This window comes from Eretmochelys imbricata, chromosome 1, assembly GCF_965152235.1.
Source record: "Eretmochelys imbricata isolate rEreImb1 chromosome 1, rEreImb1.hap1, whole genome shotgun sequence".
In the NCBI taxonomy this organism is placed as follows: Eukaryota; Metazoa; Chordata; order Testudines; family Cheloniidae; genus Eretmochelys; species Eretmochelys imbricata.
This window is the reverse complement of record NC_135572.1, coordinates 12,090,827-12,235,005: the sequence shown is the minus strand read 5'-3', so window position 1 is coordinate 12,235,005 and position 144,179 is coordinate 12,090,827. Positions and strand designations below refer to the sequence as shown.

General features: G+C 43.9%; 1 protein-coding gene across 1 annotated transcript; it reads left to right on the top strand.

Moving 5' to 3' along the window:
• The first annotated feature begins 45,535 nt into the window (after positions 1-45,535).
• On the top strand, positions 45,536-125,308 carry PGM2L1 (phosphoglucomutase 2 like 1). The gene is made up of 14 exons (XM_077833449.1): positions 45,536-45,938; positions 76,608-76,775; positions 92,820-92,926; positions 97,752-97,836; positions 99,787-99,870; positions 103,135-103,328; positions 103,946-104,135; positions 104,315-104,412; positions 105,128-105,308; positions 109,221-109,314; positions 112,659-112,788; positions 115,357-115,546; positions 116,814-116,947; positions 119,368-125,308. Exons 1-14 carry the CDS (start codon positions 45,840-45,842, stop codon positions 119,468-119,470), a joined length of 1,857 nt encoding a protein of 618 aa, XP_077689575.1. The 5' UTR covers positions 45,536-45,839; the 3' UTR covers positions 119,471-125,308.
• The last annotated feature ends 18,871 nt before the right edge of the window (positions 125,309-144,179 follow it).

Sequence of the window (144,179 nt, the reverse complement as noted above, 5' to 3'; positions counted from 1 at the left end):
CCCTTTCCTAACATTCTGGTAGCCTTTTTGACTGCCGTTGCACACTGAGTGGATGTTTTCAGAGAATTGTCCATAACGTCTCCACCCTTGAGTGGTAACAGCTGATTTGGACCCCATCAGTTTGTATGTATAGTTGGGATTATGTTCTCCAATATACAGGAATCAACTAGATGATCTGATGGTTCCTTCTGATCTTAAACTCTCTGAATGTATGACTGTTCCCAGCACTGGGAATTCTAGTTTCCATCCATCTCAGCAGCGGTGCCTCATACCTTCTCCACCTCAGTCCCACCGCTGTTCACCATGGCAGACAGCAATCCCTCTGCAGCTGGCTGGCAGTTATTGTTGCAGTGATCCGTCAGGCCATCCATAACAGTCAGAATGAAATCTGTCCTCTCTCTTGGGTTGAAATAGACTCCAAAGAGCTGAAGCATACAGGAAAAAGTGTAATTTACAAAAGGGCTCTTCCTGATTGTACTGGAGCCCAGAGAAAGCCCTGTCTGGAGGTTGCAGGTCCTCTCCAGCTTCTCAGGGGCTCTGTTTTACTCCTTTCTATTACAGGGCCTCAGCTGCTGATGTGGCTTCTGCTGCAAAACCATGTCACTCACAGTGAGGCAAGAGGACTTGTCAAACCATTACAGTGACCCACCTAGGAGTGTTGCCATGCACTTCAGGATGCGCATTTAGCGGTGTCAGACACCTACTTCTCAGGCATCCAAGGTGCAAGGGTCACCGCTAAAAGATCGGCAATTGCGGGATCCATGTAGCAATATCAGTCATGATATTACTACGCAGTCTTTGACTGTGACTGTATGCGATTCCCTCCTACAACACATCCAGCATAAATTCAGCACCCGAGTCCTGACTACACCACCATAACCACACTTCCTGGCTTGCAGCCTGATCCAAAGAACATTGAAATCAATGGAAACACATTCACTGGCTTCCTTGGGTTTTGGATCAAGCCTATATAGTATAGACCTCATTGTCACAGCTTCTAACAGCCCAAAGTGCTAGAACAGTAGGCTCTCAACCTTCCCCATATGGACACTCCCAGAGTCCCCTTCCAAACTAGCCAGACCCCTGTCCCATTTGGCAATAAAGAAAGGGCATGGTAGCTGTGCCCCCCAGGTTGGGAACCCATCTGCTAGAGCAGTGGTTCTCAATCGGGCATACACATACCCCTGGGGCTATGCACAGGGGCAGCAGGTTTGTTTAACTTTTGGTGGTGCCCAGAATGAGTCCAAGTCCTGTCTCCCCACACACCTGCCTAAGGCTCTGGGAGGGAGTCTGGGTGCAGGAGGGGGTTTGGGGTGCAGGCTCTGGGAGGAAGTTTGGGTGCGGGAGGGGTGCAGGCTCTGAGATGGAGTTTGGGTGCTGGGCCCAGGTTCTGCACTGGGGCAGGGGGCTGGGGTGCAGGAGGGGTTGCGGGCTCTGGGAGCGAGTTTTGGTGCAGGAGGGGGTTGGGGTGCAGGCTCTGAGAGAGAGAGTTTGGGTGCGGGCTCTGGGAGGGAGTTTGGGTGCTGGGTGCAGGCTCTGAGCTGGGGCAGAGGATTTGGGTGCGGGAGGGGGTGTGGGGCTGGACCAGGGACGAGGAGTTTGGGGTGCGGCAGGCAGGCTGCCCTGGGGCAGGGGTGGGGGGCCAGAGAAGAGGACTCCACCCCAGCCCTCTCCCTGGTGGCGGCAGTGAGCTCTGGGGGAGAGGCGGGAGGACTAGCCCCCCCCCTCCCCCCCCAGGCATGACACTCACCCAAGTCCCCCCAGGCTGCTGCTTAGGAGATCTAGCCAGGATAAGCCAACTCTTCCTCCGAGTCGACTCGGAGTCACCTGCCGGGGGGGCTGCCGTGCACCTCCTCCCCTCTTCCCTCCGTAGGTGCAGCAGCCACCTCAACCTGCCCCCGGCACCGCTCCCTTGTAGCCGGCAGGGGCAGCAGCTGGCGAGGGAGGGAGTGCAGCGCGGAACTGCAGGGGGCAGCCGGCCACTGCCCAGGGCAGGCAGAGATGGTCAGGGAGGTGCGTGGGGGCGGCAGGCGGGGCCGGGGGAGAGACCCAGCCCTGAACATTGGTAGAGCCGGGCCCCCCAGGCCCTGAATTTGCTCGAGCCCGGGCACCATGGGCCCATATAACTCGCTGCCCCTGGGGATACTCCGAGGTCTTCCTGGGGGTACATCAACTCATCTAGATGTTTGTCTAGTTTTACCACAGGCTACATACAAAGCACTAGCCAAGTCAGTACAAACTAAAATTTCATAGACAATGAGTTGTTTATACTGCTCTATGGACTATATCAGTGTTTCTCAATCTGTGGGGGGTGATCTCCAGAGGGGTCATGGGATGGGTTTAGGGGGGTCACAAGTGCAGGGCCACCATTAGGGGGTGGGAAGCAGGGGCCCCGCAAAGCTAAGATTCATGCAGAAGCTGAAGCCCAAGCCAAGCCCTGCTGCCTAGGGTTGCCAACTTCGTAATGTTTAAAAAACCCGGACACTCATGCAGGAATGCTGGACCTCTTCTGCCCTGCCTCTTCTCTCCTCCCCCACCCCCCAGGTCCACCCCCCATTTGGTCCTCTTCTCCCCCTCCTCTTTGCTCGCTGCTCTTCCCCTCTTCCCTGCCCCGGTCCAGGTCAGGAGCAACTTGCCTGCGGAGCCGGGGCTGGAGCTGCAGCTGCATGATGTGGGTAGGAGGTGGCCCCGGCTGAGTAGGGGCTGGCACAGGTGATGACCCAGAACTTCCTCACCTCCCTCACCCACAGTAACTGGACTTTGGGTGTCCAGTCAGTCGATCTGAGCAGACGCTGGACAACTTACCACCGCCCAGGACTCAAGCTGAAGCCTGAACCCCACCACGTGGGGCTGAAATCAGTGTCTCCTGAAAGGGATACAATAGTCTGGAAAGGCTGAGAACCACTTGCTAGGCAGTAGATCACTCTTTATGAGCATTTGTTGTCTTCACTGTTGTAGCTGTGTTGGTCCCAGCATATTAGAGACACAAGGTGGGTGAGGTAATATCTTTTACTGGATCAACTTCTGGTGGGGAGAGAGACCAGCTCTTGAGCTACACAGAGCTCTTCTGTCTCTGTCTGAAGAAGAGCTCTGTGTGGCTCAAAAGTTTCTCTTTCACCTGCAGAAGTTGGTCCAATTGGAAAAAAAATTACCTCCCCCATCTTGTTTCTTTATGAACATGTCATTTCTAGCTGTGAGTAAGGGCAGGAGCTATAATTCTTGGGTAAGCCCTTCACAATAAAGATGGGCGATCAAGGGACAGGAAGTAGTTTGGAGCTGTGTAATACCATATTGTACTGACACCGATGTAGAATGGTCATTAGTGCCGGGATGTGATTACCTCTGCGATCCTGGAGGGGCTGTTGTGAACCACAGTGGGGCTCCAAGCAGCCAGAAATTCCTTGTTCCTCTGTTCAGTGCATTCCACATTCTTTCTGTCCAGCTGTGCAACTGAAATACATGTTAATAACACTCTTAACTTTCCATTCTGCTTCCTGGCTTCTGCTCTCGTCCCTCTTTACTGGACAAAGCCCTGTGTTTGGCCCTGATCCAGCAAAGCATTTAAGCATGTACATTATTCTAAGGAGATGAATAATCCCAGGGACTTCCATGGGACTACTCGCCTGATGGAAGTTACAGATGTGCATAAATGCTGGGCTGGATCACAGCCTTGACCCACACCCCTGGAGAAAATTCAGTCACTCTCCTGCCGCTATACACAGAGTAAAGTGGACCTATCCAGTGGTGACAGGAATCTAGCCGAAACACTTCAGGGGCATAGAAGTGGATTAACCCAGTCATGAATCAAGCCCCAAATTTGGATCCAGATTTCCAACAGCCACCAAAGTTTTGGGGTGTTCAAGGTACTGGCATCTCTAACTGATCTGATTGGTTTGATAGCATTTAATCCCCTATGATCGTGTCCCACTGACCCTTCCCATTCCCACTGATACAATGAACTTTACCAGCCTCAGTTTGCAATAACGTGTGTTGCCTTTCTCTGTATTTCCTCCCCTCCCCCTTTCCTGTCTTTGAAAGTCAGGGCTAGATTTACTAGATAACTGTCAGACGCTTGTTTCTAGATCCACAGAAAAAACAGCGCTCTGTTCAAAGGAATGTAAGGAATAAATATTGAGCCAGATGCTCTACTCCTTACTCAGGCACTATCCTGAACGGGAGCTTTGCCTGAGGAAAGCCTCTAGGATTTAGCTCCCGGAAAGGGGGGTTCAGATGCTCATTGTCTCTAGTGCTTCTCTTACTCTTTTGGCGCCACGCAATAGAGACGAGGTGATGAACACCCTCTGCTGCCTTTGAGCTGACTGCCTTGATGGGATCGCCACAGCGGATACCCAGCACTGCAACCAGGTGTCCGAGCCTGGTGAACGAAGACGCTTCCTAATTTGTACAAAAGAGGAGAGGAGGAATCCATTAATACCGCAGATAAAGCGGGCTGTGTCTCCTAGGCAAGGAATGGGGCGTGATCCTCAGCTCTCCCTCTTCAGAAGAGGCTTGGGAGCCAGAAGAAGAATATAGGGCTCGATCCCGCACCACAGACATCCACTGGAGTTTTGCCACAGACTTCAGTGGGAGCAAGATCAGGATCATAATGATCTGTAATGGCTGAGGTGGACTGGAATGGAGAGGCCTCTTCCCCCAGCTCCACAAGAGGAAAGCATCATATGGGACTAGGATGAGGAATGGAGGCAAACAGGTAACCAGCTGGGGATGAAAAGTCTTCCCCAAAATACTGCAATATAAATGAGCAGGAAGGAAGAAACATGGTGTCCTTGAACTCTCTGATCAAGACCAAATCAGGCAGCTGTCTTCAAGCAGGGAAGTGTTACTGAAACAGTTCATTCAGTCTCTAGGATTTTGAAATCTCTTTTATCTGAAATTCATTTGATCCAACAAAAGAAAAACCTGTTTTTCCTGTGCTCCTGGTTAGCTGCCTTTCCTGCACTGGAAAGAGGTGGCCTATTCCCCCAGAGCACTGGATTTATTTTCCAAGTGTATCAGACACCAACCCATCTCAGTCAGGATGATGGAGGAGCAACGAGATTGGTTTTTCCTCTGCCTGTTAGGGAGTATTGCATTGTGGGGCCCATCAACATGCTTCTAAGCAGGAAGTTTCTCCAGCGTGGGAGAGTGCCCTGTAGGTCTAGTTTGCAATCAGGTCACTAGAAGTCAAGAGTTACTCACATCCAGTTTGACACTCGTGTCCACGAAGTTTAGGAGCAGTAGGCTGCTCCATACAGCCCTCTCCCGCAGGCAGTCTTCCCTGGACTGCATCCAGGAGTCCATGAGCTGCAGGAAAAACAAGAGTTTAAAAATAACAGGAAAAAATGGTGTATTCAAGTGATCCCACAAAGGATAATCTTTATTCTGGCTGAATCATCTCACTCGTACAGATACAGGCTGCCTCTGCTTTGTGCAGACTCAAAACACACATGGAATTCTTCTCTTCACATGAAAGCAAAGTGCATCTGTCTCTAAGGGCCCAGTCACACACCTGCTGAAGTCAATGAAAGTTTTGACATTGATCTAGGGACGGATCCAATGCCCACTGAAGTCAACGGAAAGACCCCCATTTGATTTCAATGAGCATTGGATCGAGCCCTTAATGGGTGCAGGATTGGGCCCTATGTAAGGAAGGGAAGGGCCAAGTCTTCTCTGGACAAGCCAAACAATCCAGCATTTCATTCAGCAAAATAAGAGCAGCTGGAGGAAAATGTCTATTCTTTCATGATTGCAGACTTTGGGCCAGCCCTCATGCTCTGTAGTTAGCGGCAGTCTTGGTTCCCATTGTAGTCTCTCACCCTGGGACAGCTGGAGCTGGGAGTTCTGTGGAGACTGGGTGCCAGCCCTCAGGGGGGACTAGAGTCCTGGCAGTGACCCATCCAATTGCATCAGGAGTGGGCAATGGTGGGCAGTAAAGGGAATAATGTCCTCATTTGGAAAGGACACTGTGATGTAAGGGCCACCAGGAGACAGGAGAGAAACTGAGGGTAACAATGGAGGAGATTGTCAGACCTCACAGATGGAAATAGAAGACTCCCCCCATGCTACATGAACCTTGTCACACATGCCCTAAATAGCAGAACAGAGGGTTCCACACAGGAGAACCCTGTGGAGATGGGACACTCCGTTCTTTCCTTAATTCTCCTTTCCCTCACAAGCTCTTAACAAGATTTTCCTGTACCTCTTCCCTACCTTCCCATCCTCCAACCTGCATCTGCAGATCCTGTTTACCTGCAAGATCCTCTCTAGCTCGGACGGAACTGGATTTTCTAAAATCAGACTCTGGAGCATCTCGTTGAGGGTCTGCAATGTTCCAATGAAGACAGCCTGAAAGGAGAGGGAACCGTCCTACTCAGTGCCACAGAGTTGGGGACTATACAAATAATTTCTCTTACGGGCTCAAGGCAAGAATCACAGGGTGAAATTCTTTGGCCTGTATTATACAAGAAATCAGGCTAGATGATTTAATGGTTCTTTCTGGCTTCCAAGTCATAGACAAATAGAATGTATAGTTCAGACCTTGTCTTAGGACAATGTCTATAAAAATAAGGGCAGATCCTCAGTGACTGCGTATTGACATAGCTCCATTAGCTGGCATGAAGCTACGCTGATTCATACCAGCTAAGGGTCTGGACCATACTTCTTGTACACAATGGTTGCTTAAATAATTAGCTACTTCACTTATTTAATAATGTGGGTGCCATGAGAACAAGAGAAACCATATGTAGATTTGTTCTGGGCAGTAAATCCTTTAGGAATCTGGAGAAAACTAGCCTCATGTTTCAACTGATATTGGCCTGACGTGATTCAAATCTGTGCTCTTGACAATCACCCAGAAAGCCAGATGCATCATTATATCCCTGCAGTAGCCTCATTTCTGTTATAAACCAAAGGAAACTGATAACAGAAAGACATTTGCAGTATAAATGACCCTTTTCTTATAATTAATCTTCCAAATCGCCCTCAAAACCTGATGTAATTCATTCATCAATGCCTCCCTTGGGAAGATAACATGCAGCAAAGCCATTATCAGAAAGTAAGGAAAATCTTCTAGCAAAAGTCCTACATTGAAGTGAGATTTTTAACATTGGAAATAAATATCACTTTAATAAATATACCCCCTTGTCTTTGCCCTTTACTCCTCTAGGTTTTAGATACTATTCACTCCAGTGATTTGGTTTCAGAGAGCGTATATGAGGGTGCAGGATGTGAGGCAAATTAAGTGTTCTAAATTCTGTTGACTTTGGTAGTGAATGTTTGGTCCAGCGTCTGTAATTTCTTGCCCCTCAACTTTAGGGCCATATGTAGCTTTTCAGAATTAAAAAGTGGAGGCGCTCAAAGCTTTAGCAGCTCGGACAGTATGGGTCAGATGTTTAAAGGTTTGCCACCATGTTTACACCCACAATTTGTAGGCACAGCTTTGCTTCTACTGCTCTTTTCACCAGTCAAGTTGATCACTTAGATGCCAAAGTACTGGATTTACTTGTGAAATCCAGTATTTCAGGTGCCCACGTGAGCTACGGTGTAACTGCAAATAATTGCAGGTCAAAAGTAGGAACCAAAGTTACGTTCAGGCTGAAAATGTGGCTGTATCGTGTGCAGCATGACTCCAACTTTATTCAGCCCCTTCGTGCAAGAGGACCTAGCTGTGGGAGGGGATTCTTGTGCCACGCACCAGAAATACCTGGTCAATGATCAGACAAGAGCAAAACCCCATTTCCGGGGCAAGCACTAAGTACGTTTTCCTCATTCAACATGCCTCCTGTTAGCTTCACCACCCAGATTGGGATCCTGAGTAGTTCCCTAGTTAATTGAAAATGGACGGATCATTTTCATAATTGGGAATGTGGCAGCTACTTGCTGTATGCATGAGATGAATGACCAGGGCCATGTCACCAGGGCTCAAGTCCCCAACTGATACTCCACAATGTCATTCCATGAGAAATTTCGCTGACAGTGTAGTCACATATCACCAATATGGGCTCAAAGTAGGTAACAGGAAGCCATTCTTGAGTTACCTTTGTGTACTGGGTGCTTGTAGCCCTGATTACTCCTTGGGCCTGAACTGTCGTTAGAAGTGGCAGGGAAAACACGCTCTTGAGGAATGTTCTCAGCAGGACCCTTCTCTGGTGGGAGCCCATGGCTTTCACCACATGCTTTTTGCTGGTAAAAGGAGGAAGCCTGGATTGGACTTTGAGGTGCTGAAGCATAACGGAGGCATCAGATGGTGAGGACGTGAACTGAGGATTATGCTGAAGGAGCATGATGCTAAGAGGCACCTGGACTATACAGGAGAACAAGACCATGCGAACAGTAACAATGTAGAAGAGTAAGACCCTGGCAAAGAGTAACGGGATACAGGAAAAGCACAGGAGGGCAGGAACAAGTGACCTGAATAGTAAATCCAACTCAGAAACGCTACACAAAAGAGTGAAGGAAATGACTCAGCTGACACCTCCAGAAACAAAATAATCTCAAAATGTCTACAGGGGCTCTTGGCTTTGATACACATGTGCAGTAAAGAGGATTACAATGTTACTGGGCAGAAAATCATCAGTCAGCCATGCAATAGCCCCCCAGCTCTTCCCCCCCCCCCCCCCAAAGAGTCCTCAGGACCTAAAGAGAAAAAGGAACTAGGTGAGAGACTGCTATTGGCAACTCTGGTCCCACCAAGCATGGAGTGAGAAGCCAGGTATAAAGGCTGGGCTGTTATATGAGAAATCACGTTACCTCAGGTCGATAATGGTGGCCATGGCCTGGAGACGTATGGTGCTGGAGAGAGAGTCCCGGGGTTCGTTTTTAATCATCTCCTGTAAGTCACAAAGGGGGCAAACATAGTAAATGAGACTTAAGTGCTCCCAAGGTCAGTCCTACTCCCTCACACGTTCATTGAGGAGGTTATACAAAGCCCTGGCATCACCGCTAACTCTGGAGGCCTCAAAAAAGGCTCAATTAGCCACAGGCTTCTCCGGAGTCTCCAATAAATCCCCAGCTACAGGAACATCAGACCTTTCAAAAGTAAGAAGGAGCCCAGCCAAAATCCAGGGTCTTCCTTCCTGATGGAGGAGCTCCCAGATCATGAAGCTGCTCAGCCAGTGTTGGTGTCCAAAGGGATCTCATCTGTTTCTACCCAACCACAAATTCACTCACTCATTTCCTCATCCATCTCTGTCCGCTCATCTCCTACTTCCCACCAACTAGCATCCGCTCTCTCTGTCCATTCACACTAATAATTCCAGTCAATCAGCACTAACCTCAATTTTACCCACTGAAATCATTGCTTCAGTGTGTACAACAAACTTCTTTACAACACTCCAGATTCCATGCATCCTAGCCTGGGTTTAGCAGCTAAGTATTCTCCATAGTTCATTAATCTTTTCCAACCAACAACATGGACCCTGTGTGTATTATTTACTCACCACTATGGCTCCCGCAGTATCTGATGCAAAGTTGTGAATAAAAAAGGCAGGCATGTTATGCCAGTCGATACTCTTGCTGAGAACAGACAAGAGTCTTAAGAAACTTTTTTTCATAATGACATCCTAAACCAAAATGAGAGAAAATATATCAGGGTGAAAAGGATTTAGATTGAGAACATCATTGGATAGAATATTATACATTCATTCAAAACCCCTCCACACAGAACATCTGGTAGATGAAGTAACAATGTTGTAGAGCAATTAATAGTCTCTTTCCCTTAAAATCACAGTTTCCTGCATAGGCAGGATCAGAAATTGAGGTGAGTTGAGGCTGATGATGTATCTGGGCGCCACCGACAATATACTAGGCTCTGTCTGCAAACAAAGGAAGACACAGGCCCAGCTCCCGAGAGTTGACAGTCTAAGAAGAGTTCTGATGGCTTCCAGCAGAATGATGGATTGTGTAGGATCTGACTGTGTGAGCTACTTGTTCAGAGAAGGGTTGGATCAAGGAGAACAAGCAGAACAGCAATGGGACTTCATGTGGAGGACTCCACACAGGGCCTGTTTTCTGTAGGACAAGTAGCCAGATGTAGCGTGACCATGTGCATAAGTGACAAAGCTGGACTCATTTCTTTTGTCAATGAAGGTCTAAGAGAGGAGCAGTCACAAGGGGAGACCTTGGGTGCAAATGTTTTGTTCTTGAGTCCAACAGATAGCATGAGGCAGAGGAGTAGCCAGCAAATAAGGATACCACAGAATAATGGGGCACGAGATCCACACAGCGTTTGTGGGATGTATCTGGAGAAGGCACCTAATATGTATAATAGGAGAAAAGCATCCAGAAGCTGGATTGTCTGGAGTAAGTGAAAGAAGAAAGGATGAGTGCTGTAGGCAAAGGGTTTGACGAGAAGTCAGACCCTATGCGACAAACCTTCTGGGATGTCCCAGGCTGGGTCAGGTGGGATGGGCAGTGTGAGGTGACATGAGTTTACAGATTAGATGGAGAAGGTTTATACCTCTTTGTTACTATTGAAGTAGTCAATGGTGTTTCTCCATGATTCCAGCAAGAGCATGGCTCCCTCCATAGCACAGCCATGCTGCTCATGTCCACTTTCATCCGCCTCCCAAATAGTCTCCATGCGCGAGATATCTGGGACTAATAAGAAAGAAGGAACCACAGAAAGAAATTACTGTCATTGCTGGTTAAAGGAGTCACTCAGGGACAGTTCATTTAAACCAAAGAAAGGACATGGTCAGTCTGTCTGTCTTGGGGTTGTATAGTGCTGCCCATCATCATAGTATCTGAGACTCCTTCCAGATAAAAACGATGAGCAATAGCGAAGTTCCTAGGGGAAAGCCTGGTGTCACTGCCATGTCTCCCTTTTTGGGGTAAGATATCTCTGCTCTGGGTAGGGTTATCTTTTGTTTGTTGGCTTGATTGGTTTGATTCCCACTGTTTGTTTGGAGTAGGGCTAGACATATATATCCTGCTTGATCAGGAGCGAGTTGAAGGAAACTGTGATGTTGGTAAAATAAGCCACTGACTCTCCAAACGAGAGATTGGTGTGATCAAAATCAGAATCAAATTGGGGATTCCTTTAAAAAAAAAAAAAAACAAAAAAAACAAAAAAAAACCCACGACGAGAGACCCACAATGAGACTCCTTTGCACTTCTGTGGAGTTTTTCAGCAGAGGATCTCCAAATGATCTTTAAAGGTGGGCAAGTGTTATTACCGCCATTTTTATGGCTGGAGAAACCATGGCACAGGGAGGTGAAGTGACTGGCTCAAACAGCAGGTCACTGGCAAAGCTGGGAATAGAAGATGGTACTCTTGACTCCAGTCACCTCCTCTACCCCCTTTATTTCTTGGATAAATATTATTGATTTTCATTACACAATAAATATCTTGCGCTCTCTGATTGGACATGAATGAGCACAGACCCAGAGAAATACCAGGACTCACTGTACTGTATAGGGTCAACCAAATAATAGTCCAAATGTCCAATAGCATGAACATCAGCCAGCCAGCTATGGCTGAATAGGACTGGCTGAGGCTCTATCAATTAGGATTCAGTTCACATATCCTGCTTTGCTGCCATCAGCAGCATGGGAAAGCAGCTAGGATCTCATGCGGGGTGGAACCGCCAGGATAACATCCTCCCAAGGGAAGTGTTGGAAGCCCCATTGCTTAAGTCTGTGGTTTTCACCATTTTCAGGTTGGCCACTTCTTATTCGAAGTCAAAGATTTTCACCTTTTGCACTCACTGTAAGAGATAGAAATGTGTCATTGCTAACAACGCTAGCCCTACAGAATTCATCTGCATGTGTGTTTTGAGAGGTTAGCCAAGAATCTTTGACCTTGAAGGGTAAGGGTGTGCAGGGAGTGGGGGAGCAAGCTTATTTTTATTTTAGGTTAGGATACAATAGGACTCCCATTCCATCCCAGGTATTGGGCTAGTCAGTCATCTCTAGTGTTGTATTGTTCTGCCTGCTCCAAGCAACGCCTTCACAACAAGAATAAGAAAGAAGGGGGAGCAGTATGGAGTGGAGAGAAATAGAAGCTGCCCTTCCTCTTCCAGCAGCCAGAGATTCCCACAGGAATACGGGCTCTAGGGCAGTCATCACCTCTACCTGTGCTGGAGAGCCTTAGATAGACGGGCGTCTGACTGTCATCAGGTTCTAGTGTTTATAGCAGGGCTTGTAAGTATTGTGTTCATACTGGGGACGGCGGGACCTCATGGAGATCCAGCATTTACCAAACTGGTCTAGATTCAAGAACCCTGTCTCCTGTCATTCCAGTCTCTGGGAGATTCTGGAATGATTAGTACTGGGATTGATTACTGCTAGCTCATTATTTATTTGCCAAGCCCCAGCAGTGATCTCTGCCCCGTGCAGAACAGAGGGCTGCCCTTGAGCTGCGTGCAGTCTCAGCCATGGAAGAGCGCTGTCCACCTACTAACAAGCTGTGTGGGCACAAGCATATAGCCGCTATACAGGGCGGACACCACATCGATTTGTTCTCCCCTCCTCCACGTTTTCCTTGGTTTTTTTTCCCCCATTCTCTGGGCCTTGTCCTCAGTTTCCCCTAAGTGGAACACAAACCCAAGAGCCTTTGGGATCACCACAAATCTTTGAGCACACGGGGGTTGAGACTGAGTTTGCCTCCCTTCATTCCCACCCCTTAGTGCTTCCTCTGAATGGGGCCCTTCCTTTTACCTGTAGTGACAGTTCGGAGATATCTTGCCTTGCCTCTCTTCGCTTTTTGGCAGATGCGCTTTAGACACCTCAGGATAGGCCCACTCTGGTTAGGAACGACCATGGCTGAGCCATCCTGAGTGTCCGGCTCCCACTGGCTCCCACTGGAATGTTCCTCTCCTCCCATGGTGGACGTGCCCTCAGCAGCCACGTTGTCCTCCTCCTCCTCCCCTGGCAAGCTGTGCCCGTCCATTCTGCAGGGAAGGAAGGGTGGCCAGTTGTGTTTCAGTTGATCTTATTGTCCGCAGAACAACTTCCAGTCTGAAGCTAGTGAGAATGTGTGCGTCATCCTCCAGCTACAGACAGCAGAGCTTGAGAACTCGGGCCCAGATCCCCAAAGGTCTGGAGTTTCCTAACTTCCATGGAAATCAATGGCAGTTAGGAGCCTAAATACCTCTGAGGATCTGGGCCTGGGACCCTGCACCCACTGCCAATCCCCCAACCACGTGCGAGTCCCAGCTCGCATAGACATACTTGCACTGGCTTGCTAAAATGGCATTGTAGCAAGGATAGCATGGGCAGGGGTGAGAAGGGCTAGCCACTCCAAGTACAACCCCACCTGGACCCTATGGGTACATACTCCGACTGCTAGCCCAAGCACCTTTGCAGCCACGCTGCTATTTAACGCGCTAGCTAGCGCAGGGATGTCTCCTCGGGCTGGGAATCACACCCTACTTGGTCCTGCCTCAGCGCAGGGGGCTGGGCTAGGTGACTTCTTGAGGAGCCATCCAGCCCAACAGTTCTGTGATTCTACAACAAGATACGAAGCAGCTGGGGCCAGATTAAAGGTTAGTGCCAGAACCTCAGTTGAGAATTGCCTTACTTTTTAGCATGTAAATGCTCAACTGTAATGAATCTAGTTCTTTTAAATACAGAAATAAATCCTTGACTCAAATTGTATATTAGCAAAGGTTTGGGGGTTTCTTTTGGAACTTTGTTGTTTTAATAAAGTCAATAAATATACTCAAAACTATGCAAAGGATAAGCAGTGTGGTCTAATGGTTTGAGTATGGGACTGGAAACCAGAAACAGATTTCTCATCCTGGCTTTGCTACTCACTAACTGTGTGATGTTAGGCAACTCACTTCCCTGCCCTGTGCCTCTGTTTCCCTATGCACAAAAAAGGGATGATACTGACCCTCCTGTACCTCCCAGGGATGAGGAAGGTTACTTAGTTAATCTTTGTAAAGAGAAAAAAGGTGACAAAACTAATCTGACACAATGACAGCACCAAGAGTGGAATTATAAAGCACCTAAATGTCCAAAAAACATATATATGTATCACAATATTTGCCAACGCAAAATTCAGGTATGGTGCTTCTTAAAAAAACCCCCCATTGAGCACTGTCCATCACATATGCGTTTCATTTGAATAATACATTAGTTGAGTCAGATCCGCAGCTGCTGTAAATCAGAATACTTCATTGAAGTCAATGGAGCTGTCGATTTATAGCAGCTGAAGATCTGGCCCATAAAATCTAACACATTTTAAGCCTCAAGTTTACTTGCTTTAGAAGTTGGGACTCTTAACTAATTTAAAAACCATTGGTTTCCTCCAACACTTGAGCTACGAACAAAGATGGAGAAAGAAGTTCACAAAGCTAAGATTCCAGGCTTGATGGTCATCAATCAATAGCATAATATAGTTCTTAGTGTAGTGGGCAACACAAAGTTTAGCTCTATTCAAAATATCACATTGTGCTCCAATGTTACTTAAATCCTCTGTCAAAGATTTAAATCTTAATCTACGTGCTGGTGCTCCACGGGAGACAGCAGGAAAAATTACAGCTCTTCACATTCATTGCAAAATTTCATTGCCCTCTTCAAGGCTCTGGGTTTAAGTGGGATGTAAGAGGTAGATGACTCTTTGCTGACCCTCAGCACAGGGTCAAATTGCACCCCCAAAAGAATTAGAGAGCACGCATATGTATCTCCCCATTCCTTCCTAATGCTGGAAAATTTTAAACATTGGAATGGGCAGTGCAAAACCAAAATGGTCTGCCATAGTGGGGAAAGGAAATGTTATTCTTCATCCTAGATGGGGAATTATGGAGAATCAACTTGAAGGCAGATTTTAAGGGTCATGTCTCTAGCCCAATTGCTACCTCTCATGCCAGCTGTGAGGGTGAGGCCACTGAATAGGGATCAGCTTCCCTAAATCTCCAGGAACTGAAGTAGAAATCCCCCACTGTCCATTCTGCACCTGTAGGAAATAATGCCACAGCAAAGAGCCTCTCCTTTCCGCACTCTGCTGCAGGAGCCATCTTTCTCTTGTGCCTGCATTTGGGCCTGATCCAAGCCCGTGGAAGTTAGTGGGAGACTACCCTGACTGTGTCCTCTGGGGTCTATGCGTATGGCGCTCGTCCACACTCTCAGATGAATGGTGGCCTGGATCAGATCCCACTTCCTTTCATTCCCCACATCAGGGACAAGGGCACTGGGCGAGATCCTAGAACAGGGTCCCAGAGAGGGATCAGCGGAAGAGACTCCCAGAGGGGACAAGTCTTTCTAGGTATCTCAGTGATCTCTGGAAATCCCTGCTGGGTTAACAAAACGTAACCTTAACATGCAGCCTTATCAGCTCTGCAGTTATACCCTGTCTGCCACAATTTTCACAGCTGAACTAAAGAACTGAGTGAGAGAGAGAGAGGTAGGGCACAAGTAGCCCCTGATCAGACAGCTGGATTCCCTCCTGAATTCCATTAGGACGGGATTTTTTCATGCCAGAGCGCGAGAGACATAAAATGGAACAAAGGCCTAGATTCTCAAAGGTATTTAACTCCTAACTCCCATGGATTTCACTGGGAGATAAATGCCTAAATACCTTTGAGGTTCTAGGCCAAAAAAACCAAGTTTAATTTGGTGACCCTTGCCAAACAGAATTTAAGCAAAGTGGGTCTCTGTTGGTCAGAGGCAGGACAGCCAGGGGGAGAAGCAGCTCAGTAAGAAAGCCCACTTACCTTTGCCCCCTCAGTAATAGATTAGATCTTCGATTTGAAATCGACTTTAGCCAGCACACGACCCAGCCTCTCCTTCTGTCCAAGTAAAGGCAACTGACACTGAGGGCCAACTGAGCCAGTGTTCAAATCACAGCATAGTGAGGTCACACTGCAGCACTTACGTCATTGTTGCCATGAACACGGGCAGGTAATAAAGGAAGGACCAAGGGTTGTTAACCATATAAGGGACATAAAGTATCACGGAGGTGCCTGGTTGTGACTCCAGTTAAGGTTTTGTCTAAAATGGGGCATACATTCCTACTTTTCCCTATGAGCAGGTGGTTAACCAGTGTGGATTGACCTTTACTCTGACTGCTATGGATGCCAGCCTTCCATCACTTCCTGAACCACCCTCCTGCACATAACCCTTTACCAAACTGCCCTCTCCCAACACAACCAACAGCTATTACAAATATCCACAGCTACTAGGGGAAAATCATTTAGTCAAGGGCTGTGTCCAGGGAGTGAGAGTTCAGGTCACGGAGCGCGCTCTGTGGAGTACGGTGGTTGTGGTAACAGTAAGGTTGTGGGTGGAGGAGCAGAGGGTGTATACTGTGGGTGGCGTTTTCCCTTCCCTGTGGGTTTGACTAAGGTATGTCATATGTGAAAAGTGAGAGGAGTCCTAGTGACCCTCAACACAACCCACTCAGCCGTGTGGATCAGCACTGAGATGCTGCCGCTTCCTAAGGTGCTGAGATCACTTGAAAAGGTGGCCACCTCTTCTGGTGCCCTAATGGGAGCTCAGTTCTTATAACCTGGCCCCGTGTCTCTCACTGTGGGTATGTCTACACAGCACTTAGACACCCCTAGCTGGCCCATGCCAGCTGACTCAGGCTCACGGGGCTCAGGCTAAGGTGCTGTTTAATTGCGGTATAGACGTTTGAACTCAGGCTGGAGCTCGGACTCTAAGACCCTGCTAAGTGGGAGCTTCGCAGAGCTGGAGCTGCAGCCTGAGCATCTACACCTCAATTGAACAGCCCCTTAGCCTGAGCCTGTGTCATCTGGCACATGCCAGCCGCAGATGTCTGTTTGCAGTGTAGACATACCCTGTGTGTATGGACAGTGTTGGCACCATAGGGCGCCAATCTCAGCTGGTGCTACTATAATACTAACATTCTTCAGCCTGCTATAGGGGCACCCTTATAACCTCAGCCTCCTCCACCAGCAAGCCATGGGACAACCCTCCTTACCATTGTTTTCTGTGGAGCAGGAGAAAGTGACCTGCACGTCTCCTCCTCCTCACCCCCGACACACACTTCCTGCTACCCGGTGGAAATGGCCACTCCCTGGGGGCTTCTGGTTGGCTGCTGGCTCATCTTTCTTGTTGAGCACATTGCTAAGCAGATCCTCCCCCACCCATCATGCTCTTTAGGGATCCCTTGTCCAAGCTTTGAGGCCTTTTCCAAAGTATCTCTCAGTTGGGAATGGGGGAAGGCGGAGGAAACACCTATGAGCTCCCCCATGGCTGGGTCCATTCTGGCAGCTGTAGAACCAGGAGCCTCAGATAGGGTGAATTAAACAGAACGGAGACTTTACTAGAGACCCACAGTGCAATAGTCTCTCACACACAAACCCTGACCCAGCACAGACTCTGAGGCCTAGATCCTTGTCTTGATTTCAATGGGAGTGAGGCGCATAAATACCTGTGAAACTCTGGGCCCAACTGCCACTCAGAACTTCCCCTGAGGATGGTGGGCTGATTGGTTCTAACTATCAACATTCCTCACCACTTCAATTTCTCTTTGGCTTTGAGTTAAACAACAGGAAAAGAAAAGAAGTGTATGAACACGACTGTTTAAAGACCATGGAAGTTCAGATCGTCTAATACATACGAAAGGTCATACTGAGTCAGACCAAAGGTCCATCTATCCCAGTATCCTGTCTTCCAACAGTGGCCAATGCCAGGTGCCCCAGAGGGAATGAACAGAACAGGTCATCATCAAGTGATCCATCCCCTGTTGCCCATTCCCAGCTTCTGGCAAACAGAGGCTAGGGTCCCAGTCCATGAGCATTCTGGCTAATAGCCATTGATGGACCTCTCCTCCATGAAATTATCTAGTTCTTTTTTTAACGCTGTTATAGTCTTGGCCTTCACAACATCCTCTGGCAAAGAGTTCAACAGACTTACTGAGCGTTATGTGAAAAAAACCGTCCTTTTGTTTGTTTTAAACCTGCTGCCTATGAATTTCATTTGGTGACCCCTAATTCTTGTGTTATGAGAAGGAGTAAATAACACTTCCTTATTTACTTTCTCCACACCAGTCATGATTTTATAGACTTCAATCATATTCTCCCCTTAGTCATCCCTTTTCCAAACTGAAAAGTCTCAGTCTTATTAATCTCTCCTCATATGGAAGCCGTTCCATACCCCTAATAATTTTTGTTGCCCTTTTCTGAACCTTTTCCAATTCCAATATATCTTTTTTGAGATGGGGCAACCATATCTGCACGCAATATTCAAGATGTGAGCGTACCATGGATTTATATAGAGGCAATATGTTATTTTGTGTCTTATTATCTATCCCTTTCTTAATGATTCCCAACATTCTATTTGCTTTTTTGACTGCGGCTGTACATTGAGTGAATGTTTTCAGAGAACTATCCACAATGACTCCAATATCTCTTTCCTGAGTGGTAACAGCTAATTTAGACCCCATCATTTTATATGTATAGTTGGGATTATGTTTTCCAATGTGCATTACTTTGCATTTATCAACATTGAATTTCATCTGCCATTTTTGTTGCCCAGTCACCCAGTTTTGGGAGATCCTTTTGTATCTCTTCGCAGTCTGCCTGGGCTTAATTGTCTTGAGTAGTTTTGTATCATCTGCAAATTTTGCCACCTCACTGTTTACCCCTTTCCCCAGATCATTTATGAATATGTTGAATAGCACTGGTCCCAGTACAGACCTGCGGGGGACACCACTATTTACCTCTCTCCATTCTGAAAACTGACCATTTATTCCTACCCTTTGTTTCCTGTCTTTTAACCAGTTACTGATCCATGAGAGGATCTTCCCTTTTATCCTATGACAGCTTACTTTGCTTAAGAGCCTCTGGTGAGGGACCTTGTCAAAGGTTTTCTGAAAATCTAAGTACACTATGTCCACTGGATCCCCCTTGTCCACATGCTTGTTGACCCCCTCAAAGAATTCTAGTAGATTGGTGAGGCATGATTTCCCTTTACTAAAACTGTGTTAACTCTTCCCCAACAAATTATGTTCATCTATATGTCTGACAATATTGTTCTTTATTATAGTTTCAACCAGTTTGCCCAGTTTTGAAGTCAGGCTTACCGGCTTGTAATTGCCGGGATCACCTCTGGAGCCCTTTAAAAAAATAAAGGCTTCACAAGTGATACTAAACTGGGAGGAGTGGTAGATACGCTGGAGGGCAGGGATAGGCTACAGAGGGACCTAGACAAATTGGAGGATTGGACCAAAAGAAATCTGATGAGGTTCAATAAGGATAAGTGCAGGGTCCTGCACTTAGGATGGAAGAACCCAATGCACAGCTACAGACTAGGGACCGAATGGCTAGGTAGCAGTTCTGCGGAAAAGGACCTAGGGGTGACAGTGGACGAGAAGCTGGATATGAGTCAGCAGTGTGCCCTTGTTGCCAAGAAGGCCAATGGCATTTTGGGATGTATAAGTAGGGGCATAGCGAGCAGATCGAGGGATGTGATCGTCCCCCTCTATTCGACATTGGTGAGGCCTCATCTGGAGTACTGTGTCCAGTTTTGGGTGCAAAAAAATTGGAAAGCGTCCAGTGGAGGGGAACAAAAATGATTTGGGAACTGGAACACATGACTTATGAGGAGAGGCTGAGGGAACTGGGATTGTTTAGTCTGCGGAAGAGAAGAATGAGGGGGGATTTGATAGCTGCTTTCAACTACCTGAGAGGTGGTTCCAGAGAGGATGGTTCTAGACTATTCTCAGTGGTAGAAGAGGACAGGACAAGGAGTAATGGTCTCAAGTTGCAGTGGGGGAGGTTTAGGTTGGATATTAGGAAAAACTTTTTCACTAGGAGGGTGGTGAAATACTGGAATGCGTTACCTAGGGAGGTGGTAGAATCTCCTTCCTTAGAAGTTTTTAAGGTCAGGCTTGACAAAGCCCTGGCTGGGATGATTTAATTGGGGATTGGTCCTGCTTTGAGCAGGGGGTGGGACTAGATGACCTCCTGAGGTCCCTTCCAACCCTGATATTCTATGATTCTATGATTCTGTGATTAGGTACAGAGGCTGATTTAAATGATAGGTTGCAGATGACAGTTAGTAGTTCTGCAATGTCACATTTGCGTTCCTTCAGAACTCTTGGGTGAATCCCACCTGGTCCTGGAGATTTATTCCTGTTTAGTTCATCAGTTTGTTCCAAAACCTCCTCTAATGACACCTCAATCTGGGACAGTTCCTCAAATCTGTCACCTAAAAAGAATGGTTCAGGTTTGGGAATTTCCCTCACATCCTCAGCCGTGAAGACTGATGCAAAGAATTCATTCCGTTTCTCCGCAATCGCCTTATCATCCTTCAGTGCTCCTTTAGCACCTCAATCGTACGGTGGCCCCACTGGCTGTTAGCAGGCTTCCTGCTTCTGATGTACTTAAAAATTTCTTTACTATTACTTTTGGAGTCTTTGGCTGTTCTTCAAATTCTTTTTTGGCCTTCCTAATTATGATTTTTACACTTCACTTGACAGAGTTTATGCTCCTTTCTATTTTCTTCACTAGGATTTAACTTCCACTTTTTAAAGGATACCTTGTTGCCTCTCACTGCTTCTTTTACTTTGTTGTTTAGCCGCGGTGGCACTTTTTTGGTTCTCTTAGTATGTTTTTTAATTAGGGTTATACATTTAAGTTGAGCCTCTATTATGATGTCTTTACAAAGTTTCCATGCAGCTTGCTGGGATTTCACTTTTGGCCCTGAACCCTTTAATTTCTGTTAAGCTAGCCTCCTCATTTTTGTGTAGTTCACCTTTCTGAAATTAAACATAATTTGTATGATGTTCTGTCCAGTGTCTTGGCTTTGTCAAGTGCCTGAGGCATGGTATAAATCTTTGTTAAGAAAAATCCAGCCCCCGGAAGGACTTAACATCCCTGTTACCTTGTGGGCATGCTCAAAAGACGTGGACAGTTGTACAGCAATACTAATGCCATGTTTTGGGCCCTTCAGTGACCTCTGTGGGGACGTCATGTTATACCAACTCTGTTGTATGGCTATGGCTGCTGAGGAAGGCTGAAGAACAGCAGATTGACGTTTTCAATTCTTGTTGCCTTCAGTAGCCGCTCCATATTAAGTGGCAGGACAAGATCAGAAATGAGGATATTCATAGCTGAACCCATCAACCACCTCCATCATCACTGATTCGCTATCGGGCAGCTTTCTTGGTAGGGACATGCTATTAAGATAGAACATCAACGAATGACAAAGTGCCAAGGAATGCTGTGATACGGCCGGTGATCACACGATCGCCAAAAGCCTTGGGTGGTGCAATAAGAGTGCCAGTGATGGATGTAAACTGAACATCTAGGCAAACCATCCTACGGACTTAGCTATACATCAAGCTGGGTGGTGCTCGATTTATAAGGAGGCTACGTTCCTTTGGGATTGCCATGATGATACTATGTGGGATGGGAATTTTGAATGCTTTGAGCTTACCAGGATCTGGAGTAATCATGCTACTTGATAAAATCTGTCCGCAAAATTTCTTAGCATGTTCTGCAAATGGACACTTATGACCCAGGCACAACCCAGCCTCATGGCTTCTCTACAGTGCTGCTCATAGACACTGGAGATGCTGCATCCAGATGGTGTACACAAAGATACCATCAAAGTAGAAGAAACATCTACTTAACTCATTAATCTCTGAGAGGCAGCAGGCCCCTTGGTTATCCTAAAAAGCATAACTGAATTATAATGATGCAGCCCAATAGTGAAGGTTCTCTTTACGCAGAACTCCTTCTGTAAGAGAACCTGGCAATATCCACTGGGCAAATCCAGAGTAATGAATTGCTGAGCACCCCAAATTGGTCCAGAACATCATCATTCTGTAGGATTGGCTGTGTATGTTTTTGGTAACAGTATTTAGATGTCTAACAACCCCACAAAAGTGGTGTACTTTATCTTCCCTTGTGACTAGAATAACTGGTGATGTCCATGAGATGGCCAAATCACTCTCTTTTTAACTTGTAACAGATTTTCTACTGTTACAGCTGTGCCAGAGGGTCTCTGTTTGCTGGGGTGCAAATCTCGATGTACTGATATAGTGCTGTCAAATGAGCCTATCCCAGCTTGAGTGAGTGAGTCCTATAATTAAGGGTACGTCTACACTACCCGCCGGATTGGTGGGCAGTGATCAATCCAGCGGGGATCAATTTTTCGCGTCTAGTCTAGATGGGATAAATTGACCCCCCTAGTGCTCTCCCATCTACTCCTGTACTCCATCGCCGTGAGAGGCACAGACGGAGTCGACGGGGGAGTGGCAGCAGTCGACTCACAATGGTGAAGACACCACGGTAAGTCAATCTAAGTACGTCGACTTCAGCTACGTTATTCACTTAGCTGAAGTTGCATAACTTAAATCAATCCCCCCACCCCGTAGTGTAGACCCGGGCTAAGATGTCTTTGTAACTGAACAAACGGATATTCACATCCTCCAAGGGCATTGTTGTATCAGTCACAAAACATGAAGCTGATACATTGGTGGCAATGGTATTGGTGGTATAATTTGGCAAAATCTTCTTCTCACCCTGATGTTTGATTACCCACATGGAATTGCTATCTGATTCCAGTTTACAGAAATCTACTCCCAAAGTGAACCATATCAGCGCCCACAAAGGGGTGTCCCCTGCCTAGGCACCAATATGTACAGTGAGATCTGCCTTGCCTTTAGCGGACAATTCTTGGCCCTCAGTTCTGTTGACAGGAAGCCAATGAGGAGAGGTCCCGGGGGTATTTGTTCAAAGTTCTCAGTCACTGAAGAAACAGGAGCTCCCATAGCCACTAAACCAGGCAGCAGCTGTCTGATTCACAGTGACCCATACAACACTAGCAACGGAGGTAATGCAACTTCAATAAATTACCTCTGGCCTTTGCTCTGCTTCAGTTAGTCCCTATTCTATTCTGATTCTTACACCGTATCCAACACCACGATAAAAGAGGGTCTGGCCAATAAGCCCAGCCCTCACCCCTAATTTCCTGATGGCTTCCAGGTATTATTCTTAGCCCTGCAGTCATACTGTAATAAATGGTCCATCTGTGACCGTATATAGCAAGAGACTTTTTTTCTCACCCTCTTTGTGGTTGCTGGGGAATTGAAGCAGCATCTGCTGGTGCAGCTAGTTGACCCCCACACTCTGCTAGTTGTTGTAAGTACTGAGTTGATCCTCCTCCTTCTTCAGGAAGGATAGATTGTACCTCAGCTACCCAGGCTCCCGGCATGAACATAACATAAGAACATAAGAATGGCCCTATTGGGTCAGACCAAAGGTCCATCTAGCCCAGTATCCTGTCTTCCAAAAGTGGCCAGTGCCAGGTGCACCAGAGGGAATGAACAGAACCAGGTAATCATCAAGTGATCCATCCCCTGTTGCTCATTCCCAGCTTCTGGCAAACAGAGGCTAGGGACACCATTCCTGCCCATCCTGGCTAATAGCTATTGTTGGACCTATCCTCCATGAATTTATCTAGTTCTTTTTTTAACCCTGTTATGGTCTTGGCCTTCACAACATCCACTGGCAAGAAGTTCCACAGGTTGATTGTGCATTCTGTGAAGAAATACTTCCTTTTATTTGTTTTAAACCTGCTGCCTATTCATTTCATTTGGTGACCCCTAGTTCTTGTGTTATGACAAGGAGTAAATAACATTTCCTTATCTACTTTCTCTTCACTGGTCATGATTTTATAAACCTCAATCATATCTCCCCTTAGCCGTCTATTTTCCAAGCTGAAAAGTCCCAGTCTTATTAATCTCTCCTCATACGGCAGCCATTCCATACCCCTAATAATTTTTGTTGCCTTTTTCTGAATCTTTTCCAATTCCAATATATCTTTTTTGAGATGGGGTGACCACATCTGCACACAATATTCAAGATGTGGGTGTACCATGGATTTATATAGAGGCAACATGATATTTTGTGTCTTATTATCTATCCTTTTCTTAATGATTCCCAACATTCTGTTTGCTTTTTTGACTGCCACTGCATGCTGAGTGGATGTTTTCAGAGAACTATCCACAATGACTCCAAGATCTCTTTCTTGAGTGGTAACAGCTAATTTAGACCCCATCATTTTATATGTATAGTTGGGATTATGTTTTCCAATGTGCATTACTTTGCATTTATCAACATTAAATTTCGTCTGCCTTTTTGTTGCCCAGTCACCCAGTTTTGGGAGATCCTTTTGTAGCTCTTTGCAGTCTGCCCGGGTCTTAACTACCTTTAGTAATTTTGTATCATCTGCAAATTTTGCCACCTCACTGTTTACCCCTTTTCCCAGATCATTTATGAATATGTTGAATAGCACTGGTCCCAGGACCTGCGGGGGACACCACTATTTACCTCTCTTCATTCTGAAAACTGACCATTTATTCCTACCCTTTGTTTCCTGTCTTTTAACCAGTTACTAATCCATGAGAGGATCTTCCCTTTTATCCTATAACAGCTTACTTTGCTTAAGAGCCTCTGATGAGGGACCTTGTCAAAGGTTTTCTGAAAATCTAAGTACACTATATCCACTGGATTCCTTTTGTCCACATGATTGTTGACCCCCTCAAAGAATTCTAGTAGATTGGTGAGGCATGATTTCCCTTTACTAAAACCGTGTTGACTCTTCCTCAACAAATTATGTTCATCTATATGTCTGACAATATTGTTCTTTAGTATAGTTTCAACCATCTTTTCGGGTACTGAACTCAGGCTTACTGGCCACTAATTGCCGGGATCACCACTTTTTAAAAAGTGTGGTCCATTAGCTATCCTCCAGTCATCTGGTACAGAAGCTGATTTAAATGATAGGTTACAGACTGCAGTTAGTAGTTCTGCAATTTCACATTTGAATTCCTTCAGAATGCTTGGGTAAATCCCATTTGGTCCTGGTGACTTATTACTGTTTAGTTTATCAATTTGTTCCAAAACCTCCTCTAAATGACACCTCAGTCTGGGACAATTCCTCAGATCTGTCACCTAAAAAGAATGGCTCAGGTTTGGGAATTTCCCTCACATCCTCAGTCGTGAAGACTGATGCAAAGAATTCATTTAGTTTCTCCGCAATCGCCTTATCGTCCTTGAGTGCTCCTTTAGCACCTCAATCTTATAGTGGCCCCACTGGCTGTTTAGCAGGCTTCCTGCTTCTGATGTACTTAAAAATTTCTTTGCTATTACTTTTTGAGTCTTTGGCTAACTGTTCCTCAAATTCTTTTTTGGCCTTCCTAATTTTATTTTTACACTTCATTTGCCAGTTTTTATGCTCCTTTCTATTTTCCTCACTAGGATTTAACTTCCACTTTTTAAAGGATGCGTTTTGGCCTCTTACTGCTTCTTTTACTTTGTTTTATAGCCATGGTGGCTCTTTTTTGGTTCTCTTAATATGATTTTTAATTAGGGGTATACATTTAAGTTGAGCCTCTATTATGGTGTCTTTACAAAGTTTCCATGCAGCTTGCAGAGATTTCACTTTTGGCCCTGTACCCTTTAATTTCTGTTTAACTAACCTCCTCATTTTTGTGTAGTTCCCCTTTCTGATATTAAATGCTACAGTGTTGGGCTGCTGTGGTGTTTTTCCTGCCACAGGGATATTAAATTTAATTATATTACGGTCACTATTACCAAGCAGTCCAGCTATATTCACCTCTTGGACCAGATCCTGTGCTTCACCTAGGACTAGATCAAGTGTTGCCAGAATAAGCCAGTCACTGTCAGAAGTATTTAATGAGGCTGCTAAAAATGCTGGAGATACGACACAGTTTATACGAACAAACATGGCTGTCGTATCATACTTTCTATTTAAGCAAAAGATACCACATACTACAAACTGGAGGCCAATGTTAAGTGCATTGTCACTTGTTAACCCTGAAGTTGGACACAGGTTCTGACCAAGACCAGCAAATGCTCACTGTCTTTCTGCAAGAAACTCAATGGATTGGTTAGACTCATGCATTGCAACATTGAAAGACTCAGCAGTTGGAAAAGTGAAGAACTCTCTCATCACATTCAAAAAATGTGCATACATGGCTGATGAATGCACCGATGCAAATGGGCATCGAGTATTAAATCATTGCGTGTATTATCTTGATGTCAGGGGTAGGCCAGTAGATGCATTTCTAGATGTTCAGGTTATAGAAGACCCATCGGCTGCATGTGTGACAACCCACGTCTTAGAAGAGTTAAATGCTCGTAAATTGGACCCCAAGATGTCTGCTTGTGCATTTGATGGAGCTGCAGACTTCTCTGGAAGACATAGTGGAGTACAAGGTTTGCTCAGAAAAAAGTGTAACCCTAATCTCTCCTGTACACACTGAAGAGGCCATCTTAAGTTCAGTACCCAGAAAGATAAATGGAGCAAATAATTAAGCACGTTGTATTGGAGGAAGCGGGGGAAGCAAAGCCAAGATTCCACCCATTTCCTACCCCTCTCTACCTCCTCCCATCCACCTGCATGGGCTGGGAGTGGAGGTGGAATGCCAGGTGTGCAACTCTTCTCCTTCTCCCATGCCTGCAACTGCAATGTGGAGAGGCAGCAGAGGGGAGTGGGAATGTGGCCAGGGTCTTGCTTCCCAGTACATCCCTGCATAGCCATGTAAGGGTGGGCTACAGTTTGGTCAGTAGTGATCAAATGAAATATTAAAGCAGCCCAAAGGCAGCATTTCCCAATGGATGCAAAATTCTGTTTGCAGAGAATCTCAGGGTTCAGCTTTTGTCTTTCAGAAGCTCAGCTCCGTAGAGTACCTCTAGCTGGCACTACAAGCTAGAACGTGACACCAGGCATTTCACCTTACAGTAATATCACTCTGTGCCCACAGTCTATATCGGCTGGGTTTCTCCAGGATGGCCAATGAGCTGAGCTCAACTTTTGACCAAAGACCACTAAAAAACCTCCCTGGGATAGGGGTGGTTTTATGGCAAAGCACATGCAGGAGTTAGGAGATGCAGCGTCTATTCCTGAGTCTGCCTCACATTTGCTAGGAGATCGTAGGTAAGCCACAAAGTGCCTCTGTGCCTTAGATGCCCCATCTGTGACTTAGGGATAATACTTTGCTATGTGACCTGGCTGGAGTGCTAAGTCACCAAGAGCAGGTGACTGCATTCCATGTTGTTTGTAAACCTGCTGGTGGAAGTTGCTATAGAAGTTCAAAAGAGTATTTATGTTATTCATGTATTATTTATTACCTTCCCCAGGAGCGAGGGGAGAGAGAACCCATCTCCAGGAGCAGCTCAGTCAGTATTTCTCAGAAATAACCAGATCGGCCAGTCACTTTCAATGCTTCTGTGACGAGGTGCTCGACTCACCACTAGAATGGTGCCTCCTCTGGCCTTTCTGGGGATTAGCTTCACGAGGTCAATGCCCCTTCCCGTGGTCGCATGTGGTCTCTCCACCTCTCTCTGTGGGTCTCTGGCCCCTCTCTAGCTCCATGAGCTGCAGCCCGCTCTTGGTGACTTAGCACTCCAGCCAGGTCACTCAGCAGTTTTCCCCTGCAGGGTACCAAAGTTCTTCCACACGAACGGTCTCAGGCAGTCTTCTCTGGCACTCCCCTGAGGGTGCTATTTCCCCCGTGGCTAGCAGGGGAACCCTGGCCTGCCCACAACTCCAGATTCCAGTCCAGGAACCCTGCACTGGGCAACTGCGGTCTGCTTTCCCTCAGACCCTGTTAATCCTCCCCTGGACTTCTTTCAACAGTTTCTGGTTCCTCCCACTGTGGGTGTAACAGCTCAAACTCCCTCCTCCCAGGGAGTAACTACAGACTACTGAACCCTCTGACCTCAGACAGACCTCCCTACTCCCAGGGACTCCTTCCCTGTAGCCACTTTCTGCTGCCAACTTCCTGGCTTTATAAACCTGGTCCAGCTCCTCCTCCAGCTGGACTTTATCAGCAAATTAGGCCTCAGCACTCCCTGACTCTCCTCCAGATGTGGCCTATAGGTTAATTGGCCTAATTTACCCCTTCAGGCCTTGTAGGGGGTGGACACCCTGTGATGCTCTATACCTTGGGGGAACACTCTGCACCCCCATGTTCATCCTTATAATATGTTTGTGTGGTATACAGTGCAAAGTTTGTCATGTCGGGTGTCTTCGGAAGGCTCATGATGCATGGTGCATTGTTGTTATAATAATGTTATGAGTTGTAATTTCATGTATATAGTTATGAGGCTGAAAATGTGTCTTCATCTGTTAAAAAAAGCCCAGGCAAAACTCTCCAGGAGCAGAGGCCCAGACAAAAACTCTCCAAAAGCAGAGGGGCAGTTCACACTTCATCAGGGCATGTATGGGACAAACCCAGCCCAGCCTCACAGGAACAAAGGACACTGGCCTAGGCAGCAACAAAGGATCTGTTGGACTCTCGAGTGAGACACCCCACCTTCCCTTGGTCAGTTTGGGACTACGGTGAGGTAATGCTCACCTGACTCTGAATGGGGGAGGAGGGAGGCAAAGCCAAGAGGGAAGAAAGAACATGATAAAAGAGAGAGATGTTTGCCATGCTCTTGCTCTCTCTTCCACCTCCATCTACAGACATCACCACCAACCAACTGAAGCACTGATCAAAGCGGAGAGCCTGGCTCAAGGGCAACCAGCCAGCCTGTGGTGAGAAGCATCTAAGTTTGTAAGGGCATTGAAAGTGTTAAGATCAGCTTAGAATGCGTTTTGCTTTTATTTCATTTGACCAAATCTGACTTATTGTGCTTTGACTTATAATCACTCAAAATCTATCTTTTGTAGTTAATAAATTTGTTTGTTCTACATGAAGCAGTGCATTTGGTTTGAAGTGTGTCAGAGACAAGCCTGGTACATATAAATTTCTTTGTTAAATTGACGAACTCATATAAGCTTGCAGTGTCCAGCGGGCATAACTGGACACTGCGAGACGGAAGTTCCTAGGGTTGTGTCTGGGACCAGAGATATTGGCTAGTGTCATTTGGTTGCACAATCCAAGCAGCGGCTGGCCAAAAGTGCTCATTCATGTAGCTGGGAACAGCTTACATGCCAGAGGCTGTGCGTGAACAGTCCCGGAGTGGGGGTTCTCACAGCAGAGCAGGGTAAGGCTGGCTCCCAGAGTCGAGGATTGGAGTGACCTAGCAGATCACTGGTCCAGATAACACCAGGGGAATGTCACACACCCCATCACAGCTTTTATAAAAAACAGACATCACGTAGAACTGAATGAGATCATTATTACAAAAGAAAGAGAGAAGACAAAACAGGACGTCAAGCAAAGTTATTGCAATACTAGATTGTATCTTCATGTAATATTTATTATATAACAGATGCATGTGTGCTGTATGAGTGCCGCATACAAACATAAATAGCTCTATTCGTCTTTGATATAACTGATAAGTTAATGGACTCCCAGTGTTAAGCATCTTTATATAGCTGGGTTTTCCTTGAAACTATAGAAGACCCTCCAAACACCTCTGGAGATATATGGCAATACAGGCCGTATATCAGAGGGGTGATTCAGGAGGAAGCTTAGTAGTGAAAATCCTAGCTGGTCTTCAGACAAATTGTTTGGTTTTAAATCTGATCTTTCATTTTCCACCAGAAGTTTCCAGCATCCGCTATAAGGAAAGTTTGGCCTTAACTATGGTCTAACTGTAAAACCCTCACTCATGCTGATTAGCTAACGATTGCTTTTACACTGCTGCCCATCACCATAGTATCTGAGTGGCTTCCATGAAAAATCAATAGCAACTGCAGAGTCCCTAGAAGACATGGAGTCTCTGGATTAGTTCCTCACTACCCAGAGTCCCACTTGTTTCAGCAAGACAACTTGTTTAGTACAAAAACAATGAGGAGTCCAGTGGCACCTTTAAGACTAACAGATTTCTTTGAGCATGAGCTTTTGTGGGTAAAAAACCGACTTCTTCAGATGCATATGCATGGATGCATCTGAAGAAGTGGGTTTTTTACCCACAAAAGCTTATGCCCAAATAAATCTGTTAGTCTTGAAGGTGCCACCGGACTCCTCATTGCTTTTGTGGATACAGACTACCACGGCTACCCCTCTGATACTTGTTTAGTACGACACTATCACTGTGAGTAAGGGCGGCACAACTGGTCTCCTTATAGCAGTTTTATTTGTCATTGGCTGAGAGTTCAGATTGTAGCTAAGTGCAATTGTTTCATATTTTTAACTCCTTGCTCAGACCCATCCTCACAGACCTCAGGTGGAGTCATGTTAATGGTCAAGATTAATATTTCTCATCAGTCATGGCCCTTGGTTCTCATCCTTCTCCCTGCCACGCACTCTTACTGTTTTTCTGAAGTCTGCCAGGCCGATGTCCATTATCCATTCCGTGCCTGCCCTCATGTTTCTTGATGTTGGCTGATACTTTGTCTTGGATGAACTGGTTATGATGCCAGCTTATCTAGCTGGCCCTTTAGATCAGCACTCCACCTCTAGAAAGAGCCAGGCACACAGATGGTGTAACAATATTAATAATATCCATTTTTCCTTTGTTGCGATGAATTAATCCCAACGTCCTGTCCTTTTATTTATTTATATAGGTTCATAAAAGGCACTCAGACTTCTGAGAGTACAAAATTGAAACACATTAGCTAAAATAGCAAATAACAAGTCAATCCAATGTTAGTTAAAGGACTTATCTAAAAACCTAGTAAATGTCTTAATAAAATCTAAATCCACAATAAAGATCCTTTCCTCTGATCACCATCACTTCCCGCAAATAGGTCTGCAATTAGAAAACAGATGGGGCTTGCAGTGTGCTTAGAAGGTCAACAAACTTGGGGTCTGTCGAACCTGCTGTGGGAGCATCAGCCTGTTCACCCAGTAGAGGGTGGTTCTTAGTGAGGCAGCCTATTTCTGTACACCAAGCAGAGGACTAGGAGCCTCTGTGGTCCATTTGGATGACCCAAGTGTTCTCCTAAACATGGAGAACCCTCCTGTGGCTGGTTAAACCAGGTTTACAGCTGCCGTGTGTGGCTGGAATGGCACAACACTCAGGGTATATGGGTATGTCTGACATTACGTGCCTAGTAGCCCCCTCAATGTACCAGGCACTGAACAAACAGCTGCAAAAAAGGCATGCTCCTGCCTAAGAGATTATGACTCAGACCTTCAGATCAGTGCTGTTCCATTGAAGCTGAAGATGTGGCCCATTGTTATTATTTTATTTCTGTTTCATATGTATTTTCCCATGTATCCTTTTCTGCTCATATCAGGGCTTTTATCATCTCCTGTCCTCACAAAGAGCCCAATTATGCCACGCTGTACTACAGCTAATTTATTACATTAAGTAGTAAATTACTCTGCAAGAAGCCCTGGAGGGCCTGATTCAAAGCTCATTGAAGTAACTGGAAAGACTCCAAAATCATGTTGACTCTTCCCCAACAAATTATATTCATCTATGTGTCTGACAATTCTGTTCTTTACTATCGTTTCAACCAGTTTTCCCGGTATTGAACTCAGGCTTACCGGCCTCTAATTGCTGGGATTCCCTCTGGAGCCCTTTTAAAAATTGACTTCTCATTAGCTATCCTCCAGTCATCTGGTACAGAAGCAGATTTAAATGATAGGTTACAGACTACAGTTAGTAGTTCTGCAATTTCACATTTGAGTTCCTTCAGAACTCTTGGGTGAATCCCATCTGGTCCTGGTGAGTTATTGCTGTTTAATTTATCAATTTGTTCCAAAACCTCCTCTAATGACACGTCAATCTGGGACAATTCCTCAGATTTGTCACCTAAAAAGAATGGCTCAGGTTTGGGAATCTCCCTCACATCCTCAGCTGTGAAGACCGATGCAAAGAATTCATTTAGTTTCTCCGCAATCGTCCTTATCGTCCTTGAGTGCTCCTTTAGCATCTCAATTGTCCAGAGGCACCACCGGTTGTTTAGCAAGCTTCCTGCTTCTGATGTACTTAACAAATTTTTTTTGCTATTACTTTTTGAGTCTTTGGCTAACTGTTCTTCAATTCTTTTTTGTCCTTCCTAATTATATTTTTACATTTCACTTGCCAGAGTTTATGCTGCTTTCTATTTTCCTCACTAGGATTTAACTTCCACTTTTTAAAGGATGCCTTGTTGCCTCTCACTGCTTCTTTTACTTTGTTGTTTAGCCACTGAGGAACTTTTTTGGTTCTCTTACTATGTTTTTTAATTTGGGGTATACATTTAAGTTGAGCCTCTATACTGGTGTCTTTAAAATGCTTCCATTCAGCTTGCAGTGATTTCACTTTTGGCACTGTACCTTTTAATTTCTGTTTAATTAACTTCTTCATTTTTGTGTAGTGCCCTTTTCTGAAATGAAATGCTACCATGTCGGGATGCTGTGTGTTTTTCCCGCCAAAGGGATGTTATATTTAATTATATTATGGTCACTATCACCAAGAGGTCCAGCTATATTCATCTCTTGGACCTGATCCTATGCTACACTTAGGACTAAATCAAGAATTGCCTCTCCTCTTCTGGGTTCCAGGACTAGCTGCTCCAAGAAGCAGTCATTTAAAGTGTCAAGAAACTTTAACTCTGCATCCAGTCCTGAGGTAACATGTACCCAGTCAGTATGGGATAGTTGAAATTCCCCATCATTATTGAGTTTTTTATTTTAATAGCCTCTCTAATCTCCCTGAGCATTTCAGTCACTATCACCATCCTGGTCAGGTGGGTGGTAATATATCCCTACTGCTAGATTCTTATTATTAGAGCATGGAATTTCTACCCAAAAGAGATTCTATGATACAGTTTGGTTCATTTTTTTTTACTTCATTTGACTACACTTCCTTTCACATATAGTTCCACACCCCAACCAGAACGACCTGTTCTGTCCTTCCAGTATATTTTGTACCCTGGTACTACTCTGTCCTATTGATTAGCCTCATGCCACCAAGTTTCTGTGACGCCTATTACATCGCTATCCTCATACAAGAGGCACTCTAGTTCGCCCATCTTATTATTTAGACTTCTAGCATTTGTATATAAGCACTTTAAAAAAATTGTCATTTTTTAGCTGTCTGCCATTACATGATGTCATTGAATGGGACTCTTTTTCATTTGACTTTTTCTCATCAGATCCTACCTGTATTTTATCATGTTCCATCCTCTCCTCCTTCCTAGGACATAGAGAATCTCCATGAATAGATCCTACCCTAAGCAATGTCTCTGTCCGAACCACATGCTCCTCCGCACCTGTCGGCTTTTCCCCAGCCCTTAAAATTAAAAAGGGCATAGAGCAGTTTTTAAACTAAGTGCCAGCAATCTGGTTCCATTTTGGTTTAGGTGGAGCCCATCCTTCCGGTATAGGCTCCCCCTTTCCCAAAAGTTTCCCCAGTTCCTAATAAATCTAAATCCCTCCTCACTACACCATCGTCTCATCCACGCATTGAGACCCTGCAGTTCTGCCTGTCTAACTGGCCCTGCACATGGAACTGGAAGCATTGCAGAGAATGCTCCCATGGAGGTCCTGGACTTTAATCTCTTACCTAGCAGCCTAAATTTGGCCTCCAAGACCTCTCTCCTATCCTTCCCTATATCATTGGTACCTACATGTACGATGACCACCGACTCCTCCCCAGCACTACACATAAGTCTATCTAGATGTCTCGAGAGATCTTCAACCTTCGCACCAGGCAGGCAAGTCGCCATACAGTTCTCACGGTCATCGCAAACCCAGATATCTATGTTTCTAATGATCAAATCCTGCGTTACTATTACCTGTCTCTTCCTAATAACTGGAGTACCATTCCCCGGAGAGGTATCCTCAGTGCGAGAGGATACGATGACATCATCTGGAAGGAGGTTCCCAACTATGGGATTGTTTCCCTCTGCTCCAGTTGAATGTTCTCCTTCCCTGAGACTTTCATCTTCCGCAACAGCACAGAGGCTGTCAGACGGGGGGTGCGGTGCGGGGGTGACTGTTCTATTGTGTCCTAGAAAGTCTCATCTATGTACTTCTCCGTCTTCCTTAGTTCCTCCAGTTCAGCCACTCTGGTCTCCAAAGCCGGTACATGGTCTCTAATGGCCAGGAGCTCCTTGTGTGTGTTTACCCTATACTATACAGATTTCATAGGGGAGACCTGCATTTCTCAAACTGGGGGTCCTGCCAAAAAGGGAGTTGCGGGGTGTGTGTGTGTGTCACAAAGTTATTTTAGAGGGGTCGTGGTATTGCCACCCTTACTTCTGCACTGCCTTTAGAGCTGGGTGGCCAGAGAGCGGCGGCTGTTGGCCAGGTGCCCAGCTCTGAAGGCAGCGCCGCGGCCAGCAGCAGCGCAGAAATAAGAGTAGCAGTACGACAGCCCCACTACAATAACCTTGCAAACCCAACCCCCCTTCCCCAACAAATCCTTTCTGGGTCAGGACCCCTACAATTATAACCCCTTGAAATTTCAGATTTAAATAGCTGAAATCATGAAATTTACGATTTTTGAAATCCTATAACCATGAAATCGACCATAATGGCCTGTGAATTTGGTAGGGCCCTACCCAAATTAGGCCTTGTCTTAGTCTCTAATAGTTAGAGATTGCTTTAGATCCTGAATTGTGAGGTTTGCTATCTCCTCCAAAAATTATAATTAATCAAGATAACTCTGGCTATTCTTGTTATCCATATAAATATCCAGTCCTTTTTTGAATCCTGTTAAATTCTTGGCCTCAATGACTTCCTGTGGCAAGGAGTTCCACAGTCTAATTACACAGTGTGTGCAAAACTGTTTCCTTTTATCAGCTTTAGATTTCCCATCTTTTAATGTAATTGAATATCCTCTTGTCCTTGTGTTATGGAGATAGGGGAAAGAAGTTCCTGATCTACCTTCACTAGGCCATTCATTGTTTAATAGACTTTTATCATGCCCACCCATATTCGTCTCCTTTCTAAGGTACCAAGCCCAGCGTTTTCAATCTCTCTTCATATGAGAATTTTTCCAGGCCCTTGGTCATTCTCCTCACCCCCTCTAATCTAGGACACACTCTTGCACTAATATGGTCAAGCCACATCACAGCCAGGGCTGTCAAAGTGTTTCTAAATGCATGATGGAAAATATAATTATGAAAATCAAGCTTTCTATGCCTGTATGTAAGTGGTGTCTCCCCCGCCCCACGGTGTGTAATATTGCCAGAAGCTTGTCCACGGAATAGCCTGCACTGGGAAACCAGTGACGCTGGAAATGCCTGACAGAGCATTTCTACTGGCATCTAAAGCTGTCAAAGAAACTTAGTGAAGCAGGCTTCCCCAGGGAGTTGATGCATGGAGTGGCTAAGCTGAAGCTGAGTGTGCTTTCTCAGTAGCATTTCTTGCCCTCTTGACTTGGGCAGTGAGGTAAAGTATTTGGTTCCAAGCCATTATGCATTGCCACTATTCCAGCAGTGCGGCTTTGCCCTCTCATACACCCCTCTATGTGAATCCCTCCCCAACTGGGTGGTTTCTTTTCTCCTTTACATCATCTCCTCCAGTGACAAAAAGAGGAGCCTAGCTATGGACCCCAGAACACTTCCCATAAGTCGGGGATTGCAGAGAATCCCAGGAGGGAGTGCTGTCTGCCTCCCCACCCCGTCTGATTGCCCTGAGAGAGGGGAAGACATTGGACAACAATACAGGTGAGGGAGGGTGTGAGGGTTATTGGTGATGACAAGGAGATGGGAGGGATTATGTGGAGAGCTGGATTTTAAGGAGGAATTTGCAAAAGAAAAGAGACTTCTAGTCAGATGAATGCAAGGAGATTGCTCTGTGCACAGGGGCAGTCTGGCAAAAGGCACACTGCCAAGAGTGAGGGGAAGGGAAAAAGTATTGTGTCATCTTTCCACGTCATTGTGCCATGATCTGTAACAACCAGCTATGAATCTCCACCTTGCTCTGTCTGTGCACTTCAGTCATACAACCTATGTTACCCCCGCCCCCAGCCATTCCACTTCTCGGCCTCTTCAGCAGAGACTGGGCCTCTCGCTGAACTGTGTGGTATTTTTTTCAGAGTAACAGCCGTGTTAGTCTGTATTCGCAAAAAGAAAAGGAGTACTTGTGGCACCTTAGAGACTAACCAATTTATTTGAGCATAAGCTTTCGTGAGCTACAGCTCACTTCATTCGATGAAGTAAGCTGTAGCTCACGAAAGCTTATGCTCAAATAAATTGGTTAGTCTCTAAGGTGCCACAAGTACTCCTTTTCTTTGTGTGGTATTTGTGATGTGGACAAAACGGCCATTAAGAACTAGTTTCAGAGTAACAGCCGTGTTAGTCTGTATTCGCAAAAAGAAAAGGAGTACTTGTGGCACCTTAGAGACTAACCAATTTATTTGAGCATGAGCTTTCGTGAGCCACAGTTCACTTCATCAGATGCATACCGTGGAAACTGCAGCAGACTTTATATATACACAGAGAATATGAAACAATACCTCCTCCCACCCCACTGTCCTGCTGGTAATAGCTTATCTAAAGTAATCTTCAGGTTAGGCCATTTCCAGCACAAATCCAGGTTTTCTCACCCTCCACCCCCCCACACAAATTCACTCTCCTGCTGGTGATAGCCCATCCAAAGTGACAACTCTTTACACAATGTGCATGATAATCAAGTTAGGCCATTTCCTGCACAAATCCAGGTTCTCTCACTCCCTCACCCCCCTCCAAAAACCCACCCCCATACACACACAAACTCACTCTCCTGCTGGTAATAGCTCATCCAAACTGACCACTCTCCAAGTTTAAATCCAAGTTAAACCAGAACATCTGGGGGGGGGGGGTAGGAAAAAACAAGAGGAAATAGGCTACCTTGCATAATGACTTAGCCACTCCCAGTCTCTATTTAAGCCTAAATTAATAGTATCCAATTTGCAAATGAATTCCAATTCAGCAGTTTCTCGCTGGAGTCTGGATTTGAAGTTTTTTTGTTTTAAGATAGCGACCTTCATGTCTGTGATTGCGTGACCAGAGAGATTGAAGTGTTCTCCGACTGGTTTATGAATGTTATAATTCTTGACATCTGATTTGTGTCCATTTATTCTTTTACGTAGAGACTGTCCAGTTTGACCAATGTACATGGCAGAGGGGCATTGCTGGCACATGATGGCATAAATCACATTGGTGGATGTGCAGGTGAACGAGCCTCTGATAGTGTGGCTGATGTTATTAGGCCCTGTGATGGTGTCCCCTGAATAGATATGTGGGCACAATTGGCAACGGGCTTTGTTGCAAGGATAAGTTCCTGGGTTAGTGGTTCTGTTGTGTGGTATGTGGTTGTTGGTGAGTATTTGCTTCAGGTTGCGGGGCTGTCTGTAGGCAAGGACTGGCCTGTCTCCCAAGATTTGTGAGAGTGTTGGGTCATCCTTTAGGATAGGTTGTAGATCCTTAATAATGCGTTGGAGGGGTTTTAGTTGGGGGCTGAAGGTGACGGCTAGTGGCGTTCTGTTATTTTCTTTGTTAGGCCTGTCCTGTAGTAGGTAACTTCTGGGAACTCTTCTGGCTCTATCAATCTGTTTCTTTACTTCCGCAGGTGGGTATTGCAGTTGTAAGAAAGCTTGACAGAGATCTTGTAGGTGTTTGTCTCTGTCTAAGGGGTTAGAGCAAATGCGGTTGTATCGCAGAGCTTGGCTGTAGACGATGGATCGTGTGGTGTGGTCAGGGTGAAAGCTGGAGGCATGCAGGTAGGAATAGCGGTCAGTAGGTTTCCGGTATAGGGTGGTGTTTATGTGACCATTGTTTATTAGCACTGTAGTGTCCAGGAAGTGGATCTCTTGTGTGGACTGGACCAGGCTGAGGTTGGTGGTGGGATGGAAATTGTTGAAATCATGGTGGAATTCCTCAAGGGCTTCTTTTCCATGGGTCCAGATGATGAAGATGTCATCAATATAGCGCAAGTAGAGTAGGGGCTTTAGGGGACGAGAGCTGAGGAAGCGTTGTTCTAAATCAGCCATAAAAATGTTGGCATATTGTGGGGCCATGCGGGTACCCATAGCAGTGCCGCTGATCTGAAGGTATACATTGTCCCCAAATGTGAAATAGTTATGGGTAAGGACAAAGTCACAAAGTTCAGCCACCAGGTTAGCCGTGACATTATCACGGCTAACCTGGTGGCTGAACTTTGTGACTTTGTCCTTACCCATAACTATTTCACATTTGGGGACAATGTATACCTTCAGATCAGCGGCACTGCTATGGGTACCCGCATGGCCCCACAATATGCCAACATTTTTATGGCTGATTTAGAACAACGCTTCCTCAGCTCTCGTCCCCTAAAGCCCCTACTCTACTTGCGCTATATTGATGACATCTTCATCATCTGGACCCATGGAAAAGAAGCCCTTGAGGAATTCCACCATGATTTCAACAATTTCCATCCCACCACCAACCTCAGCCTGGTCCAGTCCACACAAGAGATCCACTTCCTGGACACTACAGTGCTAATAAACAATGGTCACATAAACACCACCCTATACCGGAAACCTACTGACCGCTATTCCTACCTGCATGCCTCCAGCTTTCACCCTGACCACACCACACGATCCATCGTCTACAGCCAAGCTCTGCGATACAACCGCATTTGCTCTAACCCCTCAGACAGAGACAAACACCTACAAGATCTCTGTCAAGCTTTCTTACAACTACAATACCCACCTGCGGAAGTAAAGAAACAGATTGATAGAGCCAGAAGAGTTCCCAGAAGTTACCTACTACAGGACAGGCCTAACAAAGAAAATAACAGAATGCCACTAGCCGTCACCTTCAGCCCCCAACTAAAACCCCTCCAACGCATTATTAAGGATCTACAACCTATCCTAAAGGATGACCCAACACTCTCACAAATCTTGGGAGACAGGCCAGTCCTTGCCTACAGACAGCCCCGCAACCTGAAGCAAATACTCACCAACAACCACATACCACACAACAGAACCACTAACCCAGGAACTTATCCTTGCAACAAAGCCCGTTGCCAATTGTGCCCACATATCTATTCAGGGGACACCATCACAGGGCCTAATAACATCAGCCACACTATCAGAGGCTCGTTCACCTGCACATCCACCAATGTGATTTATGCCATCATGTGCCAGCAATGCCCCTCTGCCATGTACATTGGTCAAACTGGACAGTCTCTACGTAAAAGAATAAATGGACACAAATCAGATGTCAAGAATTATAACATTCATAAACCAGTCGGAGAACACTTCAATCTCTCTGGTCACGCAATCACAGACATGAAGGTCGCTATCTTAAAACAAAAAAACTTCAAATCCAGACTCCAGCGAGAAACTGCTGAATTGGAATTCATTTGCAAATTGGATACTATTAATTTAGGCTTAAATAGAGACTGGGAGTGGCTAAGTCATTATGCAAGGTAGCCTATTTCCTCTTGTTTTTTCCTACCCCCCCCCCCCCAGATGTTCTGGTTTAACTTGGATTTAAACTTGGAGAGTGGTCAGTTTGGATGAGCTATTACCAGCAGGAGAGTGAGTTTGTGTGTGTATGGGGGTGGGTTTTTGGAGGGGGGTGAGGGAGTGAGAGAACCTGGATTTGTGCAGGAAATGGCCTAACTTCATTATCATCCACATTATGTAAAGAGTTGTCACTTTGGATGGGCTATCACCAGCAGGAGAGTGAATTTGTGTGGGGGGGTGGAGGGTGAGAAAACCTGGATTTGTGCTGGAAATGGCCTAACCTGAAGATTACTTTAGATAAGCTATTACCAGCAGGACAGTGGGGTGGGAGGAGGTATTGTTTCATATTCTCTGTGTATATATAAAGTCTGCTGCAGTTTCCACGGTATGCATCTGATGAAGTGAGCTGTGGCTCACGAAAGCTCATGCTCAAATAAATTGGTTAGTCTCTAAGGTGCCACAAGTACTCCTTTTCTTATTAAGAACTAGGTTGCTAGTAAGAGTGTGACTCATTTGTGACCTAAACCAAGTCTTCTTTTAGGTCTCCAGAGGTGAAAGGCTAGCACGCTACGCTACTGCACTACTGAACTCCCTGTAAATACTTCTAGTCCATGTATGCAGCCGCTGATTAAAGCCGAGATTAAATACTCAGGTTTCAGAGTAACAGCCGTGTTAGTCTGTATTCGCAAAAAGAAAAGGAGTACCGATGAAGTGAGCTGTAGCTCACGAAAGCTCATGCTCAAATAAATTGGTTAGTCTCTAAGGTGCCACAAGTACTCATTAAATACTCAGTCACACTAGCCTATAAATGCATTTACACTAATGGCTAGAGCACAGGACTAGGAGGCAGGGAGATCCTGAGTCCTAAATTCCTTTAACCTGATGAGTCAGGGTCACATTCTGTTGCTGGCAGGGTTAGAGGTCTGTACACAAGAGCAGAATGTAACTCACGGCGTCTTTTCTCTGGCAAATCACTTGACAGAAAAAACAACAAACCCCAATTCTCCTGAGTACAATTGGTATGAGCTGTCAGGAGACATCCTCTCTGGCAGGGTAATTACCAGTATCTAGAAAAAAGAAAAGGAGTACTTGTGCACCTTAGAGACTAACCAATTTATTTGAGCATAAGCTTTCGTGAGCTACAGCTCACTTCATCGGATGCATACTGTGAAAAGTGAGCTGTAGCTCACGAAAGCTTATGCTCAAATAAATTGGTTAGTCTCTAAGGTGCCACAAGTACTCCTTTTCTTTTTGCGAATACAGACTAACATGGCTGTTACTCTGAAAAGTATCTAGAAAGTGGATGCGACTGACTCAGAGGCTGGGAAATCATCCCAACCCTCCTGCAATATGGTGGCAGAATATTAACTGCTGGATCCAAACAAGACCTCAGATATTCTATTGGATCTGTGTATTTAGGGCCCACATCCTGCTTTCAGTAAAATCAGTGGGTATTTTGTCATTAGCTGCAGTATGGGGGCAGGACTAGTTCTTTACTAGACTGACATCAATAGCCCATCAGAATTAAGTTGCAGAATTCTAAAGTGGTTTCCTAATCCCTCTGCCCATTACTATAGAGTCCTTCTCATTTCCCTGCCTCCTCCTTTTGTTTGCAATGCACCCTCCAGGCCTTTGCTGTTTCATTGAGACAAAGTACAGATTATCTGACCCCAGATCAGATTGGAAGCTTCATTCAGAAACCAAGTGACATCATTCCTCCCTGAAGCATGCTATTCATTTGGCTGAGATGCTGTTACAGCCTGGGTTTAAGGTTGCACTGGATTTCTGGAAACACATTACTGTTAGAGAGACAAAGAAAGGAACTGTGTTACCACAGTATCATTACCGTGTAAACTGAGAGGCACAGAAAGAGCATGGGGCATGCAGGTTAAATAAATAATGATGAGATAAAAAGAGCACTGCAGAACAAGGGCATGGATATGTACAGTACTGCTGACTCTGCTGGCATGTAATCTCTCAAGAGACGCACTGTGTTTATTTTGCATGATCTTGATTGCTAAGAAAATCTGAAGGTGGGAAAGGAAGTAAATGGAAACATTATGGGAGACCAATACTGAATAGGATTTAAAGAATCTGGAATAAATGACATGCAGACTGATTATACTGAAAACACTGGCCATACTGAAAAAAAGTGCCTAGTAAATTCAGGACCAGATTTTCAGCTGTAAATGTAAATCAGAGCAGCTTCATTAAAGTCAACGGTGCTATCCCAATTTATACCAGATGATGTAGGGATCCAGCCCATAATAATAATTTGCGGGATTACACTAACTGATTTTGCATGTACAACTGAATTTTGACTAGTGACCATATCACTGGGTCGCTAATATGTATTACATTTATTGAAAAGTAAAATATATTTAAAAAAGTTAAAAAATGATGCATCACAATTCAGAATGTTTAGTTATATGATAGGTTTCAGAGTAACAGCTGTGTTAGTCTGTATTCGCAAAAAGAAAAGGAGTACTTGTGGCACCTTAGAGACTAACCAATTTATTTGAGCATGAGCTTTCGTGAGCTACCGCTCACTTCATCGGTATGAGCTGTAGCTCACGAAAGCTCATGCTCAAATAAATTGGTTAGTCTCTAAGGTGCCACAAGGACTCCTTTTCTTTTTGCGAATACAGACTAACACGGCTGTTACTCTGTACTCTTTTTACAGTTCCTGTGGCTTTGCTCCTTTGCAATTCCTGGTGAATGAGAGTAGGCATTCTGCTCTGGGACAGAGAGTCAATTAACCTTTACTTTCCCAACCACCAGGCAGGCTGTACATACCATTTCACACCAATTAGTCTGCTCATGTTTGTCTCTAGTGATGTTGCTTCCTTGGCCTTTCTCAGCTAATTGTCCCATTGGACAATTGACTTTACTGTTACATTTTCCCCTTCAGGCTCGATTCAGCTCTACAAGTTTACAGTATTGACAATCTCAGACATTCAGAACCATGTGTCTGACTCCAAACATTGTAAGATTAGGTTAAAAACCATCAAATTTACAAAAATAATAAAAGCTGGGTTCTTTTTACTTGCCTTTTGGTTTCTGAGCATTTAGCGTTCACTTTTTTCAGCTAAAACTGTGAGAGGTTGTAGCACTGGGTTAAAATGAGAGTCAGTTGCATCTCTCTGCACCACTGACCTCACCCACCACACTGGGGGAGGGGCAGGGGGTGTTTCTATTGCTGAAGCTCCATTGGTGGGGGCTGTGGCAGAGATATACTGAAGCAGCATAATCCTAGCCCCCTCAGCCACATGCCCTACCTGGCCAGCATCGCCCTTTTTGGGCAGCACTTGTCCCCTCTGGCTGACCCCTCCCCCTCTTATAGGAATAATTCTTTCAGGGATTCCAGGCTCCCTCTATTACACTTTTTGCAGGGTGCAGCATACGCTCTGTCCTGAATGGGGTCAGTCCCTGGCTAGCGTGGAGAAGGATCAGGGGCCATCTCTTCCCTGCTTGGGGAGGCTAATACCAATGTGATCACTAGCCTGAGGCAGCCCTTGTCCTGTCTGAGTGCAAGGACTGTGATTGTGTCTGGCCCCTATGCAGGGTAAGCCAGACAGCGGGCATGCTACATACTCTGCCTCTCTTGCACATCTACACAGGGACAGATGCAATCTGGCCTTAGGTTAGCTTCTTTGCATTACTCCTCTTAACCAGCTTCAGCAATTCCTCCCTCTTTTGGTGCTATTAACCCTGACACATATCAGGCCAGTTGTCATATCCCACATTGTCTTCTTTTCTCTAGGATGAACATATAAAATCCCCTTAATCCCTTCCAAGCGCTACAGCCTGTAATCCTTTTATTTTATTGCCCTTCTCTGGAGTCCCTCCAGATGGCTTTCATCTGTTTTCTACCAACGAGCCTCAAACTGTGCACAGTACTTCACATCCAAAGCTCTCAAAAAAGAAACCATTGCTCTATTAACAAAGCCAAGGGCCATATTCTAGTATCAGAGACACTTGCACGGGTCCTATGAGTTCCAAACATGACCCTAGATCCAGTGCTGTGGGTAAGTGCTGTGAGACCCAGATGTCCACGGAGCAAGTAAAAATAAACCGGAGTTTTCCTCTTCCATTGAGTCGTTCTATTTATAAATGACATTCTGTTTTCCAGGTGATTGTCACGTGCAGGTGTGTCACCCCAGGCTCTGTGAGCAAGAAATCAAGGGAAAGGGATAGTTTAGATTTCTGGAGTTTCCTACAGTGGTACGTTTTATTATTATTATTTATATTACTGTAGCATCTAGGAGTCCTAGTAACATACCAGGACCCCACTGTAGTACACAGAACAAAAAGACAATCCCTGCCCCAAGGAGCTTACAGTCTAACTACAAGACAAGAGACAACAGATAGATATAAACAGATGAGGAGCACAAGAAGTCAGAATGACAGGCAATGCTCTCAGCACACCAGCAGCCTAACTGTTGTCAAGTTGGTTGTAGCGTGCGTGTGATGGCTTCCCCTGGGATTTATGACTTCTGCTGACCAAAATCCTCAGGCCACAGGGTACCAACTCCCATTGCCTTGAATGAGAATTAATTGTATCCTGCAGCCAGAAAACAGGGTGTCTCAGGAAGCTGACTCAAAATCCTTGAGACTGGTCCAAACCACTGTAAAATTAGATCAACATTTTTCATGGGATGGATAGCTCCCTCCTATATCTTAAGCTTTTAAATAGCCTCTGTTGTTATCCTGGCACATATTATTTAACTGAAGCTGCCTGCCTCCCATTTGAGTTGTCTCCCACATTTCTTTGGGCCTGTTCCCTTCTTCTTCCACCCACACTGCATCCCTCCATTGTCTCTCCTCCCTGGTCCTCTCATTCTCTAGCCCCACCCCCACACATGAATTTCTTACACCCACAACTGTGATATCCCCGTTGTATTTTATCTCCCTTGATTTCAACCAGTCCCTAGACTGACATTACCAGGTCAGGCTTTTGTTTCCCTGCACAGCTCATAAACCGCAATCCCCGCCTCCTGTACTGATGGTTTGGCCAGAGACTGAAACCATCACATTTCTCTGCAGTCAGTGCCTCCTATCACTATGGAAACAGAAGCAAGGATGTGCTGCAGAGATGTGATCACTACAATGGCTTAGTGCGGAATTGGTAGGGCATGTGAACAAACTCAACCTGAGCGGGGGGGACATCAGTGAGTTATAATTTTCTTTTTGTGGTGGTTTAACTCCAGCTGAGGCAGAGCTGGAAATGCTGCTGAACAAAGGGTTTATTCCTTAGATGAAGGGCTTTTTCCTCACTTGCTGGGAGGTGGATGAGAACAGTCTATTTGGATCACAGAGATGTTCTAGGGGTTTGCAAGTAGGACAGATGACAGTGTAACTGGCAATAAATGCTCATTTTCCTTAGCTGGCTACTGAGTGTTCTGAGCCAACATAAAAGGAAGGAATGATGAAGCAACTGGAGAGGATTTTCTTTGCTCAAGATGTGGCTTTTCCGGACATAAGAATGGCCTACTGGGTCAGACCCATGGTCCTGTATCCTGTCTTCCAACAGTTGCTGGTGCTGGATGGTCCAGAAGGAATGAACAGAACAGGGCAATTTATCAAGTGACCTACCCCCTGTTATCCAGCCCCAGCTTCTGGCAGTTGAAGGTTTAGGAACACCCAGAGCGCTGACTATTTTGGCTAATATCCATTAAAGGCTCTATGCTCCAGGAATTTATCTAATTCTTTTTTGAACCTGGTTATTCTTTTGGCTTTCACAACATTCCCTGACAGCGAGTTCCACAGCTGGGCTCTTGGAATCCTGCCTGCCAAGCGCTGAGCCCACTCAGGTGCTCTGTGACCTACACTTCCTGTCCTAAACTCTTCGCTAGCGCTCAGCAGCTGCTCCCCGTCCCAGAGGTGGCCACACATCATTGGAGGTGTGTGCGCTGGGCTCCATCCGGCTGCCATCAAGGTGGGGTTTGCCACTGGCGTCAGTGGGAGCCGGAGTAGGCCACGGCTGCGCGAGGGGCCCTGGAGAGACGGTCTCTGACCGAGAGCGGAACACGTGGTGGGCACCCACTCGGGGTCAGCCCTAGCCGCGTCCACACTGGCAGCGCCCAACCCCGGGAGAGAGCGAGCGCGCAGGGACTGCCGGGAACTGGAGTCCCTTACTCTCCCTATGCTCCTCCCACATCTCGACCAAAGAAGGGAGGGAGAACTACATTTCCCGTGGGGCACCGCGAGAGGGGCAGCACAGGGGCGGGCACGCTGCCCCGCGAGCCGCAGTCGGAGGCGGGCGGGGCGCGGGGCCAGGAGCGCGCGCGCCGGGGCGGTGCCGCTGGCTCGGGGTGGGCGTGGCCCGGAACGCGGCTGGGGCGCCCGTTGCGGGCGGGGCCGGCGGTGGTGCCGGGCTCGCGGAGTGCGCAGCGGAGGGACCGTTATTCTGAGGCGGCGCAGCCTGGCGGCGGGAGGGCGCTCGAGGGTCTGTCCGCGCGCCGCCTGAGCCCTGCGCGGTCCTGCGCCATCGCCGCCTTGTCCCCGGCTGAGGCACCGAGCCGCGACCCCCCCTCCCTCCCCCCCGTCCCGGGCGATGCCCTGGGCCGTGCTGGGCGCCGGCAGGTGAGTCCCCAGCGTCCGCCGCTCGTGCGACCCGCCGCCATGGGGGACGGGGATGTCAACTCCAACCTGCTCATCGCCCGCAGCACCGGGGACGCGCAGCTGGACGAGGCGGTCGGGCAGTGGCTCAGCTGGGACAAGGTGGGTACACCGCCCCGCCGGCCTCCGGGTGGCAGCCGGGCAGCCCCCTGACGGGGGTGTGTGTGTGTGTGCGCGCGCGTGTGCCCTGCCCGGCCGCGGCCGGGGCTGAGCCGTGGTGTCCGCGCGCCGGGGGGCTGCTGGGGGGCGGGTGTGTGTGTGTGTGTGTGTGTGTGCGCGGGTGCGCGCGCCGGGGGGCTGCTGGGGGGCGGGTGTGTGTGTGTGCGCGGGTGCGCGCGCCGGGGGGCTGCTGGGGGGCGGGTGTGTGTGTGTGTGTGTGCGCGGGTGCGCGCGCCGGGGGGCTGCTGGGGGGCGGGTGTGTGTGTGCGCGGGTGCGCGCGCCGGGGGGCTGCTGGGGGGCGGGTGCGCGCGCCGGGGGGCTGCTGGGGGGCGGGTTTCGTACCAGAAGGCTTCAGAGTAGCAGCCGTGTTACTCTGTATCCGCAAAAAGAAAAGGAGTACTTGTGGCACCTTAGAGACTAACCAATTTATTAGAGCATAAGCTTTCGTAAGCTACAGCTCACTTCATCGGATGCATTCAGTGGAAAATATAATGTCTCGCTTGACCCCTGTAAATCAAAAGTCACCGACCCCACCAAGCAGACCGCACTAAACCCCACCATCCAGGCTTAGACCCAAGTATCACAGCCCGTAGGAGCAGACTTCTTGTGTGCTCTCGACGGCGTGTCTGCCTTCCGGGAGCCACTGGATTGCGCAAAAGGGCATCAGGCAGTGTTGTCAGATAGCTGGCAGTACTGGCCGATAGCTCTCCGATGGAGGGCTACATCCTCCCACCCCGTGCAGATTTTATCCCAGGAAGGTGCACTTTGCTGTTCCTTAAAAAGTGTATATTAGTCACCCCTGGACACTGCTGTCTTAAGACATTTAAAAAACAAACAAACACGACCACAGTGTGTGTGGTGGTGGGGGGGATGTGTCTTTGTTCCCTCTGAGGACACATTAATTTGGCATTAGTTGACTTTTCACTTGGTTATGTTTCTCTTCCTCATCTCTCTTGTTTTTTACCAATAAGTGTCAGATCTGGTCTCATGATATATCATTCCAGTTCTCCCTCTATCCCTTGCCTAGTAACTGATGCTCCTTCTGTGAGGTTGTCCCACTGCTCAGGTGGTGGTGAGCTGAGCTCTCATGCAACAATGGGTCAGGGTGAGAGAAGTCATTTGAAAAATATATGGGAGGAGGAATGTGGCATGTGAAGGTCCTGGAATCACAGATGGGAGTAAACACTGTGTTGTGTTGTAATCTGTTTAGCACATAATGTAGCCTATGAGAAGATATTAAGAGGAAGATGCATTGATTGACCGATAAATTTCTGAATGCATTGCGTTATGTGGAGAAGCGAACACTTCAGTGGTTTCTCTTTTCAGTTAAATCCCAGATAGAATTAATCTGGCCCTAATGTAGATGAGCAACATAAGAAACTCTTTGTGGTGATTGACCGGTTCTGAGGGGGGCATTCAGTATGAAAAAGGCAAAAATTTTAAATGGCAAACATATTTTTAATGCGATGTGTAACTAACCTAAAGGAATACACTACTGTAGAATATTGTGTTGTAAAGAAAAAAAATAAAGGCTATAATACTTCATGGCACAAGCTCACCACCAGCTGAGGTTAATGAGCCAGAGTATCCAAGGGTATCAAATAATTAGATGCCTTATAGTGTACGAATGCTTTCATCTGAAGTATTGAGTATTCGCTGTTGTCTGTGATAACAGACTAAATGGCTTATTAATTTGTTTTGATATGAGAGTTCCATTGTTAGGCTTGATCCTGCAAAGACTTGTCTCCCGCTGAAGCCAGAATTACTTACATGAGAGAAACTTTTGCAGGATTTGGCCGTTTTGGGATATTAAAACTCTTACAAATTTCACTGATTGTAAGAACTCTTTGTAAAAAGAATATGTTGGCTAGTACTGAATGCAGTCACCTGAAACCTAGCAACTACTTAATAGCACATGCACAGCTGCTTGGGACAAGAAATGAAGAATACCTGTATTCAGAGTAACAGCCTTGTTAGTCTGTATTCGCAAAAAGAAAAGGAGTATTTGTGGCACCTTAGAGACTAACCAATTTATTTGAGCATAAGCTCACGAAAGCTTATGCTCAAATAAATTGGTTAGTCTCTAAGGTGCCACAAATACTCCTTTTCTTTTTGCGAATACCTGTATTGGCATTAAAGGAGTTTAAAAACAATATAATTATCCATGTTCCTAAAGTATATTTACACTGCATTATGTGAGGCCATTGTAACTTATTATTTGTCTTGACTTTCTGAATCTAGAAAACTAATGTGTAAAGATAGACTTATATCATTTCTTCAACATTAAACATAGAGATTGGAGTTCAGCATGCAATTTTAAAAATAGAACGAGGCACCAAAAGGGCTGCACAATTATTCTAGTTTTCACAAAACACTAAAATTTAATTCTAGGATGTAGTCAGGATCCAGTATTGTGGATTATCTGGCTAATAATTTTTCATGTAAAGGTTCGATTCTAAAGCCAAAGGGGACCATTGTGATCATCTAATCTGACCTCCTGTATAACACAGGGCATAGAATTTCCACAAAGTAATTCCTAGATACGTTGTCAGGTTAAAAATTGTTTGTTTGCTTTTTAAAAAGCTTCCTGACCTGTGTTACTAAACACCTTAGATTAATAATGAATTTTTAAAACCTCTAATTTACAAAGTTTTCACTTTTAATTTTAGACCGTTGAAATAAAGTGTCAAAATTACTTTTGTTTACACTTTGTGCTAGTGCCTGATTTCCAGAATTCTTATGCAACTGCAGCCCGAAGTGCAACATCTTAAAATCCAAACATCAGGCCTTATTCAGCAAACATCTCATTGAATGAATGTATTTGAACAAAGCATGAAGGTAAAATGTGAAGGATTTTGGTTCTTCCCTCCTGAAATGATGCTAGATAGAAGAATATTAAAAACAGGTTTCTTAAATACTAAATTTTAATGGAAAAATATTTGGATAAGAGCTGCAAAAGCAAAAAACATGTAGTATGACATCTTTATCAAAATGAATATAATGAATTAAAAAAATCTAATTAATCAGAATCTTTATATGTGTGTGTGTATGTCTTTTTTGTGGTTTGTTGTGATTTTAAACTCCTTAATTATGATTTCTTTCCTTTGGCCAAAGACAAAGCAAAACATGCTTGCGCATACATGATTAATTTACTTCTGTGAAGCTGTCATCCCATAGCATTGTCATGGTAAACAGATACTTGCTGTCTCCATTTTAAAACCAGTTTCCTGGAGCCCTAAAAACCCTCAGCCTTTTGGACTCTTATCATTTTAGGCTTTTTATTGTACCTGCAACTGCCTGTGGCTAACAGAAACATCCACCTTAGCCGTGAATCTGCAGTGCCCAAGAGGAACAATAGGCAACCATTTGACTCCAGGCTAAATAGCACTAGCTTGCTAATATTGTCTTTTCCTTTTTCCTCTCAGATTAAGAGCTGTAGGATGGTTCCCAAAGATAACATAACACATAGGCATTTGTACAAAGGAAACTTTCACTAATCTAAATTCTGTTTCCATCGTGTTTTTCCATTTGTTTCCTTTTCTTCTCATGCACTTTTTCTCAGTTTCCTCTTTCTTATTTTTTTGTTGTTGATCCCTGTCTCATTTTTCTACTGCTGAGAAATTAGCTCTTTCAAGTTTACAACACACAACAGCATTCTGGGTTTTTTTGGTCTTCACTCCTCCCCATCTGTAGACCACATACTTGACCAAATGAAACACTAGCCTGTTCTGCTATGGGCATTTCCCCCCTCTCCTTGTTCCCATTTTTGATTTCTGAATTCTTTTTATTTTCCCTTTGATCTCCTAAGATTGAGTTTGGGCATGTACAGACTTCTCAAAAAGGGGTCCCAGAACAGGGTTTTTTTGAGCAGAACATCTCCCACATGGAGCTCACTATAGGGTCCCAACCTCAATTGTGAGTAGGTGGGCTGCCTGTTTTCATTAGGTGACTTTATATAGTGGTATGAAAACAAGATTCTTTCACTGAAGATCTGATATCCTTTTATAAGGCCCCTACCACCATAGTGTCTGAGAACCTGTTGTGGAGAGCAATGCAGAAGGCATTTAATATGAACCTGGAGGATCAAATACTGGCTTCACACCTGAGGAATTTTCCAGGGCGACAGTACATCTAGTTAAGGTTTGGAGCAACTAAATAAAAAAATGTGGACCTAAAGGGAGGGATTTATCTCTCTGTCTGGAAAGACATAGTAATGTGCATAATGAGTGGGTATCTGTCTGGGAGGTAAATTCTCAATCAGCATTTAAAAATAAATGCTTATACTCCTATTGGGCAGCTGCAGGTTTGTTGCTAGTTAGCTCCTGCAAAGCCTACACCCTCTAATGCGGAGGTGGGCAAACTGCGTCCTGAGGGCTGCATCCGGCCCCCTTCAGACATTTTAATCCAGCCCTCAAGCTCAAGCCGGGGAGCGGGGTCTGGGGCCTGCCCTGCTCCAGCTGGGTAGTGGGGTCGGGGGCTTGCCCCGCTCCGCGCAGGCCGGGGCTTTGTGTGGCTCCCGGAAGCAGCGGCACGTCCTTTCTACACGTAGGGGCAGCCAGGGGGCTCCACACACTGTCCTCACAGCTCCCATTGGCCAGCAACCACAGCCAGTGGGAGCTGCAGGGGCAGTGCCTGTGGACAGGGCAGTGTGCAGAGCCGCCTGGCTGCGCCTCCGCATGGGAGCTGGAGGAAGGACATGCTGCTGCGTCCGGGAGCTGCTTGAGGTAAGCGCCGCCCGGAGCCTGCACCCCTGATCCCTTCCTGCGCCCCTGCCCCAGCCCTGATCCCTCTCCCATTCTCCAAACCCCTCAGTCCCAGCCCTCCTGCACCCTCATCACCAGCCCTACCCCAGAACCCGCACCACCAGCCGCTCATTCATGGCTTGCCATACAATTTCCATACCCAGTTGTGGCCCTCGGGCCAAAAAGTTTGCCCACCCCTGCTCTAATGGATGTCTGATTACTTGAGCATGCTCAGTGGAGGAGTCCTAACTTTATCAGTGTTGGCTATATGTGATATTAAGTTCTCGGGTGGGTAAGTGGAGAGTTTTCATAATGGGAATCTGGGTGTCATTCTGTGCCTGAGAAGAGGGATTATTATACTGGCGTCAAGCAGCAGAAGACTGCAAAGCTTCTATCTGAACAGTAAATGGAGAAAACTTGTTTGACTTGTGGTACTGCAGTAATTCTGGATGTGCAGACCTATGTGAGGAATCCCACTGACTTATTGTTTTCATGGAATATCAGGGTTGGAAGGGACCTCAGGAGGTCATCTAGTCCAACACCCTGCTCAAAGCAGGACCAATCCCCAATTTTCGCCCCAGATCCCTAAATGGCCCCCTCAAGGATTGAACTCTCAATCCTGGGTTTAGCAGGCTAATGCTCAAACCACTGGCTCTGCCAGCACAGTGGTGCACTTGCACAGAGCTTACTGCAGAATTGGGTCTTGGTTGGTGGCTATGATCCTTGATGTGGACTGGTAGTGGTGACTGTGTATACACGAAAGATTATGACAGATGAGCTGTTTCACTTTGAAAAGATGCTGGAGTGCATCTGTACTCTGGTTTTCATATTGTTGTTGTAAAGTTGCATTTAAGGATAAAACTGAAATAGGTGCATTGATGAAATTTTCTAAAGGCTGACAGTGTAGTAATGTAAAATCTTTCTCCTTACAAAATCTTTAAAGCAAGCTTCTCCAAGCAACGACAAATTGAGCGCAACTGATTGTCAGAAGCCAAAGAGAAGAAATATTCTGAAATCACTCCATGTGCATTTCAGTGGCCAAAGGTAGCTTATAAAGTTGAAGGACAAAAGTGAAAATCCTAGCCATAACTCACTGCAGGTGGATTTTGGGGATAGCAAAAGAATCTCCAAGTGCAAATAAGGCCATAGAGAATTAGAAGTTCAGTTAAATAAGAGGCGGTAAGGTAAGGCAGTACTTTTGTATTTATTTATTAAAACTGAACCCAAGATGTATTGGCAACCAATCTTCAGAAAATTAAAAACCGCTACACTGTTAGTATTTATGTTAATGAAGAATCCTTGGTGCTATGTTAGAGCCAGAGTTGTGGAGAGGCTTGAAAAGTGCATTACTATGTTCTACTGCATACTGGAGTATACAGATCTCAGAATAATGGCCGTGTTAGTCTGTATCCGCAAAAAGAAAAGAAGTACTTGTGGCACCTTAGAGACTGTTAGGGGGCTTATTCCTTCACCCACTTACTTCTCTGGTCCTTCTCACATGAACAGAGAGCAACAATACCCCAAGTCCAAAGGTGCAAACAATTCGATGTTTATTGGGCTGAACTTCAAGCAAGCATGATTCCAGTTTCCTTCCGTAGTGTCCCCCTTCCCAGCTCTGACACCACAGAGCCTTACACCTGTGTCCTTGTTCCCATTCCTGCCCTTAGCCAAACATGATTCCAATTTCCCCACCCCCATTCCCTGTTCCTATTCCCCCCCACACACGCACACCCACCCACTTCCTGATTGACTGCAGACTATGTAGTAAAACTTGAGTTCTGCTTAGCTATGCCTTAACCAGTCATTTTCCTGAAATTTAACTAACCAATCCTAACCTATTGTAACATGATTATGTAACCAATTATATCCCACCACCTTAATTAGTTTACATCCAGCAAAATTAATTATACAGCAGACAAACAATCACAGAACCAGACAGAGATTATACAGACAAACAATGGCAAAGTGGGAACTATAATGACAAAACAATACAGAAGTGAGGATTTCACATCCCAGCTATTGATAAGTGAGTTCTTGCCAGACAGGATGCTATTAGACTAAGTTTAAATCACTTACTCCTACAACCTCAATTAAATTAAACTATCAACCTCAATTTCCTTTTACATCTTCTAGGCACTTCCCTTTCTCTGGAGGTGACAGGCACTATCAGGACAGGATTGTATTCCTAACAGCCCAATAGCACCTTCTTTCAATATGACTAGGTTGGAATGTGAGGATGTGACCATTCGCTTCCCAGTTTATGGCTGCCTCTGTTGCTTAGCCAGAGATCTCAGCCTAAGAACAGGGCCTCAGACTGTCACAGTAAGAGAAGGAGCTTACACCGGCATACAGTTATTTTGATTCTTTCTTCTATACCTCTATAACTAGCTAAGTGATAAGAATACACCTAAATTCTTAGAGTACAGGCCTTTACAGACAGGCCTGAATATCTATATCCTAACACTCCACCCCTTTTTTTTTCTTTTTCTTTTGGGATCCTCCTGCCCAGGTATCCCTGGAAAAGCTTAGGACATACAGCAACACATTTCCTGATAGGGCCAGGCAATCAAGGTGGAAGGTGTCGATATTCCATTTGTCCCACTGCCCCTTGTGTAGTATAGTGCCCTGCACCTTCTCTCATACGGGCATATCACACCTATTCCAATTACAGGTTTCAGAGTAACAGCCGTGTTAGTCTGTATTCGCAAAAAGAAAAGGAGTACTTGTGGCACCTTAGAGACTAACCAATTTATTTTAGCATGAGCTTTCGTGAGCTACAGCTCACTTCATCAGATACATACCGTGGAAACTGCAGCAGACTTTATATATACACAGAGAATATGAAACAATACCTCCTCCCACCCCACTGTCCTGCTGGTAATAGCTTATCTAAAGTAATCGTCAGGTTAGGCCATTTCCAGCACAAATCCAGGTTTTCTCACCCTCCACCCCCCCACACAAATTCACTCTCCTGCTGGTGATAGCCCATCCAAAGTGACAACTCTTTACACAATGTGCATGATAACGAAGTTAGGCCATTTCCTGCACAAATCCAGGTTCTCTCACTCCCTCACCCCCCTCCAAAAACCCACCCCCATACACACACAGACTCACTCTCCTGCTGGTAATAGCTCGTCCAAACTGACCACTCTCCAAGTTTAAATCCAAGTTAAACCAGAACATCTGGGGGGGGGGGGGAGGGAGGAAAAAACAAGAGGAAATAGGCTACCTTGCATAATGACTTAGCCACTCCCAGTCTCTATTTAAGCCTAAATTAATAGTATCCAATTTGCAAATGAATTCCAATTCAGCAGTTTCTCGCTGGAGTCTGGATTTGAAGTTTTTTTGTTTTTTTGTTTAATTCCAATTAGTGTTCCAGACTTCCCATTATAGTGGGCCCGAGAAGGTTGGGTCCGGGTTGTCTAGTGCACTGCAGGGTTTGGAGGGCTTATTACATTACTTATAGGTTGTCTCCATATGCAACATAACACAAGTACAGTTAACAATACAAAATCCACAGCAACACTGAGTCCTGACCACTGCAGTATGGTCCAACATCCGAGACACCCCCAAAACACTGCCTCTCCTCCTTTGACAGGGTCACGGTCTTATGTGTCCAGTTGCTGGCAGTTGCAACAAGCTGCCCCTGCAGGTTTTGCTTGCTTTTGTCCATATCATAAGTCCATTGAATGTTCCAGAGAAATGGGATATTGTCCAAACCAGCTTAACCACTTGGCATGGAATCTGGCAGTATGCCCTGGATTGATTATTCACAGCAATAATATTCACAGATCCATTTGTGCACCAAAGTCCAGATAGCAGCATATAGATGGATGTAGTTTGGTTATGGGCTGGTGTAATTGTGCCCCCGGTAATATGTACATTCCCAGCAAAACACCTTATACACAGTACACCCAATTGTCCACTCCTTGCATAGGCCATTGATCCTGCTCCTCTATGGTCATAGGAGAGGGGCACATCCAAACATCTTCTGTTGATTTACACTATTTTACACACCGCTCCATTGATTCCCAGTGAGCTCCTCCCCTTCTCATTATTTCCATAGGGCTTGTAGGGACCACCTTAGTTGCTGTTCCATTTCCAGGTATCATGGTAGCGATTACACAGGTGCTGGCCTCCTAGTTGAGCATTTTGCATACACATACATATCTCCCCCCCCCCCCCCCCGGGTCAGCCTTTTGAAGCCACCCCCCACCCGTATCATGAGATTTTCTGTTCATTAAAACACTACAATGCTAGCAACAAGACAAACACCACAGACAAACACAAAACACGGATCCATGGTATTGTGGGTTATTTTTCCGCTGGCGCCAGCTTGCTTGTAGAGTGTCTGAAAAACAAAAGAAACAATCCCCACCCCCCTGGTGGGGACAGATTATTGCTTAATAATAATAATACCACTTTCTTTTACAAATTTCCTTGCTAATTGCTGGAAAAACAGAAGAATTACCTCCAGGCTGTCCTTATTTTGTTCTATAGTCAGGCTAGTGAATTACCCCACTCACTGGTCATTTATGAAATTCATGAGATGGTGTACCTCAGTTTCCCCTCTTGTGCAACAGACCATGTTTGCAATAGTTTCTCTGCTGTACCAAGCTTTAAGTTTATTCTCAGGTAGTAGCTGAGACACAGCTTCAGATTTGAGCACTGTACAAACACACACACAAAATTCTCTTTTGCCTAACATTCCTTGCACTGTGATTACTCTTTTTTACACAACTGTACCCTGATTACACTTCCATCTTGTACAAGTAGACACAACCAGGGGCAGCCAAGTTAAGTTCCAACAGAAACCCCTTACATCCTTTGGTGATTTTGATTACATTACCCAATAGTCAAATAATTTTGATCAGATTCTCTCTCCGCCTGCTGCCTGCAGCAGTCCCTTATAGACCATTTCTGTGGGAAAAGGGCCATTTTCCTTCAGAATAGCTGTGAAGGGTTCTGGGGACAGAAGCAAAGTGGTGGTATTAGCCACTCTACCTGACCCCCTTGGATAATTTAATTACCAAGCTTCCATCCAATGTGACTGCACAGAGTTGCACGTACAGTTACATTTATATAACTGGGTTTTATCATTAAACAAAAACTTCCTTCTTGTAACACCGCAACTGTTACTCTTTTACCATTTCCACAACTCCCAAATGTTTACTTTCCTGCAAACCCTGTATCATCAATTTTTGCAAAAGCTATTTGTAACTTTTCACTCACTTCTTTAAATCACTTACTCCTACATTTAGTTCTTTAAGGTAGTGCAATTTGTTTGTAACAACTTAGCCACCAAGTACAATTATTGCCACACAGCTGCCTTAACCTGTGCTGTCTTTACTTTGAGACTGTTCAAAGAGGCAGTAAAACATTTGTCTCCATGGATGCCCATGGATCTTTTACTCCAAAAATTCCAGTGGAATACAGCAGACCTCCCTCATGCTTTGTCCAAAAAAACCCCAAAACATCTCACATAAGTATCCAAAGTACCCTCCATTAAAACTTCAGAAAAACAAAAGTGTGGAAAGGCAGGGGGGAGAGGTGGAAAGAAACCAATTAAGCCTGTCAGGTCAGTTTAAAGTATAGGCTACCAGCAGCAAATTAAGTAAACCGAGAACAGAAGGAAGAAAAGGATATAGTTAGCTCTGGGCCAAGAGTAGGCTCCTTCGCCTTCTTTCTCTCCACTCCCCTATGACCAAGTCCCAGCTCCAGTCTCTAAAGGTAGTCTGTTAACTCTGCTTTTGACTTTAAACCCTGTTGTGCCGAATCATCTTTAACCACCCCTAACTAATTTACAACCCTTCAGCAGCCCTTGCTGAAGCAGCACCAAACTTGAAAGATTACTGGCAGCTTCCCATAATGCTGCCCTTACTTCAAACCTCTCAGAAGCAGTCTGAAGTGTCTCCTTTCCCTGGAAGGCATACAGTCCCCATGGGCAGGAACCTTCTTCCACTACCCATATATCAAAGAGGGTGGGCTCCTTAGCCACCCCCCATCCCTCTGGGTCCCCGAACACTTACTCCATTTTCCTTTTTAATCTCATCCCAGGTTGACCCCTGCACCTGGTATGGGCCCTGGTTCTTCCTTATCCATTTATCCAAAAAATCCTTTACCGTGGCTTGCCAGAACCCGCAACTACCATCACGAGAGTTCGCAATACCCCCTCCAAGCAGCTGCGCGGACTGTTGAGGAAGGGGACTTACAGGCTGCCACTCACCTATCCGATGCGATGCATCCGAGTGAGTCACCGGCACCAAGATGTTAGGGAGCTTATTCCTTCACCCACTTACTTCCCTGGTCCTTCTCGCATGAACAGAGAGCAACAATACCCAAAGTCCAAAGGTGCAAACAATTCAATGTTGGGGCCTTTAAGGATGCTAGAGCGTCCTGGAGCATCTGTTTTATAAAACAAAGAAAATTTAAAAATCATTGAGGAGCAACTGCTATTTTATATCAAAACAACCCAGGTTTTTTTTAACCTTAAAGGGTTTCAGTAAAGCCGCCTGTCATAGTAATTCTGGCAGCTGTCAAGAGGAGGCATGTCAGTCTACATCTATATTTGATTTATTTTAACTATTCTTTTCTGACCCTTCTATTTTTATATGAATTGAATTTGGTTTGAATTCATGCCTGTGTCTGTTTCTACCATGCTTGTTTTCTGTAGCCTGAAGAGCATGATTTCTATGTAGCATCATCCTCTATGCTTTTGGTTAGTTGAGTAAAAGGTATTGTCTAACTTACACTAAATGAACTTAATAAAGGTTGTTACTGAAACAGGTCTGTTGTACAAAGGGTTTGGTTTTCATCCAAGCATCTCTCAGCTGTGTGTCTAGTCTGAGTTAAGATTTACTCTTGACCCCAGAAATATAATGGAATGCTGCATAGTTTTACTAATCCCCTGCATCGTTCCTGAGCCCTATATTCATTTTCAGCCTGTGCTAAAGTTACTCTGAGTGGGAAGCGTAATGGTGCAGTGATGCTGAAAGCTTTCCTGCACAATACAGTGTATTTGAAATAGGGTGTGTCAGTTTTTTCCTTTACTTCGTGCACTCCCAGTCTGCAGTGTTAAATCCATGCCATACAAATCTTAATTTTCAATGAGTATGCCGATTGCTGGTTCCTGTTTGTCTTATGGATCTAAGACAAGATCTTTATAAGTGATCCACTGCACACCTGAAAAATTGATAACAGTAGAATTTATTTAATACACATTTCTTTAAAAAAACAACAAACAAAAACCTGATGGTCTCATTCCACCTCTCAGTGAAGCTTTAATAACACAAACCGTGGTGAGGGATCAATAATGTAAGACTCTGCTCTTATGAAATGCACTTGTGTGTATATTTTTTTTGGAATATCATGTAAGTACAGTATTGAGTGTTGGGATGGTGCCAGATTGGTGTGGCCATACTGAATGAATGGTGAGAACATGGCTTGACATGACTGAACTGCTAAAGAGGATTCTGGGAGAAGAATCCTTCTCTTAGCATCAGGCAGATGCCGGAGGTGAAACTTACTGGCTCCATGCTGCATGTATGATCAATACTGATTTATGTGTCAGCAAATATGTCCACTTGAAAGTAAACAATACATCAAGAACATCTTGAGTGGAGCATCTCAACCCCGTAGAAGGACATCACGCAGGGGGCTGAAGTGAATGATTCATCAGGGAGCGAATGTGGGGTAATGTTCAGTTGGCACCATTCTGCAGTCTCCTAAAGTATTAATTAGGTAAAAATTAGTAACCACACGCCCACTGGGCACACTTTTAAGACATGTGACTCCTTTGAGGAAAAAGTATAAAAATCAAGCAAACTAAATTACTGTTGGGGATTCCTTAATTGACACTTGAAGAAGCTGCTAGACAGAGTAGCCAAAACTCTGCTCCATGGGCTCGAATAGGAATGTGAATAGAGGGGTTTCCAGGCAGCCAATGCCTTGCCCCCAGGGAATCCAAGACAGACCAGAGGGCTGAGGAGACACAAACTGGAGAGAAGAAGGAGTCCATAGAATTGGTAACCACCTTTTCTGTTTGCCAAGCAGGGACTGCGTGAAGCTAGCGCAGGGCATGTTTGTGAATGTTTGTGAAAGAGTGGCTCGCTAAGAGGAATGTATAGTTCTTAATGTCTAACATAGGAATTATGTGCTTAATGTAACCCTTTACCGCTTGCTTAATTCCTTCTCAATAAACTGCTGTGCATGCAAGATAATTACTGTGGACCTTTTTCACTGCTATGACAGTAATCTGCTCCACTGGGAGCCATTAAAGAACGGTTTCAGGGGTAGTAGCGCCCCCTGGAGCCAAGAAATTAGACATGGCTAACCAGATTTTGAAAAGATCCAATCCCAGGCCAAAATTTTATAGCAGTCAGAGATCCCTGAAAAAGATTCAGGGCTAGTCAACACTGGGAATGTACGTGGGCATAGCTACATCTCTCAGGGGTGTGAAAAATCCACACCTTTAAAAGACATGGCTACACCGACCTATCCCCCAATGTAGACAGAGTTAATTCTGTTGACCTAGCTACTGCCTCTTAGGGAGGTGGATTACCTATGCCAACTGGAGAACCTTTCCCATGGGCGTAGATAGTGTCTATGGTGACACACCACAGCGGCACAAGCCCTTAGAGTAAAAATGTTGCCAGATATGCTGGCATAATTGTAGCTGTGCAAACAGTGGTGTAATGATTTTTAGCTTCAAGGAATGTATAATGACCATAAAATAATAGTTTTAATTGCATTTGGATAAATTGATGTAGATGACTCATTAATATAACAAATCTATTTCCATCTTTAAACTACAATACACTGGTCGAGTGGATGGGAGAAAGCAGTAGATGTGCTTATCTTGGTTTTAATAGGCTTTTGATGCATTCCCACATGACCTTCTCATAAGCAAACTGGGGGAATGTGATTGAGATGAAATTACTTAAGGTGGGTGCACAAGTCTTTGAAGAATCTTATTCAGAGTAGTTATCAATAGGACATACTTAATGGGCTCCTGCGGGGGTCTGTCCTGGGTCTGGTACTGTAGTGGTCAGTATTTTCATTAATGACTTGAATAATGGAGCGGAGATTATGGTTATAATATTTGCAAATGACACTAAGCTCTGAGGAGCTGCACTTCGAAGGACAGCATCAGAATTCAAAATGATCTTGACAAATTGGAGAATTGGTCTGAAATCAGCAAGATGAAATTCAATAAAGGCAAGTGCACAGCACTATACATAGGAAGGAAAAACCAAATGCACAGCTACAAAATGGGGAGTAACTGTCAAGGCAGTAGTACTGCAGAAAAGGATCTGGGACCTATAGTGGATCAGAAACTGAACATGAGCCAATGATGATGCAGTTGCCAAAGAGGTTAATATAATTCAAGAGCGTATTAACAGGAGTGTTGCATGTAAGATATGGGAGGTAATGGTCCCCCTTGGCTAGGCATTGGTGCGGTCTCAGCTGGAGTATTGTGTGTTAGAGAGCTTATTCCTTCACTCTCCCACTTCCCTGGTCCTTCTCGCATGAACAGAGAGCAACAATACCCGAAGTCGGAAGGTGCAAACAATTCGATGTTTATTGGGGTGAACTTCCAGCAAGCTTAAATACAAGTTCCTTTTTCCTTATTTTCGAATCCCAACTTACTTCCTGTTTGCCCCTAATTTATATAGTAATATTATTAGCTATACCTTAACCAATCATTCTGCTGAAATTTAACTAACCAATCCTAACATCTTGTAACATGATTAGCTAACCAATTATATCCCACCACCTTAATTAGTTTACACTCAGCAAAATTAATTATACAGCAGACAGAAACAATCACAGAACCAGACAGAGACCATGCCAAAGTGGGAACTATAATGACAAAACAATAATAGCAAATATAATATATATATATATATATATAATAGCAAAGTGGGAACAATAATGACAAAACAATACAGAAGTGAGGATTTCACAACTACATCTATAAAGACATAAGAGTTTCCCAGCTGTGTCTATTGATAAGTGAGTTCTTACCAGACAGAAAACTATCAACCTCAATTTCCTTTTACATCTTCTAGGCACTTCCCTTTCTCTGGAGGTGATAGGCACTATCAGGACAGGATTGTATTCCTAACAGCCCAATAGCACCTTCTTTCAATGTGACTGCTTTGGACTGTGAGGATGTGACCGGTCGCTTCCCAGTTTATGGCTGCCTCTGTCGCTTAGCCAAAGGCCTTAGCCTAAGAACAGGACCTTAGACTGGCAGACAGTGATTTTGATTCTTTCTTTTATACCTCTAACTAGCCAAGTGATAAGAATACACCTAAATTCTTAAAGTACAGGCCTTTACAGACAGGCCTGAATATCTGTATCCTAACATTGTGTCCAGTTTGGAGCGCCACGCTCCAAGAAAGATGGGGAAAAAGTGGAGAGAGCCCAGAAGAGGAGGAGGAGATGATGATGATGAGAAAAAGTTTAGAAGATGTGATTTATGAGGAAAGTTTAAAAACAAACAAAAAAACACCTGGGCATGTTTAGTCTCAAGAAAAGAAGGCTGAGGGGGGACCTCGTAAGTCTTCAAATACGTTATAAAGAGGACAGTGATCAATAGAACTTGTCCTACCTCCAATGGACATGAACAAAGTCTTCATCTGCGTAAGGGAGGTTTAGATTAGGTATTAGGAAAACCTGTGTAACTGTCAGGGTAGTTAAGCACTAGAATCCGTTACGAAGGGAGGCTGTGGAATCCTCCTCGCTGGAGGTTTTAAAGAACAGTTTGGACAAACACCTGTCACGGATGGTCGAGAATGGTTTTCTTGGCCCTGCTTCAGCACAAGGGGCTGGATTAGATACTCTCTTGAGGTCACTTCCAGCCAGAGCCGTCCCTACGGTATGGCAAATTGGGGCGACTGCCTCGGGCCCCGCTGTTTGAGGGGCCCCATGCTTTGTGAGGAGGCAGTGGGCGGGGAGGTGAGGCGATAGGTGAGGAGGAGCCCGCCTACCAACCTCCTGCTGCCTGTCGGTGGTCCCGCCAATCAGCATCTTCCCCTTCCCTCCCAGCGCCTACTGCAGATCAGTTGTTTTACTGTGCCTGGAGGCACTGGGGGGAGGGAGATGGGGAGGAGCGAGGGTGCAGCGCACTGGGGGGGCCAGAACTGGGTGGGGAAGGGGTGAGGTGGGGGTTGGGGCCTTGGGTGGAGCCGTGGGAGAGCATCCACCCCCCGGCAGATAGAAACTCGGGACCTATGTCCTTGGCCCCATACCCCCCTAGGGACAGCCCTGCTTCCAGCTAAACATTTCTACGATAAACATCTGTTGAAAGCTTTGGGATTTACTAATTTTTACTCATAACTTTGGTAAATAAAAAAGATTCTAGTAATCACCTCGCTATTGAACAAGACCCTAACAAACTAGAATTCATTTAGGGAATTCTTGGTTGCTTTTCTTCCTCTGCAATACACATCGGATAATTCCTTTGTGGTACACCAGCATTATTGGTGTTAGCACTCTTTTGTGGGAATGGCACATTCATACTGGTAAAATATGCATTCTGCTAGAGTTTAGGATGCAATACTAAAACCTAATTATTTTTGCCAAATGTACTCGTGACTGTAAACGAGCACCTCAATGCCAGATGGGAAAGGGCTCCCTGGTATGTAACAGTAAATCTCAGCTGGCCTGACCAGCTCAGTGCACCTCACACTGTTGCCATGATATTCATTTAAAAGTTGTCTTGTAATATATCATTTGAAAACTAACAACACATTGGTTTCTGATATCACTGGGAAATGTATGTAAAAACATTGTGTGTGAAATTATGGATACTCTAATATTGTGTTTTGGAGACTGTAAACAGACAAAGGAGGCAAGCCAGGCTTTTTTCCAGACAAAGGAGAAGGGCAAAAACCTCTGTCTCAATTGCAAACTGAGCCAGGTGTGATCAGGGACTGGAACAATGGGCTGTTCACTTGCTTGGGAGATTGCAGGAAGATTTGCTTAAGCAAGCAAAAATGTGGTAATCTGCAATGAGTCTTTCAGTTAGTGTGAAAGGAAATTTTCTTTGAAACCCTCTTCTTCGGTACACCTGCTCTTCGGCCAGTATTGGTTCTGTCCCAGCAACCAGTTCAAATAGGAAAAATGAATCTAAACTAGGTTAAATACCTTTTTGATGCACCAGCATTATTGCTTTGAGGGAAACTAGCTGTTGCTGCAGTCAGCTGAGAGAACTTGCACACTGTGGTATTGGTCTTTTTGTGCATTTAAACTAAACGTTACATTATTCTCTACCATTCAGGGCTTATTTCCCATTGGTTGAACAGTTTTAAAGTAGGTCAGACTTTTGGACCTAAATTGCTTATATTTTTCCTTTTCTAATGAAGGGTCATTGGTTTTGATTGGAGAAAAATGATGTTAGGCTATCATTTTAATCCTCTCTACTGCGTTTCTCTTAAGTGTAGCAGAAGCCGAGCAGTGCCAGGCAGTGCTAGCTATAGGAACTGGCTGACCTTTGTGTGGTAAATGTCAGCAGTGCTCACTCAGTCTTTCAGATTCCAGTTGCCTTTTTTAACCTGTGCTTAAGACATTGCCTTAAGCTACTCTCTGAAGAACCGCTTCTCTAGTCTAAGCCATACTGTACCCAGTGTATACATACAGGTGCGCTGTCTGATTATCACAAGTTAACTGTATTATAGCTGTGTATTAATTGTATTACAGATCCATCTGCATTGTTGGTGAGTCAGCTTTGAGTCTTGGATTGGGTCTATGCTACAAGTGCTGCAGTGGTGCACTATGCTGCTGTATTACTGAATGCATCCGATGAAGTGAGCTGTAGCTCACGAAAGCTTGTGCGCTAATAAATTTGTTAGTCTCTAAGGTGCCACAAGTACTCCTTTTCTTATTGCTGTAGTGTAGACCTTTACTACAGCGATGGGAAAACCCCTGTCATTGCAATAGTAATGAATACCCTCAAGTACGTCTTGAGAAGTGGTAGCTAGGTTGATGGAAGAATTTTTCCATCAACCTAGCAGTGTCTGCACCCTGACTAAGGTTCGCTTAACTATGTCTCTCGGGTGTGAATTTTTCACACCCCCTAAGCAATATAGCTAGGTCGACTGAAGTTTTAGGTAAACCAGACCTTGGTTACAGCTTTCATAGACTGATAGATTCCAAGGCCAGAATGGACCACTGTAATCATCTAGTCTGAGCTGTATAATACAGACCATAGAACTTCCCCAAAATGATTCCTAGAGCAGATCTTTTAGAAAAACATCCAGTTGTGATTTAAACATAGTCAGTGATGGAGAATCCACCACAATCCTTAGTAAGTTGTTCCAGTGGTTAATTGCTCCAACCATTAAAAGGTATGCCTTATTTCCAGTCTGTATTTATCTTCAACTTCTAGCCATTGGATCATGTTATACCTTTCTCTGATAGATTGAGGAGCCTTTATTAAATATTTATTCCCCAGGTAGATTCTTATAGTCTGTAATCAAGTCTCTGAACCCTCTCCAGCGTATCAACATCCTTCTTGAATAGCGTGCATCAGACTGGACACCGTATTGCAGGAGTGTTGCCAGCTATAGAGATAAAATAACCTCTCTACTCCTACTTGAGATTCCCGTTCATGCATTCCAGGATTCCATTAGCCCTTTTGGCCACAGCATCACAGTGGGAGCTCATGTTCAGCATTTACATTTAGCCATATTAAAAACACTGTTTGCTTGCACCCAGTTTACCAAGCAATCCAGATGACTCTGTATCAGGGACCTGTCCTCTTCATTGTTTACCATCTGCAATTTTTCAGTGACTGTTGTTTTCTTCCAGCTTGAGAGAAATAGCTATCAAAAGTTACATCACCACCCCCAGTTCAGGGTGTTCTCTGCTCAGCTGTGTGAATGAAATGAAAAGGCTTCATTACTCCATGATCTCTTTACAAGATGCCTGGAAGGAACTTTCATTTCTATCTCTTAAACTGGTTCTCCTCTGTATTTGAGGGCTAAAAAGCTTTGCAAGGTGCCTCAAAAATAGAAGGATCCTCACAACACTATATAAACTAGTAAGTCTGAACAGTGCCATAAAAGTAAGAAGACCAGTTTTCTGCTTTAAGTATTTTGCAATCTAAGGGTCTGATGATCTGTAGTTTTTGTTTGGGTAAATGCTAGACTCCATGGGGTAGAATCTTTTCTAGGTAGTATCATACAAATTGATGGTGCTATAATAAATATAACTTTATAAGCTATTAAACAGTATATAATTAGTAATAGCAAGCTAGGAGTTCCCCAGTGTGATGTGAGGCACTGCTACTGAGTGGATGTTTAGCAGTAATAAGGGCCACTTTGGTGGCATGGCTCCTGTAGTGAGCTCTAGGAGGCAGTGCACAGGTACTGAGCCTCCTTGCTGCCAATCTGTAGATTAAAGGACTGAGCCCCCTTCCAGACTCTCAGGGAGGACAGTCCTGCCCTCTCCTTGCCATGGCATATGAGTAGATGAAAACCGGAAGTACAAACGCGGTTTCCTATAGCTTATGGAGGTTATTCTCGTGTATGGGGCAATTCTGCCCTAAGTAAATGGGCTGGTGTTCTTTTCAGAGTCTCATCTTCTTACTCCACAGATCTGCTTCCTGTGTTGTCACTATATCCACATTTACAACAGTAGTAAACACAGAATTTTGATCAGTTAATTTAAAAAATGTTTTCAACCTTCTTTCTGCCCTGACTCTCCATATCATATTAATCTAAGGACATGCTGGGTGAGAATGCTCTGTGATCATTTTGTCCTTCAACCTTCTCTTCAGCATATTTCTCTAACTGAGCCTTTACTTTTTTCAGATAGCTTTGTCCCCTGCTGATGTAAAAGAGGGAGTGCCACCTAGGGAAATGGCAGATTTTGCCTCTTGCTGCTGTTGCTGAATATGAGTTTTGTGGGACAGGACTCTTAATACATACGCATGTACATGTCATCCCGCCCTCTGCCAGCATAAGATGTGGGGGAGGAGGAGTGCTTGAGGATCATATCCTTTGCCTCTTCTTTGATCATCTGCCTCAACACTGTCCTTGTGCTGAGTTTCTGAATGGATGGGGCTCCCCCAACAGCCTTGACCGTCCCTTCTTACCTGCAGAGTTATTTGCAGAGGGCTGGAGAAGGAGCATTTAAAAAAAATTCCCCCTCCCCGCTTATTTTCTGTAATAACTGAAATAACAAACCACAAGCAAACACACTTCCATATTTCAGGCAGAAGGCTCCCCTGAAGTAGACTTCTGGTCATCTTGCCAACATATTCTATACAGTACCTCAATTTATTGAACAGAATGTGTCACTGGACTTTTCAATACAGTAGAACCTCAAAGATGTGAACACCAGAGTTACAGACTGATGGGTCAACCAGACATCAGGTGAAGTCGTAAGTAATCAATTGGGCAGCAGCAGGGACCCCACCTGCTTCAAAAAAAAAAAAGCAAGTACTGTACCTGTATTGCATCTTAAAGGTAGGCACATTTGGGCTGCCTGTCTCCACCCCGCTCCCATCCCTGCGCACGGGGCAGCCACTTACAGCAAGACACTGGGGTGCCAGCCCAAGGCAGCTGGAGCCAGCTAGCAGAGCAGGAGCAGCCTTGAGGTCTTCATTGCTTTCACCCCCACCCCCCATTGCTTTCACACACACCTCTGCAGATAGGGGGACAAGCTTGCAAACTCATGCAGGGGCTGAGTAGGGAGCAGCTCAGCTGCCGCTGAAACATGGCCTGGAGTGTCGGCTGCTGGATATGGAGCCCGAACTGTGCTTTATTCAGAGTTACAGACATTTCAGAGTTACGGACAACCTCCATTCCCAAGGTGTCGGTAACTCTGAAGTTCTACTGTTGATATTCTGAGCAAGTTGAGGGCTTTCCATAGCATCTGCCCTCCCTCCGCCCCCCCATCACATACCCTTTCTATACCCAAAAACTTGCAGAGACTCCTCCACATATCAAATTAAGATTCAGCCTTAAACAGTGTTCAACTCTCTCTCCTTTCAAGGTACTTGTCCACTGATCTCAGTGTGGGGGCCACAGTGGATAGACAGCCAGAGGGAAAGAATTCTTAACAGTGATCAGTGAAATAACTAGAGGGCTTAGATTGCCTAGTTTAATGTAATCAAGGGAGGATGGGGAGGGCCATTATATTTCATTTAAACTGGTGAATGTAATTGCAGGAAATTAAAATTTTTTTTTACATTTAAAAATGTACTATGCACTGCATGCACACCCAGATATCTCAAATTCTTGAATACATGTTGTGACATTCTGTATCTCGAGGGAACACCCTGCACCCCCATTTTCATCCTGATAATATGATTGTGTGGTATCCAATGCAAAGTTTGTCATGTTGGGTCATGATGAACTGAGCATTGTTGTTAAAGTGATGTTATAGTAATTGTTGTTATAGTAATGTTATAGGTTATAATTTCATGTATATAGTTATGAGGCTGAAAATGTGTCTTCATTGCTTAAAACAAGCCCAGGGAAAAACTCTCCAAGAGCAGAGAGGCAGTTCACACCTCATCAGGGCATGTATGGGACAAACCCAGCCCAGCCTTACAGGAACAAAGGACAAGCCAGGCAACAACAAAGGATCTGTTGGACTTTCAGTCACCCCTCCTCCTTTGGTCAGTTTGGGACTGCGATGAGGTAATGCTCATCTGACTCTGAAGGGGGGAGGGGGCAAAGCCAAGAGGGAAGAAAGAACATGATAAAAGGGAGAGACGTTTGCCATGCTCTTGGTCTCTCTTCCACCTCCATCTACAGACATCATCACCAAGCGACTGAAGCGCTGATCAAAGGGGAGAGCCTGGCTGAAGGGCGGCCAGCCAGCCTGTGGTGAGACGCATCTAAGTTTGTAAGAAGAAAAGGAGTACTTGTGGCACCTTAGAGACTAACAAATTTATTTGAGCATAAGCTTTCGTGAGCTACAGCTCACTTCATGAGCTGTAGCTCACGAAAGCTTATGCTCAAATAAATTTGTTAGTCTCTAAGGTGCCACAAGTACTCCTTTTCTTTTTGCGAATACAGACTAACACGGCAGCTACTCTGAAACCTAAGTTTGTAAGGACACTGAAAGTGTTAAGATCAGCTTAGAATGCGTTTTGCTTTTATTACATTTGACCAAATCTGACTTATGTTTTGACTTATAATCACTTAAATTTGATCTTTATAGTTAATAAATTCATTTGTTTGTTCTACCTGAAGCAGTGCATTTGGTTTGAAGCGTGTCATAGGCTCCCCTTGGGATAAGAAGCCTGGTGCATATCAATTTCTTTCAGAGTTAACTTGACGAACTCATTTAAGCTTGCAGTGTCCAGCGGGCATAACCAGACACTGCAAGATGGAGGTTTCTAGGGTTGTTTGGTACCGGAGATATTGGCTAGTGTCATTCAGTCATACAATCCAAGGAGCAGCTTACATGCCGGAGGCTGTGCGTGAACAGCCCAGGAGTGGGGGTCGCACAGCAGAGCTGTGTAATGCTGGCTCCTAGAGTCAAAGATTGGAGGGACCTAGCAGATCACCGGTCCGGATAACACCAGGGAAACGTCACACATGTGCAGACTTTGCAATAGTACAGCTTGGGTGAGCACTAACCAGAGGTCAGTTAAAACCAGTGTTTGAGTTATGCCAGGTCTTGTCTGCCAACTGATGTCTAGAGTTAAACATCAGCAATTATTAGGGCATCACACATGGTGGCTAGACTCACTGACTGTTTAGCTGACATTTTATACTGAGATTCATTGTGGTGTGTTGACCTCAGCCATACTAAGTGAGACAAAATGGAACCTCTCTCTAGCCATGGGCTCTGTATTAAACTTGTCTCCACTAGAAGCTGGTCTTTGTATACGTTACACCCTGCAGGGCTGAGCCCTGACAGTTCAGCACTCTCTGGTCTCTCATACAAGTGATTTATCTGATATCCTGAAAGATGGTGGTAAAGAGGATGAGACTAGTGCTGGCAAGTGAAATCCAATACAGGTGTAACATTATTCATGGAATTCAGGGGTAAGTCCAGAAGCTCCTTGGTGTGAATTAATCCTTGGACCAGCACTACCGATTTCAGTGTACTTACAACTGGGATGAATTTAACCCTGTTGTCCAAAAATCAGAAATAGATGCACGTATTGCGTCTCCTCCTACTCTCTGTAGAACCTTCAGTATAGGTGGGCGCTGAAGCACATCAGTTATTTTTATCCAGCCACTTCTCCCAAAATAACCTACTGTACTTGGATCACTTCCAGTCTGACTTCCACCCTTTCACAACCCTGGAACTGCCCGTCTAGTAGTGTTCATTCAGCTCTTCTGTTTTGACCATGGCTCCCGGCTATTTTTTCCCTTTTAACCCATTTTGTTCACCTGTTTCCTTCACTTTGTGTGTGTTATACTTTATCTGCGGTCTGTCCAAGATAGCATGATGGGGATGAATGTGACTATCTTCTCTTAGTTTGTCTGATATAGATAACAAAGCTGAAACTGTCCAATCCTCACCCCCTTTCATACATGTATTTTGACTATACCAAATGTAAGCAAATGTAACCAAATGTACTGTAAGCACACTGATCCTAATTAAGAATTCCAGAGGATGTGTACTTAAGCACTGTTCATACTGCTATATCATAGTGACCTAGAGGAAATCAGCCAGGACGAGTTCCTGATGATCTTGTAGAGCATATGACCTTGTGGGGAGAGGTTTAAACTCTTCTCTTGGGGAGAGAGGCAACCCCAAAGAATTTTCCCTATTCACCAATCATGGTATTTCTTCAGTATCTTTGCTGCCAAACCTCAGGAGATGGGGAGAAGTCTTTAAGAAAGTCTTAGGGAATGTCAAGGAAATAGAGCAGTTAGTTTTTCGGCTGAAGTCTATTCAGAATGCCTTATTGACATTCTTGAAAAGTCTGTTAAAGGGGCCCAAATTTTACATCAACGTTCACCAAGGCAGTAGCTTCTTGGCGTAAGTTTAAAGGTGTTCCAAGAACCTCCCATTGAAGTCAGTTGTAGCAGCTCTGAAAGTGGGGCCATCCACATTTATCTTGTGCACAGAATAACTTTCAGGAACAAATGGTGTATGTGTGTGGCAGGGGAGAAATGAAGGCCAAGAAGGGCCGGTGTAAGGCTGAGATGAAAACTGCGGGGGTGGGGGAAGCATTGGAACAAATAGCAAGTTAGCATGGAGTGGAGAAGGTCCAGTCAAAACTAGAAAATTCTGATGATATCAGCATCTGTGGGTCCCTTCTTTAGTTGCTTTTACTAGCTAGAGTCTCTGGCTGGCTCCTCCCTGTAGTTTGTTTAAAGTATAATGTACCCAGGTCACTGCATCCACTTTAATTTGTGTTTAATGTTTCTGACCTTTAACATCTTTCTGAATTGTTTTCAATTTATAATGGAGGTAGGGGGAAAATGCAGTCTTAACTTGAAAATTCACTTTGCTAAATGCCTATTAAAAATTGTACCAAGTGTTAACAAAGTTGTACTCTTGGTTGACAACTAATAAAAATGGAAGTCTCCAGTTAATTAATACCACCCTACTTCTTGTTGTCAGAGTGCTTAGTCTGAACAGCTGCTCCAGGCAGAACATCAGTTTTTGAGAAAGATGTTGCTGTCTGTGTGAGTCACGGTGAATGGGTGCTCTGTAGTAAACATGCTGTGTATCAAATGCTTAAAGGCAGCTAAGCTCAATATAATTACTTGTAGAATTTTTTCATGTTCAGTGTTATGGTTGGGATCTGCTTATCCCACAGCATCAACAATTTAGTCCCCTTGCATACATGTATATAACATCCATTGTTTGACTACAGTGCAGGACAGTGAATCTAATTTTTGGATAATAGAGGGAATGGTCAGTGTTATAGGGCCATGCCCTGTGATACCTATTTCAGAAAGCAGCATTTTGGGTAATCTTGGTAGCATTGCTTTGTATAGCTTACCTATTCATACTTGACTTGTGTGAAGTGCAGTTGCTTTATTGTTGACATTGGAACCATGACTTTGACTTTCCTAACTTCAGTTCTACCACAGCCATAATGTTGCACAACCATAACTTGTTTGTCTTAAACCTTGGCTTGAAGACAAAACAAACAAACATAACTTGAGTCAGACCTAATTGTGTAGTAAGTGACAGTTGGTCTCTGAGACTTTGTGGATTATCTCAGTGAAAGTCGGGAGCTTCCTCATTCTGGAGAATGAAACAAGAGGTTGCTCTTTAACTGGGTATCCAGAACCACAAATCGCAAAGTTGCTATGAAGCTATTTAGGCAGGTTGCGTGGTCTACTTGAGAATGTAGCAGATTTCTTCAAACTTCCGCTGCTATTAAGTTCCGTCATCCTGTAATTTAAGTCTTTCATTACTGTTGCCTTGCTCTAATGTGCACAAAGCAGAAAGCTTCTTGAGTAACAATTATATTGGCTAAAGCTAACAAATAGATCTGCTACCAGATCACTTTTAGAGTCCATTGAACTAGTAGGGCTCCATGTGGGTAAAAAGACCTGCCTGTGAGGGTACAACTGCAGGTTAGGTATAGTACTTAAATGATGCTTTTGATAAATCCAAATTAATGCCTCTTTAAGAAAGAGGCTTTTGTTGCTGACTTGCCATAGTAACAAGGCAACAAACCTACTTCTGTGTCATCAAATTCACTTGTAAAAGAATAAATGGACACAAATCAGATGTCAAGAATTATAACATTCATAAACCAGTTGGAGAACACTTCAATCTCTCTGGTCACGCGATTACAGACATGAAAGTTGTGATATTACAACAAAAAAACTTCAAATCCAGACTCCAGCGAGAAACTGTTGAATTGGAATTCATTTGCAAATTGGATACAATTAACTTAGGCTTGAATAGAGACTGGGAGTGGCTAAGTCATTATGCAAGGTAACCTATTTCCCCTTGTTTTTTCCTCCCCCCCAGACGTTCTTGTTAAACCCTGGATTTGTGCTGGAAATGGCCCACCTTGATTATCGTGCACATTGTGAGGAGAGTGGTCACTTTAGATAAGCTGTTGCCAGCAGGAGAGTAGGTTTGTGTGTGTGTGTGTGTGGGGTGTGTGTGTGAGAAGACCTGGATTTGTGCTGGAAATGGCCCAACTTGATTATCATACACATTGTGAGGAGAGTGATCACTTTAGATAAGCTATTATTAGCAGCAGGAGAGCGGGGTGGGAGGAGGTATTTTTTCATGCTTTGTGTGTATATAAAAAGATCTTCTACACTTTCCACAGTATGCATCCGATGAAGTGAGCTGTAGCTCACGAAAGCTTATGCTCAAATAAATTGGTTAGTCTCTAAGGTGCCACAAGTACTCCTTTACTTGTAATCCTAGACTCATAGAAGATTAGGATGGAAGCGACCTCAGGAGGTCAGCTAGACCAACCCCCTGCTCAAAGCAGGACCAACCCCAACTGAATCAAACTTAAATTTAAAATAGTTAGTTGCAAAACATGCTCGCCAGCTGACTTCATCCAACTACTGTTTGTTTATAGATCAGTTGTTTCTGCGTTCTGGTGATATCTGTAGAAGTATGCTAGCAGAGAGAGTCACACACTGACTCGCCATCCACATACAACTCATGGATACTTGGCCTCTTAAAGATTAGGCCATTAAAAAAATCAGCTTTTAGTCTGATTTGCCATTAATTTTATTGCAAGCCTTTCTAGTTGACATAGACCTCTGAGGGTGTGTCTACACAGCTGCTGGGGCCAAGTCTTGTAGCCCGCGTGGACAGACTTGCTTTAGTGGGGCTTACATTAGCACGCCTAAAAATAGCCGTGTGGATGTCCAGGTTTGGTCTGTGGCGCCTAGGGAGTCCAAATGTCAAAGCAGTGCCTACGCCGCTTGTAGCACGCTAGCCTAAGCCCTGCAAGTGTGAGTCTGTCGAGATTCGCTCCCGGCAGCTGTAGACATACCAAAGAGGCCTTGGTAAAATGCGCTTCATTTAATTTCACTCATGTCCCCAGTCACTCCAGGATTTGGGTCTAATCTAATTCCATAAGAAAGAAGCAACAAACTAGACAGGATTATTTGAATGGCAATTAAAAATAAAAATAGCAGAGGCAGAAACAGTTACTGCCAGAAGTTTAAAAACAGCAGTGGGGACCTTGACCAAATAAAAGCAGTTTCAGCTTTCCTGGGGTAGATTTGCACTGGGTTTGAGGGATCAGGTAGGGAACATATCTAAGACCAGTTAAATTATTTAGACCTAACTGGATTTTTCTGTCATGGAAGGAAAGTATTTTGAAGGAAATATCCTCTCAGCATGTATATTCAACGAGGCATGTCAATTATAGTTCAATAGCCCTATTGAACATCAACATGAATCTTTGAAATAATGGACCACTTGTTGGCAGGCATAATGATGAGTCAGTTCAGCCTCAATCAAATGGGATTTTTCCAAATAATAGGTTGGATAATGGATTGGAGGCTCTTGACCATGAGAGAGAGTTTGATACTGTCTTCAGTTACATATGATGGTTACATACAAGGACATCTGAGCCATTCTTCTGGTTAAGTGTCAGTGCCGATCCTAGAGAGACAAGGTGCATGAGGTAATCGGACCAACTTCTGTGAGAGAAGTTTCGAGCTTACACAGAGCTCTCAGACCTTGTGTCTCTTGTATTATAAATGGCAGATATTTGCATACAATCTCTAATTCTGACCTGGATTTTCTGACCTGATATTTAAAAAATATTAAGCTATTGTCTGGGTACTGTGTGTATCTATTATAGTTCACTGGATTCATGGCCAGTGAGGATTGCTAATTATCGTATTTATTTTTTCGATCTCTGAATTAAAAAAAAAAAGACAATACTTCAGCACAATGATTTGGAGCTATTAAATTGTGCATATGGTTAGTCTGTGACCATATACCCCTGTCATTGTTATCCAGTTCATTCCTTCTTTTAGGCCGACTTGTTGCATCTTTTCTTAAGCTAGTTTATAAGCTCCTCATTGTGGGAACCACCTTTTTCTATATGTTCAGATAGCACCCTGATTCTTATTGGGGCCTCTGGATGCTACTATAATACAAATAATGGCTATGGGCCCAATTCTGCAAACACTTGAAGTTTGGTGGGACTACTCTTTGGAAAAGTTACTCATGTGCATAAGTGTGTGACTGGACTCTAAGGTTACATACTAGTTTCAATCGCATCTTTTTTTACATAAAGAAAAGGAGTACTTGTGGCACCTTAGAGACTAACCAATTTATTTGAGCATAAGCTTTCGTGAGCTACAGCTCACTTCATCGGATGCATATTGTGCATTCCGCAGTATGCATCCGATGAAGTGAGCTGTAGCTCACGAAAGCTTATGCTCAAATAAATTGGTTAGTCTCTAAGGTGCCACAAGTACTCCTTTTCTTTTTGCGAATACAGACTAACACGGCAGTTACTCTGAAACCTTTTTTTACATAGAATTTTCTCACTGTAGGCTTAAAGGGACATGATTTGAAAGATCATTTGTCTGAATGTTGTACCGACTATAGTGACATCTAGAAGTACTGTGGTTTAAAAGCTAGCAAAAAAATTCTGAATCTTTTTTATTTTGTGTCTAGTCAGTTTCATCGTTCCTCTGCAAAACTTCTCCCTTGCAGAAAAGATTTGCATAAATGTAAACAGTGGAGAAGAAATACCCTATAAAAGGAACTGGAGACAAAATCAGAGCATGTTGTTTAAGTCTGTTTTAGAGAATTTAAATTGGCAGCATTCTTGTAAACTTCCCATACTGGTCTCTATCCAAAGTCAAATTGTATTTGACAGTCTGACTGTTGGGTGAGAGTGAAGCATTCCTCCCCATTCCCAGTTGTAAAAAGAAACAGCTGAGCTCTGAAGCGTAAAAGTTGATATGGACCTTGTGCTTACCGAGGATGACTTCCATCGCTTAGGTTGAACAAAATCTGTTTTGATTTAATCATTCAAAATAGTTTGTTGAATATGTGCAGTAGAAAACTAAAGTTTACACATGCACACTTGAATATAGCTATGTATACAAGTGCAATACAAATACGGAAGTGCACATGTATTGGTTTGTGGAATTCAGCAGTGGTGAAGGCAGAATTTGTAAGGTTTGCAAATAGAATAGCTATGGAGTAATGAGCCTGTAAGTTCCACAAGGAGAAATGTTTTCTAAAACCAGCCTCCACGCTTCCAGCTTCCCCCAGAAAACACTAGGAAATTCAGTGCAGAAAACATGCTGAGGTTGCACAGTTAGAAATAAAAAGGTTCCAACTTCAATGTTAATCAGCAGTTGTGCAGCATAAGACATCAAGATATGCCTTTTGTAATAAGTAGTAATACTGTACCCCAAAGAGGAATAGAAGATGGTTCATATGTACCATGTAGTGCAAATACCGTGTACGCTCTTGTATTCTTCTGGATAAACCTCTAATTTATATAATTCGGCCTTGCTTCACATCAAGCAATAAAAGTTGCTGTTGGAACTGCAGTTTCTGCTTTGCATTGTCAGACTTTATCATTATCTATGCAGTCTTCACATGGCATGAATGCTGGGTTTTATATTTTAAAATATTTTTTACAGTTCTGATTAAATTATTGGTACACCACAGTAATATTTTTGTCCCTGCTTAGAGACACTGAAGCTGCTTGTGCATTCATATTTACATTCTCCTAAATTAAAACAAATCTTGCCCTAACCTTTTTTTTTTTTTTTTACTACTGTGGGTGCTCACAGATCCAAACACATTTCTGAGGCTGAATGTAACTTGAATATCCCTCATACGTCCTGACTGTGACACCAACTTAATTGTTGCTTGACTCCTCTGCTTGTCTCTCTCACCAACAGAAGTTGGTCCAGTAAACAATATCTCACCCACCTTGTGTCTCTAATATCCTGGGACGAACACTGCTACAACAACAGCATATCATCTGTTTGAGTAACTTAAAGCTAAACTGGACAAAGCACTAGGGAATGGTTCTGCATGAGCTGCTAGAAACAAATAAGATTACGTAATACTTAATACGTAGGGGGTAGATTTTTGAAAGGCACCCCTGGAGCCCAACTCCCACTGACTAACGGTGCCTTTGAAATTTACCCATAAGCCTTTTAAAATCCCCAATTCCTAGTGCAGCTGACAAGCAATTTTGTTACGACTCTTTGCAATGTAAACTACTCCAAGATACCTGGTTCTGGGCCTTAACTTTGGAAAGGAACATCTTCTGGAGTACAATGCACTTCTTTAATTATTGAGTCATACATAATTAGGCTTGGCAGAATTTGACTCGATCAGTTTGATGGATAATATAAAAAATGTTTGTTTTTAAGGATTTTGCTGACTTTTATCTATTTAACTTTTCACAGTTGCAGGAAATTATGGGGCATTTCAGACAATAGGAAGGTCAGAAAATAATTATTTAATCACAGTAGATGTTGAGATTTAGAAAGTTAAAGCTTTGTAACCGCTAAAACACAGTCAACATCACTTGTCAAAATATACAAAGTAAATTTGAGCCTTAACTCAAATTCTAGCAAGTTCTCAAACAGCACTTTTCTTTCTTTGCCTATATGTAAACTTTGATGATTATAGATGGGAATGTTTGTGTTGATTTATGTGTATATGGTGAAATTGACATTTACCAATAAAAATCTGCTGTTTCCAAGCCTATGCATAATTAAATATGTTTGAGGAGAGATCATGCTAGAAATGACACAGGTTAGAGCAAAGAGTGATCCTTTCTTACACCAACATAGAACTTGTATTATAAAAGAGCTTGGGTTGTGGATATGGAGACCACTTCTTCCTATCCTGTAAATTTGTGTTAAAATAATTCTCTCACGAACTGCACTGCACTGTTCCATCAGATTCTCCTTGAGCAATGGGAACAGAACCTTTGTTTTTCTTTTGCAGAACCCTAAAACAAAAGAGCAGATTGAAAACCTGGTACGGAATGGGATGAATAAAGAGCTGCGGGATCGTCTCTGTTGCAGGCTGACCTTCGGGACTGCTGGACTTCGTTCTGCCATGGGGGCAGGCTTTTGCTACATTAATGACCTTACAGTGATCCAGTCAACACAGGTAACTTGGGTAGTATTATACAGGCAGACTTCTTGATAATGATTTCATAGTAATCATCTTGATCACTTAAAATTGTGCCTTTCATCTTCAAAATTCACAACACATTTAAACTTACTTGAAGCTATATATAGGAATTGTCACCCATCACTGAAATCCAGCCTCATGGGTGGAATGTGGCAGCTGTTCAACGGTACACAGCAATACCAAAAGGACAAGAAGCGTAAAACTACTCATCCAGCTAAACCCACCCAAGGCATCTTCGGTAGGCCGGATGTAATTACCTGAAGTGGAATTTTGCCAGTGAGTTAAAGCTTTTTGTGTTAACTTCAGGGGACTCATCTGACATTACATGAGCAAACAAAATGCTCTTGTTTGCAAGTATTTGAAAGATGTAAATACTGAGAAGGAATTTTCTATATTCTCTATTTTCAGGGTTTCTATCCCCCCCCCCATGTGAGTGGCAATCTGGTGTGTGTGGGGGGGGGGAAGGGAGGGTGCTTGCCCTTTTGAGAGGGTCTGAATGTGATGAAGTGGGAATGTTTCTTAATATTTTGTATGATTACTGTGCATACCTCAGTTTCCCCTATGTGCTGCATGTTGAAATAGGTGGTGGGAAGGGTTGTTTTGCTCTGCTAAAGTCTCAGCAGAATATGGCCACTCTGATGGCTGGGCATGGTGCCTAGCAACTAATGACCTTGGACTGCCCCCACCCCCTGCAGGAAGCCAGCTGTTTTTGTCCAGCTAGGGGACTGAGAGCTTAGGTAGATAGCCAGGTGATCTTGTTCAGACCAGGAAGAGAAACAAACAATAGAGGAGAGACCCTTAGGGTAGTATAGTGTGGGCTGTTGGAAGTAGGAAACACGCTTCTGGACTGGGGACAAAGAGGAGGGGCAGGACTGACCCAGGTGGACTATGCTGTAATTTTTGTTCTATTCTCAGTGCTAACTAAGATGTTTTTATGCTGTTCCAGACATCTAATACACCCTTCCTTTCCAATGCTGTCTGAGTCACTGAGGTTGGGGGTTCATTGCTTCCTTTGGGTATGCAAGTCTCCCCCAGGTGGCCAATTCGAGTGGGCTCACTGAGTGAAATGGGTGCTGAAGGCTCTGAAGTTTGGACTCAGGAGGCAGTGAACCTACAGGGTTTACTCCAGTGAGAGAATGTGACCCTAGGGGGTTAATACTCTAAAGGGCTCCTCCCAGGGACTGTTATAGAGCTGTGCAAGAGCACCAGACCTGTGGCTCCGTAACATTGAGTGTCTCTCTCTCTGCCCCTCAATTTGAGCCAGCATCTGGAAAAGTCCTGCCCCTTTGGATGGAGTGCTGAGAACATGCATACTTCATGCACATCACAGATAGGGAGCACACGTTGAGATGCATGGAGCAGCTCACTTGTCTCAGATCTAGTGTTTTAGATTATGAGTACTTGTGGCACCTTAGAGACTAACAAATTTATTTGAGCATAAGCTTTCGTGAGTTACAGCTCGCTTCATCAGGTGAGCTATTACCAGCAGGAGAGCCGGGGCGGGGGGGGGTGTGGAACTTTTGTAGTGATAATCAAGGTGGGCCATTTCCAGCAGTTGACCAGAACATGTGAGGAACATTGGGGGAGGGAGGGGAAGAAATAAACATGGGGAAATAGTTTTACTTTGTGTAATGACCCATCCACTCCCAGTCTTTATTCAAGCCAAAGTTAATTGTATCCAGTTTGCAAATTAATTTCAATTCAGCAGTCTCTTATTGGAGTCTGTTTTTGAAGTCTTTTTGTTGAAGAATTGCCACTTTTAGGTCTGTAATCGAGTAACCGGAGAGAGTGAAGTGTTCTCCGACTGGTTTTTGAATGTGATAATTCTTGATGTCTGATTTGTGTCCATTTATTCTTTTACATAGAGACTGTCCAGTTTGGCCAATGTACATGGCAGAGGGGCATTGCTGGCACATATCACATTGGTAGATGTGCAGGTGAACGAGTCTCTGATAGTGTGGCTGAGGTGATGAGGCCCTATGATGGTGTCCCCTGAATAGATATGTGGACACAATTGGCAACGGGCTTTGTTGCAAGGATAGGTTCCTGGGTTAGTGTTTTTGTTGTGTGGTGTGTGGTTGCTGGTGAGTACTTGCTTCAGGTTGGGGGGCTGTCTGTCAGGCCAGGAACCTATCCTTGCAACAAAGCCCGTTGCCAACTGATGGTGTCCCCTGAATAGATATGTGGACACCACATAAAAAGTGAACCCTACAGGTGCAAAAGCCCAGAAGGCAATTTTTTTCTTAGGATTTTGGGGGTCATTACACACAGTAAAACTATTTCCCCATGTTTATTACCTCCCGTTCCCTCCCACCCCCGGCTCACCTGCTGGTAATAGCTCACCTTACCTGATCAATCTTGTTAGTCTGTATGGTAACACCCATTGTTTCATGTTCTCTGTGTATATAAAATCTCCCCGCTGTATTTTCCACTACATGCATCCGATGAAGTGAGCTGTAGCTCATGAAGTTTATGTGCAAATAAATTTTAGTCTCTATGGTGCCACAAGTCCTCCTTTTCTTTTTGCGGATACAGACTAACACGGCTGCTACTTTGAAACCTGTTTTAGATTATGTTAATCTTCATGGGGTGTTTGCATGCTGAAAACATCACATTGAAACGAATAGGCCACTTCACACCTTTTCAGACCCTCCTGTGCTGTCAGTGGATGTGTAAAGGAGTCCCATCCTCATCTCCTGTTTAAAGGACACTTCTGACTGCTCTAAAATCTGCATGCTTGCCCTGATTTTCTTGAAATTAGCTGGTTTCAGAGTAGCAGCCGTGTTAGTCTGTATTCTCAAAAAGAAAAGGTGTACTAATGGCACCTTAGAGACTAACCAATTTATTTGAGCATAAGCTTTCGTGAGCTACAGCTCACTTCAAGCTGTAGCTCACAAAAGCTTATGCTCAAATAAATTGGTTAGTCTCTAAGGTGCCACTAGTACTCCTTTTCTTTTTGAAATTAGCTATGACTCAGGTGAGTGCAGAGCAGAGTAGGGTTGGTGATTCAAAGTTGGGTCATATGAGCTAGGGTTTCCAGAGATATAATCTGGGAGGAAAAAAATAGCCATTTTTCAAAAAATTGGTGGTTTTTGTTTTTTTGGGTTTTTTGGTTATGTTTGGTTTTTTTGCCCTGAGGTAGAGCTCAAACTGTTGTTGTGATGCAGGTCAAAATGGTCTCAGTCAGTTTTGATCTCAGGCTTTGCATGGCACCTGCTAATTCTCTGGGGGACTCTGGAAAAATTGCTGCCCCAACAGACCCACTCCTTGGCTGTATTTGGCTCTGCAGCAACTTCTGCCTTAATTTCCCCCACCTTCTTTTTGCCTTTCTTCAGCGGAGAGGATGAGCGAACAAACACATGACCAATAAATAGGTATGTTGCTTAACACGCTTACTGGAAGGTGCTCAGATACTATGGCAATGAGTGCAGTATAAAAACTTCCGTAGTACAGAATCAGTGTTGACACTTGGTTTAGCTACAGTAGTGATAGGGATGATGGAACTTCTGAAGGAAAAAAGTCTAGTGGCCTTGTTTGCTAATAAATGTTTTGCTGTAAAGGAAGTTATAGTCAGTCACTTGGCTTTTTGACCTGTGTGGTGTTGAGTTCGGAGCTGTTCATGCTCCGAACGCCTGAAAACTGCATGCTGCCTTTGTGTTTTGGGTCTGCTGAAAGTGTGAGTGAGCTTGGATTGGCTGACAGAATAAATGTTCTTGGCAGGAAGTGTAAAGTTTCATTTTATGCACTAGGGAATCAGTCTTTCCTAGTGCTGTATCATGTGAATTATTTTTTGTGTGTGGGTTATTGAAAGTCAAACTGGTTGGTATTTACTCTGTAAAGGCTCTATTTTTGGTTGTTTACTTTCTGTGGTTAGGCATGCTAAAGTGATGATCTCGAGGAGCCAGCTAAAGCTTACTTCTGAAGCAGAAAGGCTTTTGATTTAATCTCTGTTCGTTGAGTACTTTCAATCTTCTTTGTTCTGGGATTTTAACTACATTAGAGATAAGGTATAGTGGGAGTATGTTAAATGGGTAATCCTGATTTACTAAAAAATGTTAACTGCTTCTTTCCCAAAGCAGTACTTTAAATGGTCTTTAGTGTAATTTTAAATTTTTTCCTTTTAAGGTGTTCCATTGAAGTCTTTATTCTAAATATACCCTGTACTCCTTGGCACCAAAGTTTTGTGATTGAACTGGAGGTCATACAAAAAGAAAAGGAGTACTTGTGGCACCTTAGAGACTAACCAATTTATTTGAGCATGAGCTTTCGTGGGCTACAGCTCACTCACAAAGGCCTGATCCAGAGAAATGCCCAGCAGCCACTAATATTCGCTCTCTTGGGGGATTGTGAATGCTTAGCACTTTTCTGGATTAGGCCCAGGAATGCAGTATAAATCTGCAGCAAGCATTAGTTTCTAGGCATTCCAATTACATTTAGTATGTTACTGAAATCTACCTCCAAAGATTCTTCTAACAGTGCTAGAAACACTATTGCTCTTTTAAAATTAATATCAGAAACACAAAATCCTGAGCCAAATCGGGGTTGGGTCAGAGTAGGAGAAAATTCTAGCCTGTGTATGTCTGGCTAAACATCAGATATTCAGCAAATTGATATTTTTCTAAAGCTACCTGCCCTCATGTATGATCAAGTGGCTTTGGTGCTCTAAAGGTTTCAGTGGTGTCTGATCTTTCTAAAGTTCTCAGTGTACCACAAAGTGGTGTATAATAACTAAATGGTTAATGGTCCATATAATTATTATGGAAGTGTTTGAAAGCGGTCAGTGGTGATGCTGGGAATCGAAAGCAGAGAGAAGTTCCAAAAGGAAATGGGATTTCAATTAATTCTTGTAGTTTAAATATTGGCAATACTCTGGGCTCTCCCTGTCAGCTTTCTCCTGTAGCACTGGCACAAAGTACAAATGTTGACAAGCTGGGAGTAATTCAGCCCACTCACATCTCAGATTTGGGGTCTCTTGCTGGCTAACTGATATTTAAATGAGGTGGTGAAAAGAATTCCCTTATCGTGGATATTGTAACATGTCATAAGTGCCAGGTAAAACTCCCACATGACTTTTAAAGATATAAAACAACTGTTGTTTTCCCACACAGTGAATATGCTCCATATGAACAATTTTTGTACGTAAACAGTTTTTGTAGGTTTAATCCCTAGTCTGTAGAAGTAGGTGCAGTATGAAAAACCTGCCACACTTTGGAGGAGAGTATTATCATTTAGATTGTGGTAGCACCCAACCGTGCAAGGGACTTTCTAAACACAGACCGAGATGAGCTCTCTGCCCTAGAGAGCTCACACTCTGCAAAGACTAAGGCCTGGTTTACACTGCCAAGTTTTTTCGCTAAAAGGCAGCTTTTGGCGATGAAACAGCAGAGGTGTACACACTACAAAGCCATTTTTTGCGACGAAACTCTTCAGTAGCAGCACTGTAATAAAACCACCACCACGAGGGTGATAAGACTTTTTGTGCAAATGTTTTATTGCCAAAGTGCCAGTGTAAACACCTTGCTTTCTTTTATCACTGTCATTGGCCTCGGGAGATGTCCAACAGTGCCTGCCGTGACAGCACTGCTCATTGTTTTGAATCCAGCAACCTTGCATGCATGTGCTTCTTCCCGTTCAAAGCTCCCTTCTGGCAGCTGGCATTCTGCTCTGTGCTGGGAAACAGAGCAAATCTTCAACATGGAACGTTCCTGCTGTCTCCCACACTACAAACACGCAGGGGTGGAGGGGTGTGTGTGTGAGAGAGAGAGACTCTGTGCTGTGCAGAGCCAGAGAGGGAGCTGGGGGCTGATGTCGGGGTTTCTCTCTTCACTCTGCCTCAGGACAGATTGCTTTTGGTGGCTGTCTGAACTTAGGACACAGCATGCCAACACACTCACTCTCCCCCAACACACAGTCTCTCTCTCCACCTTCATACACACACGCTCCCTGTCACACATTCTTCCCCCCACATACTTCAGTTGTAAAGCTGATGGTAATCTAGTAGGATGCCCATAGAACAATGGGATTGAGAAACCTGCCCCATGAGGCATTCATAGAATCATAGAATATCAGGGTTGGAAGGGACCTCAGGAGGTCATCTAATCCAACCCCCTGCTCAAAGCAGGACCAATCCCCAACAATTGCAAACCGTTCCCAAAGCACCCTGCAGCCAGTTGCACAGTGGGATAGCTACCACAGTGCACTGCTTTCTTTGTCATTGCAAGAGCTGCTAGTGTGGATGCGCTCAGGGTTGTCCCTAGGGGTGTGGGGCCTAGGACAAATCAGCCTCCTCGCCCCCCTCACCTGCCGCTTTCCTCCTTGCTGTCTGCCCGCCTGCCTGCCTGCCGCTTACCGCCCCGCCATCCACCTGGTGTGCCATCTGTCCGCCGCTCTACTCGCAGTCCATCTGCCCACGCGCAGCCTCATCCCCCTCCCACCTGCCTGTCTGCCGCTCGCCTCCACACTCACCTCCTCACCCTGCTTGCCCACCCACCTCCCTGCCTGCCTCTTCACCTGAATATCGGGACAAATGGTGTCCTGATCACACATCGATTGGGATGCAGGACAAAGGGCTAAATATCGGGACAATCCCTATTTTATCAAAGCGCGGGGGCCCCCCAAAGCGCAGGACCCAGGGCAGTTGCTCTGATTCGCCCTACTCAAGGGATGGCTCTGGCTCCAGTGACACGAGGAGAACAGTGTGGGCATGCAACGGCAGCTTGTTTTAAAGCGATTTAATAAAAGTGGTCTAACTTTTGGCGGAAAAACTTGGCAATGTAGACATAGCCTCAGGCAGTTGTTGGAGAGAGGAGAGGGGATATAACATATTAACAGTGTGACCAGGCTAGTGATAGGCCCCCATCATTCTGCCCCAAGAATGAGCAGTTAACTGCTCATTTATGTGCAAAGAAGGATTTGAAAGCTGGGAGTGGCCTAAGGATGCTGGAGCTGGGCATTGCTGTGGGGAAGGAAGCAAAAGGGATAAATGGTGGCATGAAGGACAGGGAGGGGAATTTAGGCCATTTCTAGGCTACTGCTTATGTCAGCAAAACGTATGTCACTCAGGAGTGTGGGGAAAAAAACCACCTCCCTGAATGACAAGTTTCACCAGTATAAGCGGTAGCATGCATAGCGCTATGTCAGCAGGAGAACTTCTCCTAAGTGGTTAATTTAAATTACGCAAACAACATTGACCAATCTTGTAACGAACAAGTCACATTTGGGGGAAGGAGGGAATCCGAGATGAAGGTGAAGGAGAGGAACTCAGGACAATTGTTAGTGGTAAATTCAGTTAATTTAGGTTTCGGAGTAGCAGCCGTGTTAGTCTGTATTTGCAAAAAGAAAAGGAGTACTTGTGGCACCTTAGAGACTAACCAATTTATTTGAGCATAAGCTTTCGTGAGCTACGACTCACTTCATTGGATCTAATTCATCGGATTAATTCATCTAAATTAATTTAGAGATTACCTAAATGGAAGTGAGCAGCTGCACCACTTCTGCTAGGGGCCAAGAAATTGCCTAATATACGTTCTCCCACTACTATAGAGTAGCAGCACTGTCAATCCCAAGCATTCAAAAATGAATCAGTCCCCCAAAATTATAAGAAAAAAATTGCCTTCTGGGCTTTTGCACCTGTAGGGTTCACTTTTTATGTGGTGTCCACATATCTATTCAGGGGACACCATCATAGGGCCTAATCACATCAGCCACACCATAAAGGCTTGTTCACCTGCACATCTACCAATGTGATCTATGTCATCATGTGTCAGCAATGCCCCTCTGCCATGTACATCGGTCAAACTGGACAGTCTCTACGTAAAAGAATAAATGGACACAGATCAGATGTCAAGAATTATAACATTCAAAAACCAGTTGGAGAACACTTCAATTTCTCTGGTCACTCGATTACAGACCTAAAAGTAGCAATACTTCAACAAAAAAACTTCAAAAACAGACTCCAGTGAGAGACTGCTGAATTGGAATTAATTTGCAAACTGTATACAAGTAACTTAGGCTTAAATAGAGACTGGAAGTGGATGGGTCATTACACAAAGTAAAGCTATTTCCCTATGTTTTATTCCCCCCTTCCCCGCCACTGTTCCTCAGATGTTCTTGTGAACTGTTGGAAATGGCCCACCTTGATTATTACTACAAAAGGTTTTTCCCCCCCTGCTCTGCTGCTGGTAATAGCTCACCTTACTGGATCACTCTCGTTACAGTGTGTATCGTAACACCCATTGTTTCATGTTCTCTATTTATATAAATCTCCCCACTGTATTTTCCACTGAATGCATCCAATGAAATGAGCTGTAGCTCACGAAACCTTATGCTCCAATAAATTTGTTAGTCTCTAAGGTGCCACAAGTACTCCTTTTCTTTTTAAAACTGTTACTTGCATGGAAGCTGAGATTCTCACAATCCCATGACTCCAGGAGCTGGGGCTTTAAGAAAACCCAGAACATAGAGGCTCATGATAAAATCACAAGAGTTGGCAGCACTGAAATAGATGAATGCAATTGTCCCTTAACCAAAGCAATTTAAAAAATGAGACCACCTTTGTGAGAGAACATGGATATTCCACCTAAATTCACACTGCAGTCAAGAGGATGAGAAAGATAAAAGCTGTGTGAACAGAACATACTGAGTATCAGATAAGCGTGTTAACTAGCCAGTCAGAAATCCTGCGCCTGAAATTTGTGCTGGCTTGAACTATCTTGAGCTTGTTAGCATCTGTGCTGTGCCAGTTTCTGCATGGGGGAGGTAGGGAAGCTGATATACAGAACCCTGAACATATCAGGGTTTTTGAAAAGTTCAAGGGAAATCTCAGTCCAAAGACTGCAGAGGCAAGAATCTCAGGATTTATAAGTGTGAAATGGAAATTATACATCGTTGTATCATTTATGCAAAGATGGGCAAAATTTTACCTCTCAGTTTGACTAAAATAAATGTTAGACTTTGTCTCTGCATTAGTCTTCCAATCTGTTGGGGCCTGTACGAGCTATTTTAATATAATGTAAGCAATAATACATGGTGCTGCTGACCTGCCTATGCGATCTAGCTTGGGTGGATGGAGTCAGGGTTAAATAAGCTTTGCTCATTTCTCTTTGACATTTTCCAGTGGTTCATGATCACCCCATTCACAGCTAAGTGAAAATCCTTTACAGAAGTCGAATGGGGCTCAATCTTGACATTGCTTCTATTCAGCATTTGTGAAGCTTCAGAGGGTGACTATGAGATGCCATGGCCTATGATTCCATCAGTATGCAGAAAGAACATAACTTTCTTCTTAGGGTATGTGTTTGTGTGAATCCCACTCTAGGTGCACCTGCACATTATGTGCACAGGATTGGGATCTGTGAATAGCAGTGTCAATTGGGCCATGCCTGGCAGTGAATGTTACTTAAAGGGCAAAGCAGCTGCATCCATTCCTCTCTTCTCTTACCACCTGTGTCAGCCCAAAACCCCTTAGCAGAACTACTCTGATAAATTGGGATTAATTCCCTTCACATAGCCCCCCCCCCTTTGATTTGAGTTACCAAAAACCCACAAAAGATTTACATTTAAAACTTTTCCTCAGCTCTTTGCATCCTTGTCTGGGCCTAAAATGGTAGATTCAAAATCCTTTGGTTTCAAACAGTGTCTGTTCTGCCAAGGAGTCATTCCTGTTACAGACTGCCACAGCAACTGTCTCTCTCTTGGTGAGATCCATGTGCCAGATTGTCCTGGTTGAAAAGGAATTGGGTTATACCGAGCAGCAAAGTCCAGGGACACTCAGCTTAAGCTATGCTTTCTCAAACAATCAGTAAGGGAATTCAGACACAATCAAGGATCAACCTCCAAATGGATCTAATCTCTTCTATGTCCCAGTCTACTGGTGCCCCTGATATGGGACCTCTGAAGACAACCTTGGTACCAACAGCCACTTGGGCATAGAGGACTAGTACTATCACCTCACTGAGGCAAGGGAAATTCTGAACATCGGGATAGGTATGGCTCCTTGCACTGACCCCCCCCTTCTTCCCACAAGAAGTTCAAACCCTTTCTCTCCTCCCAGAAACAGAGCACTAATCCCGCTTGTTCAATAGGGGCAGATGATGCTGGCTCTGTCTCCAGCTCCCCATTGAAGAGGCACAAGTCACTTGGTGCCTACACCTGACAATACTGTTGGCAATCAGCCATTGGCACCTGCATAGACACTATACTGTCACCAATACAGACAATGGATACATTAATGGTACTGGCCAATCCAATGTTAGAGGAAGATATGTCATGTCTCTGACATCACCCTCAGCACCGATGACACTACACTTGGCTCTCCAGCATTAGGGTACAGAAGTCACCTCAAAGATTGGCACCACCTCTGGAGGAGACTTATCGCTCATATCCATCACCAGGGACATACCTTCTCTCCGCTGTCTAGTAGGGAGTCTTCTCGGAAGGTCTCTGTCTAAACACAGGGACACTTACTGCAGAGCCTTGACTCATCTGTCTTAGCCATGGTAATGGTCTGGTCAGCCTTACCAGACAGAACCAGCTTTATCGCTACAATGCTCCACCTTAGCAATAGGCATATACTGGGGATCTAAATCTAGAGCAGCCAGGAGCCAATCTCCCTCCTACCACTTAAGCAAATATAGGTCACATTCCTCTTCTGCTGGAGGAACAGGCAGGTCTAAAGCATCCTGAGCAACACCCTCCTTAATCTTCTCTCAGAGACACGTCACTGTCCTCTCCTGACAAGTTCTTCAACTCCTGGACTGATTTCTGATGACTTTAGAGCATTCCATGAAGCTGCTACTCTCATGTTGCAGAGGCACTCAAAATAGAGACCTAGTAATTGAAGCAAAAGCTTGTGAGCTTTGAAACACTCCTTGAAGAATCGCACTGTGAATTAATGAAGGCATCTTAGAACCAACCTAGACCCTTGTGGCAGATATCAGCAACTTTACCACCAACAGCTAGAGGCAGAAATGAAGTATCAAATGGCTGGAGCATCTTTGCATCTGTCCAACACTGGATTCTTTAGAGGTCTCTGCAGTCCAGGACAAGACCAGTGTGCAAACACACAAGTAAATTAGCTGCCATTGAAAGAGAGGCTTATTTGTCAGCAACACTCAGTTTGCTCATCGCAGTTATCAAGCCTTATTTACAAAATACCCTATCCTAAATGAGATAATTGTACCCCCTTCTTGGCTGAACTTCAGGAATCCAGAGTTAAAAGCCATCATTGCTGAAGGCCAGCTTGTGGCAAAAGCATCTTTACAGGCAGCCATAGATCCCTGGCCATGGTGGAGACTATGTGCAGAGAGTCATGATTACAGGCCTCTGGAATCCCTTGGGAGCTGCAAAACAAAGTTAAGGACTTACTTAAGGGTACAGACCCTTATGTATCGCACATACAGATGATGCAGTTACATTCCCTAAAAGGCACCTGGGCTATGCTTTGCTCATTGGGTCTCTACATCTCTACCCCAAATTGCAAGCTTTAAATACCAAGGGAAATCCATACAGAAGACACCTGCATACCCTCAACAATGGTTTTCTGCATACCCACCTGGAAAGAGGTAGAGCTTTTCTTGGAGGAGACCATCTTTCTCGGTCTCTGGTTAACTTTCATCTGCTTTTCAGACAGTAGGTTTGATACCCATCAGACAAGCAATCCACAAATGCTACCTTTTGGATGCTGGCTTGCTTTCTTCCATCAGGCTTGGTCTGCAGTAAAAGAAGTGCTGAAAGTTGTCTCATAAGGCTATTCCATCCAGTTTGTCCTTGCCTCCTACCCATCTCTCTTCAGAGATCCTTCTGATGAAAATAAACTAAAAGTGGCTTCTCTGGTGCCTCTAGGAGAGCTACCTTTTTGGAATTCAGTGGAAATTTTTTGTTCTTGATATCTCCTTATTCCAAAGAAGAAAGGGGGGCCTTGTCCGATCCAGTTTTGAGATTCAGAATGGTAATGTTTGCCGCCATATGTTCTCTTCATGCTCAAGATTGGTTTGTGGCTCTCTGCCTTCACAGCACTCAATTTCATATCTCAATCCATCCAACCTACGGTGGATGATCTAGAATTCACAGTAGGGCCCAGTCATTACCAATATGAAGTGCTGTTATTTGGTCTCTCCACAGCAAAAATATTTTATAAAATGCCTAATTGTTGTGGCAACACATCTAAGGAGATACGGCATTCACATTTTCCATATCTGGATGATTGGCTGAATTCAGACAGCTGAGCCGCATGGTAAACTATGAAAAATCTGCCTACCTATCAGAGCTTTTAGAAACACTAATCTATTCAAAATCAGCAAAAATATATTTTCCCAAGTACAGATTTTGCTCTATCCAGGTGGTTGACATCACAGAAAAAACCTGCGACAAACTTGCACGTATGTGACATTACTAATCAGACTTCACCTACATGCATTAAAGGCTGGCTAAGGTCAATGTATCACACTGCAAAACATCAAATAAGCATGCCAGTTCTACTCAGAGCTCCCAGTCTGTCAGTACCAAACAGGTGGTCAGACCAGCTTGTTACCCTTCTCCACACTACTGCCTACAAAGACATTGATCACAGATGCATCAGGAACAGGGTGCAGTGCATACCTGGACCCACCTCCATATACAAGGACCTTGGTCCCAAAAGGGCATGAGGCTACGCATAAAATCTTGTCATGATCTATCCCTTTCTGGGCACACCCCATATTTATCAGGGTCTCTGGATCACTAGTGCAGCCTTTTTACCTTCCTAGTTGTCTTAGCCTAATATTTATAGGCACGTATCCTGTCTTGGCTACTTTTCCTAATTCTGTTTTCGAGGGCCCTGCAGCTCCCTTCCAAAACCCACCAACTGACTTCACTTCCAACTGCTTGGTTTGATAAACAGTAAATTTATTTAACCCGAATAGACATAACACAAACAAAACAATGGTCAGTAACCTTTCTAGTTCTTACACTGAAAGGGATATACTAAGCTTTTGAGAACCTAGTGGAGATTTCTGTCCTCACAGAAGCTACCCAAAGAATCTTCTCTCCCTCTCTCCAGGAGTCAACTGCTAATCCTCCAAATTAACCCCCCCCCCCCGCCAACAAATTGCAAGCTGTCATGACTGACCCTTCCCACAATATTCCGTAATTGTTGAGACCTCATCCCAAATTTATTCCTGAACTTGTCACACTTATTTGAACCAATCTACTTGTCTTTATTCCAAAACCCCATTCCTCTCCAGTGGAGTAGAAATTCCCCTGCTTTAGATGTTTTTCGGACTGTGATAGGATGGAGCCCTTCAGACGTTTCCAGTCTTTTTTTTTTTTTTTTCCCGGGGGGGGGCAGCGGGGGGTTTGCCATTTCTCATGATTCTAAGGGACGTGTAGTTTCCCAGATAATAACTGAACCTAAATGGATTACAGTGCATTTCAGGCTGCTATCACATGGCTGGTATCAAAGCTTATTCCACAAGAGGGCAGACTGCCTCTCCTGTGTGCTTTAGAAACAGCCACATAGCTGAATTTTGTAAGGCAGTTAGTGGCAAGCAGGACTCCTCAATCCTATCTTCCAGATGGGACTCTGCTTATCGGTCATTTAGAATTGGAGATGTATCTTAGCTGACATCTGGAAGAACCACAGTTACTATAAGAAAAGGAGTACTTGTGGCACCTTAGAGACTAACCAATTTATTTGAGCATAAGCTTTTGTGAGCTACAGCTCACTTCATCGGATGCATACTGTGGAAAGTGTAGAAGATCTTTTTATATGCACACTAAGCATGAAAAAATACCTCCTCCCACCCCACTCTCCTGCTGCTAATAGCTTATCTAAAGTGACCACTCTCCTTACAATGTGTATGATAATCAAGGTGGGCCATTTCCAGCACAAATCCAGGGTTTGACAAAAACGTCTGGGGGGGGAGGTAGGAAAAAACAAGGGGAAATAGGTTACCTTGCATAATGACTTAGCCACTCCCAGTCTCTATTCAAGCCTAAGTTAATTGTATCCAATTTGCAAATGAATTCCAATTCAACAGTTTCTCGCTGGAGTGTGGATTTGACCTTTTTTTTGCTGTAATATCAGAAATTTCATGCCTGTAATCGCGTGACCTATCAGAGGCTCGTTCACCTGCACATCCACCAATGTGATATATGCCATCATGTGCCAGCAATGCCCCTCTGCCATGTACATTGGTCAAACTGGACAGTCTCTACATAAAAGAATAAATGGACACAAATCAGATGTCAAGAATTTTAACATTCATAAACCAGTCGGAGAACACTTCAATCTCTCTGGTCACGTGATTACAGGCATGAAAGTTGTGATATTACAACAAAAAAAACTTCAAATCCAGACTCCAGCAAGAGACTGCTGAATTGGAATTCATTTGCAAATTGGATACAATTAACTTAGGCTTGAATAAAGACTGGGAGTGGCTAAGTCATTATGCAAGGTAACCTATTTCCCCTTGTTTTTTCCTTACCCCCCCTCTTCCCCCCGACGTTCTTGTTAAACCCTGGATTTGTGCTGGAAATGGCCCACCTTGATTATCATACACATTGTAAGGAGAGTAGTCACTTCAGATAAGCTATTACCAGCAGGAGAGTGGGATGGGAGGAGGTATTTTTTCATGCTTTGTGTGTATATAAAAAGATCTTCTACACTTTCCACAGTATGCATCTGATGAAGTGAGCTGTAGCTCACGAAAGCTTATGCTCAAATACATTGGTTAGTTACTAAGGTGCCACAAGTCCTCCTTTTCTTTTTGCGAATACAGACTAACACGGCTGTTACTCTGAAACCAGTTACTATAAGGTAAGTAACCGTTCTGTCTTCTAGTGCAGGCAGTGCCATCTCCCGTATCCTCCACTGTCTGAAGGAAACCGGAAGCTTTGAGAAGAGTAGTTGGTTCAAGCTTGATCCATTAAGATGGTGACGTTATAGGAAAACACTTCGGAATTGGCAGCTTTACATTCTCATTCTAAGAGAGGGCCACTCAGCATTGGGGATCAAAATGGTGCTTACTGGATGCATCAGTGCTCCTAGATATAGTTGCTACACACCAACAATTGCCATAAACAACTTCTAATATCTAAATAATAAATAACTTAATATTCAGACCATCGTAGACATACTTTTAATTTTAGCATTATCAGTAGTAAATATCCTATTAAAGATAAACAGGATGAACTAAATACACTTATGGGATAACTGCTTCACCATTGGGAGTAGGTGTGTAAATCCACTTGTAATGAAAAACTGTTGTGTATGGAGTCACATTTTCTAAAGTAATGTGCAGTGTTGAAAGGATAATTTACTTTAGGTAAGAAGTGAGAACTAGTACATATTGTGTTCCGTAGATTGTGGTCTAAACACAAGCATGAGACTTAAGTGAACCACTTATATAGCAAAAAGAAAAGGAGTACTTGTGGCACCTTAGAGATTAACCAATTTATTTGAGCATAAGCTTTCGTGAGCTAAAGCTCACTTCATCGGATGTGAGCTGTAGCTCACGAAAGCTTATGCTCAAATAAATTGGTTAGTCTCTAAGGTGCCACAAGTACTCCTTTTCTTTTTGCGAATACAGACTAACACGGCTGTTAGTCTGAAACTTATGTAACAAAGTGTGTGTGAATTATTCAGATTTTTCTTTTATGAATTGGTTCATTATTTCCAATTAATGTTGTATCCTGTGGATTAATCTCAAGTATTTGCTGCTTCAAGGATTTGTTACCTAATTTTCTGTCCATTCTGCCTGGTTATCTGTTTCTGCTCCCTGACTAGATTCTCATGGGTATTTGCAACCTTTCTCTTCCTGTGAACACTCTAGGAACAAAATGTACTAGTACTTCAAACGCCATTAAAGCAGATTTTCTGTCTATTTGAACCAGTGTTTATCGTTTTTTATCATTAACCCAGCTCTAGTGAAACAAAAGTCCTTTTCCCCATTATTGTGGCATAATGAATTCTGAACAGAGTAATCTTTGAGCTGTATGTGCAGTATAATGGAGCTAACTCTTCATGCTTCTGTTTTGCTGCAGGGAATGTACAAATACCTTGAGAGGTGTTTTTCAGACTTCAGGCAGAGAGGCTTCGTTGTTGGATATGACACGCGAGGTCAGGTGACCAGCAGCTGCAGCAGTAAGAGGTATGAGGATTGATTCCATTTGAAAGACTAGAATTTGAAGTGTGGCTTAGAATGTGTCTCTTCATATGGGGAATTTATCAGGAATTTAGTGTATTATCTATTTAAATTTCTGTAGTGCCTAAGCATCTTAGTCATGGACCCCTCATGCTAGGCGCTGTACAGATGCATAACAAAGACAGTCCTTGCCCCAAAAGAGTATACCATCTAAATGCACAAGCACTCTAAAGAGCAAGACAGTCCCATGATGCAGAAATCACGATATCTGTGTGGGACTTAAGTGTGAAAGCAAACTTAAAATGCTAAGCCCTTAGCTTGAATACATCAAAAAAGTGCACGACTGGTTATCGATGTGTCTGTATTGAGTTTTAGTGCAAAACTGTAGTCCCAACTCTGTCAAACTGCACATGTGATTTAAACTTCCATGGTGGGAAAAGGAGTAATTCCTCCTTCAATCCTATGTAACTATTGTGATACCTCTTGTAGCCTCATACACTGATTTGTCTCAGCCGTATGCAGGCATTAACACACACTCTCGCAAATTAGGAGTCTTTTCTAATTTCATGCTTAAAAAAATCCAAACTTCTACAAATATAAAGGTGCTTGATGCTGCTGATTTAGCTCAGCCAGGCTGGTATACTACTTTAAAAAAATCTCTTTTAGTATCCTTGCCCGTTTCTTGGGTGTGCCCCCCCCCCCCCTTGGGTGATATATGGTTTGAAATGCAGAGAAAGCATTCCTGTAACTTCATTAATTCTCACTTGATCATATTACTGCAACTCTTGCTTTACAGTATGTTACAGTACACTTACTATTACACTATCATGTGATTAAAAAATTAAATTCCACTTCACTGTTAAAAAAGTGAACAAAGTGAACATGATATGGATCCTTAATTTTCATAGCCTGCTTGTTCACTTACAATGACCACCCCCTACCCCATCACTTTTAATGATCAAAGTGCAAATAATTTTCTGGTTATAAATACCTGTGAAGTTGTAGTTTCAGAGATAAGAAACTGTCAATGAAATTGAACTAAAGTTCCCCCTAGCCCTAATGAAAAGATTATTTTAAAATAAGTTGCCTGTCTGTCTGGCAGTAAAGCTAATGACCTGTGTGAATTTCAACTTATCAAGAAAACCCTTAACTAGAGCCACATTCTCTGTACTCGCCAAGGGACTGATCTTCTGCTCCACCACAGAACCTGATACCATACTAATGTGGAGAACTAGAAGAATTCTTTCACAACAAAGACTATACCACCCACAACTACCACGTTTCCGCCAATTAGTCATAAGAAAAAAGAAACATCTGGCTGGACTCCTCACAGAGAACGAAACAACACACTGGATCATTATGTTGATTGCTTCAGGAAAAAAAAAATGACTCTGAAATCATTAACATCACATCCACCACAATCTCGCCACTGCCGAGAGGACAGGTACACAGTCCATGAAATCCAACCACAAGATAGTGATCAAACCAGTAGATAAGAGGTGCTGTCGTAGTTCTCAACCTCAATGACTACATCAACAAGGCCAACCAACAACTCTGACATCACCTGCCATAAAGAAATCAAAGAAGATTGCACACTACAATTCACCCAGAAGTTTAAGGATATCATCAAATCCTTCCTTCTCAAAACAACTTCAAGAGAAACTCTACAACCTCACCCTTCGTGAACCCTGCCCCCTCCAGGGACCTATTACATGCTTCCCAAGATACACAAATAAGACGGATCTGCCTGGGTTTCCTTATCTAGCTACAATGCTCCTACTGAAGGAATATCAGGACTCTCAGAAAACATCCTCAAACAGTTCACCACACAAAGGGCCGGTTTTCTCCAGGACATGACGACTTCCACCAGAAGCTCCATAACATTAACAGCCTCCTTCAGAACACTGTCCTTGTCACCATGGATGTCACCTCCATATCCATCAGCATCTGTCACCCTGACTGCATTTCTGCCTGCCTCAAATATCTACAAGACTAATGAACAACTCTGTTATCCACCTCAAACACATTGCCAAACTTATCCATTTCATCCTCACTTATAATCATTTTACATTCAACAGACACTTTGCCCAAATCATGGGTGCTGGGATGGTTCCCAAATATGCCAGCCACTTAATGGGTCACCTTAAGGAAGAATTTATGGACAAATGCACCATGAGATATATACTTGATGTGTTCATCCTCTGGACAGATGATCTAAATTTCCTCCATAACTTCACCAACCATCTGTCAAACTCTCTACAACACTCCTAAAGCACTGTCAACTTCCTGGACACCATGGTCAACTTCAGCAATGGAACCCTACAGACACTATATACAAGAAACCTATGGATCACCACACTTACCTTCACAGATCTAATAACCATCCACCCACACCAAGAAATGTTCTCTACAGCCAGGTAGTTAAGTACCCCAGAATATGCTCCAAGGAGAAAGTCCAAGCCACGCCCTTAAACCACCTTCTCCAAACAAGGTATGACACTTTGTACCTCAAAGTATCACCCTGGAATCCCCATATTCACCACTGTGATATTATTATGGTATGTTTTATACAAAGTATACTTTGTGAGCTATCATTTTGTAAGTCTTGATCTGCTGAACAATAATAACTATTGGGTTTTATGTATTATCATTGTGAATTTATGAAGTATTACTGTATAGGTTACTGACATATGTTGTGACGTTGGGAACACACACAGCCAGCCTTTGTTGTAACTAAGGAGAAGCCATCAATAGCCAGATGGCATTAATGGCTCATCAACACACAATCCAGTATCCAAAGACTTCTCAGAGAAGACATGTATGCCATGGGGGTGGACTAACCCATGTCACAGCAAAGATCATTCCACCAAGCTGGAAGAAAGTATAAAAGAGAGACAGTGACATCATCACTTGGCCTCTCTCTCTCTCCCCTCCCCCTCCCCAGCTCAACACCTAGAAGAACGTCTGAAGGACAAAGACTTTGAACTGGGGAAATTTGGCTCCAGGCTGGAAGGTAGTCCCAGCCTGGGTATTGAGGAACTGTAACCTGCTTATACCATCTGTCAGGGTGAGAAAAGCTGTTTGCCTCAACACTTGCTTAGACTAAAAGTTGAGGGTTTAGGAAGCATGTTTATTTTTTATTTTCTTGAGGTAACTATTTCTGATCTTTATGTCTACCGCTTATAATCACTTAAAAATCTATCTTTCTGTAGTTAGCAAATTTATTTTAATGTTTTATTCTTACCAGTGAGTTTGTCTAAAGTGCTTAGGAAATCTCCTCAGGTTACAAAGGTGCATGTCCACTTCCCTATGAAGAAGTGGCTAACTAATTGCAAGACAGTATGGTTCTGGAGTGTAGGACTGGAGCTGGGAGGAATTGGCTGGCACCTCTCTATTGGTTCATTAGTGGCTGTGAGATCATTCATGTATCCCTGTAGTTGGGTGTGTCCCTGCCTGTGGATGTCTCTGTAAGTGCAGTGCCTTTCAGAAGTTTGTAGCTTGACATCAGCATCACAATGTGAGGGGCATCCCGGCTTGGTGGGTTTGGAGGACATCAGTGGTCCTGCAGTCCAGGTTGCGCCCGGGGACACTGTCACACAAGGACACTCCACAGAGAAGTAGATAGCATCATAGAAAGGCCACCCAAATAGTCTATGGGAACTTACTTGGATATGGGAAAAACCCTCAGACCACATCCCTCTGTCTGAGTTGTCACCTACCACCTCACACAGGAACACATCCAGGTGTCGTCAAAAAGTTGCAGCCCATACTTGATGATGACCACATCGTGAAAGAAATCTTTCTCAAACCACCTTTTGTGTCCTTCAATCAACTCCCCCCAACCTTGCTAAGCTCATCAGAAGCAAGCTCTCCACAGACCGAGACATGTCATCTCAGTGGCATTAGACACTGACAGAACAGATGCAAAACCTGTAGACAGATCTCCATCCCTACAACAATCAATTCTGCGCTGCCGCCACCCTCTTCCCCCTCCCAACACACCTTTCAAGATCCATGAGTCCTTCACAACATGGTATATCTCATCCAGTGCACTAAATGCCCCAATAGCAACTATGTGCGTGAAACCAGACAAGTACTTTTTCAAATGAACTCACACTGAAAAATGTTAAGACAAAAACACCATATCACCTGTGGGTGAACAACTGTCACAAAATGAACACTCTATATCTGACCTATCAGTCCTCATCCTCAAAGTAAACCTTCACAACGCCTTCAAAATTTAAGCCTGGGAGCTTAAATTCATAACTTTGCTAGACAAGAATAATCATGGACTGAATAAAGGCACTGGATGAATGGTTTATTACTACAATGTGTAACCTACTAACCCTCTTTTGTCTTTTTTTTTTTTTTGAGGTGTTAACTGCCCACTTCACCCTAACTCTTTTATGTGAAACAATCTGTTCTACCTTGTGTTTAGCTGTGACAGTACCTTTTCCAGACCTGAAGAAGAGCTCTGTATAAGCTCAAAAGCTGGTCTCTTTCACCAACAGAAGTTGGTCCAATAAAAGATATATTACTCCACCTGCCTTGTCTCTCTAGCAGCTCCTTACACACTCACTGTCATTCAAGCTTTTTAAGAACAGGTTAGACAAAGCACCTCTCAGGGTTGGCTAGATATACTTGGTCCTGCCCCAGTGCAGGGGGCTGGACTAGATGACCTTTCACGGTCCCTTCCAGCCCTACATTTCTGTGATTCTATAATAAGAACATCTTGAGAGAAGGCAGAAAAAGAACTTGTTCTTTGGATCGGGGCTTTTAGAGCAGTATTGCGGATAATAGGATTCACTGAATGTTTTTTCTTGTTCAATAGACTTGCAAAGCTTACTGCAGCAGTCCTGCTTGCGAAAGGCGTACCTGTGTACTTGTTTTCAAAATACGTTCCTACGCCCTTTGTGGTAAGTCTTTTACACTTCATTCTATTACAGCTAATGTTTTTAGCATTTCATCAAGGCTGTCATCTTAATTTTAGCTAAATATTTTTCTTGTCAGAAGGCCAGAACGTAAATGGAAGAATAGTCTAGAGGTGGAACATTTGACTCCTTAGGAAGACTTAAGAAATCATAGGGCTGAATTCGGTTTTGTTACGCTAGTATTAAATCCATAGTAACTCCATTGATTTAAGCATAGTAACTGTAGTGAGAAATGTATCACTTAGCAAAATTTGGCCCATAATTCAAGATGGAAAACCGATCCCTTGTAATTTTATTGTTCAAATTATTAAACACGTAAGTAGTTCTGTTGAGTTCAGTGGATCTACTTGTGTTTGAGCATTCGCAGGATTGGGACCTGTAGACTCTTCCCAGGGGTAGGTAGAGGAAATGAAGGATTGTTCTCTGTAGTGTATTTTTAATTTTAAACTTCTAAATATCTCCAGCACTGGGGCTTCCACTTGGATCAGCATTTGCAATATGCCAGTTGTTTTAGTGAGTTGGCCCCAGTTGTGGGTATGACTGGTACTATGGGAAGAAATAATCTCATTAGGTTTCTCAGTTTCCTGAATTTTGCTAGTGTGTTTTTTATGAACTCCATTCCTAGTATATTGAAATTAGGTTGCTTGTGGTTGCTACCACCTGTGTATCTATAACCTTGGTATTCTCAATTTATTCAGTGGTTCTCAAGCTTTTTTTTTTCCGTGGACCACTTGAAAATTGCTGAGGGTCTCAGCGGACCACTTAGTGATCTTTCCAAATGTTGTTTGTACCATTAGCTAACTATTATAAAGCGCTTTGGATAAAAGTGCTATTAAAAAAAACTTAATAATTAACGTTTTTTGTTCTACAAATAAATGCACACAACTCATATTTTAAAATCAGTAGTCTTACCTTTCTAATGTTATGGATATGCCCTCTCTCCCCCTCTGTGGCACCCCCAAGCTGGGGCTGGGAAGGAGGGGGGGAGGGTCTCTCCCCAATCACAGCAGCCCCTGAGCTGGAGCTGGAGAGGAGGGCGTCTCTCCCTGGCAGCCACAGCCCTGGAGCTGCGGAAAGTTGCCTCTTTCTCTGGCTGCTGCAGCCCTGCATGTCCCAAATTCCACCCACCCCCTCTTCTCACACCACTACCCCCTCCCACCTATCACCTATTCCCCCAAGACCACCACCTCACCTTACATGTGCATCTTCTCCAGGGTGGAGGCATCTAATTAGTGGAGCCACACAGGCGTGGCTCCACTAATTAGGTGGGTGGCCCTTCACTCTCTCATGTGCAGCCACCCAGGTGGGTACCTTGGAGGAAACTATCCGCGGACTACCTGAATGGAGCTCGTGGACTACTGGTGTTCCGCGGACCACAGTTTAAGAACCTCTGAATTCATTCCTCCATATTGAAGAACAAAATTACTATTGATCCATGATGGATGGCTTCTCTGCCTTCTGGATTGTGATTTTTATTTCTATAACTTTTAAAATCTATTTTTAGCTGTATTTATTAGCTTACCAAGTGTTTTGGTGAAATCCTTCATGGATACGAATGATTTTTGACTTCTTGATAGTTGCGCCAGTCTTTTCTGTCCTCCTCTAATATGTGTAATCTAAAGTGGAGGCTTTTCTTCACCATAAGACATTAAAAAGTTGTGTGCCTTGGAGTACCTGCGGGAGATTATCTGTTTTGGAAGTTTATTATGGGAATGTTAATTTAGCAGAGTAACTCTGATCATGCTTTCTCTCACACAACCCATCGCTTATCACAAGAGACACAGTGTGCTGGTTGTCCAACTGTTCAAATGATATCTTTGAAATCAGCCTGTGAAATTTTAAGAACCTATAATACTTACCCCTTAACTGACTTTATACCTTTATGTATTTATGTCAGCTCAGAAATAGTGAACTTAAATTGCTTTTGTCTTTCAGCCCTATGCTGTTCAGCAACTCAAAGCTGCAGCTGGTGTGATGATCACAGCATCACATAACCGTAAGGAGGACAATGGATACAAGGTAAGCCCTGTGCTCTTATTTTTGCAAATTTGTGACAGAAGTTGATTTACCAAGTATACAGTGTATGTCACCTAGATCAAGGGATCTCCCAACACATTTTTTGATGGCCTCAGAGTGTGGCCAACTCTTGCTGGTGGCCATGCTGACAATTTTTCCTAAAATACTTAATTAACTTTAGAAAAAACAAATAAATATGCACATATCCAAATTATTGTAATTTATTCATGTAGGGTTTTTTCAGACTCAGTAGTAAAAATAATTTACAGTTGTCTCTGTTCTTTATTGGATCTAAACAAAATAGAAACACATAGAAAGTGCTTTGGATGTTCTTGTCTTTTTGTTGTTGTTTCTTTTGCTTTTTAGGTTGTGCTTTTTTTAATTCTAAAACTTGCTAGCTGGTAAGTCTTCTGCTGTGAAAAGTGATCTTTGTATGTTTAATATCACTTTTCACAGCAGACTTACTCAGCCCCAGCAAGCCCTGGGACAAATTAAGCCCTGGATAGGGAGGGAGGCAGCGGGGCCCAGGAACGATGATGGGCGTGGTGAGCCTGGGGCCAGAGCCTGGAACCAGAGCCTGCCAGCGCGTGGAGAGAGCCTGGAGCCCCTGGACGAAGCCTGCCTCCCCTACCCCCAGGAAAGTGTGGAATTCACCAGCTGCCTGCACCTCCAGCATTTGTGTCTATGGAGGGGGGCAGGGCCCAACCCGCTGCTGGTGGCCCTGGGACTGGGGCCACTGCTCTGTGCCACACTCAGCCCAGGAGGCTGTGGCCGCAAGAAAAGGCCCTGGTGGCTGCATCTGAGAAACACTGAGATGGTACAGCAACTGGCACTTCGTAAACGTCTAATATATGAGACTTCTTCTGGAGTTTTCCTGTCTATACCCATTAGAAGGAAAAATAGTTTCACATAATTGCTCTATTTTATTGGCTTCTGAATTATACCCCCAGTTTTCTGAGAACAGAAGCAAGGAAGTTTCCACTTCAAGTCCACTATAGGTCTTGAATACAGATGAGGGGAAAGTTTGCAACTCTGTTCCTCTGCCATTCATTACAGATAGATGACGCAAGCATCTGAAGTAAAGTACTTTCCCTCCCCAAGCTGATAGTCTGAAAATGAGGTTAGAACTGAGCCCAACCTTTCTAGAGAATTTTGTCTAGAACGTAGTCTAAAAAAAGATCAGTACTGGGAGGACTTACTTAAAATACGTTGTATACTGGAGTTACGTTTGAGATTCTGTTCTGTTTAATTGGTGGCTCCATTTGTCACTTCCATCTTTGATTAATTTGGAGCACTGTATTCAGCCACAATATTACATATTGCTCAAACAATGCATGCTGTATTTCCTCTTTTTGTAATTCTTTGTGGAAGCCTGTCCAGCGTGTCAGGGTTTGAACTTGACTGTACATTTAAAAATATGCATTTAACCTTTGAAAACTTAATACACAAGATAATGAGCAGGGGTTACATGGAGCAATTCAAAATAGGAGTTGAAGTCAACATTTGGGGTGTTGGCCTCAGTGCTGCTGTCCATATGAAGTACTTGATTTGCCTATTTTCCAAAAGAAGTAGACCTGCATTGTATTTATCATCACCCAGGCTCCTTATCCTTGGGTTTCCCAGTTGCTTTGTTTTTTAAGCTCCCACTGCATTCACATGTGTGGTACAAAGAGCAGCTACTTGTGTCAGTATTTTTTGAGGATTTGACTTGGTTGGATGACAGTGTGACCCTTCAACTGGATTCAGTTATGGAACAAAGCATCACATCTTGGACGTTGCTTGTCTATCTTGATCTCATTCATTTCTAATCTAAAAATGTGGCCCTGGGTGGGAGTGGTGCTTTTTTAAAGGAAGTAGGATTTTATAAAAGTGGTGGTTGATTTTCTTCATATAGGACTTTGAGGTTAATATTTTAAATGGGGCTGTCGATTAATCGCAGTTAACTCACGTGATTAACTCAAAAATTAATCACAATTAAAAAAAATGAATTACGATTAATCACAGTTTTAATCGCACTGTTAAACAATAGAATACCAATTGAAATTTATTAAATATTTTATGTTTTTCTACATTTTCATATATATTGTATTCTGTATTGTAACTGAAATCCAAGTGTATATTATTTTTGATTACAAACATTTGCTCTGTAAAAATGATAAACAAAAGAAATTTTCAATTCACCTCTTACAAGTACTGTAGTGCAATCTCCTTGTCTTGAAAGAGCAGCGTACAAATATAGATTTTTTTTGTTACATAACTGTACTCAAAAACAAAACAGTGTAAAACTTCAGAGCCTACAAGTCCACTCAGTCCTACTTCTTGTTCAGCCAATTGCTAAGACCAACAAGCTTGTTTACATTTACAGGATATAATGCTCTTATTTACAATGTCAGCAGAAAGTGAGTATAGGCATTTGTATGGCTCTTTTGTAGTCAGCACTGCAAGGTATGTACGTGCCAGATATGCTAAACACTCGCATGCCCCTTCATGCTTTGGCCACCATTCCAGAGGACGTGATTTTATGCTGATGACGCTCGTTAAAAAAATAATGCGTTAATTAAATTTGTGATTAAACTCCTTTGGAGAGAATTACATGTCCACTGCTCTGTTTTACTCACATTCTGCCATATATTTCATGTTAGAGCAGCCTTGGATGATGACCCAGCACATGTTAATTTTAAGAACACTTTCACTGCAGATTTCACTTAAGAGCAACACTCCCAAGCGGAAACTACAGAACCCAAATCACCAAAAAAAGAAAATCAACCTTCTTGTTTGTCTGAGCAATTGGCTGAAGAAGAAGTAGGACTGAGTGGACTTTCAGGCTCTAAAATTTTACAAAGTTTTATTTTTGAATGCAGGGGTTTCTGTACATAATTTACATTTGTAAATTCAACTTACACGGTAAAGAGATGCACGGTAAAGAGATGCACTACAGTACTTTTATTAGGGTTTAACAGCGTGATTAATCGTGCGATTAATCACGGTTAAGTTTTTTAATAGCTTGACAGCCCTAATTTTAAAACATAGGTACCTGATTTTAGGCATCCGTAGTCTGATTTCAATTGGGGGCCTGGGTGTTCAAGAACTCTGAAATCAGGTCACCTAATTATGAATTTACGTATCTAAAATTAGATACTTGAAACCTTTGGCCTGAGTGATCCCAAAAAAGTTCTGGAGAACTAAACCAGTCTGATACTGTGCTTTGCTACAAGTTTCTTGCCCATGTAACACACAGTTCTAAGTGTCAGTTTTTTTTTATGCCAGGTTTATTGGGAAAATGGAGCTCAGATCACATCTCCTCATGACAAAGAGATCCTGAAATGTATAGAAGAATGTGTTGAACCATGGAATGGTTCCTGGAATGAGAATCTAGTAGACACCAGTCCTCTTACACGAGATCCTCTGGAGGAAATTTCTAAAAGCTATATGGAAGATCTAAAAAAGATCTGCTATCACAGGTGGTGTATGAGAAGAATATAACAACTCCCACACTCTAATGCAGGGTTCACTTCAGAAACTTGTCAAAGTGTAATGGTTTCTGACCAGCAATGACAAATGTAGGTCAAACTTTAAAAAATAAGGGTTGGAAAAGTACTATATGCAATCAACTTGGAGCGTGGGTAAGGGATGGACTAAATTAAGGGGATTTTGTACGTCTTTTGTGGTATATTTTTGTGCCCCATATGTAGGTGATTTCATTACCTTAAACTAGGTGATTTAGCCCTTGCCTTCTGCTTTTGCCATGCACAGCAGGCTGATCACTCTTTCTGATAGAGCATGAGTCTCATGCAGAGGGAAGTAAGTGTCTCATTTTTAGGGACTTTCAACCAGCCAAGCAGCAGAGATCCCAGTTTCCAGAGTGAGGAAGAATTGAGCCAGCAATCTTTATTGAATGCCTACAGTTGAAACTTTCCTTTTTCACATTTTTTTTGAAGACACATTAGACATCTGGAGAAAGAGCAACTTTATCGTAAACTTCAGTCATGTTGTCTTGGCATTTCACTATGGTTCATGATGTCACAGCATTTTGTGAAATAACCTATAATGTTAATTGAAGTCTGCTTTTCTTTTTCAGGGAACTGAACACAAAGACCAACTTGAAGTTCATTCATACATCTTTCCATGGCGTTGGACATGACTATGTCCAGCTGGCTTTTAAAGCATTTGGCTTTAAGCCTCCCATTCCAGTACCTGAACAAAAAGATCCAGATCCAGATTTTTCTACCGTTAAATGTCCAAATCCTGAAGAAGGAGAATCTGTGCTGGTATTTAGTTTTTTAGTTCAGTCACTTTGTTTTTCAGTTGGGTTTCCACTTGTTTTGAAATGGTAATGCAATAAAGTCAGAGACCTGGGTGTGTGTGTGAATTTCAGCAGAGTTAATACACTTGAGGACCACAAGTGAATTTGACTATTTGCATATAATGGCTAAATCGCCTTTTTCAGGAGTTGTCTCTGAGGCTTGCGGAGAAAGAAAGCGCCAGAGTGGTTGTGGCCACTGATCCTGATGCAGACAGATTGGCGGTGGCAGAACTACAAGAGAAGTAAGAAATGGGACCTTTCTTTTTAACCTTGCCTTTGAGAGAAAAGGGGAAGGGGAACTAACTACTCCATCCTCTGATGTTGATTGTCACTTAGATTTCCCAGTTTATTCCATCATCCCTAACAACGTGACGTTTGATCATATTGAGATTTATTTTTAGTCTTCATTTTTTCTTACATTTTTATCTTAATGATGCATTTTAAGCAAGATTAGTTAAAACGTTTCACTAAAGATCTGTTACGAAGAGTGATTGTAAGCATAGCGCCTTTGATGACCATATACTTTTACTAGCTTTTGACTCCTGTATACCGCGCTGAATTCTCAACAGAACTGTTAACTTTGTTCCAACAGCAGGGCCAAATCCTGGGCCACCCCTTCGCTTGTGGAACCCAGTTGAAGACAAAGGGGTTGCACAGGTGTAATTGAGGGTGGAGTGTGAATTGCTGATAGGTTCTTTCTGGTTCATTTATCTTGCTTGAAGGGTTGGTAACAGGGAGACCACACTTGTAAACAGAAAATTTGGTCTGGAAACATTGAGACAAGGTAACAGAACCCTGTTAGTGTGCTGTTCGTGGCGCTACTTTTCAAGGTAGAATGACATTCAATTGTTCACTGTTCCAGTGGTTGCAGAATATGTTGTACAGTCTTTGACTCTTAATGCATGCTTCTGAGAAACTTGAAGGAACTGTTTGATGTTGTTTCCATCCTGTTTGCAGTGGTCGTTGGAAGGTGTTTACCGGCAACGAGCTGGCAGCTTTGTTTGGGTGGTGGATGTTCAGGAGCTGGAAGGTGAACCATTCCAAAGAAGCTGATGTGAAGAACATTTACATGTTAGCAACCACAGTCTCCTCTAAAATTCTGAAGGCGATTGCACTTCAAGAAGGGTTTCACTTTGAAGTAAGGGTGGCTTGTGTGTCTTATAATCCCCAGGTGTTATATTCAGGAAGAATATAATAGCCATTGCTATCATAACTGATTGCCACAGGTTTTTGTGGTTGCCTCATTACCTACACCTCCAAAAAGTCCAGACACAAATTACTCTTTTGCTGCTGTTGACTGAGGATTTTTACTCAGTGTTTCTTTTGGCACTGCCAGTTTACCCATTAGGTCTCATTTGTCTACCTTGAAGATTAGCATATGTATTACTTGCTAATCCATGTTGCAGAGTATGCAGACTGTAATCTCTGTCTGTGAAGAGCTGGGAGGTGGTCTTGTGAGGCAGTGTGATGCCCCCCCACCCCTAAAGAATTGGAAGGTTAATTTTAGGTCCAGTATCCTCAAATGGGACTAATAACTCAAAACTTTGCCTTGAGGAGGGGAATCCCTTTTGATTGGGGGGGAGAGGGGGAGGGAGAGGGAGAGGGAGGAAGGAGAGAAGCTATGCGATTTCCAGAGTGCATAATGCAGAAACTGTTGCTCTCTTAGATCTATGACATGAAAGCTACTCAGTGGGGTTTAAATTGACTTGAACAGTACTTGTATTTTAATTTGGCACGTGAGGTTTTTGAACTAGATTTTAGTTAAAAATTGTCATAACTTGATCAGAATTCTTCTACACTGTAAATACCTTTTACTTTGTGCCCTTCGAGTTCTAAATAAAAAAATGTGGGGGTGCTGTGAAGGGAACAACTTTTCTTGTTGATCCTACACCAACAATGGATCTTGCTCAGTTTCCTAGAGCTCTGTGAATATCCGCAGCTGAGACAAGAACATAAAAAACATGTTTGACATAATATACTAAATAAGATTCAAGTCTTGTTTAATATAGTTGTCAGTTGAGACCAGATGAGAACTCTGGGAGGTTTTTTCTATCTATTTTGCCAAACAATGAAGAGCTAAAAAATGTATAAAATGACTGTACTATTGTGCTATTAATCAACTTAAGTGTTGTTGCCCTCTAGTGAAAATTCTGGTGTCTGTTACTAAATACTGAATTTTTGAGTTAGAAAATATTGATTATAGAAATATATATGACCAGCCTTTATAATTTCTTTCGAGAGTTCAAAAATACTAATCTGGTTTGAAATTTCTATCCTTAAATATCAGTCATGATACAGAATTTCCCCTTTTTGTAGGTAGAGAGTAATATTTCTCTCACTCAGGACTGCTACTATATCATTACCACTTGTCCTTCTGTTAATCTTGTACTTCTGTCAGATCTCTTAAAAGGAGATTTTAGCTTTCTGCTGTGCATATTTGCCAGCTCCTGTTCCATCGGGCTCCTCATAAGAGCTAAATCTTTTTTTGGGAGGCTATAACAAGTATTTATTTTTGTGTTGCTTACGTATGCAGTAGTGAATGCTATTCTGAAACACTGTGCCTTAGATTCATAGTCTAAACTGAGTGTGTTGGCCTCTTTGTTTGCTGGCTTTAAACAGATTTTGCTGCGTTTAAGCATGGTTAATTGACAAAACAGCTTGGAATGGGGTCTCTTATTGATCTTACTCTTGGCTTTAGAAAGGAGCATAAACTCTGGCAAGTCAAGTGTAAAAGTATAATAAAGCTGGCCAAGAGAGAATTTGAAGAGCAACTAGCTAAGGATAAAAACTAGCAGCAAAAACTTTAAGTACATCAGAAGCAGGAATCTTGCCAGTCAGTGGGGCCATTGGATGATGGAGGTGCTAAAGGAGAGCACTCAAAGAAAACAAGGCTGTTACGGAGAAGCTAAATGAATTCTTTGCATCTGCATTTAAAGCCAAAGATATGAGAGGGATTCCCACACCTCAGCCATTCTTTTTAGGTGACAAATTTGAGGACCTGTTCCAGATTGAGGGGTCAGTAGAGTGGGTTTTGGAACAAATTGATAAATTAAACAATCATCAGGACCAGATGGCTTACCCAAGAGTTCTGAAGGAACTCAGATATGAAATTGCAGAACTACTAACTGGTATGTAACCTATTGCTTAAATCAGCCTATGTACCAGATGCTGAGGGGTTAGCTAACGTAACACTGAATTTAAAAAAAGCTCCAGAGGTGATTCTGGCAATTACAGGCCAATAAGCCTAAATTCAGTACCAGGCAAATTGGTTGAAACTATAGTAAAGAACAAAATTATCTGACACACAGGTGAACACAATATGTTGGAAGAGTCAGTGCAGCTTTTGTAAAGGGAAATCCTGCCTCACCAGTCTATTAGGATTCTTTGAAGGGGTCAACAAACATGGACAAGGGTGATCGAGTGGATATAGTGTATTGGACTTCCAGAAAGCGTTTGACAGGGTCCTTCACCAAGGCTCTTAAGCAAAGTAGGCAGTGCTTGGATAAAAGAGAAGGTCTTCTCATGGATTGATAACTGGTTAAAAGATAGGAAATAAATGGGTAGGTGGGAATAAATAGTCAGGTTTCACAATGGAGAGAAGTAAACAGCAGGGTCCCCCAACGATCTATACTGGGACCTGTGCCAGTCAATATATTCATAATTATGATCTGAAAAAAGGGGTAAACAGTGAGTTGGCAAAGCTTGCAGAATATACAAAATTATTCAAGAGAATTAAGTCCACTGCTGACTGCCAAGGGTTACAAAGGAATCTCACTAACATGGGTGACTAGGTGATAAAATGACAGATGAAATTCAATGTTGATAAATGAAATGTAATGCATATTGGAAAACATAATCCCAACTATACATACAAAATGATGGGGTCTGGATTAGCTGTTACCACTCAAGAAAGAGATCTAGGAGTCACTGTGCATAGCTTCAGAGGGGTAGCCGTGTTAGTCTGGATCTGTAAAAGCGGCAGAGAGTCCTCTGGCACCTTATAGACTAACAGACGTATTGGAGTATGAGCTTTCGTGGGTGAATACTCACTGTGCATAGTTCTCTGAAAACATCTACTCAATTTGCAGCAGCAGTCAAAAAAGCAAACAGAACGTTGGGAATCATTAGGAAAGGGGTAGATAATAAGACAGAAAATATCATATTGCCTCTATATAAATCCATGGTACATCCACACCTTGAATACTGCGTGCAGTTCTGGTCAGCCCATCTCAAAAAAGATATGAGAATTGGAAAAGGGAGAGAAAGAGGCAACCAAAATGATTAGGTGTATTGAAGAGCTTCTGTATGAGGAAAGGTTAAAAAGACTGGGACTGTTCATCTTCTAAAAGTGATGACTAAGGGTGCGGGTATGACAGAGGTCTATAAAATCATGACTGGTGTGGAGAAAGTGAATAAGGAAATGTTAGTAGTATATAACACAAGAACCCAGGGGTCACCCAGTGGAAATTAATTGGCAGCAGGTTTAAAACAAACATAAGGAAGTACTTCTTCACATAACGCAGAGCCAACTGTGGAACTTGTTGCCAAGAGATTTTGTGAAGGCCAAAAGTATAATGGGGTTCAAAAAAGTATTAAATAAGTTCCTGGTGGATAGGTCCATTAATGGCTATTAGCCAAGATGGTCAGGGATGCAACCCCAAGCTCTGGTTGTCCCTAAACCTCTGACAGCCAGAAGTTGGGACTGATCAATGGGATGGGTCAGTTGATAAATTGCCTTGTTCTGTTCATTCCCTCTGAAGCCTCTTGCACTGGGCTAGATAGACCATTGGTCTGACCCAGTACGGCCATTCTTCTGTTTATTTGGTTTATCAGCATTCTTTGGTCCTGTTGATCATGAAGTCCTTTTGCATCATTTTACTTTTTCCGGTTTTCTGACATTCCAGGCCTTGTACTTAAGACTTCATACAAGAATGCATCTGGGGGTGAAAGGTGTTATTTTTATGTGAAAGCAGCAAATGTTCCCCTTGTTCCATGATACTGTTGTATTGGAAAAAAAGTAGCTCTTACTGGGTGGCCTCTTCATTTTCAGGAAACACTGCCTGGTTTTAAATGGATTGGAAGTAGAGTAAAAGATCTCCTAAACAGTGGGAAAGAAGTTCTTTTTGCATTTGAAGAGTCTATTGGTATGTACAATAATGTATTCTAAAATATCTTAATGTGGAAAGCTAGTAAACAATATTTTCTGTGCTAATGTACCTTGGTCGTGACAAGGACTCCCGTAGGATTTGTTTCTCTTTAGTTTTCCTCTTTGCATTTTGTTGAACTTCTTGTTAACGTTAGTTAACAGAATGGCAGTCACTGTCCCATCAAATGCTGTGTGGATGCTACTGGTTGAGTCACAGTGAAGGACTGTGACACTGTTTGAACTTCTAACAAAACAATAAGAAGATCTGTAGCATCCATACAGAGTCCTGATGGACCAGACTGAGCTAATGTCCAGTCTTCAGTTCAGTTGATAACATCCTCTGTAATGGATGTTGAATTTTTGCTTTGCTTTGCTTTTTTTTTTAACTTTTTGCTACCAAACCACTTACTAACTCTATTTTTGATCACCTTACTGAAAAGTAAATTAATCTACTTGCCAGATATGTTCAGATACTGTCACTTAACACAGTCTTCTGAGAGAACTTCAGAAATTTGTAGTGTCTGACAGCTGATGTATCTTCCCAGAACTAACTGTACCCAACAGTACATGACCAACTGCCAGCTCAACTAAAGCTCCATACCGGTGCATCCTTGTGTTAAGTTCCTGTCTCCATTGCAAGGTCCACTTTACTTTGTACATCATGGACATAGGAATTTCCATACTGGCTCATGTTAGTGATTCATGTAGTCTAGTATCCCATCTCCAACAGTGGCCAGTACCAAATGCTTCAGAGCAAGGTGCAAGAAATCCAGTAGAGTACAGTTATGAAGTAGCCTGCTCTTGGTATTCAGGTGGAGAGGTGGCTTATTTTTTTTTCTACACAACAATTGTTTAGTGTTTGGTTAATGCCTTGTATTTTCAAATAAGCTGAAGGGAGTATTACTTCCAAAAACCGCTTGTCTTATCTAAGGTTCCAATGAATAGCAGATCGCAGAGTAACAGGTGTTTGGAAAGCACTCTTTAAAACGTAAGAACTTAAGGATGGCCATACTGGGTCAGACCAAAGGTCCATCTAGCCCAGTATTCTGTCTTCTGACAGATGCCCCAGAGGGAATGAACAGAACAGGTAATCATCAAGTGATCCATCCCCTGTCGGCCATTCCCAGCTTCTGGCAAACAGAGGCTGGAACACCATCCCTACCCATCCAGGGTAATAGCCATTGATGGACCTATCCTCCATGGAAATACTAGAGAGACAAGATGGGTGAGATAATATCTTTTATTGGACCTACTTCTATTGGTGAAAGAGAAAAGCTTTCAAGTTACTTGGAGTCAGACCTGAAGAAAACTCTGTGTGTCGAATGCTTCTCTTTCATCTTGTCTCTCTAATATCCTGGGGCCAACAGAGCTACATCATCTCTAAAACACTGTTAATTTTCTGTAGGTAATTTATAATACCTTTATAGTTAGCAGTTATTCTATAGTACCTTTCATCTGAGGCTCTGAGCACTTCACAAACAAAGCCTCTTGACAACCCTTAGAGGTAGATAAGGACTACACAGGGTACACTTCAGCTATGGAAATTCATCCACCTCTTAGATGGAACTGTGACGGGTTGGCTCACAGAAACCCCCTTAGGAACTGCCAACTGATGTGCTGAGACTACTTCTAACCGTTTTCCCTGTCAGCTTGGGATTTCAGTGCCTTGCCTAGTTTGAGCCAGACACGCTAGCCTGCTACAAACCCAGAACCAGGTCTGAACCACATCCCCCAACAACTGCAGGCTTAACTGAAAACACCTTAAGAGTTCCTGTCTCTAAACTCAAGTGTCCAGCTCCCAATGGAGTCCAAACCCTAAATAAATCCGTTTTTACCCTGTATAAAGCTTATACAGAATAAACTCATAAATTGTTTGCCCTCTATAATACAGATAGAGAGAGAGAGATGCACAGCTGTTTGCCCCCCAAGGTATTAATGCATATTCTGGGTTAATAAGTAAAAAATGATTTTATTAAATACAAAAAGTAGGATTTAAGTGGTTCCAAGTAATAACAGACAGAACAAAGTGAATTACCAAGCAAAATAAAATAAAACACGCAAGTCTAAGTCTAGTACAGTAAGAAAATGGAATACCGATAAAATCTCACCCTCAGAGATGCTTCTGTCACAGACTGGACGCCTTCCTAGTCTGGGCACAATCCTTTCCCCTGGTACAGCCCTTGTTTCAGGTTAGGTGGTAGCTAGGGGATTTCTCATGATTGCTGCCCCCTTTTTTCTGTTCCACCCACTTACATATCTTTTACATAAGGTGGAAATTCTTTATCCCTCTCTGGGGTCCCACCCCTCCTAAATGGAAAAGCACCAGGTTAAAGAAGGATTCCAGTTCAGGTGACATGATCACATGGCACTGTAAGACTTCATTATCCACTTGCCAGCACGTATACAGGAAGACTTACAGAAACAGAGCCATCTACAGACAATTGTCCTGGTTAATGGGAGCCATCAAGATTCCAAATCACCGTTAATGGCCCCACACATTGCATAATTACAACAGACCCTCAGAGTTATATTTCATATTTCTAGTTTCAGATGCAAGAATGATACATTCATACAAAAAGGATGACCACACTCAGTAGATTATAAGCTTCGTAATGATACCTTACAAGAGAACTTTTGCATGAAGCATATTCCAGTTACATTATATTCACACTCATTAGCATATTTTATAAAATCATATAGGGTGCAACGTCACAGGAACATGGCAGCTGATTAGTAGCACATAGAAACATATCAGTTTAGCACAGGAAGTATATCCAATTAAAAGTGAAAGTGGACTTTAGGGAAGCAGATTGCAATTATCCAAGTTAGATTGAAAATCCCTGATCTTACATAAAACGTAGAAGGATCTTTAACAACTGCAAGGAGTCAAAACCTTGATTTTAGATGTCCTCAAAAGACTACACAGCTGGCAGCACGGTGGGGCATTGATTCATGATTGACTTGTGGGACTAGTGCTGCTTACTAAATCACTGGCAACACTCCCTGCAGCATACAAGTGTGCTTGCTCAAACCAGCCCTGCTTAGTGTGTGAGATTTGAGGGGAATTGTACCATAGCATGGTAGGGCTGTAGGCTTCTGTCTACCTGAAACTGATAAGTTGTTCAGTACATCTTCCCACCCCCATAACTCTTAGAGTGGCTGGCTTACTGGGTAGATGGGTGTAGCATATGCATAGATAGAGTGGCAGCAGTTGGACATGTGTTTAGTTCCGTGTGCACAAAGGGCATCTGAAGTTTAACACGTCACCTGAGTAAAACAAATGGATAGAACTGCTCTGCTCTTGGATAGAACTGCTCTGAACACTAGTCTTGTGATTGTCAGGTTTCATGTGTGGCACATCAGTGTTGGATAAGGATGGCGTGAGTGCAGCTGTGGTTATAGCTGAAATGGCATCTTATCTGGAAATCAAGAACCTAACATTGGCACAGCAACTAACTGAAATATATGAAATGTAAGTTCTGTTTTTTAACATGCTCTACTTTCCTTTTTGATTTTTTTTTCCTGAGTTTTGCGTAATCAAACAATTTCCTCAGCACTATCAAAATCAGAACAGTATCTGTCACTTGCTAGTAGGACACACTTTCTTCTGTACAAAATAAGTGCGATATAAAACATTAATACCAGATAAATGTGTATATATATATAATCTAAATGGATTAATATACATTAAATGTGTATGTATTGTTCAGAGAAATACGATGCCTGTCAACTGTGTTTGATACAGATAACATGGTGATTAGGAGATGGGGAAGAAGGGAGGATATAAAAACTTGGCTGCTAGAATAAATATCAGAAAGAGTCCTACTAGCAAGAATTGTGTTTTTAGTTCATTGTCGTCATAATCAATCTACTATTAGATGAGTTAAATTATACACTTCTACCTACTAATTTTTGCTTTTTTAAATGTCTTGCAAGAGAAGTTCTGACCTCTTGTTGAGGTTCTTTTCATGTTGTGTTTAAGGAGGGAGGGCAAGTGAAGCATAGAAGTCCAGGCAGAATCAAGAGGTGTGGAGGAACTAAAGACAATAGCATATTTAGGGTATATTTGTGATTTCCAGAAAATCACAAGTTTTTTTTTAAATTTAACAATGAGCTCTGCATCTGAAAACTTATTTTAAAAATAAGTGGGTTTGGGACACGCTTTTTTTTTTTTTTTTTTTTTTAAGTTAACTACTTGTAATTAGACCTGATTAGTCTTTACAGTGTGGGTTCCTTTAACCATACTGGAGGGTGATTTTAGTGAAAAGCATTAGATATAAAATGCCTTGACGTGCTGGAATCACAGTTTAAAAACCTCTCTGGGTCACTTCAACTCTTCTTCTCCTTGAGGTAGATACAGGTCACGTTGGAGGATAGTTCTTAAGAATGGAGGAGGCCTAGTCAGTTCTGAATTGGCATCTTAAAAAGTTGTGTAAGAATAGAGGTTTCCCCTGGATCTATCCCTAGAAAAAATGATTTCTTCTCCCACTATTAGGTTGTTTTGGTTATCCTCCCTTCTGTATTTTAGTTTTGCTCTGCGTATATCTTTATAAAGTGCTTGGAGTATAAACTAACTTGACTTGTGCCTCTTTATTCCATGCAGACCACAGGGCCTTCATCGCTGCCTTCCATCTTTGACAGTCTCTTGCTGCAGGCGTAGCTTCTGCCCATGTCATTTTAATAGCTTTCGGTTCCTCTTCAGTTGTCTAAGTTGTCCTTAGTTTACCTCATCGTCTTTTTGCCCTTGGGATTCCAGTTCAGCATCTGTCTTGCTATGCTGTTTGATTCTTTCCTCCCTGTGTATCCTCACCATCTCCATTTTGTTCCATAATTCCCCATCCTATCAGGGTTTAAAGATGCTATAGAAATGTAAAAAAAATACTCTGGGGGTGCTAAGAAAATATCTCTTTATGTGAAGTGTTTCATAGTTAACAGATTGAAGCAGCTTGATTTGGATTAGTTAGGCTTTACCCTGTGACGAGCTAGGTTTATCACATACAGTGGCCACTTAAAGGAATAATTGAAAACCTTGAAATTTGCAGGGAAACTGATACAAACCCAGAATTTCAGATCTTGAAACAAAAGTGTGTTAGTCTTTGGTTCACTACTATTTTTCATGAGTCTTACTTTTTCTATATACCCAATTCTGCTTGAGGCTTTATTATGTTAGATCCTATATATAAACACAGGTCCCCAGAGAGCTTAGCTTCTAAAAAGGAAGTAGTAGTAATCTGTTTAGTTTGAAAATAAATTTGCTGTCTTTGTTATGGCCTGTGGATTAGCCTTTGCTTTTAAATATCTCCCATAGCAGTGCTGCTTCTGGCCATTGTTCTGACTGCTGCTGAACTGAGTTCATTCTGTCACGTGTAGATTGTGGCAGGACGAACTCAGCACAGAGCAGGACTGGAGATCTAATACTGGCAAGGGGCAACACAGAGGTATGAAATTTACAATATCTTTCCAAAGGCACAGTGGGGAAAATAGAGGAGAATGTAGTAAAAGGCAAGAAAGGATGGGTGTGGCAAGAATTAGGCTGCTCTGTGCATCCAGAAAGGAGCAGTTAGAGGAGTGTGTGGAGGCTGGGGCCCCAAGGAAGAATAGAGAAGGCTTATGGATCAGACCAGGGATAGAGACATGGAGGTAGGCATTGGATCAGCTCTCTGCTCCAAGCACAATTTTCCGGGCTCCAAACAGGGATCCTATATTTTTAGAGGCATGAATTTAAAGTTCTTCTCTCAGCTGGATTCAGTCCATTTCTGTGACTGTGGAGGGTTACTGTACATTCTTGTCCTTCATTACTGACCCTCACTTTAGTTCAGTGAAGTTCAGTGGTTTTGGGTCTGCAAACAGGCTTCGTGCATCATTTTACATTGTCTAGGCTATCTTTTAAAATCAGCAGTAAGTAAAAGTAAGCTTGGACTTAAAGTATGCTCATGAATATGGAGAATCATGGTCACCGTTCTGGATAACTGATCACTCTGTAGACTTAGTGTGCAGAAGACTGAGACTCTTGTAATTAAAATAATATTTTTCCTTGTAGGTATGGATATCACATTTCAAAGACCTCCTATTTCTTGTGCTACGAACCTCCTACTATCAAAAGGGTATTCGAAAAGCTTCGGAATTTTGATTCCCCAAAATCTTATCCAAAGTCTTGTGGCACTTATGGTATATTACACGTACGGGATGTTACCACTGGCTATGATAGCAGCCAGCTTAATAAGAAATCGGTGAGTTACGCAATACTTGGAGAAAAAATTAGTATAGTGGCTAACATTTTAACCCTTTGACAAGATGTTTTCTGAGCCTGTGAATGAGTACATTAAGTTGATTTTATGATACAGAAAGATGCCAAACATCCAGTATTTGGGATATAAATGTAGGGCTTATCTACGTTTAAAAAATCACAGCGGCACGGCTGTAGCACTTCAGTGTAGACGCTACCTGTGCTGACAGGAGGGGTTGTCCCATCAGTGGAGGTAATCCACCTCCCGACGAGGTGGTAGCTATGTCCATGGAAGAATTCTTATGTACTGTATGTTTTCTTGAAAATACAGTGACGCAGACAATTTAAATCTATCACATTAATTAAAGTCTGTCCTATGTCCTTTCCACATAAATAAAAAACTTGAACAACTTTAAACAATTTTTGCAATAGTGCGAATATCTATCAGCATTAGCAGAAGGCCACTGGCCGAAAGTACTGACTTTATTATGATGTAACTGAACCATAGAATATTAGGGTTGGAAGGGACCTCAGGAGGTCATCTAGTCCAACCCCCTGCTCAAAGCAGGACCAATCCCCAATTTTTTGCCCCAGATCCAAACAGCCCCCCTCAAGGATTGAACTCACATCCCTGGGTTTAGCAGCCAGTGCTCAAACCACTGAGCTATCCATCCCCTCCCCATGTTTGAGATATGAACAAGCATCCATCCTGTGAAGTTTTTCAGCTATGTTCCCTATCAAAGTTTTAAACGCAAATAGCTATAAATGAAACGCAGAGGTTTGCAGCCAATTTTTTATTCAAGATGCTGATTAAATGAGTTTCCTTTAAAGTTACAGAAGAGCCCAGTAGCTTCAAGGTAATTTTAAACACCTTTGATTTAAAGGAAATACCATCAGTGGATAAATCTTCAATATTAATTAAACAATTGAAGTATCCACCAAAGAATTTTTTTAAGTTTCCACTAAGATATCCATAATTTAATTAAAATTAGTTTTACACATGGGTAATTAAGGCCTTGGCTCTATTAGAAAATTAGATTGGTTTAACTACATCAGTCAGAGGGATGTGAAAAATCCACACTCTGGAGCAGTGTTGTTAAATTGGCTTAAGTCCCCATATAGACAGCACTAGGTCGTCGGAAACTAATTTTCATATTGATCACTTGTTTGCATTGTGTCAGAGTTTCTATGCAGTGCATAATACTTAGGATAGCAGGGAGGGGAGATGCATGTAGATTGTACAGATTAAAATGATGATGATGTTCCATTAGGTGTTGCCTGCAAGTAAAAAGAGTCAAATGATCACCTTCACTTTTCAAAATGGGTGTGTTGCCACCCTCCGGACAAGTGGAACTGAGCCAAAGATCAAGTACTATGCAGAGATGTGTGCGCGGCCTGAGCAGAGGTGAGGGTTTCCATTTTCCACATTGTGTCAACACTAGGTTGGCTGAATCTGTGTCTTTTCTGTACAGTCTTTACACCTTTTGCTTGACCGGCCAGTACTTTTGACTGGTGAGTATTGGAGCTACACCCTCATCATTCAAAATATTTCCACAGACCTGTAGGTGAACATGCATTAGGCGAGACACATTCTCCAAAGATAAGAGCTTTCCCACCCTAGTTGCTGGGTGCAATGCACATGACTTGACGGACAGGTGTTGAGGGTTTCGGGCTGTTAAACTGCCTCCCCAGCCACTGGCATGCATGGATCTGCTCATGAGGCTTAATGCTAGAACTGTGTTAGCAGTGGATAAAATGAACAAGAGTTGAATTTCACAAGTTTGCTGCTGTAACCCATTCTCCCCCCCCCCTTCATCCTGGAGCAAAGGCTTTTCTTTCACTCCTCGTCAAGCTCTGCTCATACGGAGAGGTCCATGAACACCCACTCGCCTTTTAGGGATCACACTATTGCACCCTAGATTATCTGGCGATGAAATCTTTGCGTTCGTGAGTTGCATATGTGAAACTCTCCTCCCTCTGATCTTTAAAAAAACAACACCACTCCTCTTTAGTGTCCCACGTGCCTTTTTTGGGGAGAAGCATTTTATACCACCACATACCATCTGTATCATCAGTGTTTGTTGCTCTTGGAAGGAAGGGCTTTAGGGTGGCCACACTACTCCCAAGTGAGAGTCACTCTCAGCACCTAGATTTTACTTTTCAAACTTGGGAGGGTCTTAAAGACAGACAGTTCAACTGGCCTTATTTTCAGGATGCCAAACATGCTCATTCCACACAGTCAATCAGAGCAATGGATGCTCTGCCCTTGGGAAAGTTGGGTCAGTTACTTAGGCACCTTCATTCATATTTATGCAGGTATTTGTTGGTTCCCTAGTTTGAGTATATTTAACTTCCAGTTTACACATTGCAGTTAGTAGCTGTTTACCATATTGAGGACCTTGAATAGATTTTCTGTTTGACTGGAGCCTGGGCAATCGCAACTCGAAGTGGCAGGTATTGTGAACACTAATTTTCTGAATGTCAGCTCTTGCCAGATCGATCGCTGCCGACCGATACGGCTGGTAGTATAGACATACCCTCAGTAAAGGCCTGATTCAAACTCACTGCAGTTAATGGCAAGACTCCATTGGCTTGTTTGGGCTTTGGCTCAGACCCCAAAGTGTGTGCACATCTTGCTGGTTTGTTTTGTTTTAGTAACCAATACAAAGAAATAGTTTAATTTTTTCTAAAGGATTAGACATTCAAATGGATAAGAAGAGTATCAGCATTTACTCTCCAGGATAGAAATTAGAAGGACTATCAAGCCCTTCTACTCCAGAGCATAACGTGATCAGCAGCTGCAGATCAGAAAGGCACTTCCTCCCCTGATGTTATAGCACTGCTCAGCTAGGTGGATGACAGAGGTTGAATACTTCTCTCTGAAGCATTATTCTTTGGTCTCTATCAGGAGTGGAGTACTATACTATGCTAGATGAGGTGCTCTTCTGTTTCAATGTTTCCTTGTTAGTTTATATTTTAAGTCTTCACGGGTTAAAGAGCAACGAACTTCTTGCCAGTTCCTGGGCAGGGTCAAAATGGCCAAAACTGATCTAAACAGGACATAGGTCAAATGTGTTTATTTCTACTTAATATCAGATTGAGTGAGTCGGTTCCTCTTGCGCCCAGTGTAAATATACTGTACAACAGGGAGTAGCAGGAGAGAGGGGTATGTGTCTTTAGAGACATGTTGTTCTGTTTAATGGAGTTGGTCTTGATTTTCTTCCCTTGCTGCGTTCATTAATTAGATTTCATAGGAGTTAAGGCCAGAAGGAGATAATTACATCATCTAGTCCGACCATCTGTGTATCACAGGCCCTTAAATTTCACCCAGTTACCACTATGTTGAGCCCAGTAACTTGTTGGACTAACTAAAGCATATCTTCCAGAGGGTCTTCTTGATTTGAAAACTCCAAGAGACTTCCCTGGTAGTTTGTTCCAGTAGTTAATCCCTCTGTGTTTCAGATGTGTGCCTAATTTGAATTTGTCTGGCTTCAGCTTCCAGCCATTAGTTCTTATTATGCCTTTCCTTGCTAGATTAAAGAGCCCTTTAGCACACACTATTTTCTCCCCATGAAGGTACTTGTATACTGTAATCAAGGTCACCTCTCAATTATCTTTTTCGTAAAGTAAACAGATTGAGCTCTAAGTCTAGAAGCTCAGCAAGTACGAACATTACAATTAGCTGTATGGGAAGAAAACATCTAAGGGACTTCTGAGGTTCTTGAAATCTAATCAAATTTAGTTTATTGAAGTGTTGGAGCTGTCTTTTGTGGGATAGATCACTTGATATTACTGTAACTTCAGCCATTTGATTTCTCCCTCTAGTGACAAAACCTTTCTGGAAGAACAACTACAGAAAGTCATTGAAGCTTTGATTGAGAATTTTTTGGAGCCCAGTAAGAATGGACTGATTTGGCGTTCCGTGTAGATCTCCTCCAGCAGTTTGTTGTAGAAGTGACTCTCCTTGCGCTGTATCATGTGGAACAAAGGAACCAAGATCAGAACTCCATTTAGCATTAATTGTGTGTGCGTGTGTGTGTCAGTTACCTAACTGGCTAAATTCTTAAAACCAATAAAGAGGCTGCATCTTTTTGTCAGTTTTCCAGCAAGAAGCTATGGCTGGCAAATGGATTTGGGGGAGTTAATATCTACAATTTCATGTTCTTTTGACCAGAAGACACATGTACATTAGCATAATGAAGTCAATTCCCATAGTTCAAAATTTAGCACTCCAAAGGGTTAAGACTGCTAAACTCTGCTGTAGCGTAATCACTAGGTTTCATGTTGAATGAACGAATACCTAGCACCTTTGATTTGAAAAGACTTGAATTCAAAAAGTTCTGTTAGTCATAAGTGTATTTGAAGGGAATTAGCAATCACATAAGACTGACAAAATGAGCCGGCTTCTTAATTGCTGTGGAGTGTGTAGGTATCATTTACCTTTACAGGTCTTAATTTACAAGTATGATAAAATAGAGTTTAGTATTTAAAATGTCTAGTTTAGACAAGTTGTTACAGTATATGGTTTTCAGCCATTTAAATATCCTAGTATTAGAGGGGCTCTTGGTGCATTGTATTTTTTCCTGTGTATCTTAAAATACTGATGTTTACTTAACAGTGAAACAATAGTGGCAACTCCATGCAATTTGATTCGCAGCTTGGTTTTTTACTGATCAAACAGTGCCTTTCCAGGATGACCTAATCAGGGGAAATAATCTGTCTGTGTCTTGTTTAAATTAGTGATTCTAACCACCAGAGGCCCATTGAGCATAGTTTAATCAGTTGGCTTTCTTTCACTTTATAAAACTCTCCCAAAATATTCTGGATCTCATTCTACATTATCTCAAATTAAGACATCTAAAAGCAGGCTGTTCTAAAATATAGATGCCTTGTGAATGCAGGGAGGACTATGTGGAAATCGAGTTAATATTTCTCTAACCTCTTGAAATGACGGTGTCTATGTTCTCTGCTCACTTATGAGAGAGGAAGCTAATGGAGGGGAGACATGGGCTCTGGGTATTCACCCCTTTAGTCTCACTTTTCTTCACTTACAGTTGCATCTACAAATTAGCTCCTGATGTTGCCAGCCTGCAAATATTCGATCCTTCCTCTAAACTCACTTTAATTATCTGTTCGTGTAAGTTTTTAGCTGCTATTCCTAATGATATAATTCCTAACTAGTACCTTACTCTCTTTGACTAGAACCTGGTTTTCTTAATGTGGAAAGTCTTTGGAAGGTTGCTATTAGCACCTGTTCTGGGAAAACTGTATTTTAAAAAGCATACTGCTTCCCTATTCAGCGTCCTCTGGATGCTCATGTCCCTGGGTGCAGAATAATGCTTGACACTTTGTCTTTTAAACTGGTGATAGAAATCTCTAAAATAGGAACTGTGATGCTCTGGACATCTAGCCACAATGGTACTAAAATAATTAAGTAGGACAGTTGAACACACAAGTACATACTATGGTGTCTGATGCCTAAACATGGTTATAGGACTCTAGTAGTATCTTTTTTGATTAATCTGCTCTAAATCAATATATAGTTGAGTTCCTAAAACCCAAGAGGCACTTGTTTAAACCATTGTTTGCCACTATTGTTAAACCTTTGAATTTGTCCTCTATTATACCCTTATAGCTAGGTTCTGTAGGACAGTGCAGAACGGTGCTGTACATATCTCAGCTAGGCAGATATAAAGACAAAATGTTTTCGGTTTCTGTGCAGAAATTGGATATGTCATGCTGACAGAGGCTTTGCACTATGACCATAAATACGTATTTTAGCTATATATGAATGTACATGTACTGCAGGAAGTTGTCGAACAGATTCTTATTTACAAGCAATGTTTATTTATTTTTTTTATTTTAAATGAGATTTCCAAGTTGTCCACACAATTGAGTGAAATTTCTCTTATGCCAAAAGGGGTTCTTTCCTTTGATTATTGTATATTTGTGAGTGCGATGTTAGGGGGGAGGGGGAAATGGGTGAAAACAATGAAGCTTGACTGCTTTCACAATATTGCACCAATTGGAAGTTATCCAAAGATATGCGGAGCAAGTCTTTTTAAGTTGCTGCTGGGACTTTGCATTTTTTTTCATGATGGAAGTTAAACTTCAGACTTGATTCTGGTCCCACTAAAGTGAGTGGAAGCATTGCCATTAATTTCATTGGCAGCAGGATCAGGTCCTTGGGGTTTTGAATCTTTTTTTGTAATTCAGAAGAGAACAATTCATTTTTTGTGTGCGTGGTTTGAACAAAGCTAAAAACATTGTAAAAGGCGTATGGAGTTGTGTCTGTGGAAAGGTATGGTGTAGCACATAGAATTGTGTAAGGCTTTCAGATCTGTTTTCCTAGTAGCTGGTTAGCTGAGCCTGGTCTGAATTAGGGATGTAAAAGTTTAACCGATTAACCGTTAAGCTTGATGCTTATCAATTCAGTTAACGATTAAACACTGCTGCTGGCTCCGGGTCCCCGCTGTCATCCCGCGTGCCCGAATGCCGTGCACCAGTGGTAGCTGGGACCCCAGGCGCAAAGCCAGCAGTTGGGACCCCGCGTAAAACATGGGGTTGCTACATCACCCCCCACATCCTTAGTTCCCCAGTTAAACGTTTAACCGATTACTTTTTTTTACACACTATTTACATACCTAGTCTGAATCTAATCCAGTATTAGATAAATCTTAACATGCACACCAGGCCGTTGAACACTTAAAAGATGCGGGTTTCAAAATGCTTTTGAGACTTGATGAATCTGGCGGAGCTGAGTATCAGTGGTTTTCTTAAACTGATCATTAGGCCCTTAGTTCTTAAGCAGTACATCATGGATGAAGTGCTTTTGGAAGTAGGGCACCAGAATGACTGTATTCTAAGGGTATAATAATTACTGCTGTTTAATCTGCTGCTACCATTGTTTTCCATTGATGTGTGTAATGCTTGAAGTATCCCTACTATTCCATTTGGAGAAGTTGTTTTCTTTCCTCTCTCTCCATTCCCTCCCCTACTTTTGTTACTGTGAAAGATGATCATCTTGTTACCTCACTGCTGAGTACCTTTTTGCTGTACCTACTGCCTCAGCACTTTGAACGTGTGCACAATCTGGTTTCAGTTATGGGCTTTTTTAATAGTTTTGTTTGCATTGTAGAAATATTTAAACTGTGTGTGGGGAGGTGACTAATTCTAAACCAAACCAGTTCTTTTTTCGTCTGGATGTTTACTGACTTACGGCGCTTCCTGTTTATAAGATGCATTTCTAAAGGTTGGTGTGGAGCGATTCATCAGGTATGATAGAGCCAGTGATTATTTGTGTCTAGCATTTGAGTAGTTTCATTTGTTGTTTTTTTTTGTACTGCTGCATACAGAGGCCTAATCTCTATCCCATTCAAGTCTGTGGCAGAACTTCCATGGGACTAGGATATGATCCTTTAAAGGATAAAAAAATTTGCCAGGCAAGTTGACACTATTTATAATACACCTCTTCTATTTGTGTTTTGCATAAGCACCATCTTCTTCAGAATGTGAAGTGCTTGCTGTTCAGTTAGTAAAAGGAAATCAACAGCTGTTATCCACCTCCCTCTGTGGTAATATCACAGCTCGTCATAACTCTGGAGGAGATATTGAGCTGCAGCAGGAATGGATAGCAAAAGCTGTTAATGCATGCTTCCCCTCTTTCCTGGCAGTGCAGCACTGAATGACTACAGGTATGTCCTAAAGCAAAACTTAAGTGAACCTCTTACTGTAGTTAGAAGTACAATTACTTCCTCTTCTGTCTTTGGGGTCAGGATGTTTTCCTATTAAAATGGGACTGAATAAATGGAACACAGTAAAATGATATTTCTGAGCTGACTACTGAGCCTGCAGGGTTCACTGATCATGATTTGATTCAATAAGACTTGAACGGGAATTAAGGAACTTGGGGTTTTGGCAGAGGGAAGCCTACAAGAGAAGGCATGTACTAATGCGCCCTTAGAATGCAAGCCCAATTGTGGACTCCCAGGGCTTTTTGTCTTTGTGTTTATGACCGAGGACTTCAGTGAAGGGAAGTGACCTGAGAGGGGAGCCAGTCTTATACTGGGTTGATCTTGTAACCCATTAGTGACAAGATTGCTCTGTGTTTGTATGTAATGAAATATCCAGTTTCCCATTGTGGGTTGAGAAGACGGCACCTCCCACAGTGTGATTGGCGCAGGTTGGTTAAATGCTGGCTAACTTTGGTTTGCAGTCTGGGGTAGTCTATGATAACACACAGCAGCAACATCCCCTTACTGGCAACATGCAGCTCTGGACTGGGCTTTAAGCTTCGCATTCCTCCGTTCACAGGGTGCCTGCCCACAGGGGTGCCAGCGATAATGTTATCCCTGGTACTGCAATGCTCAGGTAGCACCTTTATCCCCCACTCTCACATAGACCAGGCTTCCAGGTTACCAGCAACTTCGGTTCTCTTTTTTAATAAAAGGGAAAAAATAAGGCCAAAGAGATTGGAAATGTTGAAGCAAACAGCCATGTGTCTACCTGGGGCCAGAACATGCCCTCTCCTTCTCTGAAATTCTTCTGTTCTCAGCCAGTGCCCCCATAGTATTCCTGAACTCTGCCCTTCCAGCGGTGTTCGCTTTTGCTCCCTATAGCTGGGGGCAAGGGATGTTTCATGAAGCACCCTGAGTTCAAGGAACTTCCTTGAAACTTTTGCATGGAAAGTAAGAGGGTGGTCACTGCTAGCTTCAGGCAGGGCAAAGCCTCTAGTGCTAAGGAATGAACAAAGTAACCTGCTGAGTAAAGATACGGGCCTGCCCCTAAAACTGGCTGTGTGTGGGCATACCTCTGCTCCTCCCCCACAGCCCTGTTAAAGTGAGATGAGCCCCCACACACTCATTGTAGGATCAGGGCCCTATGGGTTTATGGCTTCTTACTTTGAGACGTATTTGAGACTCCATCTAGGCAATGTCGGACCTGAAGTGGCAGAGGCATTTGCCAAGACACTGCTCTTCTACAACAGGAGCAATTCCTTTGCATTTAGATCAAGGGCCAAATCCTGTCTCCATGGAAGGCCCCAAACTCAGTGTTGTTCCGTGGCAGGGAGGGAGGTGGTGTCCGGAACCTGTGAGTAGGGTCTCCGCTCCCCACACCAGCGTGTAGCACAGAAGCAGTGATGGCTACTGCAAAGTCTGGGTTGCAGGGAGTCTGCTGTCACTTCACAGCCTGAGGGACAGAAGGATTCCAGTCCCCCACACCAAGCCCGGCTACTTGGCCTCATCACAAGGGGGAAGATTTTTGCCATTGTTCAGGAAACTATTGATCCTAAAAGATTAAGCAAAGAGTTGAATCAGCGCTCCTGGTGAATATTTCTTTCATGATTTTTACCTAGAGCGTCTAAAAGGCACAAACATTTGTAAGCGTGTCTTACCACACCCAAGAGAAGAGAGGGGTGCTTTTTGCATGGGGAAGCCTGGGCATTCAGAGCCCAATTCTGATCTCAAATTCCCAGTGAATATAGCAGCTATGTCCCACGAATGTTCGATGGCTGATTCTTCCGAGATGATAGCACCCACAATACCTGAAGTCATTGCTCTCGATTTAGAACCCAGGAACGTTTTAGATCTGTTACCTATTCTTGTACCATTTGTTACTTTGAATTTCTTTTAAGAAATTGGGGTGTATTATAAATACAGACTGAGAATTTGCACTTTTTTTCTGAAGTATTTCTGTATGGATTACTATGTGGATTTAGCTGAATGAAGTGTTGTAACTAATAAAACATTCTCTTCGTAGTAGCAAATCTCCGTGTGATCCTTTGGTGTTTATTGGAGCATTTCTTTAACGCTCGTGTGAATCAGTGTAGAGCTGGTTGAATAATGTGTGGTTTAGAAATGTTTAGAAATGCTTTTTAATTGATAGAGGGGGGAAATTGTCATGTAAACAATTCCTAAATATTTGACCAGCTCCAATCCGAGATACGATATACAAGATTATTTACAGTGGTGGAAACATAGAATTTATTCTTGATACATCTGTTTTGTAACAGTGGAGGTAATTTTAAAAGCTTTGTTTTCTTGGTAACAAGTACCAAACGTACATAACAAACATAGTTGACCTTTTTTTAGAAATAGGTGGGCTGAAAGGAAGAGAACATACTCTATCATTTCCTGGTTCAGATCTAAGACTGGAATAGCTTGTAATGTGAAGTGGTGGAAACCCCTATCATTTGGGTCATTTTCCAGTAGGCTGGACAAAGCCCTGCAAAAGTGTAGGGAACAGAGAGCTGCATTAGATAGCATGAAGGGTAAAATTGTGTGCAACTCCTATTGAAATTCAGTGAGACTTAGGCATGTTTGAAAATTTTCCCCAGCAGGTCTCTTCCATTTCTGCCTTCTGATTTGAGTTTAAACGGGAAGACAGTGGAAAATTGACACGATGTCTTATTCTCAACCCAAGGGGAGGGTTTAGTGATCTTAAGCATCAGGTTTGAAATATTTAGATTCCTAGGATCAACTGGTTTAAATCCCAACAGGATCTAATCAACACATCCTCCCCTCTGATCAAGGTAACACCTGTTCTGTGAATCTTAATATAGCAGGATATTTCATAAGAGACTGTAAACTGAGGTCTTGGGACAGTAGTTTGTTATGGCACTTCTTGCAAAAGTGTTTTCATTTGGGGCTTCTGGGCACTACTGCAATACAGTCAAGAATCAGGGGGTTTCATTGTTCTAAGCACTACATGCACCCAATGAAGACAGTCCCTGCCCCAAAGAGCTTACATACAAAATAGGGAAAAGATTTGCGTAGTGTTCTCAATTGAGTCTTCCTTTCTTACACTGCTGTGTAACACGTACTGACTCAGACATAGCCAGTTGTTCGATTACACTCACAGTTCACTCATTAAAACGTTGAAGAGACCAAATAATCAAATTTATTGTGCTGTTTTGTCTTGAGCTAATACGAAAAGGGGACATAAATACTCTCCTTCCGGGAAGCAGATTCTTGCAGCTCGTTTCTTACATGGAAGGTGTACTTTGGAAATATGCATTTAAACTGGCTATATTTATGGTATGGTTTTACAAGTTACGAAATTCCTGATACCGCACTAAAATCCAACCAACCAGTTCATAACAGTCCCTTGTCTTGTTTTGTTCTGCACTTTTCTAATCTCTTTTGGATACTACATTCTGGATACTGGTCTGCAAATATACCTCCCTAGCTTGTACTGGGGCAGAGCACTAATGTGTTTTGCCTTGTACAAGTTTCCTATTTTCTAATGCCAAAGCTGATTTCAGCTTTGCACAGTATTGAGGGATACTTGACATGGGTGAACAGAATTGCAGGGAAAGCGTAATACATTGTTAGCATAACTTCCCAACACTTATATGTATATATTAATGTGGCGTATACTACACCTAATATATATTAGCTAACGCACATAGTATGCTAGTGCTAGAAGTTTCTTAATTTTTCGTGGTGAAATGATTCTTGTGTCACCCTTTGGGATGAGCAAAATGCTGTAATAAATGTAAGACTATTAAGTACAAAGCTTACCACCTTGACCAAAAGCAAAGCAGCGATCCAGGAGTATCGTCACATCTGAGCCTCGTCTAGTGAGAATCCTTCTGCCCTTTGTGATCTGCATTCTCCTTTACTTCTCTCTTTCTCTCGCACCAGTTGTAATGAGCTGAATTTGAATTAGCAGGAAGCATTTTGGTCAACACCAAAGAGACATTGAGAAATGGAGGGCATTTAAAGAGGAAAGACAAGTGCTTTAGGGGCTGACCGGCTGGAATTAGCAAGAAAGAGCAGAACTACTGTATGTATACAGATGTTTATTTCTTCCCAGTCAGATGCAATCATATGTGAGGGCAGGGGAGGGAGAAAACTGATTGATTGATTTTTGGGATCATCTGCCCTGAGTTCCTAAATGTAAATTATAAGGTCTCATGGCAGCAAGTTAGCAGTTGTTTATTGGGGGATGGATGGAAGGAAGGAAGGATAATGTTATGGTCAGGGCACTGGGATTGGGAGCTCTGAGTTCAATTCCTGTTGCCCTAAGATTTCCTTGATGACCATGGGAGAGTCACTTAATCTTTCTGTGCCTCAGTTCCCCTTCTGTGAAGTGAGGCTGTTCTTTTTTGGGGGGAGGGGAAGGAGGAGGAATGCCTAAAAGCAGAAACTTTTCTCTGGGAAGAAGAAAAGGAGTACTTGTGGCACCTTAGAGACTAACCAATTTATTTGAGCATAAGTTTTCGTGAGCTACAGCTCACTGAGCTGTAGCTCACGAAAGCTTATGCTCAAATAAATTGGTTAGTCTCTAAGGTGCCACAAGTACTCCTTTTCTTTTTGCGAATACAGATTAACACGGCTGTTACTCTGAAACTTCTCTGGGAAGCTGGATGTTTAATTTCTTTTATGGCAATTGCTTGAAGCTGCTCCAGGAGCTGGAATGTTTGAACGAGGCCCTGGGGTGGGGCTGGCTGGGTGAGCTGAGTGCAGGCGAGGCGGATGCAGATGTGTAGTGAAGACAATTTGTCACATGGTTCCACCAATGATCACACAGATCATAGCCTACCATGCATACGCTAGCCTCAATAACATTGGTATGAGTGGGCCCCAACCTCTGGGGCTTTGGAGTTTAAAAACCCTCCAGATGTGGTACTTGGAGAGGCTTTGCTGGAAGCAAACAGAAGAGCAGGGTAAAAATGAAACCAACTCTGTCCTGCCAGGGATGAAAGCTACAAACATAAGGTGATGCAGTTACTAGAGCTTGTATTTTATGCTTCTCTTCACTGCTTGGAGCTTTTTTGACTCTGGTCAGAGGTGATTTCCTTTACAGCCAGGCTGGCCTCCAGAGTCATAGCTAGGCTGCGCTCATGCCCCCTGTACTCCACGCTCTGCAGGCTGGAGTAAAGCGACTGATTGTGTGTTTGCCCAGCGGGGCTGCCTCCTGCTTTGGTGGAGGTGATAGGAACGTAGTTTGGTTGGAATGCTGGGACAACTCAATAGCTCTTGCAGTCGCCCACCCTTATTCCGTGGGCTTGACCTCTGGTTCAGGGTTAGGCTCCTGTTCAAAGATGGGCTGCTCATCTCTGCCACCCCATAATCCAACCCACCCTGAAAGGCTGGTCAGATATATCTTCTTGCTTTATTGTGGCAACATGCTATTCTGGGCTGCGAGGCCCTACGTGACCTAGCTAGTCAATCTCTCAGCTCTTCTCTCCGTCGTCCTATTCCCACACGCCACCCTTCTCTGGCCTGCTACATCTGGAAGCCCCTACTGGCCCCCGTCTGCCAGGCCTCCATCAAATCCTTCCTTAAACACTGCTCCGGTGGGGAAGGAGGCCTGCTCCTCTCCTCAGAGGAGTGGTCTCAACACAGAGGAGACACTGTTCCCACAAATACATGCAGAGTTGCTTATACACTTGCTCCATCCCACCATCAGCCATGCATGTTCTGCTGGGCCCCTGCCCTGCCATTTGTCCATTTAAACTGCAAGTGCCTCAGGACAAGGACTGTTGGCACTTTCAATGGTGAAATGCCTTTTACAGCTTGAGCGAAGTATTACAATAACAATGGAACACTGTGAGACAGATTCTGGTTTCATTGTTACCAGTGTAAACAGGGCAATTCCAGTAAGCTTAACTCACCAATGCCAACGAAATCCAAATGCAACCCTGTGCATTGCACTAATGTTACGGTAGGGTTTAGGATAATAACTAATGCTGATGTGCTTTCAAAGGATAAGATACAATTGCAAGGCTTCTCTAGAGACAACTGCTGGCTATTCATAGCTTCCAAGGCCATGAGGGATCATTGTGATTGTCTAGACTGACCTGTATATCACAGGCCAGAGACTTCCCCCAAAGAATGTCTAGAGAAAATCTTTTAGAAAAACATGAAGTCTTGATTTAAAAGCTGTTAGTGATGGGGAATCCACTGTGACCCTTGGTACATTGTTCTAAGGGCTAGTTACCCTCACTTAAAAATGTACACCTTATTTTCAGAAACCAGTTGGAGAACACTTCAGTCTCTCTGATCACTCGATTACAGACCTAAAAGTGGCAATTCTTCAACAAAAAAACTTCAAAAACAGATTCCAACGGGAGACTGCTGAATTGGAATTAATTTGCAAACTGGATACAATTAACTTAGGCTTGAATAGAGACTGGGAGTGGATGGGTAATTACACAAAGTAAAACTATTTCCCCATGTTTATGCCCCCCTCCTACCCCCCACTGTTCCTCAGACGTTCTTGTCAACGGCCCACCTTGATTATCAGTACAAAAGATTAGTTTCTTGCAACCCTGAATGTAAGTAAATTGAAGTTCAATAAATGCCAGTGACACAATCAAGGGCATTCTTTTTAGCCCCCACCTCCCTGCAGGCAGAGCTGGAGTTAACTCATGGTTTCCATGTCACTCTTCCTCCAGGGAAGTGCCATTAGTGAAGAGAGACTTGCTGATTGGTCAAAGTGCGATTTCACCCCCCTGTTAACCATATTACTTAACCCAAGATGGAAGAGAACTAGGGGTAAAGCATTTACTCTTTCTAGTCCCTCTGGCCTGACAAAAGACTGGTGCGGGGGTGGTGGAGGGGTTCTGCACATTCGAAGGCCAGAAGCAAGGGGAGGGATGAGGTGGAGACACAGAATTCTCCTCATCTCCACATAGGACCCAAGATGGTCATTTCTTAAGCCTATGAGGAAGAAGGAAGAACAGGGTCCCAAGGACCCATAGCACAGGGACTGTCAAATTCACAGGCATTTACAGTCTCCTCGGAAAGCCAGATCTGTTGCAATCAATCATTTGAAGTGGGAGCAGGAGAGAGAGATGGGCAGGGGCAGTTTTCGATGAGTAACTGGAACACTTCGGCATGGCCAGGGAGGCTCGGTTTGACAGGCAAGGCCAGGGGGAGGTTTCAGAGAGGCACGAGAATATGTAGGTAGCTTTGGCATACGCACAGAATGGGTCCTGGCCTGTTAAGGAGGATCAGAAGCAAGGGGACAGGAGAAGGTTTCAAGGGTCAGGAGGCCAAGATTGAAGAGTAAGGCCAAGGCTCACTGAAGACAGAGGGGCTGGGGCACAATAGCCTTGGATCTTGTCACCCATTGGTAGTAGTAGATCTGCCACATTTTCCTGTGCTTCCTCGCTATCCAACCCAAGCTCTGCTCCCTCTGCCTGTAGGGGACCGGGTATGATTTCATCAGCTGCAAGGTGGCTTCAGCTGGAAGGAGAACTAGCTGGAACTCCTGCTGGCAGGAGAACTAGCTGGTAGTAGGCCTGTTGTCCCACCTTAAAAGCAGGCCTGCTGTCCCACCTGGTCCTGCACACCAGGCAGAAATACAGCAATTACCAGACAGGCCTGTTTCAAGCCCCCTCATCCCCGCCAGCTCCCTGGGCCAGGCCCTGCCCCTTGGAGGGGAGCAGCCTCCTGAGTCTGAATGTCTGGTTCTAAGGGATTGGCAGTAAATCAACAGCTGCCGCAGGAGGAGAGAGTCCAGCTGTCCGGCCGAGTCCCCCTGCTTGGCTGCGGAGGGGCTTGTGGGCGTTAGGAGCAATCGCAGGGCTTGTGGCAGGTTGGAGAAGCTTTCTGTAGAGCACCGTGGTGTTGGTATGTAACAACAGCCAGGCGTTCGGGGGGTGTCTGCCCAAAGGGCTCGCTAGTCTCCATGGATCTGTCAATGGTTCTCACCCTAGCATCTGGCCCCATTGTACTCAGCTCACTGCACAGAGAGGAGCAAGGCGAACAACTCCCCTCATGCGCTCTGAAAGCAGGTCTGGGTGTTAGTGCCTAGAGTCGCTGCCAGGGCAGCGTTAAGGGGGCTGCTGCTGTTCCTGACATGACAACTACAGCTGCTGAAGCCTCACATGTAAACACCTGGGCCAACATGTGCAGAAGTGACCTTATGATCATGTTTATTACGGTAGTGCCTAGCGACCAGCCAAGATCAGAGCCCTGTTGTGCCAGGCACTGTAAAACCAAAGAGTAGGAGACAGTCCCTGCCCTGACGAGTTTACAGTCTAAATAGACGGGATAGATGAAGGGCGGGGAAAGGGTTTGAGCTCACGGCCACGTGAACAAAGCAATGATGGCAAATACCTGAGCGCCATGGGGGTGGGGAGGCGAGTGAGGAGGGGAGTAGCTCAACGGGAAGACGAGGGACTGGAGTGGGTGAGGGGCTCAGGGCAGAAGAGGTGTGAGAGGACGGTATCGGGGTCAGGTGTGGCATGAGGCTGAGGGGATGCGATAAAGGCCTAAAGGGCATTGCAGCAAACAGCCAATCAGTCCAGGGGAGAGGAAGTCCAGTCAAAACTGCGGAAGGTATGATCAGGGTCTGTCAGTTCCTGGCTAAGCTGCTTCTGCTGCTGCTCTGCAGATTCAGGGCTCGTCTGCACTCACAGAGCTGCCCCAGCACAGCTGGGCCACTGTAGCACTGCGTGAAGACACTACCTATGCCAACGGGAGGGCTTCTCTCATCAGCGCAGGGACTCCACCTCCCCCAGAGACGGTAGGTCCGTTGGCAGGAGGCGCTCTCCCAGTCCCATGAATGTGGCGCTGTCTGTACTGGGGGTTAGGTAGTAGTTATACCCACGTAAGTAGGGGGTGTAGACCAGGGCTTAGTCTCTGGCTGGCTCCTCCCCACAGTTCCTTACGACTAATGTAATCACGTTGTTAATGCCTTGCTTTCAAAGGGCGCAGCTCAAAGCAGCTCAGTCATTTTTGTCATAGACATTCCCAAATGGAAACATCCCAGCATGGTGTTCTGCACACTCAGAGAGCCAGAGCTCACCTAACCCATGCACTTTGTGTGGAGTCTCCCCGTGAGCGTATTGTACCCGGGTTCAGGAAAAAAGTGAGACCCGAGGAAGCCAATTTCCAAAACCATCTGTTTTTGTTTCCAAAATATTTGTAAGTGTCTGACTCCTGCACAGCTTCCCACAGTGCAGGAAATGCAAAGCCCTCCTACACTCTAGTTTGGATCGTCTGGGGTTTTTATTGAAGCTAAATATTTAGCAGATGTTTTTCTTCCTCATTAAACACAAGTCTCTGATGCCACCTTAACTATAGCTTTGCAACCACTCCACTCTCATCGAAACTAGACACAGCACAGGTCAATGGTTTAGGTCTGGAAAGATGCCTGGTGAGCACAACAAGCTTAGAAGGGTTCAGCCAAGGAACTGGGAGCTGTGAAAGGAGAGGAGTTGTCCAAGAGATGGTGAGAGATTCATAATGAGTCAAGCCCAGAGGGCTTTGAGGACCTGAGCTGGGTGCATGGGCAGCACCATGGAAGATGCAGTTCAGTGCTGATCCATGAAAAGGAATGCACGTTGGAAGGGAAAGTTTGAACTATTCGTACACCTTCCTGGGCTCTAAATTAACTGCAGCTGCTCAGGGAAGAGATCTGGCATTACTGGCAGCAGTGCAATGACGACTCTTCATAGCATGTAACCATGATCCTAAAAGCCAACACAATGGGATGGAGACTAACATGGAGAATGTTCTAAGGTTACAGGCATTGATGTTGCAGGCTCTTCTGTTATATGATGTTCAGATTTGGTCGCTTGGTCTCGAAGAGGAGACACAGAACTAGAGGGGGTTCAGACATGGGCCCCAAGAATGATTAGGGGCATGGAAAGAAAGCTTGATCAGACCTGAAATGTTTAGTGGGGAGAGGATATGCCACTCACAACCAGCATAGACCCTGAGTATCTGTGTGCTAGACAGCTCTGGTTCAGCAACTCTGACCCCAGCAGCCTGTCTACAGCCCCACTCTGGCTTCCACCTGTCTTCGTTACTATTTGGTGACCCCAACATATTCCCAATTCCAGATTTTCCCATCGACGTGCATTCTGCCCTAGTCAGCCCTCTCCTGGACAGCTCAGCTAGTAAGGTTCTTTGCCCCTGTAGGGTGTCAATATTCAACAATTGGTTACTTGAAACTGAACTGTTTGGTAACTCCAGTTATGCACAGCCCTGGATTAGTTTTTGATTAAAAATAAAACACATTTATTAACACAAGATGATAGGATTGTAAGTGAATTCAAGTATAAGAGATGAAGTTAGAAAGGGTTACAAGGGTAAACAGAGTCTGAATGAGCTTTCCCCAGACATCTAGTGGTGAGCTGTGGAAAAGGACTTCAGGAGCTGATCTCGTTTGCATGGGGTGCTCAGCATGATGGGATTGTTTGCCCAAATGGTCATTTTTTGGCTGGCGTGAGATCCCCAGTCTCCTTGCTGTCGGGGCAGGTGTAATATAGGGTTGTTATCTTTGTTATGGGAACCAAGGGCAGGAGAGCTATACTTGGTGTTTCCCAATTGAGGGACTCACCCTCACCTAAACGGCACTCGCTAGGCAGGGGACATGGGTTCTGAAGCCCAGTGAGTTGAGAGAGGGTAGGGGTAGGGGTTTGTACCTGGTCCTTGTGGCTGCCAACTCTGGGTGGCAGAACGGTTACACAAGTAAATAAAAGTCATGGCCTTTCTACCCCACAGTCTTTCAACAAGATGGTGACTGACCACCTTCTCAGCCAGGATCTCTCCCAGAGTCCCAAAGGTATCGTCCTGGGTGAAAGAGTTGACTTGCAATTCTCTGCTCCCTTTCTTTTATAGTTCAGTGAAACTTTGAAGTGGATTCTTCTGAAGGTAACCTTCAAAGCCAAGTTTATTCAAGCAGTGAGGAAGGCACATGGAGTCTTGGGGTGAAGGAGGCCCTGTGCTCGGTGCACACAGGTTTCTATGTTTGGGATAGGCCTGTTTAATAACTTTTGCCTAGGCAGGGGTGGGTGGGTTTTGAACATGTGCTAATATCATACAGGGGAAATTCATAACTTTACACATACTGTTGCTATGTACATATCACCACGATGTCATTGACCAGGGAATTATTCGTTTTCAGATGCTCTCTCACAAGGCATATTTTGTACAAAGATGATTACACTAGCGTGCAGGGTGTGAAGATGGGGGAGCTTTGGGTCACACCCTCAGTTCTTGCTGTCCCAGGACTACATTAGACTCTGTAGTTTTCGCTTCTTTTTCAAACCTGGATTCTCCTGCCCTAACCCCCATGTCCTCGCTGCAGTGATAACTCCCTGGGTCTCGAGACAGCTTGAAACAACCATTCGGAGGGGACTGATATGCCTCATGCTCTTCAGCAGGGTGTTAACGCCAAGGCCTATCACTCTGGATGTGCCACTCAAGCAGGCACACCCCAGTTGTTGGAGTAAGTATGGAGAGCCCGTCTGTTATTGTCCGTTCATCTCTGGAGACAGGTGGCTGAAGGGACCTGTGTTGCCATCCCTGGCTCTCTGGTGGGGAAAGAGGACCTCTGCTGCTCATTTCTGAGGAATGGGGACCCCATTCTGCTGCTGCACTTGCCCCTCAGAGTCCTTGGGCAGGGGAGACCATTTCCCAATGTCAGTCACGTATAGCCTGGGACCAAGGCTCAGGGGCAAGCCACAGGCGCAGCTTTGGCGGCCCTCAATCAAGTCACAGCGTATCCAGGGCCCTGTATTGCCTGAATCTGGCTCTGCCTACACCTGGAAACTCAGCTCCGTGTGAGAACGAAATTTCAAACCAATATTAGTTTACCATTGACAAAGTAATGAAGGCAACTAATAGATGATTAGGGTGTTGGAGCACATGACTTATGAGGAGAGGCTGAAGGAACTGGGGATGTTTAGTCTGCGGAAGAGAAGAATGAGGGGGGATTTGATAGCTGCTTTCAACTACCTGAAAGAGGGTTCCAAAGAGGATGGATCTAGACGGTTCTCAGTGGTGGCAGATGACAGAACGAGGAGTAAGGGTCTCAAGTTGCAGTGGGGGAAGGTTTAGGTTTGAATATTAAGAAAATCTTTTTCACTAGGAGGGTGGTGAAGCACTGGAATTGGTTGCTTAGGGAGGTGGTGGAATCTCTTTCCTTAGAGGTTTCTAAGGCCCGGCTTGACAAAGTCCTGGCTGGGATGATTTAGTTGGGGACTGGTCCTGCTTTGAGCAGGGGATTGGACTAGATGACCTCCTGAGGTCCCTTCCAAATCTGATATGCTATGTGAGAGGGCAAGTGCTCACCCCACCCCACTGCAAAGCATCTATTTATCCTGAACAGATACACAAACAGCTAGAGGGGGACTGTATGATCTAGTCGGGGGGGGGGGGGGGGCTGAGCTACAGGCCTATGTCCCAGTAATACCCCAGGCTTTGAGGTGAAAGCTAAAAATCAGGATCTGGCTCCTAATTATGCCTGCATCCATCTCTAGGCTAATTGGCTAGGGGAGAGGGACCTGTTCTATAATCAGTGGGATCTAAAACATACCCTGAAAGATTAGGAAGTTCCTAAGGAACTGAATAAATGCTATGAGCTTTGGGCCTAAGCCTGTTTCGGCAGAAGTCAATAGCAGTTTTGAGATTTATGATGATTATTAATGGTAATAATAAACATAATTATTTTGGTAGTGCCTAAGGGCAACCAAGAATGGGGCCCCATTCTGCTAGGGACCTTAATGATCCATGTTAGGGGGCTTATTCCTTCACCCACTTACTTCCCTGGTCCTTCTTGCATGAACAGAGAGCAACAATACCCCAATCCAAAGGTGCAAACAGTTCGATGTTTATTGAGGTGAACTTCCAGCAAGCATAATTCCAGTTTCCTTCTGTAGTGTCCCCCTTCCCAGCTCTGACACCACGGAGCCTTATACCTGTGTCCTTGTTCCCATTCCTGCCCTTAGCCAAACATGATTCCAATTTCCCCACCCCCATTCCCTGTTCCCATTTCCCCCCCTCACACACAGTCACCCACTTCCTGATTGACTGCAGACTATATAGTAAAACTTGAGTTCTGCGTAGCTATACCTTAACCAGTCATTTTCCTGAAATTTAACTAACCAATCCTAACATATTGTAACATGATTACGTAACCAATTATATCCCATCACCTTAATTAGTTTACACCCAGCAAAATTAACTATACCGCAGACAGGGACAATCACAGAACCAGAGAGAGACCATGCAAATAATAGCAAAGTGGGAACTATAATGACAAAACAATACAAAAGTGAGGATTTCACATCTCAGCTATTGATAAGTGAGTTCTTGCCAGACAGGATGTGATCAAACTAAGTTTCCTTTTATATTTTCTAGGCACTTCCCTTTCTCTGGAGGTGACAGGCACTATCAGGACAGGATTGTATTCCGAACAGCCCAATAGCACCTTCTTTCAATGTGACTAGGCTGGAATGTGAGGAGGTGACCATTCGCTTCCCAGTTTATGGCTGCCTCTGTTGCTTAGCCAGAGATCTCAGCCTAAGAACAGGGCCTCAGACTGTCACAGTAAGAGAAGGAGCTTACACTGGCAGACAGTGATTTTGATTCTTTCTTTTATACCTCTCTAACTAGCTAAGTGATAAGAATACACCTAAATTCTTAGAGTACAGGCCTTTACAGACAGGCCTGAATATCTATATCCTAACAATCCAGAGGCAGCAAGATGGCTAGAAATGAGTCTGTGCTGAGTGACTTTTTACTTAGAATGACTAATGGGGGATGTGTCAGAATGGAAATGTGTAAAAAAACACCTGCAGGCTTTCCTGTCTTCAGAAACATTTTCATTGAACATTATCACCTGAGCAAAAAGGAAGATGATACAAAGCTCGCGGGGTCACTCGGTCTCTCGGAATAGGTGACTCTGATACACCTGGGCTAACGCGGGAGAGGCAGGGTACCAAGAGGGACAGTACCTTGGAGAGGCAGCAATCTGTAGGAAAGGATGTGGGAACGGATCATCTATGGGCCATATTTACCTGTAATTACCGAAGGTGGTCACTGGGTGTCACTACAACCCCATAAAATGTACAAGTGTAACTGCTCTAATATTGACAGGTTTAAATATTGACAGGTTTCAGAGTAACAGCTGTGTTAGTCTGTATTCGCAAAAAGAAAAGGAGTACTTGTGGCACCTTAGAGACTAACCAATTTATTTGAGCATGAGCTTTCGTGAGCTACAGCTCACTTCATCGGATGCATACTGTGGAAAGTGTAGAAGATCTTTTTATATACACACAAAGCATGAAAAAATACCTCCTCCCACCCCACTCTCCTGCTGCTAATAGCTTATCTAAAGTGACCACTCTCCTTACAATGTGCATGATAATCAAGGTGGGCCATTTCCAGCACAAATCCAGGGTTTAACAAGAACGTCTGGGGGGGAGGAAAAAACAAGGGGAAATAGGTTACCTTGCATAATGACTTAGCCACTCCCAGTCTCTATTCAAGCCTAAGTTAATTGTATCCAATTTGCAAATGAATTCCAATTCAACAGTTTCTCGCTGGAGTCTGGATTTGAAGTTTTTTTGTTGTAATATCACAACTTTCATGTCTGTAATCACGTGACCAGAGAGACTGAAGTGTTCTCCGACTGGTTTTTGAATGTTATAATTCTTGACATCTGATTTGTGTCCATTTATTCTTTTACGTAGAGACTGTCCAGTTTGACCAATGTACATGGCAGAGGGGCATTGCTGGCACATGATGGCATATATCACATTGGTGGATGTGCAGGTGAACGAGCCTCTGATAGTGTGGCTGATGTTATTAGGCCCTGTGATGGTGTCCCCTGAATAGATATGTGGGCACAGTTGGCAATGGGCTTTGTTGCAAGGATAGGTTCCTGGGTTAATGGTTCTGTTGTGTGGTATGTGGTTGCTGGTGAGTATTTGCTTGAGGTTGGGGGGCTGTCTGTAGGCAAGGACTGGCCTGTCTCCCAGGATTTGTGAGAGTGTTGGGTCATCCTTCAGGATTGTATATCCTTAATAATGCGTTGTAGGGGTTTTAGTTGGGGGCTGAAGGTGACGGCTAGTGGCATTCTGTTATTTTCTTTGTTAGGCCTGTCCTGTAGTAGGTGACTTCTGGGAACTCTTCTGGCTCTATCAATCTGTTTCTTTACTTCCGCAGGTGGGTATTGTAGTTGTAAGAAAGCTTGACAGAGATCTTGTAGGTGTTTGTCTCTGTCTGAGGGGTTGGAGCAAATGCGGTTGTATCGCAGAGCTTGGCTGTAGACGATGGATCGTGTGGTGTGGTCAGGGTGAAAGCTGGAGGCATGTAGGTAGGAATAGCGGTTGGTAGGTTTCCGGTATAGGGTGGTGTTTATGTGACCATCGTTTATTAGCACTGTAGTGTCCAGGAAGTGGATCTCTTGTGTGGACTGGTTCAGGCTGAGGTTGATGGTGGGATGGAAATTGTTGAAATCATGGTGGAATTCCTCAAGGGCTTCTTTTTCATGGGTCGGGGCTCGCAGCCCGGCACCGGGGTTGGGGCTTGCGGCCCGCGGCCATGCCTCACGGTCGGGGCTTGTGGCTCGGCACAGGGGTCAGGGCTCGCAACTTGCAGCCGCGCACTGGGGTCGGGGCTCACGACCCCCAGTTTGAGAACCAGTGTCATAGAAGCTATTCAAGGCAGGCTGGGGATTTGGCTGCTGGGGAGGTGTGAGGGGCAGTTGGGGTTATGGGGTAAGCGCACTAGCTGGGTGTTTCTGGATATTTCCTGGTAAATTGTCCTCGTTAGGTTTCAGAGTCACCAAGCTATTGGGCTGAAGGAGGCAGAGCTCCCTCCTGGGTATTTGTTTCAGGCTGTCTGCAGACTCGGGGAGCTACATCACTGCAGACTCGAGTTATGTTGTCAGTGTTTTTTCCACTATCGTGTGGGCTGGAAACAGAGGGCTGGATGCTGATCCCCATACCCACGCCCAGGAGAGCCTCACTCCTCAAGTAGGCCGATGAATTAGCATTAGACTCCAGCCTGTAGTATTTTTTTTAAACTGTACATTTAAATTCCAGGACTCAGTGTAGCATCCAGGGTGGATTCCACAGCTGCAGAAAATACCTGGGATCCAGAATCTACCCTGTCAGTGCGTCTCTGATTGGCTGGGAAGCACTTGCTGCCTGCATTTGAATGTAAACCCTCCATGTCTGGTGGGGGTCTGTTGTTTGCTCTTCTGGGCACCCATCAGAGCTCAAATACAGAGTCACTGAAGCAGTAATACCGCAGAAGTTAGATATGGACAAGGCCCTTTGGATCCCCTGCACATCTCCCTGGGGCCAGTCCCTGTCCTTACAGGACACTCTTTAGTGCTTTGCCCAGTCTAGTTGGCAAATAGTCTCAAAGACTTTATAGCAAGAAGGGGCCATCAGTGTCATGTAGTCTGACCTCCTGCCCATTGCAGGCCACAGAACCTCACCGCTCCTGGCTGAGTTACTGAAGTCCTCAAATCATGATTTAAAGACTTCAAGTTACAGAGAATCCGCCATTTACACTAGTTTATACCTGCAAGTGACCCGTGCCCCATGCTGCAGAGGAAAGTGAAACTACCCCCAGAGTCTTTGCCAATCTGACTGGGGGGAAATTCCTTCCTGTCTGTAGATCTGGCAGTCATTTAGACCCTGAGCATGTGGGCGAGACCCGCCAGCCAGACACATGGGAAAGAATTCTTTGTAGTAACTCAGAGAAACTCAGACTAACTCAGCCCTCCACCTCTAGTGGCCCTCATGGGCCATTGGAGATATTTGCTAATAGCAGTTGTGGATGGGCCACATACCATTACACGAGGAGGAAAGATAACAGAAGACACAGCATGAAGTGTTAAATGCCTTTTTTGTTTTAGTTTTCAGCAGAAAAGTTAGTGGTGATTGTATGACTACCATAGTGAACGTCAGTGTAAATCGGGTGGGGTCTGAAGCTAAAACAGGAAAAGAACAAGTTACAAATTATATATCTTCAAGTCGGCCGAGCCTGATGAAATACATTCTTGAATAGTTAAGGAACTGGCTGATGAGATCTGTGAACCATTAGCGATTATCTTTGAGAACTCATGGAAGATGAGAAGAGGTCCCAGAGGACTGGAAATGAGCAATATAGTACCTACCTATGAAAAAGGGAATAAGGACAACCCAGGGAATTATAGACCAGTCAGCTTAACTTCGGTACCTGGAAAGATAATAGAGAAAATAATCAAACAATCAGTTTGTAAGCAGCAGAAGAAAATAAAGTGATAAGTAATATTCAATATGGATTTGTCAAGAACAGATCATGTCAAACTTACCTAATATCCTCCTTTGACAGGGAAACAAGCCTTGTGAATGGGTGGAAGCGGTAGATGTGGTATATCTTGACTTTAGTAAGGCTTTTGATACTATTCTACATGACCTTTTCCTAAAAAACTAGGGAAATACAACCTAGATGTACTCAGAGAGTAGTTATTAATGGTTTACAGTCAAGATGTGTCGGGTCCTGCAGGGATCCGCCATGGGTCTGGTTCTATTCAATGTCTTAATAAATTAATTGAACCAGACCCATGGCGATGGAGGATGCAAAATGATCTTGACAGACTGGAGAAATGGTCTGAAATAAATAGGCTGAAATTCACTAAGGACAAATGCAAAGTACTCCACTTAGGAAGGAACAATCAGTTGCACACATACAAAATGAAAAATGACTGCCTAGGAAGGAGTACTGAAGAAAGGGAGCTGGGAGTCATAGTGGATTACAAACTAAATATAAATAAACTCTTGTAATACTGTTGCAAAATAAGGGAACTTTCTGGGATATATCAGCAGGAGTGTTGTACGCAAGATGTGAGAAGTAATTCTTCCACTCTACTCCGCGCTGATAAGGCCTCAATTGGCATATTATGTCCAGTTCTGGGAACCATGCTTGGGGAAAGATGTGGACGAACTGGAGAAAGTCCAGAGAAGAGCAACAAAAATGGTTAAAGGACTAGAAAACATCACCTATGAGGGAAGATTGAACAAACTGTTTTTCTTTAGTCTGGAGAAGGGAAGACTGAGGGGGGGACATAAGTCTTCAAGTATGTAAAAGGTTGTTATAAAGAGGAGGGTGATAAATTGTTCTCTTTAGCTACTGAGGACAGGACAAGAAGCAATGGGCTTAAATTGCAGCAAGAAAGATTTACATTAGACAGTCGGAAACACTTCCTAACTGTCAGGATGGTTAAGCACTGGAACAAATTGCCTTGGGGGGTTGTGGAGAACAGGTGAGACAAACACCTGTCAGGGAGGGTCTAGATAATACTTAGCCCTGTCTCAGTGCAGGGGACTAGACTAGGCAACCTATCAAGGTCCCTTCCAGGGCAACATTTCTATGATTGCAGCTGACCTTATCATACCATCCCCTCCATAAACTTATCAAGCTCAGGCTTGAAACAAGTGATTGGAGCAAAGAATACAAACAGGTTCGAGAGATACCAAAGTCTGGTTCTGCAGGAAGAAGGGATGGCGAAGACCAGTGGAAATGCCACCTGGTGGGTGTAAGGGTGTTGTGTTGTGTTGGAGGCAGGACTGGATGAACCAAAGGATTGGGAGCAAGCTACAGGGCCTTTCACTTCTGGTTCCACTGCTTAGGTGGGCAGTGAATGAAACTTGTTACTGTTCAGAGGCCTTGTGTGACATGAGTTTGGTGGGTCTCAGTGTAGTTCTTCATGGAAAGTTTCCCTCTCACAAGACTCAGAGTCTCAGTCAGAGAGTCTCAGGATAGAAGCCCAGATTGGCTGGGCCTGAAAGACTGAACTCCTCTTTGGAAGGACAGTTTGGGGGAAGCTTGCTCCACTTCTACCTCTGCTGGGCATGAGTCTCCTGACTGACAGGGACTGTAAATCTGACCTTAGTCTGTTCTCGTCATCAGAAGTCATCAATGTCCTGAGAAGGGGCTGGGTACTAGAGACCCTTCTTCGGGCTTGTGAAGCTGTAACAAACCCATGTGCCGCAGACAGAGTGGCTGTGACGGTCACACACAAAGTCAGTGCATGAAACGACAGCTCAAAGGTTAGTGAGTTGAAAAGCTAGCACTGAGGGCAGGTGGCCCTCTCCTATTCCTTATGTGCATCTCTTCCACTGTGACACTGTGTGTAACCCTTCTGCCAGGTGGAGAGGGCAGCAAGAAGAGCCGGGTTTAATACCTATGGGTTCCTCTTCATACAGAACTGGCTCCAGCCCCCACCCAGTAACCTGGGAAAATTTTCACGCTGTCTTCTGGGCGCCTCTAAGAGGCAATTCTTCCCCCATCGCAAGCACAGAGTCTGAGGTAGAAAGAGTTTTTCTTTAATAAAAGTAACCTAGCATTAATCTGGGAAAACAGCACAAGCGGTATTCATAAACATAAAAGCATGAGCAAGACACCCACCCCAGAGTACACGGGGCGATATCCTTTGCTTCAGGTTCTTGAATCCAACACCAAAGTTTCTGTAGTATGCCCCCTCCTCAGCACCCTACTCACAGCTGTTGTCCCTGGTCAGTGCAGACTCAGAATTCAAAGGTGGGCAGGCGGGGGATGGTGAAAGCCACCTTGTTTGCTCTGCCGGCTGGGCTCCCACCAGCTGCCCACTCGCTGCTCCCGCCGGCCGGCCGCCCGCTCCCCAGCCGCCCGCTTGCCGCTCCCACCTGCTGCTGCCACCCTGCCTCTCTGCTGTGACCCTGCAGGTCAGTCTCTTAGTGGTTGTCAGCTCCTAGCAGGCTGGGCAGAAACACCGCCCCACCACAAGTGATCTCAACTCTGGTTGAACATTTAAAACAACAAAAAGGCTCCTGATGAAGCCTATTTAGCTTTATCTTTGAACTGTGCGGAGGAACAGGTTAAACCAGACCAGGGACCCGTAGGGAGCATCCACTACCCCTGCATTCTGTACTAAAGTGATTTGTAACCCGACACCAGCCAAAGTCGATCACTTTGAGCAATACCGCTCTACCTGCTGGATATCTTGGCAGAGTAGGTGTGTTCATGTAAGTACAGTTTGCTCCTGAAGTCTCTCCCCACTCCCAGCTAGCAGTCAGGGGAGAGCTCATTCAGACCCTGCTTACGTGGGTATTAAATAAAGGGGCACATTTTCAGAACACTTTTTTTCCTTGAAGGGGTGGGGGAGTGTCTTCACTTTGAGTTGTGCCTGAAATGTGTATTTCTAACTTCTCTCCGATCATATTATTTTTTGTTCATGAGAACCCAGCTCAGGTCTGAGCCGCAAGCAAAGAGAACTTGTCGTAGCCACACTGTGAAAGAATCCCTAACGTAGCACCAGCGTGATTACAATTTGTTTCCCTACTACAGCCACTAGAGGGCTCCAGCCGTCTCTCCTGAGATCACTCCCTGTCCCCGTTGAAGGCCTAGTTCCATCTCCTCATAGATCAGCGGTACATAGTCGCTGAGAATATACCGAAATACAGAAAACTATGATGACACCACGGGTACGTGTAATAGTTCATTCCCTTTGGAGCACCTGGTGTTGGCCACTGTCGGAAGACAGGATCCTGGGCTAGATGGACCTTTGGTCTGACCCAGTATGGCCGTTCTTATGGTCATTATCCACTCAACTGTAGGTAAAGGTTTTCAGAGAGAAGTGTGACCAACCTCCCACCCCCCAGTGGACAGTGTCCTTTTAATTGTCACCTCTGCGTGTCTCTTCCCAAAGCTGCACTGGGAGGGCACTGGAAAGAACCCTGACAATGCAACTACCTGTGTCAATAGGATTCATTGGCCACCCGGCTGGTGTCCAAAACACAAAGTACATCCACCAAAATACCCCTCTAATGCTGCCCCTCCTCCCAGTTAATGACCGCATTCCTGTTGCGACCAGTGGCGTAGCCAGGTGGAAAAAACAGGGGGAGCGAAGAT

Bases quoted from the DNA above. Each gene is read 5' to 3' on its own strand.
- PGM2L1 (XM_077833449.1), top strand. From the start codon at position 45,840: ATGGGGGACGGGGATGTCAACTCCAACCTGCTCATCGCCCGCAGCACC. The intron at 103,329-103,945 runs GTGGTGTATGAG...TTTCTTTTTCAG, and splicing joins AAAAAGATCTGCTATCACAG to GGAACTGAACACAAAGACCA. The intron at 112,789-115,356 runs GTAAGTTCTGTT...TTTTCCTTGTAG, and splicing joins CTAACTGAAATATATGAAAT to GTATGGATATCACATTTCAA.